Source organism: Uloborus diversus, chromosome 9 (assembly GCF_026930045.1).
Source record: "Uloborus diversus isolate 005 chromosome 9, Udiv.v.3.1, whole genome shotgun sequence".
Lineage (NCBI taxonomy): Eukaryota > Metazoa > Arthropoda > Arachnida > Araneae > Uloboridae > Uloborus > Uloborus diversus.
The window spans coordinates 75,054,606-75,185,296 of NC_072739.1; the positions used below are offsets into that span (position 1 = coordinate 75,054,606).

General features: G+C 34.5%; 3 protein-coding genes across 3 annotated transcripts; all 3 read right to left on the bottom strand.

Moving 5' to 3' along the window:
• Positions 1-15,516: 15,516 nt before the first annotated feature.
• Positions 15,517-37,649, bottom strand: LOC129229259 (phospholipase A2 group XV-like). The gene is made up of 7 exons (XM_054863529.1): positions 37,194-37,649; positions 32,818-32,974; positions 31,792-31,910; positions 28,484-28,582; positions 24,159-24,386; positions 20,180-20,480; positions 15,517-18,899 (listed from the first exon to the last, which is right to left on the bottom strand). Exons 1-7 carry the CDS (start codon positions 37,324-37,326, stop codon positions 18,683-18,685), a joined length of 1,254 nt encoding a protein of 417 aa, XP_054719504.1. The 5' UTR covers positions 37,327-37,649; the 3' UTR covers positions 15,517-18,682.
• Positions 37,650-57,340: 19,691 nt separating this feature from the next.
• Positions 57,341-98,912, bottom strand: LOC129229535 (protein slit-like). Its single transcript, XM_054863856.1, has 6 exons — positions 98,754-98,912; positions 89,627-89,794; positions 66,959-67,257; positions 66,226-66,546; positions 63,390-63,538; positions 57,341-57,800 (listed from the first exon to the last, which is right to left on the bottom strand). Exons 1-6 carry the CDS (start codon positions 98,763-98,765, stop codon positions 57,655-57,657), a joined length of 1,095 nt encoding a protein of 364 aa, XP_054719831.1. The 5' UTR covers positions 98,766-98,912; the 3' UTR covers positions 57,341-57,654.
• A 3,853-nt stretch (positions 98,913-102,765) lies between these two features.
• LOC129229904 (protein artichoke-like) lies at positions 102,766-121,636 on the bottom strand. Its single transcript, XM_054864283.1, has 5 exons — positions 121,517-121,636; positions 119,170-119,559; positions 110,851-111,186; positions 105,656-105,804; positions 102,766-103,301 (listed from the first exon to the last, which is right to left on the bottom strand). Exons 1-5 carry the CDS (start codon positions 121,519-121,521, stop codon positions 103,102-103,104), a joined length of 1,080 nt encoding a protein of 359 aa, XP_054720258.1. The 5' UTR covers positions 121,522-121,636; the 3' UTR covers positions 102,766-103,101.
• Positions 121,637-130,691: the final 9,055 nt, after the last annotated feature.

The window sequence follows — 130,691 nt, forward strand, 5'->3', positions numbered from 1 at the left end:
GGTGTTTCAAATATTCTACGTTTAGTGCTACTTTCAGCCTCTCTAGCTTTTTTTATTCTTCGTAATGCTAACTCCCGAATGTGCTCCCTATCATCAAACAACATACTGACCAGCAGGTTTTCTGGGTGCGCAAAAAAAAGCATTTCTTTCGATAACAGAATACACAAAAGATTTCAAGTTTTCGGGTAAAAATCGAGAGTACACAATCATTTGAAAAAGATGTTTGGCTGCTTCCTTAAAAGATGACTTTTGCTTGATTAAGAACCAAACTGGAGCGTACACTTTAACCACGTAGTTAACAAGTAATCGCAAATTTTCTGTTGGATTAAGAGTACTTACATAAAGTCCGAGTATACGATTAGCAGAAGTAAGCCATCTCGAGTGCGCCATTTTTCCAGGTTGGCGATTTGCCAGCTCAGGACTACAGAAACCAGTTGATACAGCTTGACAAATCTCATAAAGATATTTTTGATCCGTGCTTAGTTCATCAACCACATTTTTCGGCAAATTAGGCAAATTATCATCCACCGCGCAAAAAAACGTCATTTTATTTTCACAACCAGCTAACTGTTTTCCAATAGGTCCGGAATATTCTTTAGGACCCAAAGTGCAACCATCTAAGGTCAAGAATAAATGACGAAGGGGTAATTCGTTGGCATGAAGCATACACACACACCATTGCAATGGTCTTTCCAAATAATCCTCTAATATTGAATCACGCCACCCTTCCAACCGGTGTTTATTGCAGTTCTGTCACATCCAACGCAAATCACGTCTTCTAAATTCAAGCATTGACCTTCTAATAGAGCTGTAATCGAAGTTAGAATTGTCTTTGCAGTGCCACGACTTGGCGTTGTGTGTCCCAAATAAATTGATCCGGGTTCTGCTAAAATTGAGATGTGCTCTTCTAAAATTTCTTTGCGATGGTAACGAGCTCCTATTTTCTCATTTATCAGAGTCTTGTCTTTACGTCCATCAAAGTAAATGCTTTTTATAACAATACTTCCAATATCTTTGGAAGCTTCTTTCCGAGCTTTAGCTACAGCTCTGTGGATTTTGTTTTTATCAACAACTAGAGTTAAATCTTCTTTTGAAACCAAGCCGACATCAGCTAAAACTGCAGAAGCAACAGCAGCAGCAGATCGCGTCGACAAACTGTATCTATCACAGACCTTAGCAACCGTTGGCAAGATCAGTGTATTCCTATTTGTCGTTGAAGTTGATGGTGTCCCTGTAGAGGCCGTATTCGTCTCTGTTATGGGATACGTTTCTGGAGAAAATTCAAGCATCTAATCGTCATCAAAATTTGCTGAGACAGAATCGTTATTTTCAGTAGAAGACTTTTTTGCTGCCTTTTCAAGTTTTCTCTGCTGTTGTTTCATTAATCTAGCTGTTTCTTTCTTATCGACACCTCTTATCACCATTTTCCTGTCATTTCTTTGATCCAACAAGAAACTTCTCTCATTGATGGGAACTTTTTTAGGTTTGAAACACGAACAAGACTCAAATACAGGGCACTTACAAGCCGCAACGTCGAAGAGCTTCTCAGATGACTAAAAAGCACTTCAGTTTATTTTCAAAGCTATCACTTCGTTTGTTTCTGGGGTATCGTTTCAAATTGACGTACTTTTCGAAATAGAATTTTAATAATTGAATTACTCGTTCCTTAGTTACGATTGGAATTGAAGCTTTTGTCCAAATACTGTTGATTTTTTCAGAAACAGTTGTATATATATCTGAACTGGAAGGGTCCTTTCCATTATGCATACATTTCTGTTCGCTCCTGACAAATAAAATAAATTTTATGACGTCTTTTACAGTAGGTAGCTCCCAGGTAGCACAAACCATCGGATTTACGTTGGAGAAAGGTTGAAAATGCATCGTAATGGTTGGAAATATGTTTTGGTTAGATATTGGTTTTTTCATACGCTCATCCGATCATTTGAAGCATCGGAGGATGGTTTAAAACCAACCTATATCCGACTAAACGCATTCCCAACTTATTTCTAACCATCAAACCTGTTTCACATTTACGCCCATTTATTGTAAGCTGGTTGCTGATTTGCGCGTTCTGCTAAGCGTGCGTAATGCGTCCGATAAGCCCCCCCCCTCCCCCCCGCCTCTGCAGTCTTGTTGAGACCCAGGACTTGAAAAAGGTGTGAGGGAGGAGTGAGTGCGCCAGGGGCATAGCCATTTTCTTTTTCATTCCAGGGTCACATACACATTCACACGTGTCGTACTTGCTCACGGCGAGTGTCGTTCAATCTCACAAGTACTAAAGTCTTCCAAAGTAATTCAATTCATTTTTCCAACTATTTTTCTTTCTTTCAATAAATTTAAAACTAAGATAAAACATTGTTTTTTTTTTGGTATGTGTGTGTTTGATTATTAAATGCATTCTACTTTTATTTGTTTTCCAAGCACGACAAATGATTGTGGCTGTGCAGGCCCAGATTTTTCTTGTTTCAAACTGCTAGAATTTTTCCTACAAATTCATTTTGGGAGGAGGTTTTAGGAAGAGGTTGTTTCTAGGGGAATTTTATCTTTTTTTTTGGGGGGGGAGGGGTCTCCGATGAATCGAAATTCTTGAAATTTTTGCTCATTCGAACTGATTTTCTTTTTTTGATAGATGCTTTAACTAGTTTTTTTTAGAGAATTTTGTGAATGCTTTGAATTCGTTTTAGAATTTCATGTTGTTCCTTTGTTTAGCTTTGGTAATTTTAAACGCACAATACATGTGCAATTTACCATAGAAATAAAATTGTGTCTCTGCATGAACTTTTCTCGTTGATGGATAAAATACATTAAAATTCCTTCCCTAATACTAAAATGAAAAAAAAAAAGTCAATGAACATGAATTTTTTAATGAAATGGGAGAGTATAATAGTTCGACAAAACAATAAAATAAGTAGTTTTCATGATATTCAAGTTTAACCCACGTCATTTTAATTGTTATGAAGATTCTAACTGAATGTGTATGCGTATGTTTTTTTTATTTTTTATTTTTATTTATTTATTTTTTTTAATTCTTATTTCAGGTCAAAGCAAAATTGAACCTTCAAACAAGCTAGGTTATTTTTCATGGCAGAATTTTAAAGTCAAAGATTTTATTCTGTCTTAAGAATAACCTTGCTGGTAATTAATATTTCCTGAAAAAGAAAAAAGAAACTAATGTATGCTTAAGAAGATAATTTTCGAGTAATTATTCAGAAAAATAAAAGGTAAGAATTATAAATATCTTAATTTTTGTTCATATTTTATTGAAACGTTTGTAAATGATAGGGAAATGATAAATTGCATTTTTTTTTTTTTTTTAAACTCTTTGAAACAATATATTGATGTAATGAGTGAAAATAGTAAAAACTTTAAATGAAACAGGTTTGAGAGCAATCAGAGGTAGCAATAAAGGTTATGATGTCACAAAGGGCAAAAAGTCACATAAATTATAGATACTATACATGATGCAACTATTTCTCTACTATATTTTAATTTATTTTAGCATATATAAGAATTTCCATGCTTCAGCATATTTTTTTAATTTTTAGCATTTCTATTTCTACGCTTGTAAAATAATAATGATTTGATATATATTTGGTAAAGTATATTGATTTGATGAGGGAAAATAATAAAAAATTCAAATGAAATAGGCTGGAAAGCAATCTGAGGTAGCACACTATTAAAGTTGCGCATATTAAATTTCAATAACATTGGGAAATAGTTACTTAAATGTTGATTTTTCATCAGAATAGCGTCGGAAAATAATCAGTCTAACGTTGCAGCTAACGTTGGAAAATTGTTGGATAAGCGTCGAAATTTATATTGGGATAATGTTAAGAAGTGTTGTTTAACTGTTGTAATTTACATTGGAATAACGTTTGGAATTGGTTGGTTCACCGTTGCATTTTACGTAGGAACAGCGCTGGAAAAATGTTGAGATAACGTTGGAAACCAATCGTTGGATAACCGTTTTCCGACGGTGCACTTTAACGTATGTTCTAACGTAAGAGGCCGACATAAGTCTAACGTAATAAGCTAACGTTGGCCGAATGTTCGTGTGCTAGCTGGGCTGCCGATCATCAAGTTCCTTGTAGGGTCCCAGTATAGCACAAGTAGTCTCACTACGTCTCGAACTCATTACTTAAAACTAACAGAATCGGCATATAACACTAACAATTGCAACTGTACTTTTATAGCATTAAAATTACTTTGGCTACGAAGAAAACACCCGTGAGTCAAGCCAAGAAAGTCCTCGAAACAAGTAAAAGGAATTAGCAAGTTGAAACCAAACAAAGTCGAAGTCGTCAGTAACATATTGTTGCATGCAAATCGAGACGTGGCGCCAAGCTTCGTGGACGATTCTACTGCGGAAATGGGGGTTATTCCCAAATAGGCATTTACAGTAGTAATCACCATATGTTTTTTTTTTTTTTTTTTTTCTGTTCGTGTTGATATTACGAATCACGATCTTTTTATTTCAGCTGTCGAGCTTTTATTTCACAGTAAATTTATAACTTTATTCACAGTACTTCTTTTTCAGTTGCCATAAAAATGACAATTTTTCAAAACTTTGACGATCGGTAGAGCCCTGAAGATATAGTTTTATTCTATTTTTTAAATTATTTTTGTAATTTACGATCGATTTCGCAAATTTTGAGAGGTCTTGCATTAAGAAAAACGAAAAAAAAAAAATTTTTCGGGACACCCTACTGTACAGGGTGGCGACAGGAACTGTGAAAAAAAGTTCCCTGACTTTTCCCTGATTTCCCTGATTAAGTTCACCAAATTTCCCTGATTTATGTTACTAATGATAATGGTTTTCTTTCTTTGCTCTACTTGAAATCTATTGTATATTTGTATAAAATGCAGTATTTTAAACTTTTAAGTTGTGTAAAGTTGTTGAACTAAAGATATATTTTAAGATGCTACTTTTAAATAAAATGGTTAAAAAAAACATATCAAGTCAATTTTTGGGAAAAAAAACCTACAAAACAGTATATTAAATTTTTCTACAATGGAAAGATTATGGAAAATTAAAAAAAAAATAATACTTTACTTCAAGAAACCACTTAGCATAAGAATTTTAAAAAACTATTAAAATTACTCTTAAAAACATATGTGTATTTATGATAGAACTAAAAAGTAATTGAAATTGTTTTGAACTAAGTTTTAAAACAGTGGAATAATTGTTGCAAGAATAACAAGTAATAGTGAAAGAACAAAAGTAATGTAGTTATTCTTATATAACTAATTGACATATTTATGCAAAACAGATAAAACCATTTGACATCCATTCATAGGAAGCTTTTCTCTAATCAAGAACATAGGTTTTAATGAATGAATACAGCATTTCAACAATTAAAAAATAAAGATATTTACTTAAGTACACAAGTTAACTCTATTTCAAATGATTTCAGTACGTAACGAAAAAAAATCTTAGATTGCTTTTATATCAAACAACTTTGAAATGCAAGAAAAAAAAAAGCAATTAGTTAATTTCAAAATAGATAAAAGAAGAATACAACTTGGTTATGAAATTAAAGAATCACTCTTAAGTCTAAAGAAAAGAAAATCTTTACAATCTGCGGTGACAACAAATAGTATAACGGCAAAAAACAAAGTTTTTTTTAAATTGAAAGTTCAACTTTAGCAATTAAATTAAAAACGCGAAGAAGTAATAACTTTTAAGCTTTTATGGTATTAATTCAAAAACCAAAGATTTCTTCTTGAAATCGTGATTACAATGCGCTAATTACTTCGAGACAATAAAATAAAGGCAAAGGAGCTAAGGCATTAATGAAGACTTCCTCTTCGCCTGTATGGTTTCTTATTTTACGTAGCATTGAAAGCGTAAAGGGAAATTTCAAACTAGGTAAAATAAACAACCTAACAGACTTTGAGGAAAAAAGATGCACAAATATGCGGCAGTGTATAATCGCATCTCATTAATTTTACTTTTTTTTTGAACAGCTAATTGGCAGAAAATGCATAGGGAATTAGAGTAGTTAAATTTGTAAAGCAAAAAATATTTTCTTTTCTTCATAAAATCAATTTTCCCAGATTTTTTGTTATTTTTTCAAAATTCCCTGATATTTCCCTGACTTTTCCCTGATTAATAAAGTTCCCTGACTTTTCCCTGATCTCCCTGATTTCCCTGATCTGTCGCCACCCTGCTGTAGGTGTGGGTAATAAAAGAATTTACTCTGATTGCAAAATTAAACATAGGTAGTTTAATCGCAGTAATCACAAACCTGCCGTCATTGTCTACCCTAGCACATTCAGCTTAAGTCGAGCATGAACAAAGCGGGCATTAAAATAATCAGTATTGTTTGCTTTGTAAAAAACTACATGATTCTTTTTTTACTTAATTCTGCAAGAACTTCAAGCTTTTTGTTTAAATACATGAAAAATTTAAACATTAATAATTCAATGCCAGAGGAGCATACATAGAGCCTTGGATTGGACTAGCCTGGGCAATTGTTCCCCCCTCAATATTATACCCCCAAATTATGCCACCCCCACCAAGCATACCTCCCTCTCCCGCCAAATTTCATGGCATGACAAAGAGAAAAAAAAATGCACCTGAATTGATTCAGAACCCAGAACTTTCAATTCAATAATTAATGCAAAACAAAAATTTCAGGATCTCTGATATAAAAATTTGTATAACTTTTAAAAAGAAAAAAATATGTCCAATAAAGGGAAAAAATAATGAAGGTTTATTATTTTTTTAAAGATCTTATAAGCTATAATTTATGTAACTGTACAGAAAAATGTTTACAAAGTTAAACAAATTTTGCATCAGAAATATATAACCTGTTATCAATTTCTTGAAAAATTCTTCCTAAATTAACATGTTTAGTGCGAGATAGATTCAGTCACTTCTGACCATATTGTCTAAAGTTAAAATGTAATCTATTGATAATCACAGATTAAATTTCTTCAAACACTCATCTGCAAATTTGCTTAGCAAAGAAAAAAATTCGAAGATGAAAACATACAAAAATAAAAAAAAAAAATTTAAAAAAAGAAAAGAAATTGTGACCCACTTCCCCCAATCACCACTAATTTGAATTCTGAAACTTTGAATTCAAATTATGTGTTTCGCAATCACGAACTGCGACAAGAATATTCATTGGAGTTATTGTTTCTAGAAACGGCTCTCCTCCCCCCCAAGCATATCCCTCCTTCTGGGTGGTTATGTTTGTATAGTCGAGTGTGTGCAGGCTTACGTGTGTGCACTTAGGCATGTGTATGTGTTTAAAGGCGTGCACGAGTGTGTATGTGCATGCGTGTGTAGGACATGGACGCCGCCGCTCAGCAGAAGTGGATTATGAGGGACAGTGCTCAGGACCAATGGAGCCACGCCGCGCCGCCGCTGGTGGACGGTGGTGCTGCAGCACTGGTCCAAGCTGAAAAAGGAACCACAATGTCAAGGACGGTCAAGTGAGAACAATAAGCAATTGTGATTGCTCAAAAAAACTAGTATGTTGTGGCCATCACGAAACTTTCTTCTATATTTTTCTTTTTTTTTTTTTTTTTTTTTTCTGATCCCGCCCCATGCTTGACGAGGAAGCAATATTCCCAACAAAAACAAAATGACACATGCAAAAACTTGACGACTATTCGGAACTCCAGCGCTCGAATACGCTACCTTGCGGTGATTTATAAAACTGCGTCTGCACCTAAAACATTGCCACGTTGCGCATCACGTGTGTCTGTTGACGTAAACACAGGCAGTTTGTTCTGAGTATTTATTAACGCAATCGATGTGTCTTAGTTTGCTTTCAGCTACAGAAATTAATTCGTCCCTTAGTAGTATTCTCGAGCTTCTCAAAATAATGTTAGTTTTTCTTATTTCTTTCAAAAAAGTATTAAATGGTGGAAGCGTAAACAAGAAAACTCTGGATTAACAAAATTGGATAACGTTATACCAGGTAAAAATTTTTATTGTTTTGTATGAATTTGTAAGAATATGAGTTTTTTTAATCTTAAATTAATTTAACTAATCATATTTTACAGCAGCATTTAGTTGGAATGGACAGTATGCAAAATATTTTCTTGAATATATTATCGTAGAACAAAATGAATAACCGAGAAAGAATTTACTTTATTCCTTTTATTCTCAGCTGAAAGGTTTCGCCAAATTTGTTTAGGGTTATAGTAGTTTTAGTATTGTGCAAGCAAAGTAGCCTTGGCGAGTTTTCGCGTTTTTAGTTAAACCATTTTTAATTTTTATCATGAGTGGAATAAAATGATAGTAAGATTACAGAATTCGATAAGTAAAAAGAAATAATGGTCAATCGACTGAAAAGAAAACTACCACCATATATAAACTGTGAGTACACATTTTATTTATTTTGTTCTGAGTGAATTTGAATAAATATCAGTTTTTCAATTCGATGAAAAAAAAACGAACTTAACAACATTGACTGGACACTTTTCTTTAACCTAATTCCACATAAATGATTTAAATAAAATTTGTTACTACAGTATCCTACTGAAATAGACAGTATGCAAATAAATTTTCTTGAAAATATTTATCGCAGAACAGATTGAAAAATCCAGAAAGAACGTTAAGAATTTGAACAATAAAAAATAAAAGTTCGCCAAAAATCTGTTTATAGTGTTATGGTTTTAAAATTATGTGAAAGAATAATGTATCTTGACAAGATTTCGCATATCAGGTAAATTATTTCCATGACGAATGAGTTAAATGCATGATTTCTTTGGATATCCAATCATATAGTCATAGAAATAAATTATCTAGTGTTAAACGTTACTCTTGACAGTCTGCCACGTATGTGCACTATGTGACAAAAATGTCAACAAATGCTGGAAATGTCACGAAACTGAACTTAATATGTACTAATGTAAGATAAAACGGTACAAAATGAAAATGCCGTTCGAAGCGAACCAAAAATTTATGAATTCCGAATTCAACATCGTGAAAATGGCTGCTTCAGAACAACTTACTGTGTGTTCTACATTAATTGTTTACTTTCGTAATACTTTTTGGTTTCTAATCTCTTTCTATATGGGTCAGAATATCCACAAGACTTTGAAAAATCTTTTCAAACGAATAAAGCGAAAAAATCATACATACGAACAAAAATCACAACACTTTTAGCATTTTCTTCGCTACCACATGCGTTTGTTTTAGTTTTCAATTCCGCCATTAAAGTGACTGCAGTGCCCCCTATAGTTCGTTGGAGTTGCGAATCCCAATGTCTGAATTATTGCAAAAGCAAAGCAAAGAGCGAAAATTGAAAGTTATTTTAAAAGCCTTGCTTGAATGAATTACAAATATTTTATTTGTTAACAAACATAAGATGGCAACAGTTAAAAATTTTAAATCATTGAGATAATATTTCCGATCATTTCCATACAATTAAAATCACGAGAAATACGCAGACGACAATCTATTACGATTTATCTTTCTTATTGTTGCATTAATAAAGCTATTTTTATTCGCAAAAAAAAAAAAAAAATCAACACCTCTTGGAGCGATCGGCAGTGGCGTACTGGGCCGCCGGGATACCGGGAAAATTCCCGGTGCGCCGGTGCCCTTAGTGCGCTGGTGCCAAAGTACTTTTTTTTTTTTTTTATGATTTTGTGCTGAATATTATGACGCCTAAATTCCATAAGATTTATTGTGTGATAAAAACAAATAAGACGACTTGACGTCATAAAACTACGGAATAGGAGTTTTTAAAATCAAAGTTGCTATCATCATCGGTTTCTGTTTTTCTCATTCTCATCCAAATTTCCCTCCTTTCCAAATTTACCTATTTCCCAAAGAAAAATTTTTTTTTCTTCGTTTTCAAAATAAAAGTGACATATACTACTTCATAGGATTTTATTTTAATTATTTTTTTTTTAGTATCAATTCACGAATCGTAAAAACAACAATAAGTAAACATTCAGCGCCGACTTGAACTCAATTGAAACTAATAAATCTTTGCATTAAAAGTCTCGGCTAATATGGGCGCCTGTATGCAAAATTTTAAGGGAGGCTCAGATATTTTCCCCATGGTTTAGCAGGAAAAATTCCTCATGGAAACCCATTTCAGTACAGATCAGAGTTATTAAAATTTGAATTTTCTAATAACTTATTCATTAATGACTGATGAATAAATGTTTTTACATTTCTGCAAAGAAAAAGAACTAACAGCAAGGAAATTCTAATTTCTGGGGGGGGGGGGCTTGAGTCCCCACTTGCCTCCCCCCATATGGACGCCCTTGTTGGCTAATGTTATGGCTCCAAGATATTTTTGAACCAAGGTGCCTATTTTAGACATCTAACTTTCCTACGGCGCCTTTCTCTCAATAACTCGGTGGCAAGCAAAAATTTTATTCCGGGGGGGGGGGGGGGAGTGGTGAGGGACTGAGGACGAAAATTTTTTATATTGTCTTGGGATCGCTTCCAACGATAGCTCATTCTCTAGATTCACCACTGATATAACTAATCATAACTAACAGCATTGCATAGCACTTTAGTATTATTCATGATTCAGAAGATCGGAATATTTCAACAGTTTCATAATCTGCGTTGCCCGGTCCACCTTGAAAATAAAAATTGTATCAAGTGACGTATGTTCAACAATCATGTTTAAATAAATAAATTAAAAGAAAACATCATGCAAAATTTCCCTCCCAAACAATGACGGCAGATATTAAAGAAATTAAATCGAGAAAGATGGATTTTAAAAACGTAACCATGGAAACACAAAATAAAATAAGTTTAAGGAATTGAAATGCGAATGAAAATGTTTAACAATTTGAATGGGAAAGAGAATTTTCGAACTTGATTTAAAAAGGCTTGTAACTTTTTTTCCTTTCGAGATAGAAGCTTAGTTTTTCGACCATAGGTCGAGATGGATTTGAAGCAAAAAATATCGCTTTTTCCAATGGTGTCAAAAAAAAAAAAAAACACTGTGGGACAGTTCCTTCACTTTTTATTGATAGATTTAATGAAGAAAGTAGTGCCTAAATTTCAGCTAAGCCTAAAAAAATTCGAGATAAAAACGCAAATAACTCCCGCCGTAATTAAGTTAGAGCATTGAAACAAATTGCGTAAAACGTGGAACATTCTACCCTTTCCAACGATATGTAATATTAATATATGTGCAAGTAATTTTTCACCCCCATATTCGGGATTTTATGTGAAAATTGGGTCTATATTGAAATTTAAAAAAAAAAACTACTCGTCAAAATTTTTTTTCAAACCTGTCTGCAATCCTTTCCGGGGTTAAAAGAAAGATGCTGCGAAAATCTCAGCGAAATCGGCTCGGATTGTTCTCGAGTTTAGCGCGTTTAAACAAACAGACGGTTTTTGGAGACTTTATTTTATACTATCTAGAGATATGCACAGCGCTGATTCGAGGATGTCTGGCATGCGACCGCGTAGGGTGCCGAGCACAAAAGGAGGGGGGGGGGGCGGCGAAAAGAAAGGCGAATGGAAATTTTTTTCTCGAAACAATCTTTTTTCCCAAGCTTGTTCACATTTCGCCTCCCCCCCCCCAAAAAAAAATTAAAATATTAAAATATGTCTCATGATATACTGAAGTATACAATTGCGCGGCGATTAGTGGCTCTCCTTCCCCAAGATCACTACAGATAGCCTAAATGCGTTTTTTTACAGCTATAATTTTTGGGGGAGAGCACCAGCCCAACACACCCTCCTTCTAAAAAAAAAAGGATATTATCTACAATTGCGTTTTTAAAGTTTCAATTTTGAAATATGGTCGCGGAGCATCAACGAACCTCTTCAGCCCCTAACATTACCAATGATAATCTAGAATGCACTTTTAAAATCACAAATTACAACATTTTCCGGGATGGGCCTCGATCTCCTTTCTATAGTACAACCAAAGATCGTCTAAAACTGCGTTTAAAGAGCTAAAATTTCAAAAAAGTTCAAGGGGAGAACCCCAGACCCCCTTTCATTATCATAATTGTAGATAACAATTTAATTTCAACGGTTCAATTCCGGAAAATAGACGAGGGAGCGCTACCTTTCCTCTCCTGCTCCTAACATTACCAAAGATCGTTCAAATGCATTCTGAAAACGAAAAAAACAAAAAAGTTCCGGGGGAGAAGCCCTCGTACCCCACACTTATTTTTGATTGAATATTATTCTCATGATTAGGTTCATATTGTCAATATTTAGATCTAGTAATGACCATACTCTTAAACTAGAAGATGAAGACATTCTCTTACTCTTTATTTAAAACCAGCGGTACCCGCACGGCGATACCCGTACTAGGAATGTAAAGAAAGTCCGTAGAAGAAGAAAAAAAAATCCACGGCCCCCCCTTCTGATGTGAATTGATTATTTTTCTTCAACTAAAATGCGTACACACCTTTTCAAAAAACCTATTCAAGTCTCTTTGGAATTCAAAACTATTCGCTAAAACACATTAAAGAATAACAGTAACTATACAATTCAAAATAATCCTTCAACAGTATAGTTCATCGCTTAACGCGCTAAGTAACCACGCTACCGTAACCCTGTCCTTTAACGATTTTTTTCTGCAATTTAAAATGTTTCGCCAAACAAACAATACTAAATAAAAACTCTACGACAAATCAAATTATTTACTTACATAAGTGACTATCTTCAACTATAAGAACAAAAACAAACGTTGAAGAAATAAGGAAAACAAAACCCAATCGAAAAAGCCTACAAAATCAAATTATGTACCTGAACATGAAAAAAAAAAAAAAAAAAAAAAAAAAACGCATTCCAAAATCAGTTTGCTGACCACTACAGACCCACAATAGCGTAGCATCTGAGCCGTGTGGCATGATTCCTGGCAGCTATCGATACTTTCGGCCAGCGCCAACTCGATGAGTTAACTTACTCCGCCATCTATTAGGAATTCATAGAACTAAACAATTAAACATTTAATTAGCAATTACAAATATTTCGGTCAATCTGATTTAAAAAAAAAAAAAAAGCCTAGAGCCTTAATCAATAAATGGAGTATTCAACACAAAAATAATTTTTCAATTTGAACCAGTAGTTCCTGAGATTAGTGCGTTCAAACAAACAAACTTTTCAGCTTTATATTATTAGTATAGATATTTTTGAAACAATTAAAGGGCCGCCATTTTCATACACCTGCAATAGCGCATTTTAGGGGGGGGGGAGGCACAAATGGAACACTCACGAAACTTAAAATTGTATGAGCGGAGGGGGGGAGGCTTTTTACTTTACCGTTGCCCCCTGAAAAAACTTTCTTTGTATCCGCCCCTGTAGTTACCCTACTTTTTTGACTTCACGGGAGACCTGGGGGAGCTCCTGACTGTAGCAACAGTCCCACATTTATAAACGTATAAAAAAACGTTTCCAAGTCATAAATTTTAAAAATTTTGTGGGAAAGCTTCCTCTTCCCCCGTCCACGAGAATCCTGTCACAAAGTTATAAAACCTGGTCTAAAGTTTAATTTTTAGAAGTTAGAATTTCGATTTCGAAAAATTGCCGGGAATGAGAACCCGATCTCCATTTCTTCCTTACAGGTAATCAAAGATAGCCTAAGTCTCAAATTACGTTTTGATACTTTTCAAAAAACTTTCTCGGAAAACAGGAGAACCCTTCAAACGCAATCCCCCTCCCACATTAAAGATCGTCTAAAATTTCCGATTTAAGACTTCCATTTTGAAAATTTCCCAGGCAAAGTCCCCGAAACCCATGCTTTCACCTGACGTCATCAACGATGGCAGACAAAGGTGCAATTAGGATTTCAATTTTGAATAATTTCCGCCCCAGACTTATCTCGGCCAAACGTTATTAAAAAATAATCTTTATTTTTTATTCTTTAGGACTTGTATTTCTAAACATTATCAGAGGACAATGCACAATCTTTATCCCTGAAATCATCACAGTTGGTCTACAGCTACACTTTTAGAGGTTTAATTTCAAAAAATTTCCGGAGGAAAAGTTCTGAACAACTCATCTCTCACATCATTAATTTCGTTTTCAGAACCTAATTTTTTTAAAAGCATTCTGGAGAAGAATCTCCGACCTCAGCATTGCTCCAAAATTGCTATAAAAACCATCTTAGTTTTCGTTTTTCGGACTGTAATATCGAAAATCTTCTGGGTAAAAAATTCCGAACGATAACCTATCTAACTTCATCTAAGATGGCTTACTGTATTGCATATTTGAGACTTATTTCGAAAAATTTCTAAGAAGAGTCCCAAATCGCATTCCTTCCCCGTTCACTAACGTTGTCTCAGATTTTCCTACAATCTTGTTTTGGACTTCAATTTCGAAAAATTTCCGGTTGAGCATATTTCCTCCTCCCCTCCCCCCGACCCAGAACATCATTTTTTCTAACATCACTGAAGGAAGATTAAAAAGAAAAACTTTCTCTCATTTCGTCAAACGGGAGGCGAGGGGGGGGGGGGAACAAAGGCTACATTTTCCCCAGGACGCTGAAGATTATATACTCCTCTGATAGGAAATTCGTCAACTTTAATTTATTAGTTAACTTGGGGGGAAGGGGGATTACGAAAATAGAACAAGGCGCCGGTCAAGTGTATTTCCCGGTACACATATTGAACCCAGCACGCCACTGGCGATCGGCGTCAAAATAGAACCAAAGCCTGTTTACATATGGATTCACATATATTCCAAATTTCAACCAGAACGTAGCATTACTTCTTGAGATAGGGCACTCACAATGGAAAAAAAGAACGGGTGATTGCGCTACCCCCCTTTTAGCTGTTGACACAAAAATAAAATCAGTTCTTATACCCACTAAGGGCTACTTGCCGATAAATTTTTCTTTCATTCCGTTCATTATTTCTTGAGATACAGCAGTCACAATTGACGACAAAAAACGTTCTACAGCTCAACCCCCGTTTGAGTTATTGACACCAAAATTGAATCAGCACCTGTTCCTGTTAATACCAACATATGGACCAAATTTTGTTTGATTCCGCCAGTAACTTCCTGAGGAATAGCAAGCACGCGTAACTCGAAAAACGTCCCATTGCTCCACCCCCCTTGGAGGAATTCGCGCCAAAAACTAATGGGCACAAGTTCACATAGGGGCACATATGTGTACTAAATTTCGTTCGATTTCATGCGGTAGTTTTTGTTGTAGAGCGGCCACAAAAAACTGGTCACACACAGACGTGACACACATACATACACACACACATACATACACACACACATACATACATACACACACACACAGACAGACAGACATTTTCCAAAAATGGTCGAAATGGACTCAGCACACCTCAAAACGTTCGAATCCGTCAAAATTCGAAATTCGAAAATTTGCACGAATCCAATACTTTCTTCTATATATTAGATATAGAAGAAAGTAAAAAGGACTGGCTGCTGCAAATCAAGCATTTTGTATGTTGTGTGGATTAGTGCAAAAGGTTTCCTTCAAAAAAAAAAGGGGGGGGGGAGACTGGATGCATGTTAAAAAAATGAGTTAAATTTTAAAATTTGTAATCAACAAGCAATTTTTATAAATTGACCATCAAACAATATAATGTCTAACAACTACTTTATTAGAACCAAATAATCGTCTAAACGACATCGTCTTTAGTCACAGATAACAAGTCTATGACATCACATAGATAACATAATAAAAACAATAATTTCAAGCTAAAACCATTATTTAAAATGAGAATATCACAAATTTGAATCAACTAAGTGGACTATCTTCGAACATGTTTGAAATATGTAAAAAAATGTATTACTGTTCATACAGCTTTTTAAAAGCTAAACCTTCTGACAGAAAGTTCATGCAGATATTGTTCAGAAGATATAAATAATAGTCATCAATTGTAAAAAATGCACACCATTAAAACTATAGGATACACGCCAGAGTGTTTAATAATCATGAATATTGTTTTGAAATATATCTGAAGGAAAAAATATTTACGTTATTTATTCTTTTATATTCCTACATTTGAAGGTTTCAAGTATTTTGCAATTTGCATGTGATCATACAGCAATGATTCTAAGATATACCAAGCTTAGCAATTAAACAAGAGTAATAATTTTAAGATATTATATAGCAGGTATATTTATGTAATTCATTATCAACAAAAAATATTAAAATATTTTGAAGAAGTAAACAATTTCTTAAATTTTTGAAAGACATGATACTTCAAAATAATGTCAAGTATTTACAAAAAAAAAAAAAAAAAAAAAACAATAATAATATATTTACAAGACTAAAGCATCAATTCAATTACAATGATCAGTAAAATTTTGGTCACAGCTTTTTCCTGAATGATTTAGAAATTCACACAATTTTACTCAAGAATCCTCATGATATTGCCACAAATAAAACCAATAAACATTAATCTGAAAATGCATAAACAAACGATACAAAAAAGTAGATTTTAATGTATCTAATTTTTGATTGCAAAATGCAATTAAAAATTAATGTAATCACACATTACCAAAACATAATGTAAAATGACATAACTAACCTTCAATTGACATATACAAACTGCTCCGAAAAGAAATGAAAGCAAACAAGAAAAATTATAAAAAGATTAATGCATTAGTTTACGATAACTATATCTCACCAGAAATGTTCCAACAAAATAGGCTTCCACACACATTTAAAGTTAGTGTAATACTTAAGAGATCGTTTATAATTTTTTTGAAAAATGTTATTAGTGGCAAAAAAAACCTTTTCTTTAAGTTATACACTTACACATGCTAAATAAAGTTTTCAATTATTAAAAATTAAGTATTGACTCATGCATTTTGAGTTCAGACGTGCACTGACTTTAAATTTTTGGGCAGGAGAAGTTCTGTATTTTGCAGAAAGAAAGTCAATTTTTTCAAATGAGAAAATACATGCATATATACCTACACCAAATGAGAGGAGAAATTAAGCTTTTTTTTTTAAAGTTACAACATTGCATGACTGTTCCCAGTTTTACCAAAATTTTCCAAACAAGGAACTTTAGTGGGAGGGTACGATGACCCTAGTCACTTCCCATTGAGGCGCTCTATGTGAATGGAACATAAACTAAAGAAAAACAACAGGACAATAAACAGGTGAAGGTTTAAGTTTTATCCCTTATATGAATCATTACCTATAACTTACACAAACATGAGCAGAGAAAATAGGCATATGATGATAAAAGCTCTCAATAAATTAAACTTTCTCCCTAAAAAGTATAATACCAAGAAAAATTGTTTCAAGAAGTTTTTACTAACTACACAAATGCCTCTTTCTAAACAGAAAAAAAGGGCCCATTATGAATGTTCTATTTTTAGATGAAAGGTCATCAATTATATTACAAATTTAGATTTCTGATAAAATGTTTTGTATTACATTCCTTTTAAATAACTGAAGAGTAATAAAATATGATTGCCATTTTCTTAATTAAAAAACAATGTCATTCCACAATCTAAAATTACTGGGAACTGTTACAGAAGAAATCTAACTTTATACCAGTTTAATAATTGTTAAACAATATCAATAATGAAATGAACATTTTTTTAGATAGCAAGAGTTAGCAGTATTATCATTAACTTAAAAAACCAGAAAATACAGAGGGCAAAAAAAAAAAAAAAAAAAAAAAAGAGAGAGAGAGAGAGAGAGAGAGATAATGCAACTAATTTGGTTGTAAAATTTTAAGGGATGACCCAAACTTTTTTTATATATATACATTTCATAACTTCTCATGCGTTCCATGCACTACAAATATGTTTTCATATAAATTTACAATTTGGAACATTTTATCTGTCAGCTTTCAATAAAATAATGAATACTATCTAAAAGATGTGATAAGCCTATGGAAAATATTTGTTATTAAACACAATAAAAAGATTAAGTAAAATTACTTTTTTATGCTTTCAATTTTTCCTTAAAAAGCCTAATTTGTACCAATATGAATCAATCAGTTACAAGCAATGCATACAATACTTGTGATGAACAGGAAATATATAGATAAGAATTAATGATTATGTAAATTTAAATGTTTTAAAAGATTAAACATTGCAAAATAGCATATTTAGGCATTTTAATTATGTACACTTTCCCAACATTTTCTAAAAATTTAACTAGCAAAAGGATTAAAGGAAGGAGGTACTTGAAACTGAATAGATTTAATTTAGTACATATGCAATGAAATATCTTAAGTTGAAGTTTAACAGAAGTCAATGGGAATTTTTAATTTAGTATATATACAATCAAATATGTGCATTGTTAATTATAGAGTGTTGATAAAGACCAAAATAATGAATAATTTGAAATTCCGTGCTTAAATAACATTTCTTAAAATTCATTTTCAGCACAAAAGCCTTGTTTTTATTTTATGTATTATAGTTATTGTAAGACATAATTGAATGCATTTGTATGCAAACTCAATTGATAATGTTAAAAGCACATACATGATGAAGTTGTTGTTATGATAGAAAACATTAATGCCTAAATCTATTTATATTCTTTATCAAATTATGCAGTTTGATATATAATTATATTGCTCTTCCGTACAAGAAAATAATTGATCATGTTTCCTTCTCATTGTAAGAGTGTAAATAATTTTAACAACTGAATCTCAGAGGAAAGTATTCTTAAATATAGTTGCTGAAAAAGGCACAGAGTAAAAACTTTTATCGTAAAAATGTTCACAGCATCATATGAAACATGAATTTTAAGATATGTTCCTAAGAGCAATGTTACTAACTCATGACAACACGTTTTATGTGTTCTAAAACATTAATATCTGATAAGATGTTCATGTGATCAACATTATTCAAAGGTAAATGATATATTTTTTGTTTCTGCTGACCCTGCCACCGTAAACAAGCTTCAAGACTGCGAACATTGACAGTCCCATCACCATTTCCATATACTATTGTCGGTTCATCTGGAAACTTTTTGGCAGGAAAAAAAAGCCTGTAAAAAATCAGAACATTTAAGCAACAGATTTTGTTCACATTATTAAAAATATTCAGTAAAATTTTTCAAAAGAAAACATCAACAGCACACAATATTTAGTGGGAGAAAAATACTTTGTTTTAGTGCTTCAAGAATTGCAACATCAACTTGTAATAGACATGGGGATACATGGATATCCATATTGATCATGGGGATTCAAAGCACTTTATGAAACATTGAGGTAATGGCTTCCCAACTTTACGTGTTCATAATAATTGGTATTAATATATGGATGAAGCAAAGTTCACTGCTGCATTAACTTTTGCTAAAATTAGGTTTCAATTATAATTGACGGACATTAATGAAACCTACCTCCAGTTACCCAGTTTTTAACTTTAAAAAAATCCCTACAAAATACAGTAAATCCCCTCCAAATGGACACCCCTCTTATGCGGACAATTTTTAATTCCCCGATTCCAAGGCAAGTAACATTATTGAACCCGTCTTGCGGACACCCCTCTATTATGGACAAAAAAAATTGTCTTGTTAGTGTCCGCATTAGAGGAGTTTTACTGCATATATTTTGAAAATATTTATTTTGTAGGAATGTTGAGAATATGTATTTAGTTGTAAAAAAAAAAAAAAAAAAAAAAAAAAAAAAAAAAAACAATAAACTAAGAGAAATGATCTTTTGAAAAATGTACAGGGTGGATTTTCCACTTAAATTTAAAAAAAAAAGAACAAATTGAGGTATATGCATGTACTTTTTTATTAAAAAGACAATATTAAATAACTTCATACAGTACAAGTTCAGATATTATAAAGTTCCACATGAACTCCATCAGAGGCATGCAAAATATCAAGCCGAAACTGAAATTCATGCCTAGTGCTTTGTAGCACAGCAGCTGTCATTTCACTCCCCCTTCCTCCCTTTATCTCAGAAAACTTGATGTTTTTGCACATAAGTGGGTGAATAATACACTCTTTGCCCCCCCCCCCCCCGGAAGGGTCTGTAACAGGTATTCCTCCCATTACTTTCACCGAAATGATTCAGACTCCATTCCCAGCAAGGGAATGGAGTCTAAGGGAATACCCCCAAAGGGTCACCTAGCCCTTTTCCTACCCTATATAGCAACCTTAAGGCTTCAAGCTAAAAGGTAGGGAGTAGGTAGAGAAAATATTGCTTTAAAAGTCATGAACAATTATTATTTTATTTTTGCAATTAATTGAATGTCATTATGGAATATTGAAAGTAAAAATCAAAGCAAAAATCAACTCAAAGTAAAAACATACTTTACCTTTCTACAGTATTTGTCACATTAATCCCATGCAGACAATGAATCTCAACATTGGGTGGTTGTAGACTTTTAACAGCATAGCTATATGTATCCTTATACATTTCATATCCAACAGGAAAGTTAATATCTTTGAAGAAATCATATAAATTTCCTAAGGTATAATTTTTTTCTTGTGTGATGACTAAAACTTCATCCTGCTTCCATAAACTGTCTGATGGTAGCACATAAGCAAGACTAGGACAAGTGCGTTGTTCAGTTCTAACAGTATTTTGATTGATCACAAAGACATCTAAATTTTCACCTAGAAATAGTATAAATGAAATAGTTAAAACACAGTAAAATAATCAATCAATTTTAATTGATTTGAAAAGTAAAAGAGAACAAGAAATAATTTTTCATATTAGTTACAAACAACCACTAGAGCATAGCGGATTGATGACTTAGGCCCTGGAGGGGGAGGTTTTTTTTTTTTGAGCAACATTAGTTGTAATCAAGGTTGGATTTAGACTTAAAGGTTCCAAAGCTATTTTAGGTTTTGGGTCTCTTTTGTAGTTCAGAAATTTTTTTTTGTGTTGGTGGCGAAAAAGGACATTTTATACCCCCCCCCCCCCTAGGTTTGTTTGTTTTTTCCCGTGATCCTGTGTCATGCCTTCAGTCTTTGTGCTTGTGTTGCTTGCTGTCATTTTAAATTGAACCTAAGAGGGGAAATGGTACCCCTTGGTTAAGGTATAGAATGTCTCCAATTTTAGGGGGTCCGAGTGTTTCTCCCCAGGAAGAATTTTTGTAAAATAGATTTAAATTTTTGCATTTTGAAGCCTTATAAGGGGTAGTTGGAACTACAAAAATCTCGAGGGAAAAAATAGGCAAATATACTCTTTTGCAAATTAGGATATTACACAGTAAAAATTGTCTTTGAGTCAAAAAATCAATAACAGCAGTAATCAGAGAGAAAAAGCACGGGAGAGCAGGCAATTATGCATTGTTATTTGCTTACATTGGCTGTTGGTTCAAATCAATTAGATTTTGATCATGCTTCCAACCCACCCACAAATAAAACAATGAATTAAACACAAAATGATCAATAGTAAAAAAAATGCTTTAAAAGGAATGGTGTACAGATTTCGAAAGTAGGTAACAAGAGAGTATCATGCTGCCCATTTGGACAACTCACAGTTTATACACTTGATAAGAAATAAAATTTAAGTACACTTTGCTTAAGAATTTCAAAGACTGATCTTATTCTTTTCAAGAACTCAAGAACAATTAAAATTATTTAAGGCACTTCATTTGCCCTTTCAGGTCTCTGAAATTTAGTACTAGATTTTATAGTTTTACAATATTGTTCTAACTTTGTAAGAGCAACTGTTTTAAGTTTAAAAGAAAAAGAATATATAGATTTCCCAATACACCAACTTTTTTTTCAATTACAAGCAGTGCAGAAAATGAAAAGAATAGAAGTAGCGTTTTTTTTTCTTTTTCGGGCTAAATAGATTAACATTACGCAGAAGAAGTAAGATAAAAACAAGTAATACAAAAGGATTTCCAAAATACAGCATTCAGGAATAAATAAACAGCAAGATATGAAACATGTGAGTTATAAAAATTTGTCTCAAGTAATATGTTACAGAAACGTGAGAACCATGATTTTTACATTTTTGCTGCAGGATATGGCAAAGAGCACAATTTGACACATTTTGGCATTTCTCCCCTACCCCCCTCCCATTTGTAATAAATTTAAAAACTTATAGTTTGTATCCACAATTATCCTAATTTTCAGGCACTTTAAAATGAAATTTATTTTTAAAACAACTTATCTTTTCTTCTTTTTCTTTGGAACAAATTGTAAAATTTTTGGAAGTTGAGGGCCTTCAACAAAGAGAGTGCCCAAAGCTATAGCTTGTTTAGTTTGTAGGTAAATGCAGGTTTTTTAAAATCTCTGTTTTAATTCCTAATTTGTTGAAATAACCGTCGATTGTTTTCAGTATTGCAGCTCAAAGCATAGCTTGATCAACGGATATTTTCACTTATACACGTTGCCCGCCTAATTGTTTTCAGTTCAAAATAGTCATTTCTAACACATTTTCAGCAACCCAGGGACAGCTTTACTACTTGTAATACATTGTACATTGTTCCCCCCCCCCCCTCCAATTCGCCCCCATCAGAAAAGGACATTCCTTTTTTTTCTTCATTTTCACTTTTCGCTTCTGAACTATTCAAAAAGAAAAAAATCATGATTTTTTGAAAAAAAATTTGGGAGGTGTGTTGTTACTATGTATAAAGTCCTCCCAAGATTGAGAAGGGGGGACATTGCCCCCCTTCCCCCTAAATCCACCCATGCCCTAGACTGGCCTGAATTTATCTTGGGACGGGTGTCATAACACTTCTCACATAAATATCAAACGCCATACTAGGATTAACAACATAGCTGGGGGGAAGTTGACTGTGCCCCTGAACACAAATCTGGCCCATGAATAAAATGAAATTTAAAAAAAAAATGAATTAGAAAGTTATATCAAATACAAAGTCGGGGGGGATATCAGTCGCCTTCACCTCCTGTATAAACATAATGAATAACAACTTATCGCCTTTAAGTTGCCCTCACTGATGGAAAGTAAGCAAGTATTTTGAAGTTTTTAAACGACAACTCTAAGGGCCTTAAATTTTATTCACATTTTCATACTTCTTCACAAATGCTGCTGGTTGAATAATGCCAGAAATGCCACAGATGGCCGTAGAATTAAAAAAAAAACATTTAATACAGAGGTGGCAACCTGGAAAGAATTTTTCATAGGAAGCTAGGCAACTCTTTCCATAGTTTATATCTCGCCTATATTCAGTTTGATATGATAGCTTAGTTTCACTTAAAAATTCTGGATCGAAATTGAAGGTTTTATAATGTGTACAAAGATGAAATACAAGATATAAAAGTCAATCAAACTTTAAAAAATGAATAATTGGCAGATACTGCACTTTACCTTCCCATGGCCGTATAATACAAGCAGATATTTCCTCAGTTTCATTCTTGAAACTATCAAAAACTGCATTAGCAGCTTCTAAAAATGCAGTTTTGATAACTTAATTGTCATTGTATGGTTTCCTTATTTAAGATTGATTTTATTTTTGTTAACTCGAATCTATAAAAAATGTTCTAGCACGCTACTAATAGCCCGCAAGCGACAATTTGGCGATCATCGTTCTAAAGAGTGATCACAAGAAAAAATTTTAATATGCAAATGAAGTGAGAGGGATCAGAATCAGATGACATTAATAGCATATAGCATTCAGCGATTCTCAACTGGTGGTAGGGCAGACTGGCACCGGTCCAGAGATCTTGGTTTGTTAAAAAATCTTGACTAAAAAAGCACCAAAATAGCAATATCTTAAACAACATCTTTTACGTGAGTTTTGTGATTAATTTTAGTTGGTTTCTATGTTTTTTAAGCAATGTTAATTACTTATGTATAATTTTTACATTAAATACTTATAGTATTCTTAACATAAAATATTTTTTGCAATAGATCTTTAACAACAAGTAAAATTTTATTTATTTGTATAGTAATTCATTTATTACTATTACTATTATTTTGTAAAGAAGGAAAAGAAAACACTCAGCCTTTTGCAAAATTTTTTTACAAGTGTTTAATTAATGGTCCCCAATCAAAGTTTTAGGTTTCTTTTTTTTTTGGCTAAAAGATGAAAAGAAAACGAAAAGAAAAAAGGAGAGAAAACCGCCAACAGTTAGTTAAAAAAATCATATGTTTTAACAGTCAGTAAATGCAAGATTTCTCCTTTGTAAAAAAAGGGGGGGGGAGGGAGAATAAGGGAAAAACAACATTACCAGTCCGTAAATTATTCGCAAAAAGCTCTTGCCGGTTCGCGTGTGAAAAAAAGGTTGAGAAACCCTGAATAGCATTAACAGGAGTATAATAGGAGAAGATTACAGTATTCAGCAAAAAAAAAAAAAAAAATGCTGTCATACCAGATGCAAAAGCTTTCATTGCTTTCACTGCACCACCCCAAGCTCCACCAAGAGATACTAGGGCTTTGACATGTTTGTCTTTCCAATCTTGAGCCTGTTGGTTGAAGAAGTAACTCATGAGTGGGCACCCCATACTGTGGCACACATAAGTTATTTTAGCTTCTGAGTTTTTCACAAACATTTCTTCAGACATCTTTTTCACGGCGTCAAAATATCCAGCCATTTCGTCTGAAAACATAAAATAGCATTCATAACAGAATCCAACAAAGAATAGCTACATATTCTGCACAAACATTTTACCTCCAATAAAATTGTTGACCCTTGGAGAGAGAAAAGAGGACTTGAATGGAATTAAAAATATTTTCAACTCATGCTGCTTTACATAGTACTTAATAATAGGTATATAAGATACTTTTTGGTTTGGTGATATTTAAGGCATTACTCCCCCTTAGACAAAACGTCTACATCCCTAAAGGGTTGGCATAAAACATAATTATTGAATTCTGTGAAACATCACATGATCCTAAATTTGATTGGTTCTTTAATATAACTCTGTATCTTATACAAATACAAAAGTGACGACCAGCAACAGGCTCTGGGCCCAGCTAGATTGGTCCTAGTCAATTTACAATCCCAGTAAAGATCAATGGCCCTCTTCAAACTATCTACTTCCTTGCTCATTACCACCTCTTCCGATAAGCTGTTCCAAGGTTCCACTACCCTGCTAAAATAATAATTTTCCCTAATATCCATGTTAGCCTGAGATTTAAATAGTTTAAAACAATGACCCCTTGTCCTGTTTTCAGTGCTAAACTTCAGCCCCATAGCATCTTTCATTTTAATAAATTTAAACAACTGAATCATGTCCCCTCGGTCTCTTCTTTGCTCAAGACTGTACATTTTTAGCCTTCTAAGCCTGGAATCATAGTCTAAGTGAGAAAGTCCATTTATTAGCCTTGTAGCCTGCCTTTGAACACTTTCCAATACATTAATATCTTTCTGCTAAGGAGATCAAAACTGAACAGCATACTCCAAATGAGGTCTTACCAAACTTCTACATAAGGGCAGAAAAGCTACGTTAGATTTGTTTGAAATTGATCTATTGATAAACCCAAGCATCTTATTGGCTTTTTGTTACTAGCAATGCTGCACTGTTGGCTAAACTTTAAATCCTGACTTATTAAGAGGCCCAGATCAGTAACTTTTTCTGCCCGACTAATGAGTGAACCTTGCAAATAATAACTTGTACACTTATTTCCATGACCTATATGTAGCACTTGACATTTCCCAACATTAACAGCCATACCCCCATTTATCAGCCCACTCCATACTATGATCTAGATCCTCTTGCAGCTGATTTGCTTGTTCCACATTTTCTACAGTTTCCATAACTTTGACATCATCAGCAAAACAATTCATGTTCCCAGAAATATTTTTACGAATATCGTTCATAAAAATAGTGAACAAAACAGGCTCTAACACTGATCCTTGAGGAACCCCACTTAAAACCTCACTCCAATTAGAATAATTTCCCCTCACAACTACCCTTTGTTTCCTTCCGGTCAGCCAGTTTTTTACTCAAATGAAAATTTTCCCTCCTATTCCTATATCAGCTAATTTGCTAAGTAGAGCAACGCGCGGTACCTTATTGAAAGCTTTTTGAAAATCAATGTAAACAACATTTACAGGTTTCTTATTGTCCAAAGCCATGGTAACTTTGTCATAGAAATGTAATAAATTAGTTGCACAAGATTTACCTTTCCTGAAACCGTACTGAAAACTAGTCAATTGATTCTTAGTCTCTAGAAAATTTACTATCGTAATTTTTATCAATGTTTCAAAAATTTTCCAAACCACCGAAGTTACTCACAGGTCTATGATTTCCTGCACTCTCTTTAGACCCTTTCTTGAAGAGCGGTGTAATGTTAGCCAGCTTCCAGTTTTCTGGCACTGTCTTCGAGTTATAAGAAGCATCGAAAATATTTACGATTGCATCTGCTAATTCCTCCGCACATTCAACTAAAATTTTTGGATAAATATTATCTGGTCCCGGAGCCTTAGTCTCTAATTTTTTTCAAATGAAGTAAAACGTCATTCCTGGAAAATACAAAGTCCTCAAGCTGTACTATAGCTTGTGTCTTGTTGGTGTCAACTGTTGAGATGCAGTTATCGTTAAAAACACTCGAAAAAGAGTTATTAAGAACATTAGCAATATCACTATCGTCCTGAATTAAAATTTCGTGCTCATCAACCAGTGGCCCAATATGACTATTTCGAACTTTCCCCAAATTAGTGCACACAAAAAACCTCTTGGGATTCCTGTTTATGTTATCTGCCAGTCTTTGCTCCAACTCTCTTTTCTGAATCTGTAACAAATACTTAAATTTACGCCTTTACAATATTGGAGCCTATCTGCACTGTGACCAGTTTCTCTAAACCTATGAAAAGTGGTTTGCTTGTAATTTAGAGCGTCTTTAGTTTCCCTGGAGAACCACATTGGCCAAATTTTAGCGTTAACACCCTTTCTCCTAAAGGGAACATGATCCCCAACCGTTTTCGCTAGATTTTCCTTAAACTCTGCCCACTGAAGTTTCACATCTCTATTGTCCAATCCAGAAGAAAAAACTGCTTTCAAACTCTGCCTTAGTGCCACAAAATCAGCATTTCTGAAATTGGGCACAAACCTAAAATTCTGTACTTTATGCATATCAAATTTAATCCCAAACCTAATACTGTTGTGGTCTCTATCTCCAATGTCTTCCCTTACACATTGGGTTTTGCTCTACACATTGGGATTACATTATATCATTGATTTTTTTTGGGGGGGGGGGGGGAGATGCACCACACTTACAAATTTTACTAAAGCTCTGTATGATTGAAAGTTAAAACCTAAGATATAATAAATACACCATGAAATACATGACACATTTTAGCACCAAAAAGCCAACCAAAAATCCATATCAGCACCTTTGCAAAATCAATTGGAGCAATAATTTAACAAGTCGATTTGCTTTATAACAACTCCGTGATATAATAACCTAATGCACAGGCCTTCTAACTGTTCCTTTTTATAGTTTTAAGTCCATAAAAGGCTTTTTTTTAAATCTTGTTCCTTTTTTACACTTTTTCCTTTAAAATTTCAGCTCCATTTTGACATTTTTCCTGTAACCTCTATTATTCATTCATATTCTATTTCTGAAAAAAAAAAAAAAAAAAAAAAACAATGTGTTGTTCACACTTACCATAATTTGTAAATTTTGTGTCAAATGAGGGTATGAGAGCAAGAGTTTGGAACTATTCCGAGCTGTAAAGAATTCATTCTGCATAGTTTCTTGTACTTGACAAAAGTAATTTTAATTTAAAAAAAATTTCCAACAAATTAATTGCAAAAACCAACTGATTATAAGTAATTGGCAAAGTGGCTGCCAATGAATTAAGAAATACTGCAATTGAATCAAAGCATCCTTAATTTTAACCTCCAAAAGTTAAGATAAAGATTATTTTTTGGTGCCTCCTATATTAGACTTATAAAGACCCCCCCCCCCCCTATATAGATTATTAGTAGATGACTCCTATAGACTCCTATATAGACCCCCCTATATAGATTATTAGTAGATGACTCCTATAGACTCCTATATAGAGACCCCCCCAAGTTCAATGGCACAAATCCCCCCCCCCCCAAAAAATTAAAAATTCCTCAACCCTCTTTTATTTTTTTGCTTTCTTTTTTTATTTTATTTTTTTTAAATATGTTTTATCTAATTTATTTTTTAAAATATTTTTATTTTTTTTAATTTATTTAATTATACTTATTATTATTTTATTTGAATAGTTCTGTGCTATGCCCCCCCCTCCCAATGACATTCATACACACACAAACAAACTAAATAAATAAATCTAATCAAACATAAACAGAGTAAAATAAAATAAAACAAGTGATTTAAATGAAAAATAATTCAATAAATAAATTTAAATAAATAAAATAAAAAAGTTAAAAAATCCCCCTCCCCCAAAAAAACGTTGATGGCGCAACCTGTGCCATAATCCCCTCCCCCCTGTGGGCACCCCTGCCCTAGAGACAAACTAAATATCTGTTGGGAAAACATTATTACAGCTTTTGAGAAAGAGCTGAGTGATTTGTTTAAGACAATGATGCTTCACATTCAACATGACTGTGAAAGGAACATGAATGACTCTTGATACATGACCCATATAACACATCTGAATCAGATAGCTATAATTTCCCCGAATTTGAATGCTGCATTACTGTAACTAAAGTGATAAGTTTTAAAGCAATAAGAAAAATAACTAATAAAAAAACTTACTAGGAGCTTTTCTGTAGTCATATGGAGCACCTTTTATGTCAATTCCTCTAGTGTAGCCTAGAGTAAGCAATGCTTCAACAATTCCCGTAAAATAAGCACCTGAAAGAAAAAGTAATAATTGGGTCTCATAAGATTGCCCAAGATGTAAAAAAATGAGGTACTACGTCATGCAAAACAGAAAGTTGGAAATATTTAAAAATAAGCGTGCATGATGACTTGAAACTTCCATTTTAAATCTGCCTGACATTATTATAGCAGACCAAATTTGCAATAGTATTTGAAATGATTTAGAGAAAAAAAAATATCATCCTTTTAGGGGAATTTCTTTTTTAAAACACATTCCTGTAGGTGATGAAAAAACCTTTTGACTGCAAATATTTCCTATCTCCTCCTATTATGTTTCATTCTTAAGAAGTATTCACCAAATTTCATAGAATATTATAGCTTGTAGAAATATCTATATTTAGGGAAAGAGAGACTGATTGCTTAAAACATCGCTAAAAAGAGTGTAGAAAAATTCTTTTTTTTTTCGTATGAGAATGAGTTAAGGATTTGAAATTGGTGCATTGTGATGCAGATCTGCCACCCCTGAGGGCATTTTTTATAACGAAAAGTTTTCAATAAATGTTTAAACTTGTAACCAGATCTAAATTTTACTTTTAGTCTCTAGGTATTAAAGTTACATTGGTTCCTTTCCTATATATTATTATTTTGTTTTCATACATGAATATTTGAATTCATAGATTAAAGTTAAGCTTAATTTGCACAAGAGATCACAAGAGCTGAACTCTCTTCTTTTCAATTTTATGTAAATTTTAACATTTTAAACAAAATTCAGTCTATTTACAAGCAAAAATAAGATCTGAAGACTATAAGGCTTTAGTACTTTTTTTTAGAAGTTTAGCCCTGGATTATAGGGGGAAAATATTTGTTTACACTTAGAGGACAATTGCTTAATGCTTTGAAAATTAAAAAAAAAAAACCTACAAAAGTGCAAATAAATTGCACATTTCAACATATAGATGATGAAAATAGAATGAGTAGGGAGAAAAGCTCAAAAACTGAGTATCAAAATTTAGAGGAAAAAGAGAGCATAAAAAACACAGGGATTAAAAAGAGATAAAACACAAAAAAAGGGGGGCAAAAAATGACCAACTTTGAGACTATCCTTGAGCCACTTTTTTAGTGTTTTTTTGTCTAAAACTTATTTGTTGATATCCTCTTTCATAATCAGCCTAGCTATATTACAGGATTAGCAAATTCTCACATTACACCAAAAAAAAAAAAAAATGCTGGAAGAAAAAATGTGAATAGTAGCAATAATCAGAAAAAAATTAAAAACCAGAAAAAAGTAGATAATCAAAATTTTTCAGAAGAATCTCGTATCTGCCTTGTGCGAGTTGTTAATTTCTTGAGAAAATTACACAGTGGAACTCTCGTAAGGTAAATTTGACTACCTTGATAGATAATTTGACATTTACTTTTCCAATGGTTGGATCAATGCTAATTTCACTAAGCAAAAAATTCTTCAACACAACTTATTTAGCTTAACCCCTGTAAGGTGATCTCTACTTGTCATTCTACTGTACTTTTTTCATCTAATATTCTTTCATCTTGACAATTTCGAAGAATTTTACATTTCTTCTTTGTCATTCATTTTCTTTTCTGGAAAGAGCTATTCGAGGATTTTCCATTGTAGTCTGAGGAGTCTAACCTGGCACTAATGAGGCAATCCTAAGGCTATATGCTAAGAGGAAGAGATTAGAGGAAAAACATATCCTGAGGGAAAGAAGATACTATGACACATGCATTTCAAACATATGTAAGTAGGAAGTTTCATTTTAATAGATCTGATGAACAAGAATCTGTCATCTGCTGCCGTTGTTCTGCTTTTGCTATTTAATTCATTATGCAGGCATACAAAAACATTTTTGTTTACCAGAATTTGGTTTTATAACTTGAATGGGAAGTACTAGTGAATAAGCCATACAAAAAACTTTAACTATTGAAATTTAGAACTTCTGCATTTAGAGACTGCACATAACACAGTAGACCCCAAAGCGGAATACTTGACGATGTTCTGCAACGTAAAATCATTTGACCAAAATTGTTCTGCAAGTACTGTAAGCATTGTATACACAAGCAACCAACATGACTTTTTTCACAAATCTGGAGCACTGAATCAAAATCACTTCATCAAGGATATATATATTTTTTCAGTTTTTGAAACTTTAGTTTTTATGCATTTCTAAAGAACCTAAACCAATTGAGATTCTCCAAAAATATTCTATAATATGCTTTCTAAAATGCATAGAAAGAGTAAAGATGCAAAATTTTATAAAAATCCGAACCTAAGAGTCAAATTACGTACATGGCATGAAAGGGCAATTAAAATGAAGTTAATAAATAAATTGCTAAAAAAATTAATAAAACGAGTCGAGCTTGGGTAGCATATAATAAAACACTTCAAAACTTTCAAAATAATTGAAACATTTTAAGGGTGCAAAAAGATTGAAATATCAAACAAAGTAAGCAATTTTCGGCGATGGACATGTTTCAATTTTGGCATGTTTCCAAAATATACATTTATGGAGGAAATTGCAGTGGTGAAGATCGATTGGGAAAAATAAGGAAATGGGGAACCACAAAAATGGGAAATCATATTTTAAATCTTTTCAGATTTAAAATATGAAATTTCTCCAGAAAATCTACAGAATCTGCAGATCTTCCAACTAAAGATAGAATTTTGCACAAATTCTGAAGATTTCATTAAGTTAAAAGTAAATCTAAAGTTCCTGCAGATGACTTATCAAATTCAACATATTTTGTGAGCTTTCTGCCAAATTATTGTAATTTTCTAGATTTTCTTCTGATTTAAAGAAATCTGCAGAATTTGTGCAAAATTCTATCTTGAGTTGGAAGATTTTTGCAGAAAACATGCAGCTTCTGAAGAAATTTCACAGAAATCAGTAGAACTGCTGCAGAAATTTGTCCGAGTTTTTCTCTCACATTTGAACAGAATTGTTCTGCAGCTCAGACAGCATCAGTTCTGCGACGTATGTCGCAAATTTAGTAGCATTCTGCTTTGGGGACAATAGACAATTCATTAAACCGAGAACATTCATGCTTAAGTACTTATTCAAAAAAATCCTTTATGCAGAAACGTTCAAAATCATGTCCAAAGTTCGATTACTAAAATCAGGGTACAAATAGGAGTAATGCAAAGTCATAATACATCTTTCAATTTTATTATTTACTATTAAAAAAAAAAACATTTAAGATATGAAAAACAAAGTATGATCACATACTGGGAGAAATCTGACTAGGATCCAACCATTCCACATAGGTAGTGTTCCCAAAACCAGGAACTCTGATTAGGACACCAGGAGCATTAGAAGTTGTGCGGGTAACATTGTCGTAAACTAGTCTGAAGAAACAAAATAAACTCGTTCAAATATTAAACCAGTTAAAAATTTTTTCTTCTTCAAAACAAATAATGTGAAAGGTTTTTCAACATCAACATTTAGATGTAAAAATTAATAAAATCAGTGATATTTATCACTTAATAGATCATCATTAAATCTAAAATAAAAAAATATAGCATGAGTCAAATGCATAGTAAAAAGCATTTTTTCCTTGATAGATGATGAGTGATATTTTGCCTATTTCAAGTATTGTCAATTTAAAACCACAAAACTAAAAAAGTTCATTTTTTTTCTTCAAAAATTGAAATGAAGGTTAAATTAAACATGTTTAAGAGAAAAAAAGGTCATATATAATTCCATTTTATCACAACCAACTTCATGTTTAAGCTAAAGCAGTAGTTTTTGGTTGGTGCTCTTTCAAATGTATAGAAAGTGAAAAGCAACATTTTTGGGATATTTTACTTTGTTACTATTGAAAAAGTTAAAATGCTGCTCAATCAAGAAAAAAAATATTTGATAGATATATCAGCAGAAGGCCAATGTCAAACTCGGTTAGTAAAATTATAAAACGGCAATTCAATGTTGAAGTACTAAGCTCTGGAAGCCAGTTGACGCTGATTAGAACAAAATAAAGGAATTAATCGAAGCAAACTGTTGAATAACTTATTAGACTGCAGAGATTAAATTTATTGAATTCAACAATTCCTGATTATCTGAAATGCCTAGGTTTAATTACAAAATTTGACATATGGGTTTTCATGTTCTAAAGAAAAGAAGTTTTTCAGAAAAACCTTTCCTTAAAAACATCATATATGTAAAATGATACAAAATAATGAAAATATATGCATAAAGTTTTGAAAAAATAATGAAAACTCTACTGTAAATAAAAATTTTGGGATAATATTTTACCTCATGTTATCCACCCAACAGTCAACAACATACGGAACAAGAAGTTCCAAGTTAAGCCATAAACTAAAGTAATCATCAGTTTTCTTGTTACAAAAATAGTGTACTGTGGATGGTTTGTCCAGCTTGGCTTCCAACTGACTACCGCCATCACCGGGAACTGCAATAATAAATTAAGTAAAGGATAGATGAAAAAAGTGGGCATAAATCAAACATGCACTTGGCTCTCTTTTTAAATAACAAGCGTTTGAAATCATTGAACCTCCATTTGTCAGAGGTCAGGGTCTCCCGTATGTACAATTATTTATGGTTTAACCAGTTGGATGGGGCCTTGAAGACAGCTCTGATTTTTTGATCCAGAACATAAACTGAGCAATTCTTGGTCCACCACCCAGATATTGTTTCACTCTTAGGACTTTGTGACCACAAGCATATTTAACCCCCCCCCCCCCCCAGTCACCATTAATGAAGACGGTGGGTCTTCCGCTGGCTAGAATTGAAGCCAGGACCCTCCAACCACAAGTCCTTACCGATCAGGCCATTACGACCCCAGCCTAAGCGACCAGTCATGTTAGTTACAATTTAAACAATTTTTACATTTATAGTAACTTTGAAAATGCACATTCAGGTAAAATTTTTGTTGTATATACAGGGGTCTGGCCAGCGGATATTTAGGTCCGTTAACGGACCCTTCACAAAAATCCGATCAACCAAAACGGACCTTTCACAAAATCCGATCAAACAAAACGGTCCTTTCACAAAATCCGAATCAACCAAAACGGACCCTTCACAAAATTCTGATAAACAAGAACTGATCTTTCACAAATTGTTTATTGAAAGAGCAAATCTAAAAGCGAAATAAGGCATATTAAACCGATAATTTTTGAAACCTTTTTGAAGTCAAATTAGAGGGATCAGCTATACAAAATCTGCTAATTTTGCAAAGAAAAAAAAATCGGCTCTTGCAAGCGATAAATTGCTACTGCCAAATAAATATAATGCTTGTTGTTTGTTTCTTGGAAAGAAATTAACAGCTGAAAATAAGTTTGGTTTTAAATAATTTTGTTTGTTTTATCACAACTAATTAGCAGCGGTGTTGTAAACTTTTCTGAAAAGGCGTTGGTAAGCACTTTTCTCCCTGCTGATGATTTAATAAACTATAATAATATATATCAGCGAAATGAACTTAGAACTGCAAAGGGATAGTAAGGGTGGGGAAAAAATATGATCGCTTCAGATAGGGTTACCAACTTCAAAATTAATCGCCATTTAGCATCTGGCGTTAATCCTTTATAATGACTTGATTAGAAAATATTCTCATTATTTTACCAGCTAGTCAATATTTGCGTTTTTATGGTGCTGTACGATGTTTAACTGTTATTTTGGGAGAAAATTATATGGGTTTGATTTTTCAATGCTAACAAGGATGATTAACTTTAAATAAATTGTTTTACTTGCCGTTTTTTTTCTTTAGATGTCTACACTTTGAAAAATACAATCTTTTAACATCCGATATAAGAATCATATTTTGTTCTTTTTTCAAGCTAACTTCGCTTTATTAGGATGCAAATAAATGAAAAGTCTCTATTTTTGTTAGAACATGCATTTCAAGTTTTTAAAGCAAATTTCCATTTTCTTTATGAGTCAAAAATTAAAATGCTGAATCGATGGTTTAATTTTATTTTTGCTTCAACTGTGTCCACAGATATTAATGATATGTTTATCATAGGACTCTAAAATGCAATTTAAAAATAATTTAATCAAAAATATTTCTTTTACAAGCCGTTTTTATACCTTTGATGCCTTCACTTTGAGAATTGCGATCTCTTTGCATCCGCTATGGGAATCCGATTTTTTGAATTTTTGATGTTTAATACACATTGTTAAAAAGTAAACAAATAAAATCTCTTTTTATTTTTGTTAAAATGACGGAATTTATAGGTTTTAAAGGAAATTCTGTGCTTTTTAAAAGTGTCTTGGGTCAAAAAGTTAAATGCTGAACCCTCGTCTGAATTATATTTATTTATTTATTTTTTTGTTACAATTATTTTAAATGCTGTACAGAAATATTTCTAGTATAATTTAACATAATGTAGAATGGAGATAAATATTGCTACTTGAGGGAGCGATGCCTCCCCCCCCCCCCCCCGCCAAATACTAGAAAAACACACCAGAATGATATTCTCAACATAGAAGAGGAAAACACTCTACTTTAAGTTTAAATAATGCAGCTTGTGCCCGCTCTAAATTCTAAAATTTCGATTTATTTATTTATTTATTTTTTTGCGAAATTATTTGATTTTTCACAAAATTAATTCACTTTTCACAAAATTATTTTATTTTTCACAAAAAAGGGACCCTGCGAAAAATCCTGGACAGACCCCTGATATACACTTTAATGTTTTGAATTTTTTTAATTAAAGCTGTATCATGCAGATCTTATGAAAATAAGATGCAAATGAAATGCTTCTAAATTTCTGTTCAAACCAAGGCTGTGCCCAAGGGGAGGGTTTTAGGGGTTAAACCTCTCCCATAAGGAAAAAAAAAAGAATGAAAAGCATAATGCAGAAAATGTAGCAGAAGAACTGTTGAATAGTCTGACAATACAAAGCGTCAACTACGTTAATAATGTTTTTTCTAAAGTAGGTTATGATGAATTTCGCATTTCAAAAGAGAAGCATGTTACCATAACAAAGATGCACAGTAATTGCATTTGGTAATGTAATTAACATCTGTAATAAATTTCTTGTTCAATTTATTAAGAATTATTTTAGAATATAAAAACTGTATAGCAGTATATTAAGCATGAATATATGTACCTACTCAGTATGCTACATATTGCTAAATTTCATTAATAGTGGATAATTATTTTTTCGATAAATAAGTAAGTCTTATCTTAAAGATATATAATTGGCTGCAAAGAATAAGAGCATTTATTTAATTTTTTGAAAAAAATTTCTGATGTTCAGTGATACTAGAATTTCAAAATATTTAAATTTCATGATTTTGCTTTCTTTAGTCGCTTCCTTAAAAGCTATAGAGAAATGATTTCTTTAAATATATTCACCTATATAAAATCATGAGAAAGTTGAAAAATTCTTTAATTAAGAACCAGATTATATGTCAAAATATAAGAGTATTTACTACATATTTCGTTCATGTTAAGTAAAACAAAGTTGAGCTAAAATCAGGAAAATATAGAGACTTTTTTATTTCTATTCCAGAAAAACAAATTTCAGGGGTTTTGCTTTGTAACACAGGTTGACTCCCCAAATCTGAACCTCGTTTTTTGCACTAAATTGCTCAGCTTACAAGCTAATGTGCTAATGTATAAGTTTCATTTTTCACTTTAAGAGCATACAATTCTTAAAACTCTTATCAAAGTGGTTGTTTCATAAATGTTTCATTTTCAAAATCCAAAACTGGCGTCGGTCCCGTTGTACCAATTTCAGGCCCTTTGCTGTAATTATTTTAACTATCCAGTAAAAAAAATAGACAAAGAAAAGTTATTTTCTTTTCCTTTATATCCAAAAACAATTGGCAGTTATATGTTTTTCAAGGTCAATTTTTTCTCCAAGTTAGCATTGGCCGCTGATGGCTAAATGAATTCATTAATCTTGAGAGGGCAGTTGCCTCCTGCTGAGCAGCCTGTGTGTAAACAAAATAAAAACTAGGCATTTTTATCAAAAAATGAATGAATTATCTGAATTTTATGCCATTGAAAACATTGAAGCAAATGTCAGGGTCTGGTATGACACATGGAAAAACAAGGAATGTATTGGTAGAGTAAAACAAATCACAGCTGATCGATCACTTCTCAGAAACATTTTTCCTTTCAACATCCCCTTGCCGTGCCATATTAAATTGCATCACAAATCCTCCAACAGAAGACTGTGAGGAATGGTCGCTTAGTACATTCAGGTGAGTGAAGATATGAATGAGGAGTGCCCCCCCCCCTCCCCCTTGAAATTTAATTCTTAAAACTTATACCTCCCCCCTATTCTAAATTAACACAACTGGGCCTGAGGTTCCCATGCACACTACCATATCTTGCTTGAATATTAGGTAACTTAATTTACGAAAGAGCAGGAAATAATGCTGTTCAAGGACTAATTTTTTCAAAGAAAAAAAAAAGCATATGCTTGAAGCAGCATAAAAAATTATACATCATGCTTTAAATGTTAAATAGGATGCTACTGAATGAAATCAAACGAACTGAATTCAAGGCATGCTGTTGCTTACTTCCATGAATTTACATTACAAGAAAATTAATTTTAAACAGAACACATCGAGGTTATTTGAATATGTTTAACTAAAAAGAATCCTATATTCTCTCTCTGAGGTTCAAATTTTTAAAAAATGAGTCTAAAGTAACTTACCTAATATCACAGGGCTTTTTGTATTCGTACGTTTCAACAAATGAAACGCCGAAGAGTCAAGAGGAAAACTTACAAGCAGCGTAAAAAAAACTACGCCAGCCGTTAACGACGAAGCTGGAAACCAACCGGTCATTGAATTTTAGAAAATAACAACAAACGTCAACAAGTAAGTAAAATAATAAAATGCAACAGTCACTTTCGTCAGACTTTTTAAAACGTTTAAATACCGTGTGCTTTCAAACACAGAAACACGGCCGCATGGTCAGATTTTGTTGTTTTCTTACTGGATATCACGTGAATTATTAATGGTTCGATACTACGTCAGTTTGTTGACATTCCGCAATTTTAACGTGTAGTGCTACAGGTAAGACTGATAAACTATCTATTCTCACACAATTTACAAGGACACTCCTCCAATAATTGCAGATAAATTTTTGGCTATTGATCAGCACTTATTTCGTCTGGTCGGCAGAAAAGGAAGCATTTAAATTCTCACAGTTAACATCTGCCGCACCGTGTAACCGGTACACCAGTTTTGTTTCAAGAGTTTCCCTTTCAGTTTTTGTTTTAATTTTTTTTTAATTACTTTTGGTTTGTTTTAAATTTCTGTTTGGTAGGGAGGGGGGAGCATTTTAGTAATTTAATCTAAAAAAAAATTTTAATACTCAAGAGCGTAGCAGAACAAAGGTTTCCATTAAAACACATTTTATCATAATATCAGTTAAAATATTTTGTGCTGACTCAGAAATATTGCTTTAGTAAAAATAATCAAACTAAGGACGTATTTGCCGTTTCTTCGTTCGTACGAGGTGCGAGATCCGAGACGTACAGGGAATTATCATAATGTGGGACAATTGGCACGAGATCAAGTGTTGTGGAAATTGAAAATTATACATTTAATTTGGAGTCTCTGTGATTCGCAACTCAAATTCAAATATACTTAACCGGATGCTGAAACCCCCCCCCCCCCCCCCTGTTCTCCGGAAAAAACACTCCAAAATGACGGGCCTACGGCAAAGTAGCATCGCGAATGTGAAACTGATTTGCTTATGGTGTAAATAAAAATAGGGAAGAAGAAAAAACATTGAATAAAAAGGAGCACGAGGAGCAAAATATGGAATTGAGGAATTTTTTCGTCAGTTTGGCATGTTCCATGTTATGATGATTCCCATTCTTCTGCATAAAATGAAGAACTTATCAGTCCCATCACGCTGAGACAGGCAGCAAATAAAACGAATCTGGTAGCAGCAACACTCAGAAGTTCCGAGCAAACGCAAAACTTCGCGAGATCCTAAATTTATTAATTGTTTGTCGTAAATGTAAGCAGCTTTTTACTTTCTTCTATATATAATATATAGAAGAAAGTATTGGATTCGTGCAAATTTTCGAATTTTGACGGATTCGAACGTTTTTAGGTGTGCTGAGTCCATTTCGACTATTTTTGGAAAATGTCTGTCTGTCTGTGTGTGTATGTGTAAGTGTATGTGTGTCACGTCTGTGTGTGACCAGTTTTTTGTGGCCGCTCTACAGCAAAAACTACCGCATGAAATCGAACGAAACTTGGGACACATATGTGCCCCTATGTGAACTTGTGCCCATTGGTTTTTGGCGCGAATTCCTCCAAGGGGGGTGGAGCAATGGGACGTTTTTTGAGTTACGCGTGATTGCTATTCCTCAGGAAGTAACTGGCGGAATCAAACAAAATTTGGTCCATATGTTGCCATTAACAGGAACAGGTGTTGATTCAATTTTGGTGTCAATAACTCAAACGGGGGTTGAGCTATAGAACGTTTTTTGTAGTCAATTGTGACTGCTGTATCTCAAGAAATAATGAACGGAATGAAAGAAAAATTTATCGGCAAGTAGCCCTTAGTAGGTATAAGAGCTGATTTTATTTTGGTGTCAACATCTAAAAAGGGGGTAGCGCAATCGCCCGTTCTTTTTTTCCATTGTGAGTGCCCTATCTCAAGAAGTAATGCTACGTTCCGGTTGAAATTTGGAATATATGTGAATCCATATGTAGACAGGCTTTGGTTCAATTTTGGCGCCAATCGCGCCAAGAAGTGCTGATTTATTTTTATTATCATTATTTTTTAGCGAATAAAAATAGTTTTATTAATGCAACAATAAGAAAGATAAATCGTAATAGATTGTCGTCTGCGTATTTCTCGTGATTTTAATTGAATGGAAATGATCGGAAATATTATCTCAATGATTTAAAATTTTTAACTGTTGCCATCTTATGTTTGTTAACAAATAAAATATTTGTAATTAATTCAAGCAAGGCTTTTAAAATAACTTTCAATTTTCGCTCTTTGCTTTGCTTTTGCAATAATTCAGACATTGGGATGGTGGTCAAGTTTTTGCATGTGTAATTTCCATAGACTAATAATAAGAGTAGACCGAGCTATGGCAACCCTTTTGCTGCTCATAAACCAAACCATGTGACTGGTGGATATCCTAGCAACAGCGGGCGTTAATCGTAGCAGACGATCAACGCCAGCGCGAAATAAAATAAATAGAATTGATGGAACACGGAAGAATGATCTTTTATGGAGTCCAATTTGTAAATTAGTTATTCTAAGTTGTAAATATTTTGTTAATATAGTGAGTTTTTCGTTTAGATAATATTGTGCATTTTCTTTAGTCAATTTCAATAACTCTCTAAGCAATAAAAGATGCAAGCAACCAAGAAGAATCAGCAAACGGTAAGATTTTTACCTACAGTTTCAATTTAAGATACCGATTAGTACATTTTTGCGTTAACACAAAACGTTTACGCCATTTCGTTCACGCCAACGCTGACAGCTCCAAATGAAATAAAAGTTACCGAAAACTGATCAAAAACTATTACTAATGTCAAAATAATGCATAACTAAAAGAAAAACAGTTCAATCTCTGCATCTGGAAGTTTTTTTTAATGAAAACACATTGTCTTAAAATACATGTCGAGTGCCAAACTATAGATAATGCTGCCATCTAGCAACCATGCTGCCAAAGTCTTCGCCAAACCCTTCCACTAGTCACATGATACATCTATGAACCAATTTTCTTCATCAGCAAGAATGAGAAAGCTCGGTCTACTCTTATTATTAGTCTATGGTAATTTCGTTTTTGTTGGGAATATTGCTTCCTCGTCAAGCATGGGGAGGGATCAGAAAAAAAAAGAAAAATATAGAAGAAAGTTTCGTGATGGCCACAACATACTAGTTTTCGCATTTGTTGTAACTTTATTTTCCTCAATCTACTCTAATTCTTGAAAACAAGAGAGTTAGGAATTATTATTTTTTTTTTTGGGGGGGGGGGATGTTCGACTGTTCTAATAGTAAGATTCTTGAAGGAGAAGCATCCTCTGTCAACTTGAGAATTTTCTCAAACCGGTCATGATTCTTCAAAAAATCTTTTTTTCAACTGTCTGAGGAATAGTCCTGATGCAGACTGAGTTTGCTCTTATGCAACATTGAAGCAAACCCTTAACAATATCGGAGTAAGCTATCGGCTAATTTTCTTCTGTTTCATGATAATTATAACTTAAAATGAACTTATCTAAGCTTATCAAATAATGTCTGCTTTTTGGATTACCAAAGTGGAAAGTGCAATGATAATTTCGGTATTAAAGCTTTGTTTTTTCCCTTTTTTCAGGATACATTTATCTGTTTGTTTCCCTTCATATCTCCAGCGGTGCCCAACTAGTAGGGATCGTGGCACAGACTACGCCATTAATTTTTTTTTTTTTTTGGGGGGGGGAGGATATGTTTTGAGAGGTATTTTCCCCCTTTTCAGGGAAGGCTCTTGCTTTTTTTTGGGGGGGGGTCTTTGCGATATTAAGGGGGGTGCGCCCTTGCTCTTGTTTTAGGTGGGGTGGGCCGCACATCTGATATCACTCTCATCTTTGCTACATGGAAGAGGAGATTCAGTTTCTGGTTTTGGAGGGATGGGATTCATTATTATATGATCCAGTGGAGGTCCTAGCTCTTACGACGCCCTAATTTTATTTTTTAAATGGCAATAAAAATTTTACTGATTATATTACTGACAAGTGAAATGGTCTAAAATTAAAAATCTCTTTGATGAATGATCTCTACATAGTATAAGATAAAGTCTCCAAAAAGCGTCTGTTATTTCCACATATTAGTATTATATATCGTTGGAAAGGGTAGAGTATTTTCCGTTCTACGCAATTAGTTTCAATGCTCTAACCTAATTACGGCGAGAGTTATTTGCATTTTTTAACTCCAATTTTTTTAGGCTTAGCTGAAATTTAGGCACAACTTTCTTCATTAAATCTATTAATAAAAAGTGAAGAAATTGTCCCAGTTTTCTTTCTGACACCACTGGTAAAAAAGCAACGTTTTTTACTCCAGATCTATCTCGACCTATGGTCGAAAAAATAACCTTCTATCTACAAAGGAAAAAAGTTACAACCTTTTTTAAATCAAATTCGAAAAATCTCATCTCCATTCAATTTGTTAACCATTTTATTTTCACGTTTCCACGGTTACGCTTTTTGCTTCCATTGTTTCTTTCCATCTTTCTCAAGAAATCTCTTAAACTTATTTTATTTTGTGTTTGAATGGATACGCTTTTTAAATCCACCATTCTCGATTTAATTTCTTCAAAGTATTTTTATTCGCAACTCCAGTGCTCGAATACGCTACTTTGCGGTGATTTATAAAATTAAAGAAAAAGGTAAAACCTTGCGTTCCACGTGTGTCTGTTGATATAAACATAGGCAGTTTATTCAGTAAGTTTACCACCATATAGCCAAGGCTAAAGGCAGAAATACATGAAATACACCGCCAGCTCAGTCATTCCAGCCGAGGACTGCAGTTTCGTGCTTATTAACACTCATCAGCCCGGCTTAGGAAGTGACTGAGCTGGAGGTGGAAAACCTCTTAAGAAAGCAAAGCGTGCCAAACAAACTGGTAACTAATATAGAATCAGCACAGCCCAGACGAGTGACCGAAGCAATGGTTCGGTTCAACTTGAAGATTGAAGGCAAAAGGCAGTGGTATTTTCAGTAAGTTACCGCCTATAGCCAGAGCTAAGGCAGAAATACATGAAATACACTGCCAGTTGAGTCATTCTAGCTGAGGATTTCAGTTTCGCGCTCATCAGCCCGGCTTAAACTGGTAGCGATTTTAATTTTTTTTTCATAGTAAAATTCAAAATTAATGAATGGTAATTTTTTTCCTTATTTTTAGGAATAAAATACATGAAAAATTATTATAGTCATAATTTTTAAACGAAAAGCCAATTTTTGGTGACGGAAATAAAATGTAAATATTTTTTTCAATGCTTTTCTGAAAAGTGTCACTCACCAAATTTTGTCCGAAAATGTCTTTTATACTCCTGTGCACTCAGGAATGTTTTTTTTTTTTTTTTTTTTTTTTTTTTTTTTTAAAGTGGTGGAACAATCCAAAAAAAAAAAAAAATCAAAAGTATTTTTTTTTCTTATAATTTTGTGTTTAAACAAATTTAAATAATTTTATTGCCAAAAAATTCATTTGAACTAAGTCAGTAAAAAATCGTCTGCTAAGTGAAAAAGAAAATAAGAAAAAAAAATTCAAAAATACTATCTTCCCAGAGAAAAAACATAAAGAAAACCACAAGAAAACTAAGCATATATCTTTCATGAAGTTATTAGGAATGTAAAAAAAAAAAAAATGATTAAAGAGTTGTTAAATAAATTATATTCGATACATGAATTTGTCCATGCTATTAGGAATACTTTATCAGTCTGGATCCAATAAAAACAAAAATTTCGAATAATAAAGTAACTTTATTACAATTTAGACAGTTTATCATAACTTTTTTTTAATAGCTGATATTAGATAATAATAGTTTTCAACAATTTTTGATGATTTTTTAAGTAAGTTTACACTTTGTCACTGTTTTCATTCACAACGAAATTGACTTTTTCACCAATGAACAGACGACTCAATATTTCGGCAGGCTTTACTATTTTGCCAAATATCGAGCATGAGACAGAAAATATATGATCGCAGCAATGTGTGAGCAACATCTAACAGTGACCATTAGCAGTCACAACAATACCGAGTTATCCCAGTGATGTCATTCTTATCTGACTGATAATCAAGAAAGCAACGATATATTTTTGACATTTGATTTTGACATTATTTTCTGTCTCATGCTCGATATTTGGCAAAAATATTAAAGTCTGCCAAAATATTGAGTCGTTTGTACATTGCTGAAAAAGTCAATGTCGTTGTGAATGAAAAGCGTGACGAGACAAAGTCAAACCTTACTTAAAAAAAACCATCAGGGCCGTCGCTAGGTCAAAAATCTGAGGGGGTGTACGCATTTGGCGGCCCCTTAATTGTTTCAAACGCATGTTCCAATATGCAGAGAGAGAGAGAGAGAGAAGATTCCGCTTCTGGTTTAGCAGGGATAGTCATATCAAAGGATAATATTCAATCAGAAATAGGGTGTCGAAGGGTTACCTCCTGGAATTTTTTCAAAATTGAAGATATAAAAACGCAGTTTTAGACTATTTTAAGTTGGGGAGGAAGGAGAGAGGAGGTCTAGGACAGCCTCTTTCGATAATTTTTTCGAAATTTAAGTTCCCAAAACAGAACTGTACGTAATGATTGATTATGTTCAGGAGAGAGATGGGGTCCGGGGGTTCTCCCTCGAGAATTTTTCAAGATTGTTATTTGAAAAACGCAGTTTTAGACGATCTATAGTGATGTTAAGGGAGGAAGAGACTCGGGGTTATCCCCCGATATTTTTCCAAAATTTCAAACTGCAAACACGCAATTGTGAATTACTTCTGATTGTGACACGTAAAGGGGGTCCGGGGGCTCTCCCCCGGGAAAAATTTGAAAATTATAGTTCGAAAAATGTAGTTTTAGACGAATTATGGTGATATTAAGGAAAGAGAGATGCGGGGGCCATCCCCCTGAAATTTTTTAAATTGAAGCCATAAAAAACGCGGTTGTAGGCTTTTTTCTTGTTAAAATGTGCACCGCCAGTTTCTTGAAATTAAAGCTCCGAAAACGTAATTTAAGCCAACCTTCGCTGAAAGGGGGGGGGGAGTTTTGAAGGGGCTCGCGCACAGAAATGTTTTGTAATTGAAGCACTAAAAGCGGTATTTAAGCCGTTTATCGATGGTGTTGGCTAGAGAGAAAGAGAGAGGAGCATTCTCTCGAAAAATTTTCGATCTGTAGAAAACGCAGTTTTAGAAGATTTTGGGTAATGTTAATGGGTGGAGAGATTCGGAGTCCTCCCCTGGCAAATTTTCAAAATTGAAATTCAGTTAACGCAATCGTGGACAATTTTCAATACAGTTAGAGGAGTGGGGGGTTTAAGAGATCTCCCCCCAAAAAATTTTCTGAATTAAAGCCTTAACAATGAAATTTTTGAGGAACTTCAGTAATATTAGGAGGAGGACAGGTTTGGGAGCCCTCAGGAAGTTTTTTTTAAATTTAAGTCCAAAAGACGAAATTTTTTCCATCTTGAATACAATGATGAATGAGTAATTGAGAGGGCTTTTATCGGGGGTTACGTTTTTCGATATTGCAGTCCTTAATACTCATGTGTAGTAGGCCATCTTTAATGACGTTAGGCTGGGGTGGTGTTTGAGAACGCTTTTCTGGAATTTTTTAAAAATCTAAGTTTTAAAAACTCACATCCTTTGGGCTTTGTGCCTTTTTTTTTTGGCTTTGGGGACGTAAAGAGAAATGTTTGGAGTTCCCCGCTCTACCCTCAGTTTGTCTATATCCCTATCTTCATTTTAAATTTTAATTATTGATAAAAATATTGTATTGAGACTTTCTTTCAATTTTTCTTTTGCCGAAAACGATTTTTTGCTTGAATTTTCCATAGTAAAATTTTCATCTTCCAGCCTAATATTTTTGTTTCCTTGAAATACGAGTCTGCGGCTCCAGAAAAAGAACTTTTAACATTTGGAACGGATGTGGTAATTTTCTGCGATACCTTAGATCTTTATTCCACTTCATTTTATTTTAAATATGCCTCCTGCATCTCTTGATCAAACTTTGATTTGCTTACGATTTTTACATTCAATTTTAGAACTTCTAGTGTGAGTATTCATTGCAATACTATTAATCTCTCTTTGCATTAACTGTTTTTTTTTTTTTTTCTATTTGAAATATATTTCGGCGATCCATGCATTTTTCTCCACTTAACAACGATTTGCAGGACATATTTTTCATCAAAAAAATTACACATGGGAATGTTTAGGTGGCCCCAATGAAACTATCCTATTTATTTATCTTTTTTTCAATGAAAATTGAAAAACCTTAGTTTTGTATAACCAGGGCCGCCGAGAGACAAAGCGTGAACCACGTTAGTTTTGTCGCGGGTCCGCCCTCTCATTATGCTAATTTTACTCTATGCACTATACTTTAATTTGAGCCGGGCCCATAGTTTCCGACTAGTCAGACATACCCACTCTGCGGCCGCGGCCTAGTGAATAGTGCACTGAATACTTTTTTTTTTTGCGTTAAAAAATGTTCGAAGCGTACATTTCCGCAGCCCTTACTTAGATAATCTTAATAAAAGAGTTTCATGGATGTTCCTAAATTGTATTTTAAGATGACATTTTCTATTCAAATTTTCAGAAAAAATGCTTTCTGTCACTATTATTTTAATTGTTCAGTTATAATTATTATTATATTTTTTTAAACAACGAATAGTTTCCCTTTTTCTTTGTTTTTTGCATCGCAAAAATGAAATTGACGGCCCCACTTCTGAAAAACTGGGAGGGTGTAGCACCCCCCCCCCCCTTGGCGTCGGCCCTGAAAACCATCATAAATTGTTGAAAACTATTATGTCTAATGTCAGTTGTTTAAAAAAATTATGTTAAACGATGTCTAAATTGTAATAAAGTTACTTTAATATTCAAAATTTTTGTCCTTATTGGATCCAGACCGAAAAAGTATTCCTAATAGCATGAACAAATTATATTAGCATCTTTATGTACAATTTAGCATTGAATAATATTTATTTAAAAACTCTTTAATCATTTTTTTTACATTTCTAATAACTTCATGAAGGATATGCTTAGTTTTTTTGTGGTTTTATTTATGTTTTTTCTCTGGTAAGATAGTATTTTTGAATTTTTTTTTTTCTTATTTTCTTTTTTTACTTAGCAGACAATTTTTTACAGACTTAGTTCAAATGAATTTTTTGGTAATAAAAATTATTTAAATTTGTTTAAACGCAAAATTGTGAGAAAAAAAAACTACTTTTGATTTTTTTTCGTATTATTCCACCACTTCAAAAAATTTGGAAAAAAAATCCTGAGTGTAGAAGAGTATAAAAGACCATTTGTGAAAAAATTTTGCGAGTGACACTTTTCAGAGAAGCAGTGAAAAAAAAAATTATTTAAATTTTATTTCTGTTACCAAAAATCGGCTTTTTGTTTAAAAATTATGACTATAATAATTTTTCATGTATTTTATTCCTAAAAATAAGGAAAAAAATTACCATTCATTAATTTTGAATTTTACTATGAAAAAAATTAAAATCGAAAAAACAGGTTTTTTTGAAAAACTCAAAGGTTGTTTGAAATTAAATGCTGAAAATTTGGCTAAATTATTTGACACCAAAATGATCTTCCAAGCGCGAGTCGAAAAAGCCGCAAGGGGAGATTTAACATAGAAATCCGGCTACGGCCTTTGTTTCTTTTTAGCCTACTTTCCCACGAAAAGTCAGAGAAAGAAGAAAAAAGCATGAAAGAAAGCTTAATGCATCTTAAAAATATCTTGAAAAACACAAAAAAAAAAAAAAAAAAAAAGTCAAAAATAAATAAAATAATTAAATAAATGTCGAAAAATTAAAAATTGGAAAGTAGGGTAAATGGGGGAAAATGTGTGTCGGTTTGTCTGTCTGTCCCCCCCCCCCAATAGGTTTTGCGTAAATTGTCCAATTCAAACTTTTTTTTTTTTTTGAAAGATCTCGGCGAGGACACCTCAGTCCCTGTTTCACCTTTTGATTTGAACAATTTTTCGTTCAATTTTGAACAGTTCAAAAAAAAACTTAATATTGGCGCCTACGGGGAAATTCAAGGCAATCCCGAACTTACAGAGGAATTTATCTGTTTAATCTGTTAGATTGGCAGAGTAATTTATGTTTTCAGTTTTTGACGGAGAAATTCGGAGTCCTTTATGTTTTAACATAAGGATAAGCGCAGACGATTTTTTTTTTAATAATGAAAATTATTTCTTTAAGTTGACATGTATTGTTTATTATTATTATTTTAATTACATTTGTTCTTTTTTTTAAATTGTGTTTTGTCAACAGGGAAAAACAAACGTTTTTTTTTTTTTTGATATGGTGTATTTAATTCGTAATCCCAGAGCTCGAATACGATACCTTGCGGCGATTAACAATACGAAAGAAAAAGGTAAAACATTTTATTCCACGTGTTTTCTTTTGGGGAAAATTACAGGCTTCAGCTAATTATTTTTAATTGTTTTTGAAAGTGGTTAAAAAAATTTTTAAAGGAAAATTATACATTAGTTGCTTTGTTTAAAAGGTGCTGCTACTTTATTTGTTCGTTTATTTATTTTTAACGCATCTATTTCTTTAGATGGGAGAGACACATTTTATTTCTAGAAATCAGCTTAAAATGGTACGAAGTTATGTTCGAAATAATTTGCAATTGTAGCTAATTAAAACAATAAAAATAAAATTCGATTTAAAAAAAAAATATTGTTCAATACAAATTAAGAGTTTGATTCAAATAAAGAAAAAAAAAATATACGTAATTCGGTAAATTTGCATTCAATTTGCCAAACAGTCACAGTTTCTTGATCCATGTCTGGGCGTTTACATACCTACACTGCAAAAAAAAAAAAAAAAAAAAAAACAAAAATGGTTACCAGTATTAATGGGTGTAACGTTACACGAATTCTGAAGTGTGTAGTATCATTGTTTTAAAAACTCAAATTGTTGGAGGAACCTCATAATATGGTTTCAGAAGAATTCAAAGTGCATACGTAAAGATCAAAATCGGCAGAGAGCAGGTAAACTCTCATTAGCGAAGCGATAACCGGCCTTTGTGTCCGAGCTGTAAAAGCTCTTGCTTTACGACCTGTCTGCGAGATTCGCGTCGTGGGTTCGAACCCCACTCAGTTGTTTCTTTTCTTAGTTCAATAAAAATGTCTTGTTAGTATGTTAAAATAAATAAATAGTTGGGTGTATATTGGTTTGTGCTTTCAATTTAAAATGTATAGAAAGAAATTATTACTTGATTATTTAATATATCTAAATAGTTTAAACCATCGAATAGTTAACTTGAAGTATAAGCATACATACAATTGAAAATAAGTACCCGTTCGAAAAAGCTAGATGAAAGTTTAATTTTTGCTAATGTGTAACCTTTCAAACAATTTCTCTGTAAGCATACAGAAAATTCGGGTGTAACCTTACGCAGAAATTAGTGAGACGTTACGCTATAGTTACATTACCATGGTGTAACTTTCCATAAGCGATGTGTAATTTTGCACCAGGGTTAACAGTTAAGTTACTCCAGAGCAGCTAAGCTGCTACCGATTTTATGCAGTGAGGTTGCACAAAATTTCTTGCAGTGTAGTTTGGCCTCAGTTCTTGCTCTTGATGATTTGTTAAGAACAATTATTACACGTCATCTAGTTGTTGTAAGCATTTTGAATAGATTTTTTGTTGCATAGTTTCTTACAAGTTTAAGATGGAATTTAAATAAAAAACGAGTTTTTTTCTAAAACCCTTTTTTACTTGGAATGTTTGCTTAATGTTGAAATAACATTTGTAAAAATCGAATTTCGGCAGATCATTTTCAAATACACATTACCACATTCTGAAACATTTTCGTATTAATTGTTTTGTTTCGAAAGAAAATCGATTGAACCGTGAAGTTTTATTGAACTAACTACTAAAGTTAAAGAAAACGAGTTTTTTTACGCGCGAGCACATTTCATCTAAACTTTTATTTCTTTTTAATGCCTTGCGTGAATTACAAACAGTTGACTATAATTTGATTTCATTGCCAGTAAAGATAAAACGTTATAAATAATTTTTTTCCCTAGAAAAATTTATCATGGTATTATCTAGTTTTATTGAACAAAGTACAAGAATTTCAGAAAATGTAAGATTTGTTACGAACACATTTATCTCAATACTTTTTTATGAATGGAAAAATTGCCTTTATTCTCTATTTAATCACTGATAAACATTAGTGTTTTAAATTAAACAAAGTTATCAATTTAGAGGTTTTGTAAGTTCGTTACAATTGTTATTGGAAGCAACTCTGAAAAGACACAATGAAAGCTAGTTTTCAGATAAGAAACCAGACACAAAAACATTAATATTCGACGCTTGAAAATTGTTTTTAAATTATCTAATTTATACACGTGGTATCCGTCAGTATTCGTTGATATCGTTTAGTTAAAGGGGAAAAAATCTGCAAACGACTGGGTAGAAAATACAGTAGAACTTCGATTATCTGAAACTCTTTTTTATTTATGTATTTACTTTTTGGTAAGTAAACATCACTTGAAGGTCACAAGGGTCACCCATTTCTGTTGAAGACACAAAATTATCTTTGCATTTCCCATTTTTTTCTCAAATCCTCAAATAAACTTTTGGAGCACTAAATAATACTAATTTAATTTATTTTTTAAATACACTCAAGTTCAAAAACGATCGAATGCGAAAGGTATTGTTTTGTTAAGTAATCGCTTTTTAACTGTGTATTAGGTTTCAAGTTGAAGAACGAAAAAATACAGTTAATTGTGTGTGTGTGGTTTTTTTTTTTTTTTTTTTTTTGAGACATTAAAGTTAATTGTATTAATTTGCATTGAATTTACATTTCATTTTCTGACTTGTGTGAAATTTACTGATCGAACTTGCTTATAATTTAAAGCTAAAAAACATGGTATGTATGACCAACCAGTGAATGAACACTTAAACACAATTACATTTTCAAAAATTCATCTAATATTAATAAAAGTTGATTGATTGTATGTGATTATCTATCTATGTCATTGCTACTCCAGGTGAACGACAGAAAACTGAGCGTCGAACCAGGTATCGATAGATTCGTAATTTTCTTGGCAACATGTTTAGCTAGATGTTATAATTGTGAGACTTTAATTAGCGGAGATATTAATTGAAAACGTAACTTTTCTCGTCTGATTTCTTCTTTCGGAATCACTTTCAGATAGCTTCTCCTTTAGACAATTTCGCTTTTTCCCAAGGCCACCTTTCCGCTTCAGCAAAATTATGGCCACTTTTCCTGTGCTTATAATTCTCTCTCTTTTTATGCTTTAAAGCGGAAGTGTTTCTATCCTTGAATGGTTCGGGCTTCTGGTTGAGAGCATAGACATGGGAACTGGGTTTCTCATGTCCATGGTTAAGAGGCACCGCGGACTATTAATGGCATAGTTCTAGAGGTGTGCCGCGCTGAAGATTAATTTACTGTTCATTAACATCTAATTTGAGTTAATGATAAAGTGGGAATTGGAATGGAATGGTCCCAAAGATGCATCGAGTTAAAAATTAATGAGCGGTTTATTAATTAATGTATCGCCAAACGCGGCAGGAAGGAAGTGAAGCCCCCGAAGCCTTCAGGGCTAATTGTACCATTAAACATCTTTAAAAGTTGTACCATTTGGCACATGATGGTAAAAACATTTTTAATGGTAAACGAAATTATTTTTCAAAACTTGGGAGAATTTTTATTGGTTTGCATCATGGTTTTATGTAGGAATAAAAAAACGAACCCAGCCAATTAAGGAACACCCCAACGAGAGGATGAACACTGCATTTTCTAGTCTTTTTTTTTTTTTTTTTCTGGAAATGTGTAGAAGGGAGTTACTACTGCCAGTTCACCCAAAAGAAAATATTCAAAACCTAACATTCCAAAAAATTACGAGCTGTTCATTCATCAGGGGGTATTCATTCACTGGTTGGTCAACACTTATAGTGGATTTCGTTAATGTGAACATCTTTAAAGCCGGAGTTAAAATTTCTGCTCTATCCTGAGAGCCATTTTTCACCACCTCTTTTACCAGAAATTGATTTATCGAAAGATGATCGGCCCCGATCACTTCGATTAATAGAGGTAAACATTTAACCTTGCACAAAGTCATTTATTTATGCATCTTCCTGTGATTCAATATTAATTAACATTTCCAAGTAGACAATTTTTGCCGAGAAAATTTTTTTTTAAACTTTTCTTTTCAATATTGTAGCGTCAATTGTGTTTAAACTAAACTAACTAAATGTGTATGGGTTTTATGGTAAGGCGTTGGAAAAAGAAGATACTTTTTAAACGAATTAACCCATAAGCTGTACAAATCTCAGATTGAATAGATCCTTGTCTTTATCGAATCACGCAATATTGCTTCGCAGAATCTGTCATAATGACCCTTTAATCAGTTACAATATCTTATCCTGATCCACACCTTAGAAAACACAATTATCTTAATCCAGATAGCTGTATCTGAAAAGTGCCCTATTCAAACATAAAGGAATGTAGAAATTTTTCAGTTTGTAGAACGCATGGTGGTTCACGTGTATAGAATTGTTTACCAACCTTTGCAATAATCGTCTGATTTTTGGGGGTTTGGCTGTGACGATGAAGAACACGCCCTCTTTTACTTTCTTCTGCATGACATGGAAGAAATTTTATCTTTTACGTTTAAGATATAGAAGAAAGTACAGTTGAACTCGCTTATAACAATTTAAGATAAACCCGGATTTAACGAGGATATCAGAAATTTTGTTTGGTACAATGTTAAATTTGTGGGAGCATAACTCGCTTCTAACGAACAAACCTCGTTAAAACCGAACAATATATTTTTGTGATTCATAAATTTCGATTGGTTTCCAGCTCAACACATCCTTTCTTTCTTCCTAATAGGCTGTGTGACGAAGGCATAAAAGATGCTTAGAAACATGTTTTCGTTTTCCAATTTCGGAGTATACAAAAAGTGAAACTTTTCCGAGTCCTGACTAGAGATGAAAACAATCCAAAAAAAAAAAAAAAAAACCCGGAAAATTTCGGGAAAAAACCGTTTTTTTCCGAAGGGGTTTATTTCTGATTCGGAACAATTGAAAAATTGAATTTTTAAAACTTTTCGGGAAGTTTTAATCGAAATTTTCAGCCAAAAGTGATAAAATTAGTAGATCTCATTCTTAAATTCTGATGCTATTTCCTTCTCCCCCCCCACCCCCTCCCTGTATGTTAAAATACTGTCTAATTTTGACAATGCAAGTTGTTGTATGATAATAAAATTTGCATATATAGATCAAAAAACATTTAATACTTTTTGTCCAAAAAATGAAATGTTTTTCGCAAAATTATCTCAATAATATACGTAAATTATACATTTATTTATTTATTAGAGTGTACTAAAAAATGAAAGTCGGTTTTTCAAGTCGCACATCCTTTTATATTTTTCCTTTTAGATCAAAACAACTGTAAAAAAAGTTCATATAATTTAAACAACGGCTATTGTGCATTCACGAGGAGAAGGCACTCAGCCACGCCGCCCCGAAGGCAGAGCTAATTTTAGCGCGGGGGGTGATCGCTGCCGCTTGCAATTGAGACAACCCGAACTTTGGCGTGCATTTAAATTTGCGAAAATGTCTTTGTGTTGTTTCTTTTCCTTTCCTGCTTCTTGCTTTACTTTTAAACTGAAAATTTCAGAACTATAAATATTGTATATACAAAAAAAAAAAAAAAACATGAGGTACTATTTTGTAATAGGGATCGCAGCAAAAACAACCCTGTTGTAAAAATTTCACCGCCAAGAAAACCTTTAACTCTTCCCAACAAAAAAGAAAGCCTTCATCCAAAACCAGAAAACCTCAGCCTTAAAAAGTCATGATATCTAGTTGACCCGCCAAGTATCTGCCAAACTATCATCCTCCCTGTTCTCCTCTTTCATCACACCTACTTCCGTTAGATCCTCCTCCCACCTTCAACTCCTCAGAAATATGGATAGATCATGTAAATTGTTTATCTTGTTTGGCGGGAAGCTTTTCTAGTTGAGGTGGTTGCTTGGTGAGCAAAAAGCTTCCCGCCGTTTCTGGGGAGGGGGGGAGGGAACAGAAACGAAGTTGGTTATAACACTTCAGTACACAGTAGCTAGGGGTACCCCCCCCCCCCCAAGGGCATGAGGGCACCTCCTTCAATATCACAGAGACCCCCCTCACCCAAAATCCAGAAACCCCTAAAATGAGAAAAATACCTCTCAAAATAACTCCCTCTAAAAATTTCGATGGCGCAGTCTGCGCCATGATCCCCCTCCCCTCCCACAGATGGTCCCCCCTGCAATAGCTTAACATCAGCAGGGGTTGTCCATGAAGGATGTTACACTTCACCTTACCCTCTCGCCTCGTCACATTTCACGCAATGCTAATATATACATATTGCTATAACGAACGCTTTTATTTCGACCAAAATGTGTGATGTCACACTTCTTATAACCCCCTCCTTCCCCTTTGAGACAAACTGTCACAAGTTCATGAACACCGAACCCTCCCTCCTTCCCCCTCTCTAGCGTGATATCATCTATGAACGACTCCATAGGTCTGCTCTAAGTCACCAAAATCGCGGTAATAATTGCTATAAGGGAAAAGCCCGCCCCCCCCCCCCCCCCCCCGGAGAGCGCTATTCATGTTTTTTTTTTTTTTTAAATGATCATGTATGTTTTTAACATAGAACCATATCGCACCCCGCCAAGGAAAGTGACACAATTCAAAATTTGGGGAAAATGTACTAGCTATAGATTTAAAATCTAAATTTACCGCTCTTTCTTGCCTCAAAAATCGCACTAAGTTAGTTAACCTAAATGGGGCGTGGAGGTGTAGAAACGATATCATCAATAGTGACACATCATTAAAATTTCATAATTTAGGAGAATTTTTCTCAAACTTTAAGTATGCATTATGTATCCATGCTGCAAAAACTAATAAGTTACACATAAGTTGATTGCGTATACTGTAATATTTGAGACTAAATCGCTTAAAATTACTATTGCGTTAAACTTTAATTTTCTCAACTGCTGTTTTTTTTCAGTTGTGACACTTTAATTGCCTATGTGCGATATGTTGAACAACTGAATAGGCGACTGGAGCAACGTTTCTAGTTGCAAATTACGCATTTTACATTCAGAGCTGTATTAGAATGCGGGCAACAAACGTTTGCCTATTTTGTGATCCCCACATGTAACGTTGTCCCGTAAAAGTACTGGAGGAACTGAATTAGTTTTGGAGTAATAGAAAGAACTTTATTATAAAAAAGTGTATATATTTTTTCGAATTAAAAAAAAAAGGTCAAAACAGTAACGCGCGCGTACAACGTTGTTTCAGTTACTTATTCAATTATTCTATTGATAGCCATATTGGCGTGTAAGAATCTTTAATTTTTGTTTTGTTCCTTGCTTCGTTTCTGAAGAATAGAAGCCATATCGAAAAAAAAAACCGTATTGAAGTAGTGAAATGTGTTACACAGAGAGCAAATTACTGTGGCTTCCAAAATTGTTAGTACGCTTTAAAAGTGTGTGGTAAAAATAAAGTACGTTCCTTGGAATTGAAATAGGCCAATACTTTTTCATATTGTCTCAACGTAATTCTAAATACATCAACCCGACATTTTTTATAAAATATTGAGTGTTTGAAATGGGTCAAAAATGAGGAGACAGAGAATGAATACGCCATAAAAGTCGTGCGCTGAAAAATTTTCGGAAAAAATCGAAATGAAAGTTATCGTCTGTTGTCTTCTTTTTTTATTATTTTTTCATTGCGGTGATAGTTAAAAAATCGTTTGGCATTAATTTTTGCTTGTTTACTTCACAAATTCTACGTATTATTTAAAAAATGACTTGTATTCGCAAAGTAATAACAAAGACAATTCGAAAATGTATTAATTCTTCATTATATTCAAAGTAAAATAGTTCGAAATATTGCAAAAGTAGTTCATTTATCCCATGCTACCAAGGGCGCCCATATAGGGGAGCAAGGGGGTCTCGGGCCTCCCCCCTTTGAAATGAGAACTTCCTTGCTTTTAGTGCTTTTTTCTTTGCAAAAATGTACAAAAATTTCATTTCCAGTCATTAATGAATAAGTTATTAAAAGTGTCAAATTTTAATAGTATCTCTAATCTGTACTGAAATCGGTTTCCATGGGGAAAATATTCTGCTAAACCATAGGGCAAATTTTTGAGCCTCCCTTAAAATTTTGCATATGGGCGCCTTTGCTTGTGTAGCTTCACCGAACATGCTATACAAAAAACATATAAATGCCCATATGATTATTGTGAGCCCCATATATATTGTAAGCTTACAAAGAAGAAAAATTGCTGTTTACGAAATTTTTCCATAAAACAATAAATTAAAATAAAGCGAATAATCTTTTTCCACTTGTCCCAGACCGATACAGGTTTAGTAATTTCTACCAGTCCGTATCGATTCAATTCAACAACCACAAGTAACTAAAAATGCGAGAGTGAAAAAATGAGTGGTAAAAAGTACTAATCGGTCATTAAAAATTTCAATGGAATGTAAATTACTTATTTTTCAACAAAACATTTTTTTTTTTTTTTTGAAAATATTACATATTGTACAAGGGGGCCCGTATGCAAAATTTAAAGGGAAGGGGGGGGCTCAGATATTTTCCCCATGATTTAGCAGGATATTTTCTCCATAGAAACCAATTTCAGTACAGATTAGAGTTATTACAGTTTGACACTTTTAATAAATTATTCATTAATGGCTGGAGAAGAAATGTTTTTATTTTTGCAAAGAAAAAGTACTAAAAGCAAGGAAGTTTCAATTTCTAGAGAGGGGGGTTTGAGCTCCCCTATATGGGCGCCCTTGTTAATGTACGAGCTAACAAAATTGAAGAAATTTGAAATTTCACTGAAATTTTAATTTTTGCTAGAACCGTGGCGCCATGCAATGGGAGTTTCTCTTAGCCTTTTTTTTCCTATAAATATTGCTGGGTTTAATTGAAATTTATAAGGAATAATTATTAATTTTTATTGCCCTAACTATTAGGTTCCCTGACCCACTTGAAACTCGCTTCAAGCGAGTGATATTTAATTTTTTTCCAATTCGTTGTCTTCCTTGGTCCGATTAAACGGATTTTTGGTCCCAATTAGAGAATAATATTAGGCTTGTGCAATGGGATTTGTTTTGGTAGATTTGTTCCGAGTAAGAGGCTGGTTCGATTAACCGGTGGTCCCATTAAGCGGATTCCATGCGAATTCGCAACTCCAGAGCTCGAATACGCTACCTTGCGGTGATTAATAATACTAAAGAAAAAGGTAAAACATTCCATTCCACGTGTTTTCTTTGGGGTAAATTACAGGCTTCAGACAGTTTGTGGTGTTGGTGCAATGTAATTTCAGAAGAATAGAAAAGAAAGCTTCCCACAAATACGATGAAAACTTACTGTCATTCACCTAAGCGTCAAAGCAAGTTGTACGTTACGGCATGTGTTTGTTTTACCTTTTTCATCCGTCATTAGATAGTGGCTGCAGCGCCCCCTATAGTTGCGAATAGCAATATTCAACCTTTAAAGTCTTTAGAAGATAAACTCTAACACATCATGACAAGGCAAGTTTAGAAAATATAAAATTAAATATTTGCCGACGACAAATTAAAAATTAATTTCTTATCACGATGTTTTATCTTTTCGCAACTCCAATAAACTATAGAGGGCGTTGCAGCCACTGTCTAATGGTGGATGAAAAAGGTAAAACAAGCAAATGCCGTAACTTATAACTTGCTTTGAAGCTTAGTGAATCATAGCAATTTTTTATCGTGTTTGTAGGAAACTTTCTTTTCTTTTGAAATCACATTACACCACAAACTGTCTAAAGCCTGTAATTTACCCCAAAGAAAACACGTGGAATGGAATGTTTTACCCTTTTCGACATTATTGTTAATCACCGCAAAGTAGCGTATTCGAGCTCTGGAGTAGCGATTTACTTTTTTTTTTTTTTTTATTAATGTTGCTTTTTGATTACAGACGATAATTTAAATTCATTTTGTAAGAAAACATAGAATACGTTACCGAAGGTATATTCTGCATTTTTCCACAACTTGTCCCAAAATGGGATTATTTTGGAAAATCACATCAAACATGAGTCATAAAAATAACACAAATCAACGTAGAATAACAAAACTTTATTATTTTTCCATTTTTTATAATAGAAAAGTTAAGTACTTCAAATCCTGATAGTAAAAAGGATTGAGTTTTGAGAGGAAATGAAATCCCTCACGTACTGAATTGAGAGATTCACTTTCTCATCATTCCTACATCAATCAACAAGGCGTGAAAAAAGCGTCAGTTTCAAACCCTGATAAAAAAAAAAAAAAAAAAAAGAAAAAAGAAAAAAAAAAGGATTGAGTTTTGAGAGAAAATGAAATCCCTTATGTTCTGAATTGAGAGATTCACTTCCTCATCATTCACACATCAATCAGCAAGACTGCAGAGAAGCTAGATTCGGTTTCAAGTCCTGGAATTCTACTGCTTTAGGCAAAAGGCACTGAGCCAGTATTTTGGTTGATTTGTTGATATTTGTTCTGAGCCACTTCATTGAGCAATTACATACCAAGAAATTACCTAAAAATAAAAAACATTTAACTTTTTTACGCAAATACATGCTATAAGTGTACCAAAAGAATTTCCTTTTGAAATAAGAGCATGATTTCGAGTAAGCTCACAGTTCTAACACAAAAGAACAAATTTTATGTAAAATGAATAACTAATATTTCATAAGATTTTTTTTTTTCTTCACACATCTTACCCTTTTCGTCCGGTATTAGTATTGAAAATGTAGGGTATTCTTACTGGTTTAGCGCTCCTTAGTCTCAGAATTATTAGCGTTCGATGGAAGGAAAGAGTCGAAAACATCGAATTCATAGGAAATGAGGCGGGCAGAACACGTGATCGGTAAATCCGGGTTTTCACAATGTGTACTACACGCAGATGATTTTAATAGAAATTCACTTCTTATTGAAAACAAACAACGATGTTTCACGTAAAAAAAACTTGTCTGGCCAACTTACAGCTTGGTTAGATTATAGCAGAGGTTCCCAACCGGTGGTTCGCGAACACCCAGGGGTTCGCGAAAATTTCGGTGCAATGGCGGACCGGGTTTTCACAATGTGTACTACACGCAGATGATTTTAATAGAAATTCACTTCTTATTGAAAACAAACAACGATGTTTCACGTAAAAAAAACTTGTCTGGCCAACTTACAGCTTGGTTAGATTATAGCAGAGGTTCCCAACCGGTGGTTCGCGAACACCCAGGGGTTCGCGAAAATTTCGGTGCAATGGCGGATTTTTCCTAGTTTGGTAAAAAATTATAAAATATTCAATTTGCACACATAGTTACTAATTTTTTTTTAATTTGAAAACGCGCCACTCTTGCATTAAGCTCAAAAAAAAGAAAAAAAAAAAAAAATCTTTCAGCGGTTTTATAATCTTGGTTAAAAAGAAATTTTCTCATTTTTTTTTCGATAGACAACAAAAAGAGATGTCCTTCCTTCTTTATTGCGAGGCGCCATGCAGAAACGTTGTATTAAGCTGTGGCGGGGATCACGATGACCTTAAAAAGGCGCCATCGCGTGGAGTCAATCAAACAATATACATAATATTCATATGTCGAAAAAAATAAAGAATTCTCAAACAATGCATCATAGGGGTATTATTTCTAATCTGGTTGAAATATAACTCGGGAATTTCCGTCGAATTCAGTCATCGAATAGCAGACATGACAGCAAAAGGCTCCAAACTTAAAATTTATTACTGGATTTTACCCATCTGTTCGTTTTCAAAAATATATAACATCAGCATGCTCATAGTTCTGGGGAAATAGTTAACAGACGTATTTAGAGATACTTTAGAGATGCTTGAAAACAAGTGATTTTGTTTGCAGTTGGTTTTGCTACGTGAACTTACTACTCTGTTTGTGAAGTTATAATCGTGTTGGTAATTTTTATGATTTAATAACTTTCTGCTGTTATGGATCGATGGTTGAAAACTGGTAGTTTGGTTGAGCGACAAATGGACAAGCAGTCAATCGATCAACCCTCAACATCAGCAGTAACTTTCGAATCAACACAGGATATTGAAATGGATAGCTGTAATGAACTGCCGCCTCCCCCGACTAAACAGAAAAGTGAAAAAAGGAAAAAAGCGAAAATATGACAGTGACTATTTACAAATGGGCTTTTATTTTACTGGAGAAGAGTCTGAACCTAGACCGCTTTGTCTTCTCTGCAACGAAGTTCTAGCGAACAGCAGTTTGAAACCGTCACTTCTGAGAAGACACCTCGAAACAAAGCATCCGACACACAAGGACAAACCTATTGAATATTTTAAAAGAAAATTGGAATATAATAAAAAGTGTAGCGTCTCTACGTTCCTGTTAGAATCCAACGAAGATAGTAAAATGGCCCTTGAAACTTCATATCGAGTCAGTTATAGAATTGCAAGATCTGGACAGCCACATACAATTGCAGAAAATTTAATTGGACCGTGTGCTAAAGATATTGCTAAGTGTATGCTGGGAGAAAAGTCAGCAAAAAAAATTGACCTGGTTCCGCTATCAAACAACACAGTATCACGCAGAATTACTGATTTGGCAAGTAATGTGGAGAAAGAACTTGTGAATAGAATAAAAGAGAATAATTTTGCGATCCAGCTTGATGAGTCGACTGATGTAGCAAACGCTGCAATATTACTTGTCTATGTTAGGTATATTTTTAACGATACAATTAAAGAAGATGTACTATTTGCAAAACCTTTGAAAACCAACACAACTGGAGAAGCAATTTTCGAACTGGTCAACAGTTACTTTGAAGAAAATGGAATAGATTGGTCTTTGTGTGTGGGTGTGTGCACGGATGGTGCAAAATCAATGACAGGAAAATTTGTTGGCTTTGTGGTGCGAGTCAAGAAGATTAACGAGAAAATTGAATGGACTCATTGCTGCATTCATAGACAAGCATTAGCATGTATGTGTATTCCCGCAGAATTATCCGCTACTTTGAATGATGCGGTAAAAATTGTAAATTTCATAAAATCACGTGCCACAAACTGCCGTCTATTTCACGCGCTTTGTGAGGAATTGAGAAACCTTCATGTTACTTTACTTCTTCACACAGAAGTTAGATGGCTTTCCCGTGGCAAAATTTTGACACGCTTATTTGAATTAAAGTCAGAAGTCCAAGCATTTTTTGTTGATCATCCATTTCACTTGTCCACTTGCATATTCGATCCTCTTTGGATGCAAAGGCTTGCATATTTAGCTGATATCTTTTCAAAATTAAATGAATTAAATCTATCCTTGCAAGGTGCAGTTGTTAATATTTTCGTTGTATGTGATAAAATTGAAGCTATGGCAAAAAAAATTGAATTTCTGGACCCAATGCCTGGAAATGGGTGAGTTTTCTTGTTTCACTTCTCTTAGTAGTTTTTTATCAGAAAACTCAATGAAACTTGATGAAAGCGTTAAAAGAAATGTATGTGAACATCTGCAACATCTTGAACTAACTTTTGACGAGTATTTTCCTAATAGGCGTAACGTCCCTCTCTCAAACAACTGGATACGCAATCCTTTTGAAGGAAATCCATGCTTAGAGAACACCCTGACATTACCTGAAAAGGAAATGCTCATCGAGTTATCCTGTGATAATTCATTGAAAACTACCTTTAAAGAGCTCTCGTTAATTGACTTCTGGCTCAGTGTAAGAAATGACTATACCGTTTTGTCCAAAAAAGCAATTCGAATTTTATTACCATTTTGTACAACATATCTGTGCGAGAAAGGATTTTCCTTCTATACTTATCTCAAAGATAAATACCGAAGCAGATTGAATGCAGAGCCTGATTTAAGACTCAAACTGTCAGACATTGAACCAAACTTTCAGTTTCTTTGTTCCGTCAAACAGCCATAAATATCGCATTAAGGATTTTTTCCCCAATTTAAAGTATGCTTAAAAAAATAGTTGGTTTATAAAACTTGTTTATAATTTTTCTTGTAGATGTAGTTTTAACTTTTTATTAATGTTTGCACTTTGATATTTTACAATTATATTTTTGTTTATTGCAATCAAATGCTGCAAAAAATGGAAAGCAAGCATGCTGTTTTTTTATTGTTTCTTACATGTTACTAATTTCAACATCAGGGGGTTCGCGAACTTTTTTGCCTGTTCCAAGGGGTTCGCAAAGAGAAAAAGGTTGGGAACCGCTGGATTATAGCAACCATTGTTTATCTTGTTTTTGACTGGTTTTGAAGTGAACTCCTGATTCACCACATAAATTCCAGCAATGCTGAAGTGAACCACAAGTAAGATTCGAATGCATTTCCAAAGCCAGTATTTTTATGCTACAGAAAATGTTTAGTATGAATAATACATTTCTTTTTTGCAACGGAGATTAAATTGATGTAATGTAAACTTAATTTTAAGGAATAAAACATTTTACAGAAATCAAACTAGAAATATTTTTATCGAAAAAAAAATCTTTAATAATGATGGGAAAACTATTTGAAATTTCTACAGTTGTGAATGAGTTTGCAGGCTGCCTAGACGGTCACATTCTAGCTGCCAAACCGTACTTTGGTAGTGACATCTGTTGATTGAAAACAGGAGATTGTACTAGATTTAAAAAAAAAATCTAAGTGGTTTGTTTTTGTAAGAAAATGATCATGATTGCGTTCTTTTTAAAAGAAAAATTTTCGAATGCCTTGCTGAACAGTCAATTTCACAAAAAGTTCAACAAAGAAATTTTCCTTTCTATTACACTCGCTAAAGATTTCATCAGGAACATTTTTACGAACTGTAGTTCAGGACATATTTTTTCAACCACCTTTTACATTTCGTTTAGGCTTGGAATTGTTCAGTTTTTCATTTAATCTAAGCTGATTTAGTAGAGAGGAACAACTATCGGACAAAAGGAATACCTAACGTTTTTTTACAGAAAAAGGTCACAGCCGAAATTTGAAAAAAACTACTGTGTCTTTCACGAGAAAAGCTCCCGCCGTCAAGTCTGAGCCCATCTACTGCCATAGAAATGGACTTCATTCTGTTTCTGCAAGGGATAGCAGGAAGGCTTTTTGGCGCCATTTCGCCACTCGTCTGCTCGCCTTTGTGCAGTCGTACGGGTTTTTCCAACATTAAGCGTCCCTTGGAAAAATGAGACGCGCCTCGTTACTATAGCAGTTGACAGGCGCAGACATTTCGGCGGTGACTTTTCTCGAGATGGTCGGTCTTTTTTTTTTTTAGTACCTTTCGTCTCTTCTTCGATACCCACTGGTTTAGTTTGTTCTTTGAATATTATCCGATTAGAATCTTTACCACTTCGAGCAAATATTAACAACTAGTTGTGTTTGTTTTGATTTTAAGCATTTTTACCCCTAATGAAGTCTCTGCTGAAAGCAAACTTTACAAATATCTCTTCTCAGCGAACTGAAAATGAAGGTGTTTTGTATTGCCAACGAAATATGAAGAAAATTAGAGAGGCTTTTTTTTTTTAACTCTTCTGCTTACCTAAAAGCCGCTTTCACAGGGCACTTTTATAACCCACATAACCCAGCTCCTGGTCTTAACAAAAAGGTTGAAAATTTCCCTGTTCACAAGTGGAAAGCGGTGTTGTCTCGTAGTGTAGTTTTACCAGGGGTGAATACAAGGGAAAGATCCTAGGGGTCATGAACCCCCCTCCTCTGCCTAAATCGTCGAAAATATCCATTCATATTGTGTTCAAATAATTAATGGAAAAAAATGCAGACGATTGTCGTAATATTTGAAATACATTATGTTTAGGAGTAAATGCTTGAAATACTATTCCTTTCTTTGTTTATGAAATTAATTAGTGACTTTTATACCCTACTAGGCAATTCATTTCTAGTCGATTTGTTGCTTTTCATTGACACCCAAGCAGTTTCAAATATTTCGTAACTAAAAACCCTACATTCTTCAGCGTGACCCCGCCCCATCCCCCTAAAATGGTCGTTTTCATCCGCCTCTAGGTTTTACTCAGCGCCATAAAAAGTAAACTGCATTCTGGACATACGAACCCATAAAAGCTCCAGTTTATTTCATACTTTTTAATGCAAACCAAACTTATAGAAATAGTCTCTAGATTGGAAAAAAAAAATCCAAATTAAGGAACTAAGCACATTGGAAGGAATAAAAGGCTTACCTCTAAGATCAATTCTTTCTGTTAGCACTGGCATTTTGGTCCAAGTAGTGTTAGGGAGCGTAGTTATCAGATTGTAACTCAATTTCACTTCACGCAAGACTTGAATCCTATCGAACATATCGCTCGGAAGAGACAGAATAGCGTTGTAACTGCAAGAAAATATGCTCAAGCTCATTAAACTGAATCAAAGACATGGAGCTTTGTCTTTTAAGTGTTGTACAGGCACAATTCACGAACAAAAACTAAATCACAAATGTACGTTAACAAACAAATTGACCAAAATTTACAACAACTTGAACATTAACAATAGGGAAGTCTTCGATTTTTCAATTTTATTTTTATATGATAGAGTAACATGTATGAACATCATAGGTGAAAAAAATTTTGCGATACGATAAGTAGTTTTTTTTAAATTAATTTTTAAAGTTCAAGCGCTTGTGACGTCAAATGGCATAGGAAGCGACGTCATGCGCTCTTCCGATACGGAAGAAGCCGAAAGACGGGTAGGCTTCGAAGTTGACTTCGAAGACGAAACGTAAAAGACTTATCTCCTCGCTTTTAACTCCTCGCGTTTCTGGAACATTAAACCTCTCATCCTCTCGGAAATATTCGAATATCATCATTGATGTTACTTGAGGAAGATTATTTAGATTGTGCTTTAACGAATCCGGCCTCCATAGTGTGTTCAAAAAGATTATTGAATTTCTAAAAAATAAAAATATCAGCGCGCTCAAAATGTCCCTTGCGAAAACAAGGGATCTTCGGCGGAAGGCTGCCGTGACGTAAGCTCGTGACGTTTCAGAAAAGCGCACTTTTGCGCGTGGATTTTTAAAAATTCATTAAAAATCAATCACGGTGTTTTAAAATTCGGCGATGGTGAATTTTTTAGTCTTGAGGGTCAATTAACAATATCCAATAGTCAAAATATGAACATTTAATAGGTTGCAACTTCCCTATTGAAATTAACAACAAATTGAACAAAAAAGGGATCAATAGAGGAGATTTATAGATGGTAAAAACGTAAATAAATAAATTTTAAAACATAATAATTATTATATTTTTTAATTTATTTATAAGTTGGGGGTTATTAGTTGAAGCAATACCGAAATGAAAGTTACACAAGGTAATACAAGGTAAAAACAGCCTCATTTCTACAAACTCTCCACAAAAAAAAGTGTTTATTCTTTTGCAAAAGTGTGCTATAGCTCCCATTTCCACAAATTCTCCACAAAAAAGTATTCCTCCTTTTGCAAAAATGTGTTACACGAGTAGTTCCCATTTCCACAAACTCTCCAGAAAGTGCTCTTTCTTTTGCATAAGTGTGTTATCACACGCGAGCCCCTCCCCATTCATCGTGTACATTTTGGAAAGTTCCCATCATGTCATAATTTTCGGGGGAGGGAGGGGGCAAAATACTTACTGTATTTTAAAGGGGGGAAAACGAAATACACATTTACATTAAATTGAATATATACCTTTGTGCGTGAAAAGTAAAACAAGAAATAACTACATATAATAGCTCAAAATTGCAGATTACTGCAGACACGTGTTTCGAGTTTGCAAAGAACCTTTTTTCAATGCAAACTAAGTGAGCTTGTGGAAGAAAAGACATCGGACAAAAGCTTTTGTCGACCACTATCATATGATTTTGCTTTAACTTCCAGAGCAAGAACTAGGGCACACTCTCACTGTCAAATTAACTAAACATAGCGGAGGACGCCGTTGCTGCTAAATATTGTAAAACAGTATTTTGGCAACGGCAAGCGATAAAACGAATAGTATAGTTCGAGAGTTGATACGGTCTAATTTTAAATAGTTTTCTTTTCTTTTTTTTTTTTAAATATTTATAAATAAATTTTTAGCTTTCTTAATAGTAATTCAAACATCGTCCGCACATCACGTTAACCACGTCAAGCGGACAGACGAACGTTTTCCGAAAGGGGAGAAGCATTCATATTGCGAACGTCCGTTAAGTGCTCACACAATAAAGAGAATCTTGTGGAGACCAATGAAATGCGACTCCCAACTCAACGGACGTCAAATATCTAGCTTCTCGTCACGTTGACGGATCCCGTACAATACGGCTTGCTGTCATTGGAAACGCCGGCCGAAAACTGGTTAGAGAGAAAAGTACGTCGGTGACGGGATGTGCGGACGCAGTGTTAATGTTGCTTTACCTTAGAATCTTTTTCTAACTAACTTGAATTCGACATTTCACAGGGACGATCGCTCCTCCCCTGAGAGACCCATCAGAGGCAAGTGTAGACCATCTTCGACGACATTAAAGAAAAGAATGGGGTTCGAATCTCCCTGTTCGGAATTGAAGTTTCCAAACGGCAGTTTCAGACGATTTTTGGTGACGTTAAAAGGAAGAGTTTGGAGGTCTCCTCCTGGGTATTTTGCAAAATTTAATTTTTAATGACGCGATTGTAGGCATCTCAAGTAGTGTTTGGGGAAGAAATCGGTCCAGTGCCTTTTGTTTGATTATTTTTCGGAACTGAAGATTCAAAAAAGCGCACTTTTGGACGACCTTCGATCATGTTAGGATGAAGGGGTCTCAAAACATTGTCCTGGAATTACTACGAAATTTAAGTTTCAAAAAGCAGTTTTTGAATAACTCTTCCAACGGAAAAGGAAAGGAATTTGTTCGGGAGGACCACCTTGGATAAATTTTTATACTTCATACTTCAGTTGTGTTAGGTAAAATGATGCAGCAGCCTCTTTCCCCCACCCCCCTCCTTTAAGCAGGTGTAAATTAGATATGTGGTAGAGGTAAGCTAAAAAATCAACCGCTCCCTTCTTGAAAAATTTCTGGATCCGCCGCCCTTGCACCTACCTTAAATCCAGAGATCTCAGAGATCTGTCATCTGATCTGAAGATCTTCCTGCTGAAGGAGGTCAGTTGGTTTCTCGACAGGTCCAGTGCGGTTAGTTGATGGAGGTTGGAGAAGGCATTGTCATTGATGCGAGTCAGCTGGTTGTTGGACAAAATGATCGTCTTCAACTCCTTCATGGTAGAAGGGAATGCGGCGCCGTCGATCACATCAATAGCATTGTAGGAGAGGTCTACGGTCTCCACCAGAGGGGTTTTCTTGAACTCCCTCGTGGACAGGGACGATGGATTCGATCCCAAGGAGCAAGTGGAGCACACGTGACCACTGTAGTAATAAAGTACTTCAATAACAATGAAATTTTAGAGAAAAACCCTGCTCAAGCGACTTATGATAGCTAAGAACAGCCCAAACTTTTTTTTCCCCGCACCTAAACTTAAGATGATGCTCGCCCCAGAATACATATAATATATTCTGCACTTGAAGCATGAGTATATAAAAATTTTCTTATCACTTTATTGAAAAAAAAATTAAACATTTGAAATACCAGATAAGAATACTAATCAATTACACGTCCAAGCTGCAGCATCAAGATAATTAAATTTAGTCATTAAGAATAATCTTTAAAAAATGTCTGACAGCAAATTGTAGAAAATAATTCAAAAGTTTCGACTAGAAAACAGCTAATACTTCGAAAAACAAAATTCGAAACATATTTAAAAAAATAATAAAATCAAACCTCAATCCAGCATTCTTGGCAATTAAACTAGTCAGGAACTCAGCTTGCCCTTCCAGAGCTTCATTGCACAAAAAGCAGTTGTGCAGATTACCTCCCTGGATCTCCAGCTCCCGAACTCGCAGAGCAGACAACCATTTTTTTGGAAAGATGTTCATTTGTTTGTACTCTTTAGAATCTGGATCGGGAGTAGGGATAACTTCAATTTCATTCATGTCGTCTAGTTCTTCATCTTCAATCTTTGAGAAGGTGTTCAGCATTACCAAGCGGTCGACGATCATGCTTTTGAAAGACTTGGTAACCTAAAGGGGAAATAAACAGTTTTTAGCATACTTCCCCGTAAAAGTTACAAAAAAAAAGAAAGAAAAACAAGAGAATGAAGACAGGAAAGAAAGAAATGAATGGGGTTGTTTCCTTCAGTCAAAAGTGCTATTTTTAGTCACTGAAATTGATAGAATAAGCAAAAAAATAACATGGACCCATAAAATACTTTAATTTTCACAACAGTTGTTTTTTCATTAATTTTTTAAAATGTCCGATTTTTCAAACAAGGCGTGGTCACTATGACGTCACAGATGATGCACTTTGGCGCATCTGTATCACGTTTCCACGTTATGATAATCAAGAAGCAAATTAAATATTGCGCTCTGCGCTTGCTATCAACAATATCGTTGCCAGTACACGTGATTAAAGATGCGATTTAAATATTGTGGTCTGTAAATGGTAACACTGAATGTGACTTCATCATTTATGATGTCATCGGCAAAAGCGTAAACAATGAAAGCGCACCGATTAGAGTAATTTTCTTAAAAATATTAAACTTACGACCAAACGGCACGACCTTGAGGGTCACGGATTTGGACGAAATTCTAGATATAGGTCCATTCCCACTAAATATGAGCCTAGGTAAAGCGGTTTGACTGCATAGACCCTAGTCTGGCTGCAATGAGGGTTCAAAGTTGCTAGTTTGGCCCTAGAAATGCAATAGCGTTTGCATTTGAATTTCAAACTTCGACACTATGATCGATGTCCCAACACATTTGGCATCTTTTGTTAGTACAACGAGTGGAAGGGAGAACACCTATTTATTTATGAGCAATATTTAAGTTACTTGAAAAGTGGAAACGATCTCGTATTTTTTTTTTTTTTTTTTTTTTTTTTTTTTTTTATGTGCCATGTGCAATACATTAGAGCTTTTTCTCCTCTCCAACTTTTTGCTTATCGTTGTGGAATATCTTTGATAGCAGACGAAAAATTCCAGTTAAAGTAAATATTTTCATTAACAAACGATACATACTTTTTACTAGCAGAGAATTAATATAAAATGAAAACAATTAGTTTCATTTGGAAACGATAAATATCCTTAACTATGTTATTTATTATGGCATTCAAGTTATTGAAATTTAAAGTTGTATATAATGTAAATTTGAGAACTACTTATTAAAAATTAGCATTCAGCGTAAATAATTCAAAGGTAAGTGCATGCAAATGGCTCATACTGCAGTACAATAGCAGACAAAGAGCTAAAAATGGTAATTCAAAAAAAAAAAAAACTCCATTGCAATACTGGGTCCAAATTATCAATTTTGGACCCCCGTTTCCGCCGAACTAGGGCCTATGCAGTCAAATCCCTTTACCTGGGCTCATACCTAGTGGTAATTGACCTATATCTAGGATTTTGTCTAAATCCGTGACCCTCAAGTTCGTGCCGTTTGGTAGTTAGTCAAATTATTTAATAAAAAATTATTAAATAAAAACAAAAAACCCAACTGCGTAAAAACCGGAAAAAAAAAAAAACCTAAAATGAGAAATGTATAAGCCCAGTAGTTTAGAATGTTATTAAGTACTACTGAATAACTACACCGCTGAAATAGTTTTATAACCGTAAAGAGATAAGACAAATCATAAATTCATAAGCAGAATAGAAGGATCAACAGTCGGGGCCCATTCCTTTCTGATTCAAGGAACCCCGTAAAATTTGAATGGGCCCCGACTGTTGATCCTTCTATTCTGCTTATGAATTTATGATTTGTCTTATCTGTGTACGGTTATAAAACTATTTCAATGCAGGGGTGCTCATCCCACCCAAGCTTAATGGCGCAAATCCCCCCACCCCCTAATTTTCTCGCTTTCGAATCGGGTTAAACATAAGTTTTTAGAGTCTAATTTCCAGTCAAGCTCACGGGGGAAGGGGGGGGGGGGTAACGCTAAGAACTACCACTTGAACTGAAATATTGTTAGATTGTTGAACCGAGTCGCCTTCACTAAACTTAGAATGTGGCCCTTGAGTAAAAAGTTTTGAGAACTTTGAGTTTTGCTACATCTCATTCTTTTTCCAAGCGTATGAATAAATAGAGAGAACGGATTCAACCTTTTCTGATTTGGGATGGGGTGATTACTAGATATATTCACTAAGGTAGGGGGTCCGGGAGTTTCTCCCCCGGAAAATTTTTGAAAACAGTTTTAGACGATCATTGGTGATGTTATGGGGAGAAAAAGCTCGTTTGCCTCTTCCCGGCAATTTTTTGAAATTGAAACTCAAAAACAAAATTGTAGATAGTCTACCGTTGTGTCAGGGAAAGGGGACGGGTTCGAGGGTTCTTCACCGATAAATTTTCAAAATTGTAATTCTAAAAACACGGTTTTAGACTATCTGTGGTAATGTTGGGGGAAGAAGAGATTTGCGGGTGCTCGTCCACGGAAAATTTTCGAATTGAAGTCTTAAAAGCGCTATGTAGGCTATCTATGGTGAAAAAGCAGACAGTTTTCTGAAATTTAAACTCTAAAATCGCAATTGTAGTCGACCTTCGTGACGTTAGGGAGAAGCGTTTTCGGAAGCTCTCCCCACGAATATTTTTCGAAATTGAAGCCCTGAAAATCAAATTTAAGACGATCTTTAATGATGATGACAAAAGTGGGGGAAGAGAATGGGGCCCTCCACTTAAATTTTGGACTTACAGCTTTAAAAACGCAATTTTTGGGTAGAACTTTGATAATGTTAGTGGAAGGTGATGTTCGGTGGCATTCCCCCGGCAATTTTTCAAAATTTATACCCCAAAAACGCAATTATAGTTTATCTTTGATAGTGTTAAGGAAAGAGGGGGATTCAGGGGATCTCTCCTATAAGTTTTTCAAAATTGCAGTTCTAGAAACGCAGTTTTAGATGACTCAATGATAGGGAGGGTGTTTTTCGGGCTTTACAGTGGGGGCACTTTCCTGGAAGTTTTCTGAAATTGAAGTCGCATAGCCAAAAAGTATAGGTCACACACAGATACACTGTGATTTTTCGGAAATCCCCAAAAATGGATTCAGCTATTCAGCACACATCGAAAATCAGAACTCGAGAATTTTCACAAGACTAATACTACTTCCTTCTATACATATTAGATATAGAAGAAAGTAAAAATGATTTCAGAAAAATAATTAAAGCACCTTAAGGGGAGTCGGTACCCTGCATGCGCGTAACGTTAAATAGCTAACCTAGCTAAACTTTATGTACCTTTTTTTCAAAAATCTTAATGATAAAAGTTAACAATTTTTAAAATATTTTCAAGAGATGTTTAAGAGTCTACTGAAGTAAAATTTTACTGCACTTCTGTTTTTTTTTTCTTCATAATTTATTCCATTTCAATCAATAGTCACTTTTTAAATGAAAAAAAAAAAGAGAGAGACTGTCTATTTTTTACCATAAAAACAAGCTGTTTAAGGGGTTACAGTACCTCAAAAATGATGAAACGATCAAAAAAAAATTTTTATTGCTTATTTCAAAACAAAAAACTATTCTGAACACAGGGAAAAAGTTTCATTGCTTTAGTTCAAATATTTAAAAAGTTATGAGTGGTTTTAGGCCATGCTCGCTATGTGTTCTTATGCAAAAGAAAAACTTTAAACTGCGTTTTCTCGATGATGGTATTTTTGTGTTTCCATGGCATTAGAATCCCTAAGGATTTTTTCTATTAAAGATATAGCTTTAAAGTAATACTTTTTGCAATTGGGATAACATATTTGACAAAACTGTGCATTGGATAAGCATTTTATAAATTACTCAAATGTTTAGAGCATGTTAAACCTTTAAAAACCAATTTAAAAAAAAAACTTTGATTTTTTACATAATTAATCACAGAAAATTTTCTAATAAACTCATAAGCAAATGAATGCACAGATTTTTAGAGATGATTATTGTGATCGTTTAGCAAAAAATTTTTTTTAATTAGTGCAAAAATAAAAAAACCTTAAGGATTTCAAAAAATTGAAATTTTTTTCAATTTTTTGAATTTTAAAAAAAAGTAATATGTAAAGTGGTCTTCTAGAAAGAAGAACATGAGTTTTTTAAATTGAGATTTTGAGAAAATCCCGTTTGAATGTAAAACTGTACGTACATTTTAATGCATTTCTGCCTCATCCAATATCCATTTCTACTATATATTAAAATCTGTTCGCGTCCGTCTGTCTGTCTGTCTGTTTGAAGATCTATCTTCTCGAGAACCGCTGCGAATCGAGAGTCAAATGAGATACCGATCAATTCGAAATTTTCCAAAGAAAACAATAGGATCAATCTCGTAATTGTGCGACTTTAATTAGCGGAGATATTAATTAAAACGTTAATTAACATAACGTTATTCAGGAATTTTTTTATTTCTTTCCTGTTGCCATTTTGCATATGGGTGAGCAAGTAAAATTCTAATAATTCTTTTAAAAGAGATTTTTTGGTTGCTGTCCAAATCTTAAAACAACGTTTCCATCTAGAATTTTTATTTTAAATTAGATTAAAATTGGTTGCACTATTCGGACATAGCCTTTATTTCATCGTCTGTCTTTTTTTTAATTTTTACATTCAACGTTCTTAACTTTTTTCAGCATAGGAAAGTTGTTTCTTTAGCTATGTTTATTGATTGTAGTGTAAGTTTATCGTTCTCCGGCCTCATATTTTGGTACATTTAGGAGGTGTGACTAATTATGTTTATTTTGTTGGACCTTTTCCCGTCACATGGGTGAGTTTTCGAATTGTAATAACTCTCTTTTTCCTTCCTGTTTCTATTCGGAACTCCAGTGCTCGAATACGCTACCTTGCGGTGATTTACAAAACTGCCGATGGAACTAAGACATTGCCACGTTGCGTTCCACGTGTGTCTGTTAACGTAAACACAGGCAGTTTGTTCTGAGTATTTATTAACGCAATCGATGTGTCTTAGTTTGCTTTCAGCTACAGAAATTAATTCGTCCCTTAGTAGTATTCTCGAGCTTCTCAAAATAATATTAGTTTTCCTTATTTCTTTCAAAAAAAGTATTAAATGGTGGAAGCGTAAACAAGAAAACTCTGGATTAACAAAATTGGATAACGTAAAAATTTAAAACCAGGTAAAATTTTTTTATGTTTTGTATGAATTTGTAAGAATATGAGTTTTTTTTAATCTTAAATTAATTTAACGAATCATATTTTACAGCAGCATTTAGTTTGAATGGACAGTATGCAAAATATTTTCTTGAATTTATTATCGTAGAACAAAATGAAAAATGTTTAACCGAGAAAGAATTTACTTTATTCCTTTTATTCTCAGCTGAAAGGTTTCGCCAAATTTGTTTAGGGTTATAGTTTTAGTATTGTGCGAGCAAAGTAGCCTTGGCGAGATTTCGCGTTTTTAGTTAAACCATTTTTAATTTTTATCATGAGTGGAATAAAATGATAGTAAGATTACAGAATTCGATAAGTAAAAAGAAATAGTGGTCAATCAACTGAAAAGAAAACTACCACCATATATAAGCTGTGAGTACACATTTTATTTATTTTGTTCTGAGTGAATTTGAATAAATATCAGTTTTTCAATTCGATGAAAAAAAAAACGAACTTAACAACATTGACTGGACACTTTTCCTTAACCTAATTCCACATAAATGATTTAAATAACCTTTGTTACTACAGTATCCTACTGAAATAGACAGAATGCAAATAAATTTTCTTGAAAATATTTATCGCAGAGCAGATTGAAAAATCCAGAAAGAACGTTAAGAATTTGAACAATAAAAAATAAAAGTTCACCAAAAATCTGTTTATAGGGTTATGGTTTTAAAATTGTGTGAAAGGATAATGTATCTTGACAAGATTTCGCATATCAGGTAAATCATTTCCATGACGAATGAATTAAATGCATGATTTCTTTGGATATCCAATCATATAGGCATAGAAATAAATTATCTAGTGTTAAACGTTACTCTTGACAGTCTGCCACGTATGTGCACTATGTGACAAAAATGTCAACAAATGCCGGAAATGTCACGAAACTGAACTTAATATGTACTAATGTATAGAAAAAACGGTACAAAATGAAAATGCCGTTCGAAGCTAACCAAAAATTTATGAATTCCGAATTCAACATCGTGAAAATGGCTGCTTCAGAACAACTTACTGTGTGTTCTGCATTAATTGTTTACTTTCGTAATACTTTTTGATTTCTAATCTCTTTCTATATGGGTCAGAATAACCAAAAGACTTTGAAAAATCTTTTCAAATGAATAAAGCGAAAAAATCATACATAACAACAAAAATCACAACACTTTTAGCATTTTCTTCGTTACCACATGCGTTTGTTTTAGTTTTTAAGTCGGCCATTAGACAGTGACTGCAGTGCCCCCTATAGTTCGTTGGAGTTGCGAATTTTTGAAATACAGTTTGTATCGTTAAAAGGGCATGTTAAATTAAGATTGCTTGGATTTCTTTAAGTGAAACAGAGTTGAACAGAAAAAACTGTTTTTAAGGATTTTAACTAAAGCTAATTTGGAATCTGATGACTTTAAATTAATGCTTATTGATAATTATTTAGTCTTGGTGCTTAAGTTTCACGTAATCAACCAAAAAGTGTGTGTCATTTTAAGTCAAAAGCTGATTGTAATTGTACATAAATATTTCAGATATAGTCTATCAGATGTAATTCATTTTAACGTGAGCACAGATATATATATATATATATATATATATATATATATATATATATATATATATATATATATATATATATATATATATATATATATATATATATATATATATATTTATATATATATATATATATATATATATATATATATATATATATATATATATATATATAGATCTGTATAAATATATGTTGATAATACATATATTTTCATCTTTTGTGCTAATTGAAAATGCTCATAACTTGTATCATTGATAACTATGATTAACGTTAAAGAGATTTTTGCCAAAAATAAGCTCTACTGGTGTTTTGCAAACCTTGCATTACGCGTATTTATTTACTCCTTAGCGCTTTAGAAACTAATGTCAGAGTAATACAAAAACATCAATTGGACATCTCTTTCTTTTTTTAAGTAGCCCGTGCAACGCCGGGCACGCAGCTAGTATATTATTATATAATATTAAAATCTGTTCGTGTCCGTCTGTCTGTCTGTCTGTCTGTCTGTCTGAAGATCGATCTTCTCGAGAACCGCTGCGAATCGAGAGTCGAACGAGATACCGATCAATTCGAAATTTTCCAAAGAAAACAATAGGACCAATCTCGTAATTGTGCGACTTTAATTAGCGGAGATATTAATTAAAACGTTAATTAACATAACGTTATTCAGGAATTTTTATTTCTTTCCTGTTGCCATTTTGCATATGCGTGAGCAAGTAAAATTCGAATAATTGTTTTAAAAGAGATTTTTTTGGCTGCTGTACAAATCTTAAAACAACGTTTCCATCTAGAATTTCATCTACTATATATTAAAATCTGTTCGCGTCCGTCTGTCTGTCTGTCTGTCTGTCTGAAGATCGATCTTCTCGAGAACCGCTGCGAATCGAGAGTCAAACGAGATACCGATCGATTCGAATTTTTCCAGAGAAAACAATAGGACCAAGCTCGTAATTGTGCGACTTTAACTAGCGGAGATATTAATTAAAACGTTAATTAACATAACGTTATTCAGGAATTTTTATTTCTTTCCTGTTGCCATTTTGCATATGCGTGAGCAAGTAAAATTCTAATAATTATTTTAAAAGAGATTTTTTGGCTGCCGTCCAAATCTTAAAACAACGTTTCCATCTAGAATTTCATTTTAAATTAGTTTAAAATTGGTTGCTCTATTCGGACATTTATCGTCTGTCCTTTCTTATTTTTCACATTCAACGTTCTTAACTCTTTTCAGCATATGAAAAATGTTTCTTTAGTAATGTTTATTGATTGTAGTGTAAGTTTATCATTCATCGGCCTCATATTTTGGTACATTTAGGATGTGCGACTAATTATGTTTATTTTGTTGGACTTTTTACCGTCACATGGGTGAGTTTTCGAATTCTAATGAATCTCTTTTTCCTTACTGTTTCGATTTTTGCAATACAGTTTGTATCGTTAAAAGAACACGTTGAATTAAGATTGTTTGGATTTCTTTAAGTGAAATAGAGTTGAACAAAAAAGATTGTTTTTAAGGATTTTAACTAAAGCTTAATTGGAATCTGATGACTTGATATTAAATTAATGCTTATTGGTATTTAATAAGTCTTGGTGCTTTAGTTTCACGTAATCAATAAAAAAGTGTGTGTCATTTTATGTAAAAAGCTGATTGTAATTGTACATAAATATTTCAGATATATTCTATCAGATTTAATTCAGTTTAAAGTGCGCAATATATTTTCATCTTTTGTGCTAATTGAAAAAACTCATAACTTGTATTATTGATAAATATGGTTAACGTTAAAGAGGTTTTTGCCAAAAATATGCTCTACTGGTGTTTTGCAAACCTTGCATTACGCGTAATTATTTACTCCTTAGCGCTTTAGAAACTGATGTCAGAATAATACAAAAACATCAATTGAACAGCTCTTTCATTTTTTAAGTAGCCCGTGCGACGCCGGGCACGCAAGCTAGTTTTATAATATTAAAATCTGTTCGTGTCCGTCTGTCTGTCTGTCTGTCTGTCTGAAGATCGATCTTCTCGAGAACCTCTGCGAATTGAGAGTCGAACGAGATACCGATCAATTCGAAATTTTCCAAAGAAAACAATAGGACGAATCTCGTAATTGTGCGACTTTAATTAGCGGAGATATTAATTAAAACGTTAATTAACATAACGTTATTCAGGAATTTTTATTTCTTTCCTGTTGCCATTTTGCATATGCGTGAGCAAGTAAAATTCGAATAATTGTTTTAAAAGAGATTTTTTTGGCTGCTGTACAAATCTTAAAACAACGTTTCCATCTAGAATTTCATTTTAAATTAAATTGAAATTGGTTGCTCTATTCGGACATAGCCTTTATTTTATCGTCTGTCCTTTTTTTTATTTTTTACATTCAACGTTCTTAACACTTTGCAGCATATGAAAGTTGTTTCTTTAGCTATGTTTATTGATTATAGGGTAAGTTTATCATTCACCGGCCTCATATTTGGTACACTAAGGATGTGCGGCTAATTATGTTTATTTCGTTGGACTTTTTCCCGTCACATGGGTGAGTTTTCGAATTTTAATAACTCTCTTTTTCCTTCCTGTTTCTATTTTTAAAATACAGTTTATATAGTTAAACGAACATGTTAAATTAAGATCGTTTGGATTTCTTTGTGAAACATAGTTGAACAAAAAAGATTGTTTTTAAGGATTTTAACTAAAGCTAAATTGGAATCTGATGACTTGGTATTCGGAACTCCAGCGCTCGAATACGCTACCTTGCGGTGATTTACAAAACTGCAAATGAAACTAAAACATTGCCACGTTGCGTTCCACGTGTGTCTGTTGACGTAAACACAGGCAGTTTGTTCTGAGTATCTATTAACGCAATCGATGTGTCTTAGTTTGCTTTCAGCTACAGAAATTAATTCGTCCCTTAGTAGTATTCTCGAGCATCTCAAAATAATGTTAGTTTTCATTATTTCCTTAATAATTGGTGAAAGCGAAAATTCTGGATTAACAAACTTGGATAACGTTATACAAGGTAAAAAAATTTATTGTTTTGTATGAATTTGTAAGAATATGGGGTTTTTTTTAATCTTAAATTAATTAAACTTACCATATTTTACAGCAGCATTTAGTTGGAATGGACAGTATGCAAAATATTTTCTTGAATATATTATCGTAGAACAAAATGAATAACCGAGAAAGAATTTACTTTATTCCTTTTATTTTCAGCTGAAAGGTTTCGTCAAATTTGTTTAGGGTTATAGTTTTAGTATAGTGCGAGCAAAGTAGCCTAGGCGAGATTTCGCGTTTTTAGTTAAACCATTTTTAATTTTTATCATTAGTGGAATAAAATGGTAGTAAGATTACAGAATTCGATAAGTGAAAAGAAATAATGGTCAATCAACTGAAAAGAAAACTACCACCATATATCCGTGAGAATTTTGTTGATGATTTGCATAACATGACACAATTAAATCGTATCTCAGAAATTAGAAAAATCGAAACAGAAAATTTTTAAATTAACCGATTCGGGAATTCGAGAGAAATAACTCAGCTACAAATGGCAAATAATAAGCGCTAGCCAAGCAAGGCAAAAAAGTATCATCTTCTTTCGATAACAATTTGTAATGTCATATTGAATTTTCTAGCATTAATTTTTATTCTTGTCAGGCCACAATTATTATTTAGTTTTATCAAGAATTGATAAATATCGAATTCAACATCGTGGAAATAGCTGCTTAGAACTACGAACTACGTAGTTTGCATTAATCTTTGACGTTTAGTAATGCTTCTTGAATTCTCATTTCTTTCTACGTGGGCCAGAATATCCACAAGACTTTGAAAATTAATTTAAAAAGAATAAAGCGAAAAAATCATACGTACGAACAAAAATCACAACACTTTTAGCATTTTCTTCGTTACCATGTGCGTTTGTTTTAGTTTTTAAGTCCGCCATTAGACAGTGACTTCAGTGCCCCCTATAGTTCGTTGGAGTTGCGAATTAAGTTAACGTTTATTGGTAGTTATTTAGTCTTGGTGCTTTATTTTCACGTAATCAACCAAAAAGTATGTGTCATTCTATGTAAAAAGCTGATTGTAATTGTACATAAATATTTCAGATATAGTCTATCAGATGTAATTCATTTTAACGTGAGCACAGATTACAGTTGATAATGCATATATTTTCATCTTTTGTGCTAATTGAAAATGCTTATAACTTGTATCATTGATAACTATGATTAAAGTTAAAGAGATTTTTGACAAAAATACGCTCTACTGGTGTTCTGCAAACCTTGCATTACGCGTATTTTTTTACTCTTTAGCGCTTTAGAAACTGATGTCAGAGTAATGCAAAAACATCAATTGGACATCTCTTTCATTTTTTAAGTAGCACATGCAACGCCGGGCACGCAGCTAGTTAATATTTAAATCGTGTTACTTTTAATCGACATAGAAACATGAATTTGATATTGCTTGAAAGATTAGAAAATTTTATTTTTTGAATTAATAAAAACTGTAACATTATTTGTTCACGGTTTCAGGGTACTATCTCCCCGTAAGAACAAACTGTTTTACTTTTAACATCACTAAAATTTTATAAAAATCATCCAATGATAAATTGAAACAATCAATTTAAAAATGGTAAAGAAGATGGGAGTAAAGTGAAATGAAAAGTTCTGCATAAACTTAAGCTAGTTAATGAAGAAAATATATTAATTGTTGATTGAAGGAATAAAATATGAGTTATTCACAAACTTCAAAACTAGTTCCTAACGATTGTCAAGGTGCAAATGAATCCGTGAAAGGTGGTCAGTGGTCAGATTTCTTACAAACAATGAATAAAAAAGAGAGAAAAACTTTTTATTTTAGTAATTTTTGTCCTCCCTCCCTCTTATCACTGTCACACGTATTCATCTTCAAAATTGTGCTACTCCCAGAAGATTTATAATAAATTTTTAAAAAATCAAATCGTCTGATCCTGATTTGAAATTGACGCCTACTCTATTCCGTCTCTGATGTTCCCTTTATTGAAAAAGAAACACAGTCATTAAATTTTTCAAAGAGTACATGAAAAAAGTATTATTTATGCATCTATTTCTTGTTGAATACGTTTAATTTTTCTTCCCTATAAAAATCAAAAATTTCTTGTTCTGGGGGAAAAAAATAAAAAAATCCCCCCCCCCAAAAAAAATTGATGGCGCTACTTGCGCCAAATCCCCCTCCCCCTCTGGGCACCCCTGTTTCAACGATGTAGTGTTTCAGTAGTACTTTATAACATTCTAAACTACTGGGCTTATACATTTTTCATTTTAGTTTTTTTTTTTTTTTTGGTTTTTACGCAGTCAGGTTTTTTGTTTTTATTTAATAATTTTTTATTTGACACTTTTTAGTTAATTTTAATTGACTTAGTTATTATGATTATGATACGGTACATTTCGCAATCTTGTCATGTCATTCAGAGAGTTTGTTTGTATCGTGAGGTCTATTAAGTAACTTGCGGTGTTCTAAACTACTGATAATTAGTCCCTCTAGGGACCTAACTCCGCTTAAAGCTACATGTGCTTGACCTTCGGCAAAAATGCGCGAACTTAAGTCAACCACAGCACAGCTCTATAACTCATGATGACGCGAAATGGGAAACGTCGTCAGTCAAATCTTTCTCGCAAAACTAAAAAAGCCTGTCGAGAAAGTACAGGTCGCGGAATTCAGTCCCTTCAATCAAGATTAAAACAAATGCAACATGTTAGAGATGAAAATCGAATTAGTAGACTTTCTTTCTTTTGGTGCTTATTGCACGGGTTTATTTTGATGAGGACTACAATCTGAGTGTCTTGCCTTCGTTACGCATAATATACTTTTTATTACAGTACAGAATAAAAATAAAAAATTATTAAATAAAAACAAAAAATCCGACTGCGTAAAAACCAAAAAAAAAAAAAACTAAAAAGAAAAATGTATAAATCCAGTAGTTTAGAATGTTATTAAGTACTACTGAATAACTACACCGTTGAAATAGTTTTATAACCGTACACAAATAAGGCAAATCATAAATTCAAAAGCAGAATAGAAGGATCAACAGTCGGGGACCATTCAAATTTTACGGGGTTCTTTGAATCAGAAAAGAATGGGCCCCGACTGTTGATCCTTCTATTCTGCTTTTGAATTTATGATTTGCCATATCTGTGTACGGTTATAAAACTATTTCAACGGTGTAGTTATTCAGTAGTACTTAATAACATTCTAAACTACTGGATTTATAAATTTTTCTTTTTATTATTATTATTTTTTTTTTTTTTTTTTGATTTTTACGCAGTCGGGTTTTTTGTTTTTATTTAATAATTTTTTATTTTACACTTTTTAGTTATCTTTCATTGACTTAGTTCCTATTCCTATTCCTATTCAGAGTCACAACTGACTACAACTGTATTTATGTCGAGGACTGCATACTAAGTGCCTTGCCTCCATTATTTTATATACCGATAGATGGCAGCACCATCACCGGATCGAACAGTTAATGAGAATTTAGAACTAGTTCAGGAGCTAATAGCTACCTGGTGCTAGCACCCCCAGAGGTATCGTTTCACTTGGAGGACATTGAGACCACGAGCATATTTAACATCGCCCAGTCCCCTTTAATGACGACGGTGGGTCTTCGACCATCGAGGTTCGAACCCAGGACCCTCCGGCCCCGAATCCGACACTCTACCGATCGGGCTACCACGGCCCATTGACTTAGTTATAATGATTTTAAGATGGTACATTTCGCAACCTTGTCATTTCATTGGGAGAGTTTGTTTGTATCGTGAGGTTTATTAAGTAACTTGCCGTGGTCTAAACTACTGATAATTAGTCCCTTTAGGGACCTAACTCAACTTAAAGCTACATGGACTTGACCTTCGGCAAAAATGCGCGAACTTAAGTCAACCACAGCACCGCTATATAAACAGCCTGTATAACTCATGATGACGCGAAATCGGAAACGTCGTCAGTCAAGTCTTTCTCGCAAAACTAAAAAAGCCTCTCAAGAAAGTACACGTCACGAAACTCAGTCCCTTGAATCAAGGCAAAAACAAATGCAACATGTTAGAAGTGAAAATCGAATTAGTAGACTATCTTTCTTTTGGTGCTTATTGCACGAGTTTATTTTGATGAGGACTTCAATCTGAGTGTCTTGCCTTCGTTACACATAATATATTTTTTCTTACAGTACAGAATACATATAAAGAACACATGAAAGAATTTACATCAGAAAGAGGGGAAAATATATCCGGAGCGAGGGTGTCTTGACCCACCGCCTCAAGTGGGAGAAGCAATCGCTTTGACCACTCGGCCAATGAGACCCCAATTAGTAGACTTAGTAAACAAAAAAAATTCAGGCAGCGAAAACTACCTGTGTCGCACGCTACCTGCGTGCGACATAATGTGCAACACCAACTTGCGCCGATCAAAAACTGACAAAATATGGCAACTGGCTGTTGATATGGTAAATTTTGATTACTGTCATGTGTTTAGCGACACTCCCACGGTTGAGACAAATCGATTAACGTAAGAATTACCAAAATTGGCCAAGGCGTTTAGCCTATAGAACGCCACATAGAAACGGACATACATACATAGACTGATAAACACATTACCCTCCTTTGCGTCGCGCACTCGCAGTCGGGTAATAAAGAACACGTGAAAGAATTTACATTAGAAAGAGGGGAAAGTACATCCGGAGCGAGGGTGTCTTGACCCACTGCCTCAAGTGGGAGAAGCAATCGGTTAGATTACTAGGCCACTGAGATCCCAATTAGTGGACTTACAAGGAGAAGGCACGACCGTGGGGTCGGAGATTTGCGTCAATTTTTCTTGTGGTGAAAGAGGACCGATAGTACCTTACGTAGTTAAAGTAATACGACGCAATACTCAGAAAATTATGCGAAAAATCGATTTAAAGTCGCTATGGAGTCTCCTAGGCGCCTTATGAGTTTAAAATGTCATTCCCTTGATCAGCCGCCGATAGCCTAGTTGGTTAAGGCGCGATCTTGTGGTTCAGAGATAGCATGACCGCATTCCACTCTGGACCTTTTTCTATTCTCTATCTTTTTTTTGCTATCACAACAATTAGTGGTAACGCGTTTCACCCCTATATTACTTTCTGAAATATATTTTTGCCAAGGGATCGCAAATTTTTTCATTCACTGAAAAACATTCTTGCTCGTTATTCTGTACGTTTTGATTTGCCTAGTAAAGGTTTTTGACCTGTGTGGTCCCCTTACGGTTGTAAGGGACATCTGTTCATAGGACATTCGGATCTTTTTTTTTTTTTTTTGTTATCACAGCAATTATTAAAATTGGATAAAAATGGAACAACTTTTAAAAGCACAAAAAGGATAAAAAGTTTATAAAAACGCAGACATGTTTCGGAGGCAATAGCCTTCTTCCTCAGTGCGAAATGTACAAATGGATGAATCAAGGTCAAGGGAGAGTTTAATTTGCGTAACCGGAAAAACATTGACCAATCAGCTATCAGCGAGTGCTGATGCAAAATATGACGTATTCTAACATGTAAGATTGAATAAGATTGGAGAAAAATGCGGAACAGCGAAAGACTCATTGCAAAGATTATTTAAGTTTTTATGAATGTAAAAGGATTCCAGAAAATCTAACTCACCTACTGTTGTAGGTCTGAAAATGATCTTGGCTTCCGAAAAGAGAAAATTGTGCCCTGTGTCCCAACAATGTTTAGCAATTGAAGATTTGTTCAGTTCCTGTTTTTTAACGTGGTTTTCATGTTCTTTCAAACGAAATTTAAGTGAACACCTTGTCTGTCCCACGTAACCGATATTACATTGACAAGGAATGTGATATATGTCCCACTGATCAAGTGGTTGGATTGGGTCCTTCAGTTTGGAAAAAGAAAGTTTATTACGGGTCTGTAAATTACGCGAAAGTCAAATTTACTGAGAATTCTAGAAATACGAAAAGAAATGTGTGGATAAAACGGTAAAACCACAAAATTTGTAGAAAAAAAACTACGTATGTTGGAGGTTTTATTCCGGGTTGAAAGTTTGCAAAAAGCCCTGTCGATGACCTGAAGAGGATAACCCCTGTCCAGAGCCACGGCTTTCAAAAAATTGAGTTCATTGTTGAGAAGGGTCTGATCAGAACATATGGAGATAGCTCGGTTGACAAAAGTATAAAAAGCAGACATTTTTTTGCTTCTTCGGGTGGCATGAACGAGAGTGTGTGGGAAGACAGACAGCAAATGGTTTTCGGTAAACGGTAGTAGAAAACTTATTATTGTTCTTCGAGATTAAAACATCCAAAAAGGGCAAAGAATTATTGTTTTCAATCTCAGCAGTAAACTGAATATTAGAATCGACGAAGTTAATTAGATCAATGATAGACGGAACAAAATCAACAGTGCAATCTAAGAGGGTGAAAGTGTCATCAACATATATAAGCCAGAGTGGAAAGTCAAATAACTGAAACAATTTCTGTTGAAAAAAGTCCATGTAGATTTCACTGAGGATGGGACTCAGAGGGTTGCCCATAGCAAGGCCGTCAGTTTGTTGGTAAAAAGTACTCTCAAAAATAAAGGTTGAATGTTTAAGACAAATTTCAGTCAAATTTACAAGTTCGGAAATTTCGAGTTGGGTGTGATGGAATTCCCGGAGTCTTCCCTTTGAGTCCCACCCTCAGTGAAATCTACATGGACTTTTTCTATCTACATGGAAACGACCACATTCTAATCATATCATTAGGAAAAACTCAAAAAATAATAAGAAATAATTTAAACTTAAATATTTCCAAGTGAAATATTTAAAAGAAAAGTATTGAGAGGAGGAAAAGTTTGCCGGCAGGTCTGTCGATCTGTCTGTCTTATGAGAGAATAGCCATACCCTGGCAAACATTTTTTTTTCCCCTTCTTTGTTCAGAAGATCCGCCCCGACACCTTGTTCACTAACTTCTTTTTTTGGTTTTTTGTAAAATTTCCAAAGATAAAAAAAAATAAATAAAACTTAAAAAATAAGAGGAATAAAAACAATAGCATTAACATTAACAGGTGAATTTAAGACACACAATCCCGAACTGAAAGGTTCTTCAAACAAACATAAAGAAAAATTAATTTTGACGTAGAATGTGTGCAAGAAACGATTGTTTGATTTGTGTTTTTCAAAGGCATTTTTGATCAGTTCTAAAAAATAAAAGTAAAAAAGTTATAACGGGAAAATTTCGAAGACAGATTTATCACGTATATGGCGTACATCAGACAGAACACAACCTAACTTTGCTTCCGAACCTTTAGGTTTGGTTCAGTGGTTAAAGCACTGGTTTATCATCAAAAGGTACGTGGTTCAAATCCCGACCCGGACAATCCTCCACATCGTCCACGTAATGATCCATACGCCACACGTATAAATGGCAGATTAGCTTTGGAAAAACTTGATTCTTGACTTAGAATATGTAGAAAAATGCTTTTGATTCGATTAAGTAACAGTGACTTTTAAACAGTTCAGAAAGCGTAACATTAGCACCTACAGGAGAACTTGAAACTGAAGCACACAAAATTGATGATCTAAATGCATATTTGGATTTGATTCAAACATGCTTTATGGGTAAGAGCATGTGCCAGACATGAAATTTTATGGGAAAGAGTTGCCAATACCGCCAAATAACGCTGGACTCGGAATCACATTATCTGCGCAAAGTTTAGCTAGAAGTCGTCAAATATGTGTTCGTACTAAGTAGTTTTTGAAATACTCTTGGTAAGAATTTTTTTTACAGATATTTCCAATAGAAAATGTCACCTTCAGTTTAATATGAAGTACTATAGAAACTCGCTAAATGGTACCAAGATAACACTAGATTTGGATTCATATTTTGTGCACCATTTAGGTGAGATGAAGATGTTTGCCAAATATTCACCCATATATCGCAAAAAGATCAACAAATCGGACGCCAAAGCGTCCGATTTGTTGAAGCATGGCGCATCAGTGGGCCAGCGCATTCAGTGGGGCCATGGTTGAAGTTTTTAGATCAATCATAGCAGACGATGATTTTTTTTTTATTTTGTTGATACCTTCTTTTTGTTAAACTGGTTTAAGCAAGGCTTTTAAAATCGTTCTCAATTTTCGCTCTTTGATTCTGCTCTTGCGAATAGCAGATTTCTTTTGACGCGATTATACGTTAAAGCCAAGAACTTATAAGTCAAATATAAGAAAAAAGTTGCAAGATGGTCACAAGTCACAACACACTGCTTTTGTTTTAGCTTTATCGGTTTAACCTTCCGCCAATCTAATTCTTTCTTGCGGAGGTTTCGCACCCGTGAGAAAGCTTTTGAACATTGTTTGCATTCCTATAAGTACTTTATCTTAAAAATCTTCTGTGCGGACGTTTGTCACGATAAGGCTTTTAAACGGCTGGACCGATTTTGATCAAATTTTTTGTGTGTAATTAAGTTGTGGCAAGCATGATTTCGAAGCGCGATGGATCGAATCGGAAACGTTTTTGTTAATTAATGAATTAATTTAAACATTGGATGGTTATGTCTCCCAAATGATTAATATTTATTGAGCAATCTCGATTGCTTATTGTTCTCACTTGACAGTCTTTGACGTTGTGGTTCCTTTTTCAGTTTGGACCAGGGCTGCAGCACCACCGTCCACCGGCGACGGCGCGGCTGGTTCTGAGCACTGTCCACCGGAATAAACTTTTGCTGGGCGGTGGCGTCCATGTCCTACACACACATGCTCATACACACTCCCCTACGCGCGCACACCTTTACACAAATACACACGCCTACGTGCACACACGCAAGCCTATACACACAACTATACCCACCCAGGAGGAGGGACATGCTTGGGGGGGGGAGCCATTTCTAGAAACAATAACTCTAGTCAGTAGGGTCTTGTCGCAACTCGTGATTGTGAAAAACATAATTTGAATTCAAAGTTTCGGAATTCAAATTAGAGTTAATGAGGGGAAGTGGGTCACAGATCTTTTTTTTTTTTTTTAAACCTATTGTTGAGCGAGAACTGAAATAAATATTTAACCCGTTGCCAAAGGACAATAAGAAAGCCAGCTCTGCTTTTTGTAATGAAATTTTCTACTGTAATATGTCAATTGAGAATAGATAAAACTAAGGCCCCTGTAACTACGAGCCGACGCATCAGCTTAAGATTAGCCATTTTGGATCGGAGCGCGTGTGTGAGCGGTTATCTTTTCTGGCGAGTTATAGCGTTTGATAATTGTTCACTGTGAGCAGTTATAAGCGGCACGAGAATTGTTTATTAAATAAAATATTATTTTCAGCCAATTTGGCGAAATCCGAAAATTTGCTGTGGTAACCCTAGCAGTGCAACAATGAAAAATCCGATCCAAAATGGCTAAACTTAAGCTGATGCATCGGCCTATCTGTATAGCGGCTCTTGATAAAACTAAGGCCCTTATATATACGAGCCGACGCATCAGCTTAAGTTCAGCCATTTTGGATCGGAGCGCGTGTTTGAGTGGTTGTCTTTTCTGGTGAGCTATCGCGTTTGATGATTTCTCACTGGGAACAATTATTAGTGGCACGTGAATTATTTATTAAATAAAATATTATTTTTGGCTAATTTGGCAAAACCCGAAACTTTTCTCTGGTAACCCTAGCTCCGCAACAATGAAATATCCGATCCAAAATGGCTAAACTTAAGCTAATGCGTCGGCATGTTTAGAGAGAGAGCGTGAAGCCTTCATTTCTTGAAAGTCACGATTTTAGTTCCCGTGATATATTTTAAAGTAAAGTACTGGAAAGTTCACGCAAAATGTGTGTTCTGTCGTTGTAGTTGAACCATATGACTGGATTGGTGCTTTAGGTTTTCCTAACCAAATGATCATAAAAAAGTACCGTACCTACCAACATTTGTTTCTCGGCTGAAATCCATCTGAGTTTTGGCATCAATGTCAAGAATACTTGAAGGATTATCTAACTAATCAGTACATTATTAAAAGAAAAGATGATGGAATTTAAAGACGAAAAAAAATTTTATTTTCGTCCAGATAAATTACAACAGGGTAATTCTGTACACAAAAGATCAGTGCAGTGAAAGATCTTTGGTGGAAAGAACAAATTAGGCAATATATGAAGTTTAAAAAGTTTTCGTTCAAAAGATCGGACCGCTAATCGGTCGAAGTTGGCTTCGCTCACTGATCGGCTGGGTTACAGTAACGTGGTGGCTTGGCGACTTTAGCTATAAACAATAGGGTTGCGTGATCATTTGTTTACATTTTAAAGTTACTGTTAATGTAATTTATAGTAATTTTTGTTTATTTAGCGAAATATTTCAAATTGCAAAGAATTGTTTTTCGTTTATAAAAAGCTTTTAGTCATTTTAGTTGAAGAATGTGTTTATTTTACATCTGGAGGGATGAGTGATTTTCGCTTATTCTTAGAACTGTTTTTACTTTTATCATTTTTCTAAACGATATCCTTTCGATTGCTTTATTCTTTTTCATATGGGTGAGGTTGCAGCGGGATTTTCCGTTTGCTCTAGATGGGTAGTTAGTTTTTTACACTTAATATCTGAGGACGCTTTTTATCCTTTGAGTATGGCTGAAGGAACAAAACATCAAGTGCGGGAGAAAAAATAGTTAACAAAACAACTGCTCAGTGGGCATTAGATAAATCAAGTTGTAATAAATATGCGCATTCTGACACCATAGCAGCTTAAACCTTTTTTTTTTACTTATTTTTTTCAACAGAATGGTTCAAACACTTGATAGTTTATTGAAATTTTTTAACTTTTCAATTTACAAAGTTTGAACAGAACAACATCTGTCGGGTCCTCTAGTAGGCTAATAATTTTTTCATAGGTGTTCCTTTAATCCACCATTTTTACTTTTTAAGATGTTTGCTGTTCTGCTCAGCTGCTTTTGAAGGATGTCTTTCCTTTGAAAACCGAAACACGTATACGCAGTTACTCTAATTTATCTTGTAATACTTTCCTTTACCTTTTATGCACTAAAATTTCTTTATTCCTGAAAAGTTTTTATTTATAAAAACTATTTTTTGAGTGCTACTAAGTAAAAGTTATTCTGCCGGGCTGAGCGCAAACATTCTATCTGCAGTTGAGTTCGAAATGAGAAATTGCCGTTTAAAGTTTTGCTCATTAAAGTATTTTGTTGTAATTTAATTTTATTCTGTCGTAATGTATTAACTGTTTGATTTGCTTAACTGCATGCAAGTTTTCGTAGCTTAAGAAGGTATTTGGCCGTGGTGGCCTGATCGGTAAGGCACTGGACTTGGGGCCGGAGGGTCTCGGGTTTGATCCTTGCTGGTCAAAGATCCACCGTCGTCATTAATGGTGAATGGGCGACGTTAAATATGCTCGTGGTCACAATGTCCTCCAAGTGAAATGATACCTCTGGGGGTGCCAGACCAGAAAGTTATTCGGCTCCTGGCCTGTTTCTAAATTCTCGAACTGTCCATAGATGGCACCACCATCTATTGTGATGTCTTCTGAAGGCAAGGCGCCTGGCACACAGTCCTTCATAGTTTGAGGGCCAGAGGTCCCTTTGATAGAGTTGATAGTTGAAAAAGGTATTTAAACAATCGACTGTATCCACGCAGGAGATTCGATGTCTTGATTTTGTCTGTTTAACATGTTGTGTAAATACTTTTGTTTTACGTCAGTTCTTGAGTGTAAGAATAAATATATTTTAACTTAATATGGAAGTTATTTCTAAGCCTCTAACTACACCAGGAATTGGCCCCGCGTGCTTAAACTCTGCTATTTATCGGAATGTATTTGATTCAGATGCAACTGTTTCAGAATTTAAAAAAAATATTTCCCATTGACAAATGACCATAAAACATTGTATTTGACAACGAACCACATAGTGACCGTAGCTTAATTTTGATAAAAAGTACATACAGTAAAACCTGTAAAGTTGACCACCTTTGTAAGTTGACCACCTGTCTAAGTTGACCGCTTTTGTCAGGAACGGAATTAGTCCTATCTTATATAATGAAGGAAAACCTCTGTAACTTGACCACCTCTCTATCTTGACCACCTGTCTATCTTGACCACTAATATACACCAGCTTTGGTTTGGAGTAGTGTAAAAAACCCCTTTGTAAGTTGACCACTATGCAAAAGCATTAGATTGTAATAAACGTTTCATCATTTATGCCTCAAATAAGTAACCAGACCCATTTTAGAAAAACATATGAAAATGTATGCTTGCATCGAAAAACATTGGGCTAATATTAAGTCCCAGAAAATGCGCCAAACTTCAATAAAGAGTTATTTTCTTGAAAAGTAGATTACCATGGTTACAAATGTACAAGAAAAAAATCAAATGAGGAATTTGAGTCACTTTTGACTTGTTATGAATTTTTAGGAATTGTTAATATCAAGTAAGTACTTTTTCATAAGCAATGAGGCAGTTTTTTTTTTTTTTTTTGATCGATTCACAAAAATTTTAATTTTGTATGATATTTTATGCGTCATTTTGGTAAATAATCTCTAAAAATATTTAAACAACATTTTTTTCTTATTGTTTTAGAGTAATGTTAAACAATGAAAGTGAGTTTAAAGTATTCCAATTAGTAAAAAAATGCATGGGACAAGAAATGACAAAAAAAAAAAAAAAAAAGCTTTCATTTACTACCTTCTATAAGTTGACCACCAAAGTATTGCACCGCAAGTGGTCAACTTACACAGGTTTCACTGTATACGACTTATGTGCTTCGCATGGCAGTATTGTCTTTGACTAATTTAAAAAAAAAAATACTTACCTGTTCTAAGTGTGTAGAATTCCGTATTCCTGTACAGATCAGCAATGTCCGCTGATTGTCCGAAGTGCAGAAGCACGGATACACTCTATCTACCGAAGGGCAAGAAGACCCTGCATAAGACGAACGTTGAAAGAGCACAGCACACACCACGAGGAAAATTATTCTCCCCTATTAAAGAAATCAGTTTTTTTTTTAGATCGTTTTTGTTTCCATTTACTGTAGGGTAACGGCACAAGTGACAGACTAGTAACACACAGTCATAAGTTTGGTATTAAATATTAAGAATTTTAGACGGGTAAAACTGATGTTGCTGTGACCCATGAATATGGTGTAACTATCTCGTGTTATCAGTGTAAATTTTATGAGCCTGTTTCCTTCAGTCAAAAGTACTACTTTTAATCACTGAAATTAATAGAATGAGTAAAAAAAATAGCATGGACCCAGAAAATACTTCCATTTTCCCAACAGTTATTTTTTAATTATTTTTTTAAAATGTCCCACTTTGAAAACAAGGCGTGGTCTTTATGACGTCACAAATGATGCAATTTGGCGCATCATTCTACCACGTCTACACGTTATGATAAACAAGAAGCGAATTAAATATTGCGCTCTACTCTTGCTATCTTACTACTATTATATATGCGAAAGTTTGTCTGTATGGATGTATGGATGTATGGATGTATGGATGTTTGTTACTCTTTCACGCAAAAACTATTGAACGGATTTTTAGGAAACTTTACAATAATATAGCTTATGCATCAGAATAACACATAGGGTAGTTTTCGTCCCGTTATGGGGGGCAAAACCCCCTTAGGGGGGCAATAAAATACAATTTTCGTATAAATTCTCTAATATATGGATGAAAAATACTTGCACATATTTACATTATATGTCCATCGAAAGCTCTGATTTTTCTGCTGAAGATGGCACCTGTTCGAAATTTCTAAGTAGAATAAAAAACGAGTTATGAGCTTTTTAGTTCCATGTTCGAAGGCTTTCCTCAACTCAATACAGTATTTAGTGTATCATCTCAACTCCCTGTCGATAGCGACAATTGTTGTATTGTTGACTTTCTTTGCTTTTCGTGACTGTTCAAGGCTTTTCTCAAGTCAAATCTTGAAGTAAGATTTTTGCACAAGATTGGCAAATAATACATGATTTGGCTGATCATTTTAAATTTAAACGGAGCTTTAATGTAATTAATGGTTTTTATTAATATTTATGTTGATTGAACACTTACTCATTATCTAATCAATCAGCAGATCGCCAAAATTTTTGCAGAAAGATTTCCGTAGCTGATGCATTTGGCAGTTTTTTTCAACGTCGCTTTTTGAAGCCGAAAACTACGTCATAATGTTTCTCAGCTTTCACCATGTAAACAAAATATCGCCAATCAAAGAATCTTTAAAAAACTTCTTTTACTGTGTTAAATAATCCAGCAACTAAATTAGGCAAATCCATAAACAGCACAAAAACTTCCATTAATTTTCCTTCTTGCACAATGTCAAACAATCGCCAAATTTTACTACTTATTTTGGAAACATTTCGGATGAAACTCTTTAATGCCATTTTATGGTGACCAAAAGTACTCGACGTTAAATCCCGGCTATCACAAATTTGCCATTTCAACTGCGCTTGCGCGCGGACTTAGCTGATTTCAAAACTCTTGCTAAATCAATTACAAACATTTTAAATTTGGTAATAAATATGAGATGGCAAAAGATAAAAATTAGAAATCACAAAGTTTTTTCTTATTTAGTTTTTAGGCCTCGGTAAAGATTGAATTTTGTGTCTTAATTATTAATGGATTCGGTGTCTGAATCGTCTGTCCTTTTTCAGGACCAAATTTTTAACCTCCGAAGAGGGTACTAGAATTTCAGCATCACTTCTAATACAAAGCCGAACCCTCAACTTAAATAAAAATGTATAATACTAAGTTGTTTAAGCCTAACGTAAAATATCCGCAAAAGACGGATTTCTGTACTAATATTAAAATCATTTTTGAAGTAAACAACGTGTTTTACTTTTATGTTAAATAAATATTTCCAAACTAATAAATATTGAAGTGTCATTTTTCTCTTAAGATTATCAGTTATTCATATCCGTAGTTTCATATAATATGTCACGAAGTCGCTGTGAAAATATTCTAATCGCATTCATTAATTTGGTGGGATTCTCGCTCAGCTTAAATATAAACAAGCAACACGAAATCTTAAAACAGAAAGCCCAAAAAGCTAAGTCCGCGCGCAAGCGCAGTTGAAATGGCAAATTTGTGATAACCGAGATTTAACGTCAAGTACCAAAAGTATCTCAGCACCTGGCGATAATATCTCAACGAAAATTAATATCATATCGTTCTACAAAGTAAGGAAATAAGGGGGGAGCATCATCGAAGGTATCCCAAAAACGATTCAAGCAAATTCGGTAAAATCGCACCAAGAGCCCACAATGATTGAAATTTCCCAAAATAACTAAAGCAAGTATAAGGGGATTACGAGCGCGGCTGTATTTTTTTTTTAAACTTCGTACTTCAATAGTTATACAGAGAAGGTTTTAAACTCCATGTTAAAAAAAAGTATCAAGAGATTAATCTTTTTAAACATGAGAAGATTAATTTCATGTTTTGGAAATTTGTATATGCTTAAATATAGTGCTTTCGTTTCTAAATCAATACTAATTTGTTCTTTATACTTATTGCTATTTTAGTTTTATGGGTAAGGAAGAAACTCGATTTTTAATCACGTCAAAAAGATGTGTTTTAAATTCTTTCACTTAAAACAGAAAACAAAAGCAAGTAACGATTTTTTCTCATAATTATTACTGATCCTGGCAACGCCGGGTATTTTTGCTAGTCAACCATATGATCGTTGCCAATACACGTGAGTAAAGATGCGAATTAAATATTTTGCTCTGTGAATGGCAACACTGAATGGCATTTCATCAGTTGTGATGTCATCGGACAGAAGCATAAACAATGAAAGCGCACCGATTTAAGTAATTTTTTTAAAAACATTAAACTTGAACAAATTATTCAAAAAATGGTCAGATCCAATATTTTTAAGCATGCTCTTTCAGAAAAAAATACTTTTAAAATTTTGGAAACGAGCCTATTGGTATTTACAAGGCAATGGTGGATGGTTATGAACAGTCACTACTAGGTCAGCTGGTATTTCATATTCATTTGAATTTAGTAAGGTTTAGTACTGTAAATGAAAAACTTTTGCACATTTTGAAGAGAAAATGAGAATTTTGTCCATTACTCATCCTTTCCTCATCCTATCTGTTGCTGGATATCTTCAGGTTTTTCGGTGTCTGTTACTAGGGGTGGGGGTCAGACCCTTTTTTTTTTCGAAATTGAGCAAATAAAAACAGTTAATTAACTCAGAGGATTCAGAAGCAGCCAAACGTAGACCTGATGTAGTAGCATGAAGAAAATTAGTTTAAAAAGTCTAAATACGTTAAAAAGCTCAGAAAATTGAGTTCTGAGAGCGATGTCTTGAGCATGAGCATGTCTGTTACTGGTGCCGTTACATTACTTAGTTTTATTTATTTATTTATTTCGAAGGATGTGACCTCAAATTTAATGTATGTCAAGCTTTGTGATAGTAATACGGTTATTTGAGTTTTTTTCACCCTGGAAAAAAAGCGAAAAAACTGGAAAAATACCGTCTCGCACGAAATATCTTTTTGATCACTTTTCTTTCAGTAAATGAAAAACGAAGGCACACACGCAAGGAAAGAAAGAAAGAAAGAAAAAGATAATAATTTCATGCCTTTCTATCTTCCTGTTATGAATCCTTGAAAATAACTTTTCAAAGAAACATTATTACAGGGATTATTAATTCATATCTGTCCCTGTCGCCATTTTTATGTCTCTGGCGTAATAACAGAAAACAGAACCAAAAAAAAAAGCGCAGAAAGGGGGAAAAAATAAAACCATTAATAACTTTTGACAGCTAGCCTAAATTCGTTACTAAGTGTCAGTTAGTTCTTTTCAAACTGGCAGACTGCCATCTGACACTTGATTATTGTGCGAGATGAAACGGGAATTTCCCTTTTAACGTTTTCGAATGCTGAAAAAGTAGTATAAGTACAGTCTGGCCATTGATAAGAAGCAAAAGGCAGATATCTGGTTTAGAGGCGGAAATGGGCGCATCTATTAATTTTCATGGATGCCAGCTTTTGCAGATGTATGTTAACCTCGAAATTAAGCAGAATCACATTGAAAAAACGAAAACGGAGCTCGCACGTCAAATTTTTACTTTTCCCCCTCATTCAGTCGTCTTAACTGGACGTTTGGCAGTTACATGTCATCCGTGGGCTGACCATTAATTTTTTTTTCCTCAAAAGAAAGAAAACAGCAAATCAAAACCTCCCGAATGAATTAAACGCAGCCCTCCATAAATACAACTAAAATCCTTTGAAAAAAAAAAAAAAGAAGAAGAAAAATCGCCAAATAATTATCAAATGGGGAAACTTTTACCTCAAAACAAAATCAAAATGTTATTTAGTCACAGCCGAGGGGGGAAAAAATGGCAACCTCTTCTGAACGCTAATTAAAACTGAGATCGCCCAAACGATAACTTTCCGATATGAATATTGAGTTCCATTTGGCTTAAAAGTTTTTTTTTTTTTTTTGAAATTCATAGGAAGTGAATAAACTTTATGGGTATTTTCGCGGGGTTTTAAATGGCGTTAAAATTGAACTGATTGGATAATTGTTTCGGGTAGAAAGAGTCATTTAATGCTATTTTCGGGGCCTAAAATAAAAATTCGAACGGTTCGGTTCTTTTTTGGCGGTCGAAAACCCCCTACGTTCCTTCACTGGTGCCTAAGTACCTCCCTGCTAAATTTGGTGGATCCCTGGTTATCTCAACAACTTTTAATCGTAGAGCATGTCAGTTTAACTTAAATTGTCACAAATTTGATGTACTTGAAATTTTCAAGTAGTAATTAGTGTCAAAAAATGTATTTTAAGGGTTATAAAGTGAGAACTGAATAAAAGTCCACATACTTTGCAGTTTTTTACGTGTTACACAGCAAGCACAGGTTTTTCGAAACAGCAAACTTTAATTCACACTACACCAACAGATCCAAACAACATAATAAAAAATTCAGAACTAACCTACATCGCGCTTTGCTATTTTAGCCCTCTTTATGTACATGATGACTGGACTAGCTTGAACAGAGATCAGAGGATTTTTAATAAATAGTTCACGTGGAAACATGCAAAAGAATCGGAATTTCAAAAAAAAAAAAAATTCTAATAAGAATGTTATAAAATTTTACATATGTTAGAACCTATCTAATCCTGTGACCCCCAACATTTCAGTTCCGAAATTAAATGACCCATCCTACCAGTTATGCCACATCAAAGTGCGTTGGCCATCAAATAGAAATATTGTCCAGAGAGGTCAGCTGACGTCTTTGATTCAGTTGTAGAGTTTTTATTTGAAATCGACGAACCCCTTGGAACCAAACTAAAGGACATAAAACGTCCCATGAGCATATTACTTTGTCGTAAAACTTCCAATTTTAACAGTATCCAAAAGCAATTACAAGCAAGAATATACATCTGACACATGCTCGAGTAATCGTTCCTGGATCTCGATCAAAATTTGATCTTTTCATCGCTACTTTTGAAAGAAGAAAAACCTTGTTACATTCAAAGTCATTGAGAAAAACAAACACTCATTTGCTTCTGATGACATTCACGAAAATGTTGATCAAATGAATAAAATCAAGAAAGATATGAATATAAGATTTGAGTAACACAAACTCTCTTGGATAACATTCGTGTGAAATTAATCCATTGGACAGCAATTAGCAGTGGATTGGATCTCGGCTTGAAATTTCAACTTCACGCCGAGTTGAGATTTGAAGAGGATTTTCGCCCCTTCTTCTTTGTCACATTTTCCATAATCAAATTTTGGAGAGGGAGAGAATTGAAGAGACCATGTTCACACAACACACAAACTAATTTATTTTTCTACTCACTGTCACAATATACATGATGGGCAGCCAATTTGTCCTGTTTCCCGAATAGCGGTCAAGAGATATGCCATAAATTTATCCCGCTATTCGGTTAGGAGGTTTTTTTGCAGTCATGCCTTCATGACTGTCTATAGCCATATAACCCAGGCGCTCTCATGCAGCTGCGCATTAGGCAATCGCGGAAAGCCCCATTACGCAATTATGGAGATCCCTGTCATGTGTTACGCAATGTAACCGCGTGAAGCATATAATTCCTTACAAGATTCAAGAAGATCCAGAATAAATGTGTCTGAAAAATCTTGGTCAGCTGTCTATTCTCAAAGGACAAAAGAATTTAAGAGTTTTGACTGGTGTTCGGAGACTTAGGTAAAACTTTTTCGGGGGTCGATCGATCGATGCATGATAAAGTTTGGAAAACCCTGGTCTAAATTGTATGCATGGGAAGAGAATACTGGTATACAATCAGAAACGTGAACGATTCTATATAATACAAAATTTATTGGCTAGGAGAATTTAAAATTATAGCAAGAACAACATTAAAATAGCAATTATTAAATCAAATGGCAAACCATGGGTTAGACACACAAGCATCCCCGCCCCTTTCTAATGGGATGATAAAATTAGAGGCTTTTAGCAGGGGTCCCCCCTAAGGGCAAGGGCGCACCCCCATCAAAATCGTCGCAAAAGCCCCCCAAAAGCAAGAGCACTCCCCCAAAATAAAAAAATACCCCTCAAAACACCCCCTAAAAATTTTAATGACGCAGTCTGCGCCATGAACCCAACCCCTTAGGTGGGCACCCCTGCTTTCGGACTTATGTACACCTAGTGCGATTCCCCGGTATGGTATCCAGATGGCGAAAGAGATATTTAACGCTCACTTACCTACTAGATAGAGGCATCTGGGCTCTCTTAGATGCGAAACTGCACCAGGGATTTTAATTTTGCCGTGGATATTCGCGTGGATATTGTCGTGGATTTCGGATTAAAACCCGGGACCAAAGGCGTATTAGAACAACGCTTTTTACCACTAAGCCATCCAGCTGACTGAGGCTCACAAGGATTGTGTTGCACATATTCAAGTAGAAGAACTTAAACTAATAAATTTAAGATTTTAAAATATCCGGAAGGCTAAGCATTGATCACGTAAATGGATATTTCCAGATGGTAATATTTTCGTAACATTTTACTTGGGAACCCTACCATGCACAGTGCACTTCATTCAATATATAAAAATTTTACATTTGAAAGGCATTGCGCATCATTTTAGCACTATGTACGATATAGGGTATTAGCTGCATTGCACCATCAACGTGTAGAAAACAGCACTTTTATGACCCAAAATTAAATTTAGAATTTTTTAATTTTTTTTAATTCCTAAAATTCAGCGGATAATCCTTCGACAGGGAGGTTTTTCGCCGGCGAAAATCTCCTTATTTGAATTCTGAGCATCAAATGTTATCTGTGCCTAATTTGGCAAAGGTCCGATGCATATTGCGGATTTTTAAAGGAACATACAACCACACACCCACATTCGGCTATTTTTATTCATACAAATTTTTTTGAACAATTAAAATTGCCTAAAAAGAATTTCTCCACACTTTTTTTTTCTTCTCAAAAAAAAAAAAAAAAAACTCTTTATTTTAGAAGTATTTAAGTAATAATTTGCAAAATTGCAAAACGTTGTGTTTTATTCAAAAGACTCAATTAGCATGTTTTACACTGGAATAATTAAAAAAAAAAAAAAAAAAACTATTCTTCTGAGTTATATAACTTGACACAGGAGCACCCCGAATTAAATTCTTTGGGAAGGGAGAAATTCTCAATTTAAGGAATGAAATTCCGAGTTTTACCGAATCATAAAAAATATGAGTGTGCACACAGTCATAAAATGCGAGCGTTCACACACAGTACCTACATCTACTAACAGACATTAGTCATAACTAAAAATAATTGCAATAATGCAACATACGTCTCTAAATTTGCTAAATCGTAACGCAAAAATTTCCGAATAAGCAAATTTTTCGGTCACAACGACCTCCCATCGGGGTGCCCCTGTTTACACTCAAATAAAATTACTCCACATTCAAACTTTTCGATCAATTGCTTTCGTAAAGAAAAAACACTGAAAACTAAAGGTAGAGGAACATGGGGCAAAGTGAAAATGGTGATATTTTCTCTGCTTTTAGCTCCACCTGTTTGGAATTATTTTAACTATGTAGTACAATATGTAGTAGTCTATTCCAGTCAGGAAAAATACTGCCGAAGATTAAAACATTTGGTAATACAGGTAATTTTTTAAAAAATGATACTCATATTGTAATATTTTGTTGTAAGTCGAAAAATATTTTTGTTGCTATAAAATGATAAAGTTACATTTTAAATATTAACTGAGACCTCCTAATATTCAATGCAGTATTAATTTAGTTAATATTAAGCTCATTTGTATTTTTAATCAATTTTGCAATTTTGTTATAAATCACTTACGTTACTTAATTAATTCATTTACATTCCTTCACTTAGTAATTCACTTTTTTACATTCATTATTTTCTTATTCATTCATTCTTTTACTCGCTCATTTATTTTGATTCACATATTAATGGATTTATTCATTTAACTATTCGTTTATTTTGTCATTATCTTTTCATTTATTCATTCAAAGTATTTATTTATCAATTTTATTTATTATTTATTTACTTGTTTTATTTACTGATTCTTTTGATCAAAAATATATTTTATAATCAAATAAAAAAGATTTCATTAGAAAAATATTTTATTTTCCAGTTTGCCCCGTGAAAAAAAATGACATTTTTTCCACTTTTTTTTTTTTGAACACTCAAATTTGCTGCTAAAATTTAGAAAAAAGTTTCGACTCAAGTTTTATTTCAAAATGCAATGTTATTTTTCTAAGTACTGAAATTTTCAAAACAAATTTCCGATTTACTCATTTTGAAAAAACTCAGTCACCTTAACCATTTCACTTTGCCCCACAATCCCCTACTTGTTCCGTGTTTTGGAAGAAAAAGAAAAAAAAAAACCCAGTAAAAACCTCTTTGCTGTACATGGAAGTACTAATTCTTCTTTTGATAGTAAGAAATGCATATCTAGAGAAAACAATAATGAAAAATAACTTACCATGCTTTTCATTTTTCTTCAGTATGGTAATAATTGTAATAAAGTAATGTACTTAAATATACAAATCTAAGGGGAAACTTTTCCAAGAGCACTCTCATCGGGCAAAGAAAACGGACACTGTATTTTGACCCTCAGGGTCGAGGGTTTAAGTAGGAGCGCCGCCAGGATGTGAACTAAAACTAAAGCGAAAGATTAATTTCCATTTTGGATAAGGAACTTGAAACTGCTTCTAATTTAACGTCGCGTCACAACGAAAAAAAAAAGTAATTCTCCAGACTTTTTTTCTTTTTAGCAAGTAGAGAATACTTAATAAAAGTGTTTTTAGAGATCGTAAGTCTTACGATCACGTGACTCTTACGATGGTTCACTGTAAAACAAAAACAAATAATGAGTGTGTTAAAAAAATCGTTCTATCGTCTGTCACACATCTGAAACGAAGTGAAGAGAAGACATCCAACACAATATAAAATTTGAATTTTTTGACATCTTGAATTCGAATTATATTTTTCGCAATCACGAGTGTGTGTGTGTGTGTGTGGACTGTATAAGGCAGCGGTTCCCAACCTTTTCCCCTTGTGAACCCCTTCTAAACTCCGAAAGAAATTGGCGAACCCCTTGAGTATTAGGTAACAAGTAACAAGCATTTAAAAAAAAAAAAAAAAAAAAAAAATTGAATTATGGCATTTTGAATTCAAATTATGTTTTTCGCAATCACGAGTGTGTGTGCGTGTATGTATGCGTGTGTGCTTGTGTTTGTATGCAGGCATGAGTGTGTGTATGTAAGTGTGTATGTATGCGTGGGTGTTTGTGTCTGTGTGCAGACATAAGTATGTGTGTATGTGTGTGTGTATTAGTGTCTGTATGTAGGCATGAGTGTGTGTGCAGGTGTGTGTATGTATGCGTGTGTATGGTGGATATGGACGTAACCTGGAGAACGGTTTTCACTAGAGGAGCAGCATCGTGAGGCGACGGTGGTGCTGCAGAGGGAGCGGTGGGAAAATAAAATCATAGGAACATCAAAACAGTCAAATGAGAACGATAAGCAATCGTGATTGCTCGAAAAAAAAAAAAAAAAAAAAAACAAGAAACAAGAAACGCGAGCGCAAGCAAATACATAAGACAATAAAATTTATGAGTTTTTTTTTTAGTTTTATGCTGCTGCATAGTTTATAACAAGAACTAAAACACAATTGCAAAATATAGAATTTCAAATATTACTACGAACTAAAATGGTCGCTAAAACATGAATTAAAAAAAATCACCAAAAAATAAACACAGTGATTATTTTGTGTTGAGCTTCAATCAACTTTGAAAAAAAAATATGAAAATGGGATATTTTTGAACAAAGAGGCTCCAAGAGAGAGAGATTGACTGAAATTTTTCTGATCCTAGGGTATATTTATCTTATTATCACTAAATCAGAAGTCAATTAAAGAATAATCTTTAAAATACCTTTCAGAGAACTCTCAGAATAACTAAATGAACTTTTTTTCTTACAGTAAAATGAGAAATATCTAAGTTTAAGTCTTTTTGAAAAAGATTACGAGCCTAGCTGTTTGATAAAGATTTACTGCTTATATCAATCGTTTGATTGCTGAAGAATTTTCTTGTAATAATGCTATCACTGCGCAGTAAAATGCGTATATTGAAAAATAATAGAAGTGTCTGTTTTCAAAATACGCATTTACTCTAATTTTTACACAAAGATAATTTTTAACAAAACAAATATTGTTAAGCTCACTCACTGCAAGAAAAATTTTCTACACAAATTTCATCAATTCCTTATTTACATATAGCGCAAACTAAGTTGCATTGTCAAAATCCGATGAGTTTTGAGCAATCACGATTGCTTATTGTTCTCACTTGACTGTTTTGTATTCCTATCATTTTATTTTCCCACCAGCACCCTCTGCCAGCACCACCGTCGCGTCGACCGGCCTCACGATGCTGCTCCTCTTGCGAAAACCGTCTCCAGGTTGCGTCCATATCCTAAACACGCGCATACACACACACACACACACACACATACACGCTCATGCCTGCGCACAGACACAAACACACACTCCTACATACACACACTCATGCCTGCACACAGACACAAACACATATGCCTACATACACACACACGAACGCCTACACGCACACGCGCGTACACACACAGCACTGCATACACAACACGCACCCACACACATGCGCCTACACAAACACTCACACATACGCCACACAAACACACACGCGCATTTATACACACGCACGCTCGTGATTGCGAAAAACATAATTTGAATTCAAGATGCCAAAAATTCAAATTAAATATATATATATATATATATATATATATATATATATATATATATATATATATATATATATATATATATATATATATATATATATATATATATATATATATATATATATATATATATATATATATATATATTCCCTGCGTAATCCTCACACTGCCTGTCCAGGGATTCGCGAACCTCCGGTTGGGAACTTTTGTAGGGCATGTGTATGTGCATGCAGGATATGGACGCAATTGCCCAGGAGGAGCAGATTCTGGTGGAGAATGCAGCTCGTGAAGAACCTGTACCTGCAGGGGTGCCCACCCCCTAAGAGCAAGGGCGCACCTCAGCCCTCCCGAAATATCGCAATGCCCCCTCAAATCAACCCCCACCCCCCACCCCCCGGAAAAAGTAAAAAACATACAGAGTGGGAAAACTTAAAAGAATAGCCTCACGAGTTGTAAAAGATATCAATTTCCCCGAGTTAGAATAATTCAGTAAATGGAGTGAATGACCCGCAAAGCGAAGGTTTTTCTTTCTAAAAGCCACGTTATCCTGCGTTCATAAATTCTTTCTTTTTTCTGCTGAAAGCGGAAGTTGTTGAACAGTTCAAGTCAAGGGCGCCCATATAGGGGGGCAAGGGGGGCCCCTCCTTTGAAATGAGAAATTTCTTGCTTTTAGTACTTTTTTCTTTGCAAAATATAAAAACATTTCTTCTCCAGCCATTAATGAGAAAGTTATTAAAAATGTCAAATTTTAATGACTCTAATCTGTCCTGAAGTCAGTTTCCACGGGGAAAATATCCGGCTAAACCACGGGGAAAGTATTTGAGCCCCCCCCCCCTTTGCAACTTTGCATATGGGCGCCCATGGTTCGAGTTAATGGTTTAGTTTTTAATGTACCGACGCGCAGGCGATGTCTTTTTTGATGCGATAGTTATTTCATCTTTTCCTTTGAAGGAATGCAATTTACGTACCGAAAAGGTCATTTAAATTTATTTCGCTAAGAGAAGCCAAAGGAAGTATAGCGCAAAAGGCGCTGTACTAGTACTTCTGAAGAACAGAGTTGTACTCCAACCTACCATAGGCGGCGAAGCCGAAACCGGCGGCTAGCATCTCTAATAAAATGCAGCGTAACATCTTCGTTAAGAACTGTCGCCAGTTCGGCGAGCGATTTAAGTTTGAGTATCAACGAGTGGCAACCCAAGAATAGCATTGTAGCGGGACATTTTTTTTTTTTTTGTGTAATCTTAAAAATGTCCACGACTCTTCTTTTCTATTAGTTATTGTTGTTGTAAATGCTGTGTGTTTGTAGTGTTGTGAAAGAAAAATGCTTGTCTGCTAAATGGCAGTCATTTCTGACACATGACGTTACTGTACTGGGGTGAGTGCATGCTCGTATTTTATCATTCGGTAAATCTGGAATTTCATTCGGGAAATTGAGAATTTCCTCCTCCCAAAAATTTTAGTTTGGGCGGTTCGTTTTGGAAAAACGCATTGAGGTGCATATTCCCGTGCTAAAAAAAAGTTTAGTTCCGAATGTTCATCAAAATCGACGTTCACGGTCGCTTGGCGAGTCGCAGAGGGACAGATGTACATAAATCCGAACTTGCTGCTTCATAATTAGAAGAGAAAACTGTATTAATTTTTATCGAATTGTATCAATGATAATATATATAAATTATTGTGCAAAAAGCAAAAAAATAAAATAAAAATACACTAAGTTTTATTTTGTACACTTATTTTTCAAATACAACTATAACCAACAACAATGCATCAAGTTTCACTAGTGCATTGTAATTTCTAGAATATTGACCAATTACAAGGCTCGAAAATTTCTGTAACTTAACCACGGAGAGGTGGCGAATGAACTGGAAGTGGAAACAGAACACTTCATTCTGATATAGGTAGACTCAGCGAGAACGTGGAAGTTTTTACTGCTGTCTTGATCTCTCCGATCCTACCTATTTCAAAACGAAGTGGTCCGTTTCCGCTTCCAATTCATCCGCCTCCTCTCTTCGATCAAGCTATACCAGGTTTGATGATTTACTAGCATGACCTTGTTCATTCAAGCAAGGGAAACAAAGTCTTCTTCTTCAATTTGCCATTTTCATCGCACTTCCTGGCAAAAAGGGTGGCTTTGGCTCTAAGACTATGTCCAGCATATTGTGCGGGAGTTTTACAGTGACCACGCAAGACAGTTTTTGCAGAGAATGTATGGTTGATCCACCTGATTCCGCATTCGACGCAATGGATAGGATTTTCTGTAAATAAAAAATGTCATTGTTTGTGGTATCAGAATTGCTTCACTTGAACAAGGAAATATTTCGACAACTGAGATTTTGACTCACATGCGAAATTTTGGGTTTCTTTCTTTCTTTCTTTTGGTGCTTAATTGCACAGGTTTATTTTGATGAGGACTACAATCTGAGTGCTTGCCTCCCTTACGCATGATATATTTTTTATTGGACATATAAACAACACATGGAAAGAATTTACATCACAAAGAGGGGAAATTACAACCAGAGCGAGGGTGGGAGTCGAACCCACCGCCTCAAGTGTGCTAATGTCAAGTAGTCACTTAGACCGCTCGGCTGAGGCCCCAAATTTAGCGTTTGTTTTGTTCCAACGCGCGCTTAATACTAAATGCCAAACGCATTTGCCTCAAAAAGTGTACTTCTGTCAAGCGTCCGCGCTGACTTCCGGTACGTCATTCAACGCTACCTGGCGGCAATACAAGGATGACGTTGCTATGGAAATGGATCAAAACAATTCAAATCAAACTGTTAATTGGTTAATTTCAAAATTTAAATTTAGAAATTAACCTTCGCTACTAATTTCTAATACCTTCCGATAGGTGTCAGTAGCAGGTGTACCAACATTTAGTTGACCTCGTTCTCTCGATTTGAGATCAGTTTTGTTCTATGGTTAAATGCGAGAAAGCGGCAGGCATTTAGTATTAAGGGAGAGTTATTAGCTTTAGCAGAGCCTTTGGCGTTAAAAAATTGGGCGACAGTTGTAAAAAAAAGAAAAAAAAAACGCCAAGAATTTTAGTTATAAAACTCTTCCCGCTAAGCAATTATGTCCAATGATTACACGACGCATCGTTAAAGTACACAAGGGAATACCAAAAATATGTATTCTTGCAAGGCAAGGTAGTGCTTAATGTCTAGTAGTTAATGGAAAAGAGAAGGAGTCTACAATCTTCAAAGCTTATTTTAATACTTAAGTGATCTGCATTCCGTTCAATACGTAAAAACTCCCATGACATTGAAAAGAAGCGGCTGTAAGCTCCCGTGCAAACTTAGCGGCAAGGGGAGTACAAATTGAGACAAAAAACTCTTTTCTATATCATTTAGAATTTTAGAATGTTTACTTTACATTTTTGCATTTACGGAACTGTCTGTAAATAATTAAAAAGATGTTACACGAACGTTTTTTCGCACTTCTCACATTAATGTCATTGAAAATAAATAAATACCTTGCTTTCATTCATTCTTGTTATTATTTGATATTGCGGTACGTCGAGGCCGTTTCTCAGACAGAAAAGTGTCCTCCTGTATGAGCAAATGCATAAATGGTTTCCGTGAACAAAAAGAGACTGTATTTTATACAGTACGTAAGTACTTATTTACAGTAAGTAGGTAAGTCTATGTTTTGATAAAACTTGGGGGATCCGCCCCCTGCTCGCTAACGCTCATCATGATTTCAAAATGCTCAATTCAGTATTTTTTAATAATTTGCCTTTTATTCAAAAAGTTTAGTTTTTTGCCTAAATTTAATTTGGCGTGGTTTTTACAAAATTTGTCAAGTTTTGCCCCTTTATTTGGCTGTTTTCTCATTTTCTCTCTCTCTCTCATTCCCTTCGTCTCATTTAAATCTTCAACCAGGCCCGTCAATTGGGTAGGGGGGGGGGCACGAGAGAGCCATTGCCCCCCCCCCTGGTTTCAAGAAGTTAATGTATTTCTGGATGTAGTTATTTTCGACATAATACAGATTGAGTACATACTCTTTCACCCCTCCCTCCACTTCCTGGAAAACGATGAAACGATTGGCCTGCCTTCAAGAAATAGTTTGAAGCATTATTACAGACTAGAAAATATAAAACCCGATACATTCAACCAATCAACTCAGGAATATAAACAACGGTCTCTGCAAGTTTGAAATTTAGTATACAAAGTTTGCTTTGTGGCAAATATTGTTACGAATGAATTACATTTTTAAACTATTCATCAACTATAAAGTCGCCCGTCAAGGTACGGCGGGTGAAAATTGCTTCTACTCTTCTGCATTTGAACGAAGCAATTGCCTGCTTGGTGATATTTTGATAGTTGAAATTGTAACCCTAACTTCAGTGGATTAACCCTTAAACTCCAATTGGTAGCGTTCATTGTTGACCATTCTTCCGTTTCTTCATTCCCCTGAAATGACACAGTCTTACCAGTAAGACAGTTAAGTTACCGGATCGAGTTCAGCCTTGTCACAATAAAGCCTTTCCCTGCAGGTTAAACATTACCAAAACATATTATCACATTATCATGCCGTGGCGCGAGTTTCATTGTTGAAAGATGCGGGTTTCTCGATCATCGGCTATTATTTATATGAGGATTGTACCCACCAGTTAAATCAATAACTTTTACAGAAGATTTGACATTTTTCCATTCTTCTTCTTTTACGTCTACTATCAAGTTGCTCTTCAAGAAAAACATATTCAACGTCGGTAAATACTTGAATAAACTGGTGCCGATGGTTTTGATTCGATTCCAACTGCAAAAGAGAAGGCAAGAGAACCTTATGTAGTTTAATAATTTATATAGCGCATTTTGCAAGTACATTTAATGCATTTTAATCACAAACTTATTTCTTAAATGGGAAATGAGTATGTGATCACCTTTGATGTTATAAGTATTTATGCATAAACTAGAAATGTGACTAAAACAGTACATCCACCTAACGTGGTAACCGTAATATGTAAATTTGAAATGTTTCGAATGCTCTAACTCCTAGTGCACGATTACAGTCCAGTCTGTACTTACGCGAGGGATGCGGTCCAAGACCCCTCGCGTAAGTCGGAATTTTGCGTTGTGCAAAAGGTATATGATTTTTTTTATAAACATACCTAATCACTATAGACATTTGTAAATGCCCCTCAAACTCTGTTAAAGCATTTCTTAACTATGTACTATTTCTTAACTACTTGTTACAGAAAGAAGTGAGTTTTATTTTTAAAAAGCTGTATTATTCAACATAAAATACTGTTACGATCAGGGGCGGACTGGCCCATCGGCCCGCGGGCCGATGCGTCCTCCTGCCCAGGGCCTGATTACCGCACGGTCCGGCGGGTCTGCGGACCTGGGCACCACAAATTTAGGGGCACTAAAATAGCTTAAATTAACTTACTTTTTTCCCTTTTTTTTCTGTTAAAGTGAAAGTTCCTTTTCAGCTTTGAAAAGAATCAAAAACCGTTTGAGAAGCTGCGTTTCTCTGGATAATTTACAGGCGTTTTTCTTATTGACCATTGAAAATTCTGTGGCATCAAAATTAGATTTCGATGATGTGATTGACACATTTGCCTCTGTTAAAGCCAGAAAGAAGCCTTTTTAAAGCTTAACGTCAGGATTAGTTTTTTTTCTTTTTTGCTATTTTTGCAGTTTTAAATTGTTTTTTAATTCATTTTCACCTTAAGGTAAGGCAATTTTAACTATGATTAGTATGGTGACTATCAAGTGTTTGGTATTCAAATCCCAGGTTTCTGTAGAAATGTGTAGGTTTCTAGTGTATTAGGTTTCTAGTATAAAACATAGACTTTGAAATTGTGCTTATTTTCTCATGGGGGGGGGGGGCACCAATTTTTACTCAGGACCTGAGCACCAGTTTGTCTTGATCGGGCCCTGCTCCTGCCTATGTGACCTTGCGCCCTCAAGTATGTAAGCTTTTTTTTATTAAAAAAAAATTAGATTTATTTTATTTTCTGATTTTTTGATGCAACTTCCTTTTATTTCTTTGCGCTAAGAAACCTGTGCGACTTCACTTTGCTTTTTTTCCCCTTCAAACCCGTAAACCTGTTTACCATTGTGTGTGTGTGTGTGTGTGTGTGTGTTTTTTTTTTTTTTTTTTTTTTTTGCGCCTTTCGGAGATTAAGATTGAGGGGCCTGTGTGGCCCCTCGTGTAGTTTGTTGTTTAATAACTCGGATAATATCTAACGGAACATAATGGAATTTTCTGACTTTTCATTATATGACACTATTTGAATGCTTGTTTAATCATTTAATCATTCGCCTCATAGTACTGTTAGTATTGATCCTTATACCTAGAAAGACGGGAGGGGCCGCAGTTTTTTTACAATTAAAAAATTTATTTTTTTCCTTTCTCCTAATTGTTGTAGCATAAAAAAATGCCATTCACTCTAGTTTAACCTGTAACTTCCTCTTTATGCAGCTGATTGGATATCCAAATGCTGTAAACAGTACCAACTGCTTACCATCCTAACGGTGGCCATTGCTCTTAGAAAGGAAAACTAATTCAAACTTTTGCCCAGTATAGAGAGAAAAACTAAAAATAATTAAGTACTAAGTTTTTATTTAGTTATGAAAGAAGGTGTATCAGGCATGTGGACTCCCTCAGGAAGAATTTTCAAAAGAATTCACTCCAAAAATGGGTAGGGGCCACACTGGCCCCTTCAGCCTTTCTAGGTATACAGAAAATGTCAGTCGTTCTAGTGTTAAGATTGGCACCCTCTTGTGGGATGATGCACAAAATCAATGGGAAAGATATAGTATATAAAATAAAACAGTACGATACGCATACTTTGCACCAATAGTAAAATGCAGCACAATAACAGCACTGTGCAGTAGATACACTACATAATTATATTTATAATTTAAAAAATAAAGACGATTATTTATGCTGCGCGATCAGATTGTTATTAATTAGTTTCCTTTTGACAGCACATGCTCATCAATCAACTTGTCAGAAGAAGAGGAAGAAGAAAGTGTGATGGATCTGCTTTCTGCCGAAAATATTCGTGTTGTGGATGAGGAATTCGCGTCAACTCCGAAATTCATTTCTTGTGAAAAGCTCGCGTTATAGCCATTTCGCGTAGGTCGAATTGCGTCGTAGCACGAGTCCACTGTAAGAAACTGAGACCCGTGTAGTTATAAGAACAATAAAGAAAGTTTCGGGAAGGTTCACATCAGTTTAGTGTGTTGAAAAAATTAAAAGTGGTACGCAAACATTTTTTTCTTTTCCGAAAAGGTTGCCATTCCTGCTCTGAAGAAAGTCGACTGTTTGAATTTCTCCAGAGACAGCGAAAATAGAGGCTTCTGCAAAATCTCAGTTTCTGCGCAATCATTTTCTGGTTTTGACATCAGGGACACTAATTTGCGCATGTTTTCTTTTTTTTATTTTTTGGCCCAGCTTTCAGTTATGGATGTTTCATTTGAGATGAATTGTCGGTATAATTATTTGAGTAATTTCGTTAAAACCGTGCCTCCCAAATGTTTTGAGCAGTAAACATATCCTGAAAATAAATTTTTCAATCTTCACAATAACAGTATATTAACTAATTGTGCCTATTTTCGTAAAGAATAATCGTAACCCGTCTTTATTAGTAAAAATTATGCATTACCCACATTGGCTTTGATTTGTGCTGCTTTAAATATAAGACTGTTTGATACTAGTTTGTACTATATCATTCATACTTGAAGAGATTAACACATAAAAATTCCTTTTTTTTAAAAATGGTTCACAAAAAAAAAGTCAAAATGTTTTGCAAAAAAAAAAAAAAAATTAGCACATTTAGTTGTAATGCGTAGAATAATATAAATGAGTTTGAAAAGGGAATGAAAATTCCAAATTCCTGAAAGGTTATTTCAAATGTTTCTGGCATTTGTTTTCTACTGCAGCGTTTCTTAATTTCTTTTATTAGTGGAACCTTTTTTACTGCTCACTTTTTCATGGAGCCCGTGATTTTTCGTCACCAATTTGCAGTGGCGTAGCCAGGATTCTGTTTTGGAGGGGGGACCAGGTTCAAACCTCAAAAAAAAACTATCACATTAACTATTTGTATTTGTCATTAAACAGCTAATTAAATATATTTCATTAACGATCATGCTAATTATTGGTAACTGCTAGTTATTATTTGTTATTGTAAAACACCAATACAACACTCCCATTTGTATATTTTTTAAAGGGACAAGAATTTAAGGGACTCAGAATTTATGAATGAGTTTTTGATTAAAAACATTTTAAATTAAGAAACGAAATATTCATGTTTTTTACCTTCAAGCAATAATATTAATAATTCACTTAAATTGACACGGAAAAAGTTTTTAAACCTTAAAAATAAAAGTGTCTTTAATTTCTTAACAATTTTTTAGTTATTTATAAATTATGGACTTAGATGTTACTATGTGTTAACGTCAGATAGAGTGTGAACATTTAGATGCCCTTGACCAGTACTGCTCCTTAAATTGGTCCTTAATCGTTAAATGTTGAAATTATCCTCTCAAATGTTGTCAGAGATATAGGGAGAGTAGCTGGTATCAAGAGCAGAATATATGAAATTGATGACAAAAATCGTAATTTTTGGTGTGCACTTCCAAACTTTTTCCAATACTGAAATCACTTTTAAAATATCTTTGGTGATAATAGGGGATTAGAAGTTTCTCCCGGAAGTTTTTCGAAATAGAAGTTTTTAAAACGCAATTTTAGCCAATCTTTGGAGACATTAGGTGAGAAAAAGGTGTTTTGGGATTGATCTGGGAAAAATCGTGAAGTTGAAATCTTGAAGGCACAATTTCAAGCTATTTTTGATGAGCTGAAATTTGCATCATTTTATGCAACAAATAAAATTATTCCTATGGTGACTAACTATTAGATTCGAAAATAAAAGTAAATTTATTTTTCATTTTGAAAAAAGCTTTAGTTTTATCACTTTTTCAAAGAACAAATTTGAAAGTTGCGAAAAGAAAACATGCAAGTCTCATCGAACCCCTGAGAGAGCTCCGTAGAACCCTGGGGTTCCGCCGAATACAAGTTAAGAAACGCTGTTCTACTGCATTGTATCTAGATCCCTCTAATTGTAACAAGTACATAAAAATATTAACAAGAACAAATACTAAATTTAAAAAAAAAAAAACTCTACCCTGATTGTCAATTTTATATTAAGATGAATCTCACTGGTCAGAACACATATAAAATTAAAATGCGTACACTCTTCTGTTTATTTATTTTTTCTAGATAACGTGGGGGGGAAGACATGAAAAAGAAGAGATAAACACAGCTGCTAAGTTTTGATAGTCGCAAAAGCAGAATCAAGAGGGGAAAATCCTTTTAAATGTAACAAAAAATGAATTACATGTATTTTATTTTTTAACAAATAGAAACTGGCAGCAGATAAAAATTTTAAATCATTGAGCTTTATCTTCTTATCTGCTAATGAAATCCTCAGTATTCGCGGAACAAAAGCTTAGAATTGAATTTAAAATTTACTAAAAATATTAGTAATTTCATTTTTTGTGGATATTCCTGAGACAGGCGCAGAAAGAACAAGAGCGTGGCGTGAGAGAAAATATTCGGGTGAAGTGACAGTTCAGAATGTAAAAAAAAAAAAAAAGAAAAGCTAAAAGCTTCACTTCTATCGTGGGTCTTTATGACACACTTTTTTTTTAAATATCTAATTATTTAAATTTTTATTTAATATTAGTTCCTTTTTGGTCGGGGGGTTAATTAAAATATTATAACTGGTACGAACAATATTTGCGTATGATGATAAAAATAGAAAAGGCTGGCAAATAGGAAACAAAATCTTACTTTATGTTCAGCAACGTTAGATTCTTCAACTCCTTATTAAACATGCTAGATACATCTTTCAACATGTTATGGCTTAAATCAAGGCTTTTCAAATTAGGCATGTTTTGCAATGCACCATGTTCCACGGTACGAATACGGTTTCTCGTCATGTTTAGAACCAATAGCTGTCTCATTGGTAACGGAAACAAAAACCTGCTCAGAACTTCTAGACCTCCATCCGTGAATTCGAAACGTTCCAATTTACTCATACATCCCGTCCAGGAGTAATTACCATTCGTATCAGTTCGGCAAATGTCGCAGATATTTCCAGACGAAGAACTGTTGGTGACAATAAATCTGAAAGAAATGGAATCAAAAAGCTATCGCAAAGAATATTGTGAAATTTTTTTCCAAATTAGTAACTTCCGAAATCAAACCGCTGAAAGTTCAGTGGCTAGGGGCGAGCACGGTGGGGGGGGGGGGAGAAGGGGGGGGTCCTGTTGGCCCGGGTCAGAAGTGGGTGAAGTACTTTCTGGCTGACTGGCTTCAAACTTTTCCAGATTTTGAAGTCCTTTCACTCATAACGTTGACGTGGACGAAAACATTTTTCTGCTAGTTATTTCATTATAGTTCTATTAAATTATGGAATCGTCGACAACCTCAAAAACATTGGAGGAGATTCGGGAATAATAGGAAAGCTGCACATGCTGAAAAAACATTTCCGAAGTTGGACTCATGATTCATATTACGAACGTGGCACAAAATGCGGGGTGCCCACCTTGGGGGGGGGGGGGAGGCACGGCACAGTCTGCGTCATTGAAATTTTTAGAGTTTTTAGAGGATGTTTAAGGGGTATTTCTCTCTTTTTGGGGGAGCATTCGTGGTACAGGTGGCGCCCTTGCTCTTAGAGGGGACACCCTTAAAAAATGACGGTATCCCATGGGTTGTGAATGCGCTGGCGGCGAAATAACCCTCCAGCACTCCAGCACTTGCTTCAATCCATTGCATTCTACGCAGAGTAGTGATGGGCATAATCGAGATCTTTTGATAATCGAGATCTCGGGAATCGAGTACTTCTGATAATCGAGTGATTGATAATCGAGATCTTTTCAAGTTGATCACTCGAGTGATTGATAATCGAGATCTTTTGAATTTGAGAACTCGAGCGATTGACTTCTCGAGATCTTTGGAATCGAGTACTCGAGCGATTGACTTCTCGAGATCTTTTGAATCGAGTACTCGAGCAATGGACTTCTCGAGATCTTTTAAATCGAGATCTCGAGATGTTTTAAATCGAGATGTCGAGATGTTTTAAATCGAGATCTCGAGATGTTTTTAATCGAGATCTCGAGATGTTTCAAATCGAGATCTCGAGACGTTTAAATCGAGTACTCAAGTAGTTCATTTTCTGAGCTTTTCCAGAATTGAGTAGACTGCTACAGGGGCGCCCCACTATAAGGGGGAGGGGGCATGATGCGGCCTGCGCCATTGGCCGGTTTTTTCAGAGTGTTTTTTATCTCATTTTCGGGTGGGGTGGGGGCATGGCGCAGCCTGTGCCATTAAAATTTTTAGGACTGGGTTTTTGAGAGGGTTCTTTAAATCTTATTTTCGGGAGGGGTCGGGGGGTCCATGGCGCTGCCTGCGAAACCGAAATTTTTATAAAAGTGGTTTTTTGAGAGGGTTTTTTAAATCGCATTTTGGGAGGGGGGAGCTCTTTCTAGACGGATGCTCCGTAACATTTGAGAAGGTGCACCATCGCCCTGCGAAGGGGGGGGGGGGGGGTGGATACCTTTGACTTTTGGAACAGTTGAATTCCCGAGTTGTATTGGCAGGGGTGCTCTCGAAATAGGAATGTGCCATCAAGCCTATCATTTAGGGGTATAATAAGGGGCGAACCCTCCTGGCTTTTAGAAGTTATTGTACTCATATAAATGAAATTCTTACTCTTATTCGGCATAATATGCAACTCGTAGGATACTCTTTAATCCCTCCTCCTCTCTTGTAAAGTTCGAAATAACGGGCCTGCCCCCCTCCCCCAATTCCTTGAAAAAATCTAGTTTTTACGTTTCAGTGGGTCTAGTTTTTTTTTTTTTTTTTTTTGTTGTTGTTTTCCGATAAAATGAGCAGATACACCCTTGCCCCCCTACCCTCCGGAAAAGTTCGAAACGCAAGACTGTTTTAGGGGGGTCAATTTGATAGATTTTAGTCTTCATTTAGGGGTCGCAATCCTTGGGGGATGCTGGTTCGACGAGATTCCCTGTTAGCTTGTCAGAAACTAGGAGTTCGGCATTTGGGCGACTCGGCTCGGACTAGTATAAACTTTTATAGGTTTATTGGTAGCGGCTAGAAAACTGGAAATGTGCCCTTGACTGTTGATAGCTCTCAGGGGACGCCCCGTAGCGATTGAAATGGTATCACCCCCCTCCCCCTTTCATTTCAATTTCTGTAACGGATTGATTTCTCGATTTTTTTTACATTCATTTTGAGTGATTTATTCGAACGGTCATGTATTTAAACTAATGATTCTCAGATATCACGTGGTTATTTCAAATGCTTTCGGGCACTCAAACACAAAGTTAATAATGTAAACAAGTAGGGGAATCGTTGCTCTCTCTGAGCAAAAGGACTCATTTATTCTTATTTATTGCTTTGCTTTTTTTTTATGTTCTTGTTATTAGTGGAATTATATTTATCTGACTGATGCATGTGGAGGGCGGGTAAAATATTTCTGGCTGCGTTTTCCAGCAGATTGGGATTCCCGGCGCATTGAAAGTTATAAGTGTGGCTTGAATTGCATTGAAGTTCATGATTATTTTTTTTCTTTCTTGATTCGCTCTTTGTTTTTTTTCTTTTTCATTCGCTGACTTGGGGGAAATATGTGATAACAGTATAAAAGTGTAGGGAGTAAAGTTGAAATATTTCTGAGTGCATTAAAAAGAAATATGGAAGTTTGTCGTGAGGAATTAATATTAGCTTCCACTCTTTGGCCCATTTTTTTTAAAATAAAAATAACATTTTATACAGATTTTTTTTTCTTTTAAATTCCATACGTAAGATATTTATGACTTTTGTGCGTAGCATTTATTTTCGCGTGCGTAGTTGAATTTAAATGTTTTTCTTGTTTTACTCGCTTCTGTTTAAGTCATATTCCTTATATTTTCAATGTGATATTCCTTATATTTTCATAAATGTTGATTAGTATATTATTCACTCAACTTAAAAATTTGGAGTCAATTGATGTGCTGATTTTATGAGATTGAATAGTATCAATCGATATTGGTATTGAATAGTATCAATCGATTGAATAGTATCAACTTTACAATTGAATGATTATTGTAAAGTTGAGGCAAAACTGCTGAAAATGCTTTGGCTCGCGACGGTCCATTTCGGAACTTAGTTTCATAGCTGCGCTTGATTTTCCGTGCGTTGGTCCTCAAAAAGGTTTAAATTGATTACCAACTTTCTCTAAAAAGCAGATTACGTATCCGGTTTTCAAATCATCCGAGACGCTCGATAACCGAACATTCGACAACAAGCAATATATTAAAGAAGGATCCCCCACGATTGAGAGGGCAGAGGGGGAGGGGGGGTTCATGGCGCAGTCCATGCCATTGAAGTTTTGAAGAGAGGGTTCTCCGTCGCATTTGAGACATGAATGTCATCGCCAGCGGGGAGGGGGGATGGGCACCACTGCATTTTAAACACAATGCGTTTAAACGTTTCACAAACGTTTTAACATGACTGTCACAGCGTTAACAATCGTTTTAAAACCTTTATCTCAACAAAGTTGCTCTCTGAGTAACCCCATTCGGAAAAAAGCACTTGAGAAGCTATTATTTGATTCTGAAACTTTAGAGAATGACAGGGGTGTCCGTCCGTCCCTGTGAGCAATGGCACGCATCTTATGAAAATTTCTCCCTCCCCCCTCCCCCTAAGAAACAATAATCCGAAAAAGAACCTAAGACCACCTTAAATATTCAATTACACTACTGGTTACTTACTGGTTCAATATATTTTTAAGTTTAACAATTCTCAAGTTTAAACCTGCTAGTGTCGCCCAAAGACCCACCCATATTATCATTATCCCTCACTTTTTAATAAAAATTGTGCATATTTGATCTTAATAATTGTCAAGTTCAAAACAGTATGGAAAGCGTTTCTCTACCCTTTGTTTCAAGATTTCACTACCGGATCACTAAAGGGCCGGATACAAAAAACCATTTTTTGGGGGGAGAGGGGGCTCATGTTGAAGGGAAAGCCCCCACGCCCATGAACGAAATTCCTGTTTTTGGTACGAAAAATGTCTGAATCTGTTTGGGAGTCAATAAAAAGCACCAAATCGGTCAGGAATAAGGCACCTGATTGGCAATGAAACGAAGTAGTAGTTCAAATATTTACTTTGGAAAATAATTAATGAGCTGAAAAGATACTGTCATCGTTGACATTTTATGCATGAAGTGTTTGAACACAATGTGTACGGATACTGTTGTCGACGGTTTAGGGTGGGGGGACATGACCCCCATGATTTTCCCGTTGTATCCGCCACTCACACAACACAAACCCCTCCAGAAATCCGCTCATATGATAATTAACAATTTTCGTTCGAAAAATATCGTTTGATTATTAAGGAATCTCTCAATTATCGAAAATTCGACGCCAAACATTCAACTATAAACCCATTCGAATAAAGCAAGCGAAAAGCATTCATTGTATTTTAAAATCATTCCAAATCTATCCATCCCAAGAGCGAAGGCGCACCACCTATGAAGCTCTTCCCCAAGAGCAATACCCCCAAAAGAGACAAAATCTCCTATAAATTACAATCCCGCAGTTTGCGTCAAAACTCCCCCCCCCCCCCTCCCCTCTTATTTGCACCCATAGGAAGGAATTACACAAGAAGTAAATCACTTGTTTTATTAAGGAATAAGTAAATACCTTAGTGCCGAGAAGTAACATGAAATAACAAACGTTTTGTGTCCCAAATATACAGAGTACTGCTGAAACGTGCTTTGGAGTTTTTAAGGTACCCTTTTTTGAACAAAATAGTAAGCTTTTGCGTACAAGGAGCCATTCATTAGTTACGTAAGGATGATTTTGGCATTTTTTGATCCCCCTCCCACCATGTAAAAGTATGTAAGATTTTTCAAACTGCTCCCCCAATTCTTAGGTAAGATTGATTCCATTCCGTTTTTCAAAACAATAAAATAACGAATCTAACATCACTGGGAATCGAAATTAAATTCACTATTATTAAATTAATCCTTTTTGTGTAATGAAATATTTACTAAAAAATTGGAATCTAGACTGAATGTTTTTTCGACATTTTTTTTTTTTTTTTGTGTATGATGCGATAATTATTAAAAATAAAACATGCTATGTATAGTGCGATTCTTTTATCATGTTTTACACGGTTCATTCTTCGTAAAACAAATAAAAAACAGCTCATCCTAATAATTTTTTTATTTTCCAAACGCAAATAAAATATATAATTCCCGTCAAACCACTTGACTGCACAATTTCAAATGTAAAACATCAACTTGGAAAATATTGCGTGAGAATGGGTTTGAAGCCCCCTCCCTCTCGGGACCCTTACGTAATTAATGAATGGTCCCTAAAGACATCCAGTAATGTCCTTACATCCACAATCTCACTATTTTGCGTTGAAAAAAGGGTTCCTTGAAACCCCGAAACACGTGTCTGCAGTAATCTGTATGGTTGGGCTCTAAAACGTTTGTTGTTGCCTGTTACACCTGTATCATTACCTAATGGTATAGTCGAAGGTGGACGTAAGGGGAAAGACTTCCCTCAGGTTTTCAACTTAAGTATTCCAACTTTTTACCTGAAATATAATTATAATTTTAATGCCTCTCAAGTTGGAACCTTATTAGCGCACCCACTTCCACCAAACATATCATTAGATTACCAAAGCATCCCAAATAATCATTTGATAATCAAGCATTCGACAGCATACATTCAATTATAACACTATTCGAATGAAACATCATTAACTTTTCAAAGCTAGCCCTCTGACCCCCCTAAATGACGGATCCGCCCCTGCAACTGAAACTCTTCAGAAGCAGAGGTGCCCACCCGCCCTGAGGACAAGGGCACCCCCCTCAATATCGCATAGACCACCCCACCGCCAAAAAAAGCGAAAAATATCCCTCAAAACACCCCCCCCCCTCAAAAAGGACATTCCCTAAAAAAGATTAACGTCCATTGAGAATTTCAATGGCGCAGTCTGCGCTATGACCCACCTCCCCTGTGGGCACCTCAGCTCAACCCGTCACTCCAAATTTTTCTGGGAAAAGGGTTAAAGGGTCTCAATGCATATCTTTTCGGAAGGCAGCAAAAACCATGACCATTCATAAATAAAATCATTAACTTTTCAAAGCCAGCCCTCTGACCCCCTAAATGACGGATCCACCCCTGCAATTGAATCACTTCAGAAGCAGGGGTGCCCCCTGAGGTCAAGGGCGCACCCCCTCAATATCACAGAGCCCCCCGAAAAATAAGAAAAATACCCCTTAAAACACCCCTTCCCCCTAAAAATGTCAATGGCGCAGTCTGCGCCACGATCCCCACCTTCCAAGGTGGGCACCCCTGTCAGAAGTCAACTATATTGAGAGGTTCATTCGATTCTCAAATCGATCAAAAATTACACTGCTCGAGTGATTGAGATCTCGAGAACTCAATATCTCGAGAGCTTAACATCTCGAAAACTTAACATCTCGAGAACTCAACATCTCGAGAAGTTCAAAGCGAGAACTCGAGCAGTTGATCGCTCGAGCACTCGGAAAGGACATACGAGAACTCGAGCAGTTGATCGCTCGAGTACTCGGAAAGTGATAATCGAGAACTCGAGAAGTTCATCGCTCGAGAACTCGAAAAGTGATAATCGAGAACTCGAGAAGTTCATCGCTCGAGAACTCGAAAAGTGATAATCGAGTACTCGAGAAGTTCATCGCTCGAGAAGTGATAATCGAGAACTCGAGATACGATAATCGAGAACTCGTGGTAATCGAGTTCTCGAATGATCTTGAATAATCGAGTGATTCGATTATGAGAACTCGATTATGCCCATCACTAACGCAGAGGCGTGCATGGGGGAGGGCGGAGAGAGAAGGGACACCTGTTGGCTCGGCCATGAGCTTGAAGAGGGCCAAAGATTTTTAAAACATGGGGTGAAATAGTAAAGTAAGAAAAACAACGTTAAAAAAAGCATAAATTTGCCAATTGCAGCAGACACGTGTTTCGGCGTTACGGGGAACGCCTTTTTCAATGCAAAAAGTAAACGCCGAAACACGTGTCTGCTGTAATTGACAAATTTGTGCTTTTTTTAACGTTGTTTTTCTTACTTTACTGTTCAGCACAAAGGTATTTATTTATCTTATGGGGTGAAATAGTATATGTAGGGACATAGGGGTAGGGGGCCCGTAAAAGTCATATGTGACGAGCACCAAAAATTTCTGTGCACGCCCCTGATTCTTTGTAGAGGATGCTTTTGGCAATCCCCACTATAGTTTCTAGAATTCTTGAATGTTTCTAGACCTTTGGATCTGATCTAGTGTCGTTACATCAGGTGCAATAAGTGCCACGACCACCATGTTCGGAAATAAAATTATTTTTAAACTTATCTAGCTAGGAAAGTTAGAAATCATTTTCACATTTCATTTTTTCATGTAAATGCAGCCGTCCCATTCCTGCCGACTTCCTGTGAGTGTTTTTTCATTTCTGCACATGTCATACTGCAAATTTCATCTAACAGTTCATCATAATTAAAGTTTCAAGAAATTTATTTGCAAACTAAAAAAGTCATTAAAATAGAGAAAACAGCAGTGGAAATATTTCCGAATTTCGACACAGTTAAAATTTAACACACCTAACTAATCTAACTAGATCCTGCGTCTTGAAATTATAAAAGTTATATGTAGAGTTAAATAACTATGATTCATGATGGATTGCGGTTTGAGTTTCGAAAGATACATGGAGAAACATTTTGCATTCTTAAACATGCATTCAATGATAAAATAGCTCATCTTTTTCGATGCAGGCTTGAGTAGACAATGGACAGCCAAGTCTCCTTTTAGTGTAATAGCTCAATAGTAGTGGTAGACTACGATTTCAGTGGTGCCATCTATTGTCAAAACGATGAAATTCACGGGTAACTCGCTTACTACGTGCATTAGTACCGTTACTTTTAGTTTCAATAATTCATTTTTGAAACTGGCGATTTTTGTGAAGGCTTCTTTTTTTAGTGTTAACCATTGGGCATAAACCAAACGTTGAAAATGATGTCACAAACTAATGTTAAAAATCGTTACATGTTACACAACCTACCTTTTTGTGTATGTGTTTTCACAAGTGTATTTTATTTCAGAGCAGGCAAAGCAAGTTGACAACTTTGTGTCGATGATATTGTAATCGGTGACTTTCAGCATCGTGATCCAATTATGAGGTAGCATTTGGTTGCTCAAATCTTTGGCTTCCCAGAAAGAATCATACAGAAAGAACTGATCTATGTCTAGAATCTTCAAAGATGCCAAGACATTCTCAGAAAGGGCTTCGGAGCTGGAAAGACGATGGCAAGAAATAATCGTAGTGAAGCGGTTCCCATTTTTCACGTTCAAGCAGGTGCAGGGGTAGATGTCTCTTCTTGAAGGACATGGGGATCCTGCGTAGACATTTACGAAGGTACAAATCGATAACAAAAGCAAAAACGGTAAAATCCTGTTGGGGAGAGAGAAAAAAATATTTTAATAAATGTTATTTTGGAATGAAAATGGAATAGATCAGCTGCAGAGTAAAACATTATTTAGCTCATGATTGTAGTCTTCAACTACTGTCAAACTGATTGTAGTCATTATAAAAATAAGCTATGAGATGCGAATATTGGTTGACTGGCACCACTGAGCACAGAAACTGTGGAGCGAGGACTGTGCGATGGAACCGTATCAATCTACATGCCCGGTCTTGACATCCAGGGACTGCAGTTTCGTCCTTGTTATGGACTTCAATCTGAAATAGTCGATAACCAAGCTGGAAGAAGATGTCATGCCATTGAAGCCGAGAGTGGCAAAAAACTGATAGCTAAAGTAAATTTAGCATACCAGCGAAAGTCCACAGTAATGGTGCGGTTAAACACGCCAGTGAAAGGTAGGTTTGGGTATTAAGCAGCAAATAACCAGTTTGTTTTTACTCTCAGGTTCAATGAGATGGCATCTGCCTCCAGCTCGATTATTGACAGTTCCAGACATAACCGGGCTGTCGATATTTTGCATGCATGTAGTTCTGCCTTATCCCTGGCTTATAATGCTTCACTCAGCCTTGAGGAAAAGAATTCGAACTTTCAATTGCCAGTAAGACTGGCTTTTACCAGCTTTGGAACTTTCAATTTCATTATCACAAAATGCCTAAGTTTTTTTTTTTTTTTTTTTTACTTTTAGAAATCGTGAATCGTTTATACAGACTACCATTTAAGGAGGGTGTGGAAAACGCCTAAGAACTGAACTGAACTGAGAACTGAGTAGTTACATTTCTATAAATTAGCCGGACTCGCGCACCTCGTAGCTGTTGTTATCAGTATGTGGCAGTCTTTAGAATTTTATCACAGTATGTAACAGTTCACAGTACTTCACATTTCGCGCGAGTTCGTTACAGAAATCTTCATGATGTGTTTATTAACTAACAAGTTTTGTTTGCAACTAACATTGTAGTTCATGTGTTATAATTAAATTGTTCTCAGTTAAAAGTTCAAGTATTTGTCCAAGTTGCTTGTGTCACAATTTCTACACGAAGAAATAGAAGGAATATCTGAAGACCATAGTTCAAATGATTTCATTGCCCCGCGACTTTTGGAATCGTTGAAGAGGTTAAATGTATGGCAAGAGTTTTTGAATTTAGAAACTTACTTTGACGCGCAACAGAGGGTCATGCTAAAGACTGTCCCCCCCCCCCCTTGGAAAAATCCACGGTTTTGGGTGTAAAAAAAATTCTGAAACTGCTTGGGTGTCAATAAAAAGCACCAAATGGGCAGGAATCCTAAAAAAAAAACCTTTAAAAATGAAATCATGAAAACTTTGTTATCCGAGCTCCTTCTCCGGGTCCGATGGCTAATGTGTCTGAGGACGTACGAAAGAAACAAAAGTATGAAATGGCACATATGTACATCTTGATACAAAATTGTGCAAATTAGACTTGTTCTTTTTAATTGTCTATCATAAAACTCATAGCTGCCTAGCCATTTTGAACACGTAGCAAGAAGCAATTGAGAGTGAATTCACTGAACAAAACTTATTTCGTGCCACTATTTCTTTAAAAGTAGTTTTGAACTCAATAAGTGTTAATCATTAGTCTCAAAGTCGACAAAGCTTAATAACTAACAAAAAATTTAAAAATAAGAACCTTGAATGGTTCTTCTGCTGCAATTTCTACTAATTCATTAATTTGATAAACGGCCAAATGTAACAATATAACCATAACAGTCGGCAAGAGTACGGGACTTTTGCCGTCCCGTATCTAAATTCTCCGGCATGCGGGACAATGTCTCAAAATACGGGACTGTCTCCTTAAATCTGGGAATGTTTGGAAAACCTATTATATTTAAAACTTCTTAATTAATCCAAAACCCTAATAATCTTAGTTATTTTTACTATAGACAGGTTAATGTTACAAACATTCCACTTACCTCATTTTCACATCCAGTAGAATAAACAAAATCAAGACAACTACACTGTGAAAATTGAATATCGTGAAATATCTAAGCAAACAAGAGAAACCTAAAATGCAAACAATAAACTAATTCCGAGAACGGAAACTGATTATGAAAATTTTTATGTGCCCAAATACATTGTTATATTTCTGTTATCTCAGCTTCGATTGGTTTCTAAGAAAGATCTCTTGGTGTTTCTTGAAGCACTTATCCAAGATAAATACCATGCCTGTTCTTGTTTCAAACTTGTCTTGTTGTTGTCCCCCTTTTTTTCGTGCGTAGTGGAGGCAGGGGTGGACTGGGTCTTCCAAGAGGACACCAACCTTGACTCCCAAAGTCAACAAAAAAAGTAATAGTAATAATAATAATAATCAATAAATAAAATAATACGTATAATAAGGCGCATATGTTTAAGGGCTCAAAAAAAAAAGGGAAAGAAAAAACGTAGGCGCTGATAGAGCGCATCGGCCCGCAGCTCGCCCCTGGGTGGAGGTTACACAACGAAGCACTGTTTTGTGAACTGGTTCTTAACTATATATTTCCATTTATTACATGAATTTTTACTGTAATTTAAAATAATCTGTATTATTCAACATAAAATATTGTTACGATGCACAAAATTATGAGAGAGAGAGATAAAATAAAACAGTTCGGTACGCATAGCATGAAGTAATAATAAAATGGTACACTATAACAGTACTGTACAGTAAGTACGGTATTTATATTTAAAACTTAAAATATGAAGGTGGTGATGATTTATGCTATGCAATCAGATTGTTATCAGTCTTCCCCTGACATTGCATGCGCGTTAGGAAACTCGTCAGAAGAAGAGGAAGAACAAGAACGAGGGATCTAATCTTCTACTTTCCGCCGAAAATTTTCGTGTTGTGGGCGAGGAATTCGCGTTAACTATCAAATTCTTCACTCGAGAAAAACTCGCGTTATAGCAATTTCGCGTAAGTTGAATCGCGTTGTAGCGGGAGTCAACTGTGAACGTTTTCAGTAGTCTTTTGATCCATTAGTTATTTTTTGAAGTAAATGATATTTGAAACACTGCTTCTTTTCATTGCTTATGAAATTGATTTGTGACGTTATGTCTATTAGAGGCCCTATTCCCGGGCCGATTTGGTGATTGACACCCAAGCAGTTTCTGAAATTTTTCGAGGGTTCGTTTAGGGGGGGGGGGCATTTTTTGCATGACGCCCTGACCTCCCCTAAAATGGTGTTCTGTATCCGCCTCTGGTTACTGGAACGTATGACGTTCGAAACTCTCTCCCGGAGACTTTCGAAATTAAAATTTCAAACAGGCAATTTTAGATTATCTTTTGTGAAATTTTGAGGAGAAGGTTTTTGAGGCCTTCCCCCAGACATTTTTTAAAAATTTAAGTCATATAGTGGCGATTGTAGACCATTACAGATAGTGTTAGGGGAAGAGACGAGGTTTAGGTAGTTTTTCAAAATTGAGGTTTCCCCCTCTCCCCCTAAAAAACCCCCGCAAGTTTACACTATATTTGATGATGTTGAGGGAAAGAGGTTTCGAAACACTCTCTTGGAGTTATTACAACATTGAAGTTATAAAAACGCAACTTTAGAATACCTTTGGTAACGGAAAAGGAAAAGAATGGGTCCGGGAACATCTACTCCCTCTTCAATAAATCTCTAAATTTTTGTTGTTTCACATAAAAATTATGTTGTAACCCTCCCCCTCCAAGTATATGTAAATACGTAGTAAGAAGTTTAAAGGCAAGTAAAAAAAATCAATCGCCCCCTCCTTGTAAAATTTCTGGATCCGTCCTCGTCCAAAGCACATTTTGCATTTCGAGAACAGGAAGAAGTCACAAGGGACTAAATTGGGTGAATAAGGCGGATGGTCTTTCACGGTGATTGAGCTTCGGTATGATTTTCGCGTACAACTTCTTCATTTTAAGTTTTATGTCAGAATTTCGTGAACGTTGTTTTGGGGATTGACAGCTCGTCAGCAATCTGTCAATCTACGGTCTTTAGGAACACAAGCCCGAATTCGTTCAACGTTTTCATCAGAACTCGATGTCGATGGGCGTCCTCTGCGAGGGTCTCCTTTCACGTCTTCTCGGCTTTCTTGGAACCTTTTCAACCACTTGTTCACGGTTGGAATTGTCTCCGTAAACTTGTTTCTAACTCTCAGAAATCTCATATCCATTCTTGCCTAGCTTTTCAGGAAACTTGATGTTGATGCGTTGTTCCTCAATCAGAGAGGCTCCATGCCATCAGCAGGTAAAAAAGGATAACTTTCAACAAGCAGCCACACACTCCTACTTTTACACGCAGAGCGTTCTGACTCGAACTGAGCCTTGAGGGGAGTGGCTACAACGGCGGTGCCACCTGGCGGCGCCTTCACGACGTCCTGATACGTCACCCCGACTTATTTATACGTATTTTCCAGACAAACCTCGAAAAGAATAGTACAAAATTAAACCTATCTGAAGTTTAAAAAATTGTAAGAAATTATTTTGAGTGCTAAAAAAAAAAGTCTCCCTTATTTTGAGAATCATCCTTGTACAGCTGCTAAAGTATGCAGTAATTTAGTGATGGTGTAAAAACAGCGCAAACACAACGGTAAACAACTATTTTTCTTCCAAATAGCAACTAAATACTAAAGGGGTAAGGGGGGTAAGGTGAACTGTGAAACTTTGTAACAAAGGGGGGAGGAGAGTCAATAATGGTTAAAATAATTGTGGCATTAATAATGGCCTTGTCGACTCTCGTCGCAACATGCTGTAGGCTCTCGATAAGTCGAAACTTTATTACTTGAATATTTCTTTATCTCGAAATTTTCATTCTGGTTCATATTTATTTTGTGTTTTCGACACAAAGTTGTCTTTATCTCTCGAATGTACTCCTTTTAAGTCGAAGTTTTTGCGAAAGTTTCGTTTTCATTTTATGCCTATAAGTGTAGCCAAACTAAGAAAAAAAAGTGTTTTTACCTTTAACATTTTACTTTGCTAATCAGCGTGTGTGATGGGGATAAGTTATTTAAATTAGTGTCTCCTTATAGTGTTGCAAGATTACGTGAGAAGTAACCAATTGGGCTACTTTTTTTCCGTGGATGACGAGCCTAGTTTATAGCTTAGAGCTAGAGCCTAGTCTAGAATTTTATTGCTAGCTATTCCTTGAAAAACTTAAAATTATAGATTTTTTTTAAAAAAGTAGCCTTTATATTCTGAATGAATCAAATAATCTGCTTTCAATACAAAAAGACGTTTTAAAATACGAACTGAAATCAAGAGAAAAGAAATTGGACCTACGACAAAAAAAACTTAATGACATTTTAAGACACGATTAAAAAATGTTAGAGCCGTCAAAAATAATTTATTTTCTCGAAGTCTCTTATATTTTCTGTAAAGATATTTTTACGTAGTGCTGTCAATTTTATCTGAACTCTACAATCTATCTATTATGCACTATTCCTGAAAAATGAAAATGAAAATTATTCCTTCGCAGAAGGTTGGAAAAGGAACCCCTAATCACTCGAACTACCGATTACTTGATCCAGTCCCTTGAGACTTCGAGTTATCGGGAACTGACTGTATTTGTTCAACTGTCATAGAACGGTCAGACTGTTTTCGCTGCAATGAAACTGTACTGACAGAGAAAGTGATTTTACAGAATTCATGCGGTTTTATTTAATCCCACGGAATCTGTTCTCAGCACTCATTTTTCAATTCCTAGTATTAGTTCGCACTCTCCCCTTATATGTATCTTTTTCAAACTTTCAATCGTTAATATAATACTTTTTATTCATCCACTCAAGCTCAAATATATTTTTTCTTTTACTTTTAGTGGATGACACTTGATGTAAATAGTTTTTTTTTTTCAAATATTAATTTATTAATTAAACTTTATTCATTAATTTATTAATTAAATTTAGTGACGCACGTTCAACAATTAAGCTTCAATTAGAGGGAAAAAATACTGACATTTCTCGTCAAAATCTTCATTCTTAAAGAAAGAAAAAGGCAAATCAAATATTCCCGAATAAACTAAACGCAAGCACAGAAAAAAAAGAAAGAAAGAAAGAAGACAAATCTCCAAATAATAGTCAAAAGGGGAAATTTCTATCTCAAACCAAAAACAAAATTTTATTTTGAGTCGAGAAAAAAAAAGGATAGCGACCTTCTAAATGGTTTTATTCACCCTAATTTAAAATGAGATCGCGCAAACGATAATTTTCCGATAGGAAAATACTGTTCCATTAGGCTTAAAAATGCTAATAACTGCTCTCCTGTTGATTTTACAGCCTTCTTTTTTTTTTTTTTTGAGCAATCACGATTGCTTATTGCTTTCATTTGACTGTTTTGATGTGCTATCACTTTATTTTTCCGCCAGCACCCTCTGCAGCATCACCGTCAACCGGCTCCTCACGATGCTGCTCCTCTAGCGAAAACTCTCTAGGTTGCGTCAATATCCTACACTTATACGCATACATACACATACATACACACACACACACAAGCACATACACACGCCTACACATAAACACACACAAACACATTCACACACACGCATACATACAGACACCTACACATACACACAACTACCCACACACTCATGCCTGCACACAGAAATAAACACACATGCCTACACACACATACACATACCCCTACACACAAACACACATACCCCCCCCCCCCCACACACACAAGCCTACACACACACACACACACGTGATTGCGAAAAACATAATTTGAATTCAAGAGGTCAAAGTTCAAATTATTTTTTTTTCTTAAATCGAAGGAAATAAAAGTACCCCAGGGGTATTTTTCGCGGACTTTCGAATGGCGCTAAAATCGATTGGATAACTGTTATGCGTAGAAAGAGCCATTTAATGCCATTATCGTTTTCTAAAATAAAAATTCGAACTGTTCGGTGCATTTTTCCCTTTCGAAAACCCCGACTACGTTCCTTCTCGGTGCCCCAAATACCTCCCTGCCAAATTTGGTCAAGATCCGACATAAAGTGTGGATTTGTATACGAAACTTACATGCATATATATACACTATTTCTAACTAATTTTTACAAATATATAACATTTCGAAGGGAACTACACAAATTTCTTTTCCAAGGGTCAAAATGCTCCACCACCGTTTCTCTTGGTATACAAAGATTGCCGTAACTGCAGTAAAGTAGAAATTGCCTTTTTTTTCCTCCTCTTACTTGTTTTATACCAAGTATCAATCCCAAGAGAAAAACTAATAACAAAGAAACCGATTACAACCGATGCTGAAATAATTAAATGAGAGTTCAAAATGGAGATTTTATTGTGAAAATCGGGAGTTCTCAATCTGGGAGTGAGAAACAGGGGAAGGCGTAGAAAATTTCAAAAAAAAAAAAAAAACGTTTTGGCATAGGGGGGGGGGAGAGTAGAGAAACCAACTTAGGTAAGACCACCAGTAATTGACTCTAAGGACTTATTTTTACTTTCTTTTACAAAAAAGGAAGTATTGTATTCGCGAAACAATTTTTAACTCCAAAATCGACCTTAATTTCCATTTTACTAACCCCCGAATGAATATTGGTTTTTTTTTTTTTTTTTTCGACTCGACCACACGTGAAGCCTAAGTGCCCAAGAACGTATAGAAACGCGAAATATCCATTTTGACGATTCCCGAGTTAACCACAACGAGTTTTCTCGTGACGTCTGTATGTACGTATGTATGTATGTGCGTATGTATGTCGCATAACTCAAGAACGGTATGTCCTAGAAAGTTGAAATTCGGTACGTAGACTCCTAGTGGGGTCTAGTTTGCACCTCCCCTTTTGGTTGCATTCGGGTGTTTCTAAAGGGGCCTTTTGTTAATTTAATTGTTTTATCATTGTTAATTTCGATGTAAACTCAAGTGGTGTTATAATTTGGCGGACACTTGGCGATATATCGCCAATCTTTTGGTCGCCAAGTTTTGTTGCCAACTTGGCAACAAATTTGGCGATTTTTTATTTTTATTTTTTAATCTGATTTCAATTCGGCCACTGTTGGTGATATTTAGAGAGTAAACTATTGAATCACATTAAAATTGCCAGTAATGGGGAAATGACATTAAATTGGAGTAAAAGGAAATCATGTGATGCACACATCAGCTCGTTTCTGTTTGTGAATATCGCTTGGAGCTAACCATCCGAGCGAAACTTTTATGAAATGATAGCTGCACCAATCAATCCCCAATTAAGATGCGAAGAGAGTTCGACTAATAAACTGATTGTGAAATTCTTTTTCTGTTTTTCAATTAAAAAATATTTAAAAGCTTGGATCATTAGCTGACATTAAGCGTGAATGCAAATATGCAGTTGTTGAAACACTTTATTTTCTGTAGTTGACTTACGCTTTAAAGTAAGAAAACATAAAATGTTCAATAAATGAATTTGTGACTTGGTATGGATACAGGAATCGTAGTGCCGGATCTAGGCGTGACCTTCGTGAGGTCACGCTCTATAGGAGGGAGCAGTCGGGCGCTGGGTTCGCCCCCCTGGTTGCCCGAGCAGCAACTTCTGGGGGGAAGGGGGTGCGACAAATCCACCGAAAATCTGCGTGTTATTATCGGTTTACACTTGATATAAAATTTAAAGTAAGTTGGGTACGGGCTGCAATTTTAGCTGTTTGCCCCGGTTCTGAAAAAATGGTAATCCGGCACTGCAGGAAGGTAAAAACAGCTATGGAAGCACCCTAGAGATGAGCAGAAATTAATTAAAACTCTTAATCTGTTGCAAACGGGAACAAAAATGATTGTTTTACACACATCAATATTACAAATGTTGACAATTTTTACGTTGGTTCCACTGGAGTCTAATTAAATAACCTCACCATCGCAAAACTGGCACTGAATTTGGAATCTCACTTCTATTCCCCAAATTATTCGCCAAGATAAAATCAAATATTTGGTGTCGAAAACTTAACCATGTATCGAGGAGGGGGTCTTCAATTTATGACATTGCTTTAGCAAGCTTTGAAACTAACATTGCACCAAAAGCAATTAGTATCAAGAAGTTCCATTAAGAGCTAAACGAGCCTACTTTCCTGTGTACCAACATCAGTTTCTTTGGATATGATAAATAATTAGCTAAAATTACAAATTATGTCAAACATACCTTTTTTACTTTTAAAACTGATTTCTTAAAGCAAAATATGAATCCCTTATGTGGTGAAAGACAGTATAACTTCGATTTAACGATTTCCTCAATTTAAGGATACATTTGACTGGTCCAGATTAAAATGTATTGAATGTATGACTGAACGCAAGACAGCAACACAAATCAGGGGTGGAAAATCAAAAAATCATTTCTGTATCAGCTTTGTATCAGCAAAAATGCCAATTTTGTATCAGTAAAAACACTGTTTTTGTATCAGAATGATAAATTTTGTATCAGGTAAACTCACAGTTTTGTTACAGAATCTTTATTTTTTTTTTACAATCACTTTGAAATAATTTGAAGCAAATACAAAACATTTGTAGCAAAAAAGCACATAAATTATTTTTTAAACTCAATTTGAAAGCAATATTCTCATTTAAAAAAGTGTGCAAAAAAGTTTTGGTAAATGTACCAAAACGTTTAATCAAAATCCATACTTAGTTAGAATCTTAATTTAGTTGTTTCACAGCAAATAGTTCAAATATTTTCATTTTTTTCATTCATAGTATTACATGGCAGACAACAGCTATAGCATTTAAATTTAAAAATGCCCTTGTTTATTACATTCAAAGGTAAACAGAGAGAAAAAAACAACTAAAAAAAACATATTTATAAACAGATTTTAATTATTACTAAAACAGAGAGGGGGGATGCTAGTATAAAAGTGTGAGATTATTTTTACTTTGGTTCAAAAAAAAAAAAAAAACTTTTTTGGAATTGATAAGCTATTTAAACTTGAAAAGAGTAACGTTTTGGTGCAAAAAAACTTTCTCTAACAAAAAGATTTGAAAAAATAAAACAAACTTAGAAGAAATAAAAGTTTTTATACCTCAACATGTCATGAATGTAATTTAGATACCATTACATTGATAAGTTATTCACACCTACACAACTCAACTTATAGACCTTGTTTAAATTTTCTTCTTTTGCATCAATATCTGAAACTTCGCTTTTAATACTTGAAGCAATAGGTTCCACTTGCACTGACAAATAAAATCTTGAAAAAAAAAATTAATACATAAGAAATTTTCAAACTTTAAAGACTTTTTAATGCTTAAACCTTTGAAGATTATCCTTAAAAAAGAAGCTAAAACTGTTCCAAGATTTTAATTAACAACTACGGAAGAAATTATTTATCAACATCTATGTAAAAAGAGAGCTCACTGATTCTTTTCAAGCAATAGATTAACATTACTTTTAACTTTATCAATCAGCTCATTTTCAGGATTAATATTTCTTAGGCTAAAAAGAAGGATGTCGGCCCCATATTGCTGTTTTGTATGTTGATTTACACATTACCTTTCGTGAATACATATTTGCATTTTATTTAACTTCGCCCAATGTCGATGAGTTACTTTTTGATTAGTTCAAACTTCACCTGTATCAGAAGAACTTTTCTTACTAAACATCAGTAGTTATTTGATAGATAATGTGTTAAGTAAACGATATTTTGTTTTGTAGTTCAAAAGACATAGATCCAGGTATGCATGGTAGCCAGAAGATAATGTGCTAAAGAAACTACTTTTTTAAAAATATTTTAAAAGACATGGATGCGATTATGTGTGGAAAGAGATTATACAGCTATAATGCAGTTTTTTTTTTAAATAAACTACATATTTTTATGAATTCTTTCGACACGTTTTATGCACATATATTTTTAAATTATAAGTAGGGGAGTGTGAGGCAAAGTGAAATTCGGCTTTTAGCGCCACCTATCTAGTAATATTTTAATTATGAACTAATAGATGCAGTTTATTGTAGTGAAGAAAAAATTACCTCTGAATATCAAAGAAGATGATAATACAAGCATTTTTCAAAAATTGATACACAAATTGTAATATTTTGTTGAAACTCAAAAAAATATTTTTGATAATTATTAAATGATAAAGTTCTTGGTATTGGCATTTTAAATATTAATGGAAACCTACTAATAAACAGAGCCGGATTTATTTGTTTAATACTAAGCTTTTTTGTTTTTTAAATGCTTTGT

What these genes read in the sequence shown, in the direction of transcription:
- LOC129229259 (XM_054863529.1), bottom strand. Translation starts at nt 37,326, where the DNA reads ATGACCGGTTGGTTTCCAGCTTCGTCGTTAACGGCTGGCGTAGTTTTT. An exon ending in TGTTGGGTGGATAACATGAG is followed by an intron (nt 31,911 to 32,817) that starts GTAAAATATTAT and finishes TTGTTTCTTCAG; the next exon opens with ACTAGTTTACGACAATGTTA. An exon ending in GTGACAAATACTGTAGAAAG is followed by an intron (nt 18,900 to 20,179) that starts GTAAAGTATGTT and finishes GATTTTTTACAG; the next exon opens with GCTTTTTTTTCCTGCCAAAA.
- LOC129229535 (XM_054863856.1), bottom strand. An exon ending in ATTCTACACACTTAGAACAG is followed by an intron (nt 67,258 to 89,626) that starts GTAAGTATTTTT and finishes TTTCCCCTTTAG; the next exon opens with GTTACCAAGTCTTTCAAAAG. An exon ending in GCCAAGAATGCTGGATTGAG is followed by an intron (nt 66,547 to 66,958) that starts GTTTGATTTTAT and finishes TTATTACTACAG; the next exon opens with TGGTCACGTGTGCTCCACTT.
- LOC129229904 (XM_054864283.1), bottom strand. An exon ending in CTAACGTTGCTGAACATAAA is followed by an intron (nt 105,805 to 110,850) that starts GTAAGATTTTGT and finishes TCTCTTTTGCAG; the next exon opens with TTGGAATCGAATCAAAACCA. An exon ending in AAAAGTTATTGATTTAACTG is followed by an intron (nt 103,302 to 105,655) that starts GTGGGTACAATC and finishes TTTTATTTACAG; the next exon opens with AAAATCCTATCCATTGCGTC.